This window comes from Zootoca vivipara, chromosome 1 (genome assembly GCF_963506605.1).
Source record: "Zootoca vivipara chromosome 1, rZooViv1.1, whole genome shotgun sequence".
Lineage (NCBI taxonomy): Eukaryota > Metazoa > Chordata > Lepidosauria > Squamata > Lacertidae > Zootoca > Zootoca vivipara.
The window spans coordinates 81,254,158-81,396,286 of record NC_083276.1 but is presented as its reverse complement, the minus strand read 5'-3'; the positions used below and the strand labels follow the sequence as shown (position 1 = coordinate 81,396,286).

The following is a 142,129-nucleotide window of genomic DNA, read 5'->3' as shown; positions in this document are numbered from 1 at the left end:
GGAGAAAAGCAAAGGCAAAGAGATCTACTTAATAGGGAAGAAAGGGATTAATGGTTGCATTAATCTGGGGATGCCTCTGAAGTGTATGCCGGATGGCTCCCATTTTGTAATGAAATGTTATAGGGGTCAGCAACTTGGGGACTCTGCTGAGTTACGGTATCGCCAGCATGAAAACAGGGAGGAGGAATGTATTTTGTTCTACATTGACCCCAAGCCGGCACAAAGCAGTAAGTTGATTAGATGCCGTCAACTTCTTAAGGAATACTGCAAGCTGTGTGTCTTTGCACCGAAAGGAGAAAGCATAAAAGATGCCCTGTGCAGTGATGGTCGTTTCAAGCCTGAGCTAGAGGAAAAAAACTGGGTACTGATGGAGGATAGCAAGGCCATAGCTAACACTCATTCAGTTAACGATTTATCTAACAAGATCTTTTATGTGGAAATGACGAAATGTGCGAAATCTGGTGGTGGTCCAAATAGCCAACAGATTGCCCAGGAGTCTCATGGGAGGCAGCTCCAAACCTGTCATTATTTTAAAAGTGATCTCCTAAGTTTGTATCCTGGCTTAAAGGATCAAGAGGAGATCATGGATAGATTCTTTGCAAAAACCAAGAAGGCACAGAAGCGTAAAAAGGAGGTCCTCAGGGTTTGCAGAGTAAACTATGGCAAGGAGATAAGCAATGCCATAACGGTTAAGATGTTAAAGATGCAGGCAAATCTCACTCAGTCAGTTGGGTACATTGAGTGGGGCATTTCTGGAAAGGAGGGTTCTGCTACTTGCTTTGTGTTGTGTAATAGGTACATACTAACTTGCCATCATGTGGTAAGAATGATCGTTGGAGAAGGGATTGAAGAAAAGCAATGGGCATCTGAAATCAGCAAGAAGGCCCAGGTGATTTTCTCTTATGAAGAAAACCACCCTGAAAAGGAAGACTTTTTTTCACTTGAGGAGTGGTTTGAAATATCCAGTGTAGATCTTGATTTTGCCATCCTGAAACTGAAGGAAAATGGAAACAAAAGTAGACTTCCTACAGGCTTCGTAAAGTTAATTTCCCCTCCACCATTTGATGGTCTTACTTACATCATTGGTCACCCAGGTGGAGAAACAAAGTCTCTGGATACCTGTTCTGTTGTCACTGTGGTTGAGCGACAGAAGGAATCTGTTCGTCGTTGGCAGCAGGGTACAGAGGCAGAATGCAGCAGTGCCAACTGTGGTCAGGGTCCCCAGAGGTGTGTCCATATGCTCAATCCAAAAGTTTTCTTAACTGATTTAAAGAACCCTAATGTACTAGCCTATGATACATCTTTTTTCGGGGGGTCTTCAGGTTCACCTGTGTTTGATAGACATGGTCATCTTGTTGCAATGCATGCTGCTGGCTACGTTTATAGAAAGAACTCAAATGAGCGCAGCATAATTGAATTTGGCTTTTTGATGACATCAATCCTCTCAGAAATTAAAACGAATCATGGTGATTGGTATGACTCTGAAATTGGTCCTTTCGTACAAGCCTCTCATGATACAGAAGAGGCTACTTTGCCTGTTGAACCTATGGATGTGGATTAAAAGATCTATGTTCTAAGATGACACTTCAGTCTGAAGTTTGGAGGATATGCATTTTGCATTTTTAAAAATAGTTATGCTTCATTATATACAACGCTTTTAAAAACATGTATCATATATCATTTCAAAGCAGTGCCACCCACCCTAGGTTGGACATCCGGTTCAGAAGGATAATATGGTTGATGGTATTGAAAGCCTCTGAGAGATAAAAGAGAAAGAACAGAAAGTCAGTTTCTTCCAAGAGCACATGGATCTGGTCCCCGACCCAATCAAGAACCTCACCCAAGAAGGGGAGATTGGTGTCTGATAATTACTTAGGCTTTCTGCATTCAGGGAGGGTTTCTTAAGGAATGGCCTTGCTACCGCCTGCTTCTAGGAGGCATTAAACCACCTCCCTGACCCAGCCAGCTTTCTCTTCCCTGCTAGTTTTTATCAGCCAAGAGGGGCAAGAGTCTAGAGTGCAAGTGCAGATCCAAGCACCTTGTACACATCCTCAAGCCTTACCAACTGAAACTCATCCAACATAACAGGACTACCGTAGACATTGCTCTGGACACCCCTTGAGATTCATCTGCTGTAACAGTGAATTCAAGGTCCTGGCAGATGCAAGCAATTTTTATCTTCAAAATGCTTTACAAACAAATCACAGTAATCTAGTGTCAGTTCTTCTAGCTCCTTCATGCTAGACTGTAAAAGGCCCCATACCACCTGGAAAAGCTTTGTCAGGCAGCATGGTGAAGATTCAATGGAGTCAGCAAAGTATCAGCTGGCTAAATGATGAGCCTTCACCGGTGTTCAATTGCATTCAAGCTGTCTCCTCACTTGTCTCAGTGCTCTAAGCTCTGGAGAATACTGGGGAGTCAAGTAGACCCCACAAATTAATATATTTGATGTAGTAGCTATTATCTGACTGGCTTTCAACCATGCCTATATCCCACAATTACCAGGGTTGTTGATAAGTTAAGGGTGCAAAGAGTATGAGTGAGATTAAATGGGTGTGTGGATTTAGGAAAATCATTGTAGTAGAATTTGTATTGTTTTAATAAAATAAGTAAGGAAATTACCCCATTTTCCTTGTCACAAAGTGTGTTGACAAAAGAAGTGAAATAAACTGAAATAAGGGGTGAATACAGATTAGCAGGCTACTACATGATTGCTTAGCCATGTATATTACTACACACTCATTAAAACCTCCCCTCACATTCTGCTTATATATCTGTTGAATAAAACATGCTATAACTCTCCAATACTCTCTTATCCAAAAGAAATAAAAATACCATTGAATTTCTTAACTCTCAGGGAATTGGAATGTGCTGTTAATTATCATTTTTTAATTTAAAGTGTTTAGACTGCATTCATAATTCATTTTCCTATATTACATCATAGTTTCACTTATTATTTACTAGAGTTCTTTCTGTCCTTTGCTTCAATCAATAAGCCTCTAAATTCCTTGAACCAACGTGTTCTCAATCAAGTTCAGTTGCTTTCGATTTATTATTGGTAATAGGAACTTAAACAAGAAAACTTATTGAAGATGTACAATATGAGCAGCACAGATGCTATTAGCCCAGAGATGGAAAGAAGATAAAGTCCCTACCAGAGAAGAATGGCAAATCAAACTGTTGGACTATGTTGAAATAGCAAAATTGACTGGAAAGCTCATGAACCAAGAAGACCAATAGCACTTGTAATGTAACGGGTATTATAGAGATAATGAAGGGTTTTCTTTTTCTTTTTTGGTTTTTTTTTGGAATATAGAAAAAGTTGCAGTAGAAAAGATTTAATAACAGAACCCATGGAGGTGGGAAGTCCAGAGATTCGGAGAAATATCTTAATTGTGGGTATGATGTTATTTCTATAATTTTACACTTGTAAAATCAAATAAAAAATATGTTAAAAGAAGAAGATGATGTACAATATGTGCCCTAAGCTGTGCTCCCTCTTCCTTTGGTACTGTCTTTGATGTAACTGATGGTGCAGACATGGGTCTAGTCCAGGAAGGGTCGCTGGATGCAGGACAAGTGCAGAGGAGAGCTTTTTGCAGGCAAATTGGTGAAGAAAACTCAGCTGCGAAGAGTTTGAAAGAGGAGAGATTCTGGGATTGCGTCTAAACTTGCATATACTTTGAAATTCAATGTCATACTGAACGGCTGTTGTCACCTTCAGTGGACTGTTTAGACTGCAAACAGCGCAGGAACATTTTATCTACTTAGGTGAGCCGATGTACTTTAAGTGCAACAGATACCCCTGTTAATTTGGTGTTTTCCATGTGTTTCAGAGCTATGGGACAAATATTTTAACCTTTGGAACCCTACATGAATGTAAAAGCTCGATACTGAAAGCATATTGGGCTGAGAGTCTGAGGGAGGAAGTGGAAGACATAATGTTAACAACCACAAACTAGCAGAGATTTACTCAGTTGCTTATGAATTTTCAATCCAGATTCCCCAGCTGGGGTAAATCACTGTCCCAACTGCTGGAAAGTAAAGGACCCCTGGATGGTTAAGTCCAGTCAAGGGTGACTATGGGGTTGTGGCGCTCATCTCGTTTTCTGACTGAGGGAGCCAGTGTTTGTCCACAGACAGCTTTCCGGGTAATGTGGCTAGCATGACTAAACTGCTTCTGGTGCAATGGGACACCGTGATGGAAACCAGAGCACATGGAAACGCCGTTTACCTTCCTGCCGCAGAAGTACCTATTTATCTACTTGCACTGGCGTGCTTTCAAACTGCTAGGTTGGCAGGAACTGGGACAGAACAGTGGGGGTTCACCCCATCGCGGGGATTCGAACCGCCAACCTTCTGATTAGCAAGCCCAAGAGGCTCAGTAGCTACACATAATCATTGGAGGAAGGTACAGTCGTACCTCAGAAGTCGAACGGAATCCGTTCTGGAAGTCTGTTCAACTTACAAAACGTTCAGAAACCAAGGCATGGTTTCTGATTGGCTACAGGAAGCTCCTGCAGCCAATCGGAAGCTGTGTCAGGTGTTTGGCTTCCAAAAATAGTTCACAAACCAGAACACTCACTTCCGGGTTTGCGGCCTTCAGAAGCCAAAACGTACGATTTGCAAGGCGTTCAGGATCCAAGGTACGACTGTATTAAGTTATTTCATTCATTCATTCATTGCAAGCTTTTTTTTACACAGCTCTTTAGTTGCAGAAGGGTTCCAGTGTAACTTCCAGATCCATGCAAAGACATCACCTCCATTTGTAATCACGGGGCATTTATTTTGCGGGACTCAGTAGACGAGAATAACATTGATTATGTTAGTCCTTAGATCAGAGCAGTATTTTGTAGACTCCTGGAAGTGCTCTTCATCTTATTTCGAAGGTACTCCCAGTATAAGAATAGCCTGGCTGAACCAGACCAAAGGCCTATCTAGTCCTGCATTCTGTCTCCACAGCAGCTGATCACTTAAAAGCCAGAGAAATCCTGTACAAATGGGTGTTTAAAACTTGCCACTGTATCCACCTCACAAGCAGCACAAACAATTGGCAGTGACTGATACAATCTGTTAATTTGTCCAACCCCGTTTTGAATCTCGTAAGTAGGTGGCCGTCCCTATATCTTGTGGGAGCAAATTCCACTGTGTAAATTCCATTAGTCTGCCCTGGATCTTCCAACATTATGTTTGTACTGTGGCAGGGCTGGCGTTTATGCTACCCCATCTCTAAGGGGAAAGTTTCTCTGTTACTCTGGGGACGGAGAATTATCTACATGGTCCCACTTCCATTAGTGAAGTGGACTATGTTTAGTAAAACTCCATTTCACAATAAACCAATTCCATGGGATCCTGGCATGTAAAAAATGGGCACCTTTGCATTTTAAAAATGTAATGTATGAAGTGGCATGTTGAAAGTGCCACAGCGCTTTCTGAAGTCACCCAGTGTGTGCACCTGGCTTTATCCTAGAAATCAAGCTCCCGAGACTAGCCATCAGCTAGCCATCAGAGTTAAATGGCTGTCTTCTTTCATTAGTAGCTGCCTGAAATGACAAGTTTTTTCCCTTCAGTGGTTGGCCTCAAGCTTCTCAGGAGCAGGCTGTGTTGTGAATTCATCAATAGCTCACCTGGCAACATCACCATTCACAGAACCACGCTTAGTGAAAGCAAATCAAAGAGCTTGTTTCCAGGACATTATTTCATTGCGGTGATTTTTACAGTTGGCATGTTGAATTAAAGTCCTGGCTTTGAAGTCCCCAACATGGGGTTCTGCCTTTCCTGTTTGAAGGCTCTCAGCTGTTCACATCAACTCTTGCTTTGAAGTGAACCACTTACTGAGACCCCACATGTGTTTTATTGACATATCCTGAGGATAATAATAGGTGGTGATATTACCTTTATAGAAACTGTTAAAGGAACTCATTCAGGGTAAAGCTGCCTTTTTATTGTAGCTTTATTTATCTTATTTATTAGATTTGTATACCACCCTTCATCCAAAGATCACAGGGAGGTTCACAACATAAAAATACAATATGAGAACACAAAACACATAATAAAAACAAAAACCGATAACGCCCCTCTCACAAACACACATTTTTTTCATTTATTAAATTTTAAGCATTTCTTATACTTTAAACCTGCAGGAATTACAGAACTGGGGTTTATCAGTTGCTTAGGCCACAGCAAACATCATGGTACAATACCATGCAACTTTATGTACTGTAGTTAAAAATGTTTCTAGCTAATACACTCAAAACTGCATGGCCACATACCGGTACAGCAGAGAGGTGGTAAGAGAGAGAGTGAAAATAATGCCAAATGATGTGATACATTTCAGCTTCATTACTATATGGATGAAGGATCTGAGGTCAGCAATCCTTAGTCATTGGGAGAATTTGTGACAATCTGCAGAGATGCACATATCTATGATGGTGAGTTTAGGGTTGGAGTAACTAACTTGAATGGCCTATGTTTAGAAAGAAGCATAAGAGATGTCCAAGTGTACTTCAACTTTTCTTTTAAGTTGACCTTGTATTGGCAAATCCAAGCAAGTGGAGAGTCCAAGACCATTGGACTGGAACAGCTGCCGTGCAGAATCCTGTATGAAACAGCTGTGGTACAGCGGGAATGCTTTTCCCACCTCGCAGCTAAAAACAAGGGGGAAACACTTCCCCGTACTGTATCTCTCAACAGCTTTGATGCTGGGGAACCTTCGGATGCAATGCCAAGAACCATGGAAGCTCTGAGCTGGTTGCCTCACCTTTCCACCCTGAAAAGGCCTCTTGCAAGGGAAGCTGATCCGTTAGAGCAATGGGGGAGCGTTATAAGAATTGTAAGGTCTCAAATATAAAATAAACTAGTGGATTTTAGCCCGTTTAAAAACGGGCGCTAGAGGAAGCGGCCTGCCGGGACTGGCTTGGCGGTGGCGGGTCTTCCCGCCACCACCAAGCCAGTTCGCAGCGGGGGCTTTTCGCCGTTTGCCTTCCCCTGAGGGGGAGGCAAACGGCGAAAAACCCCGCCGCGCCGCAAATCGGCTCCGGGACTGGCTTGGCGGTGGTGGGTCTTCCCGCCACCGCCAAGCCAGTCCGCAGTGGGGGTTTTTCGCCGTTTGCCTTCCCCTGGGGGAGGCAAACGGCGAAAAACCCCGCTGCGCCGCAAATCGGCTCCGGGACTGGCTTGGCGGTGGCGGGTCTTCCCGCCACCGCCAAGCCAGTCCGCAGCGGGGGGTTTTCGCCGTTTGCCTTCCCCTGGGGGAGGCAAACAGCGAAAAACCCCGCCGCGCCGCAAATCGGCTCCGGGACTGGCTTGGCGGTGGCGGGATGTTCCCGCCACCGCCAAGCCAGTCCGCAGCGGGGGGTTTTCGCCGTTTGCCTTCCCCTGGGGGAGGCAAACAGCGAAAAACCCCGCCGCGCCGCAATTCGGCTCCGGGACTGGCTTGGCGGTGGCGGGAAAAAGTTGGCTGTTCCCTGTGTCCCGAGAGCACGGGTCCAATCCCTGTGTCCCTGGTTGTCCCTCCGTCCAATCCCTGTGTCTCTGGGGGACATGCGCAGTACCCCAGGGACACACGGGACATCTGGACGCAGGGACAACATGGACATTATTATATAGGATATTCATAAATACACACATATCTAAATATATGAGCCATGTGTCTGATATAGTATGGGAAAGCAATCCTGAAGACATTTTAACTCTCCCAATGACCTCAAATATTCCTCTGCAGTAAGGGAGGGCAAATGGGGGAAACCTTCCCATTGTCTTTTTGCTGGCAAGTCCTATCTTAAGGGCCTATCTTAAGGGACCCAGGTGGCGCTGTGGTTAAATCACAGAGCCTAGGGCTTGCTGACCAGAAGGTCGGCGGTTCGAATCCCTGTGACGGGGTGAGCTCCCGTTGCTTGGTCCCAGCTCCTGCCAACCTAGCAGTTCGAAAGCACGCCAAAATGCAAGTAGATAAATAGGAACCGCTACAGCGGGAAGGTAAACGGCGTTTCCATGTGCTGCTCTGGTTTGCCAGAAGCGGCTTTGTCATGCTGGCCACATGACCTGGAAGCTATACGGCGGCTCCCTCGGCCAATAATGCGAGATGAGCGCGCAACCCCAGAGTCGGTCACGACTGGACCTAATGGTCAGGGGTCCCTTTACCTTTACCTTTAAGGTGAGCCTGTGATGTGGGTTCAGGAACTAAAGTATTAACCGTCACAAAAGAATGGCCAGATTGCCCAGGTAATGCAATCAGTGACCGGTATCATCCTGGCAGGCAGGATTTCTGCTGTAGACTACCTCCTTCTGTGATGTATGTATGATTTTTTGGGGTGGTGGTCTTGAGCTACAGAAGGCATCCCCAGACTGCGGCCCTCCAGATGTTTTGGCCTACAACTCCCATGATCCCTAGCTAACAGGACCAGTGGTCAGGGATGATGGGAATTGTAGTCCAAAATATCTGGAGGGCCGAAGTTTGGTGATGCCTGAGCTACAGGGTGGACAATTTTAAAAGTCTCTATAAGGGCTTGTGCACCATTGTCCAGGGTTCTTCTCCCACCTGTGTGTGGTGAGTAGGGACCCTGTTGCAACAGTTTAATAAAGATCAGGCTTACTAACTGCTTCTCTAACACCATCACCAAGTATCTAAAAAGAGATTTTTAACCTGAAGTGCATTTATTGAAACACCGTTAAAAATTGCATTATATAACACCAGTGTAAACTAAAATTCAGCTTTTCCCATACTTAAGATTTCAGGGAATTAACAACTACATCTAACAATCAGTTACAGGTAGGTAGCCGTGTTGGTCTGAGTCGAAGCAAAATACAAAAATTCCTTCATTAGCACCTTAAATACCAACTAAGTTTTTATTTTGGTATGAGCTTTCGTGTGCATGCACACTTCTTCAGATACACTGGAAACAGAAGTGTCAGACCCTTATATATATACAGAGGGTGGTGGTGGTGGGTGGGAATGGGTGATGGGCTGATGTTGTTGTTGTTGTTTAGTCGTGTCCGACTCTTCGTGACCCCATGGACCATAGCACGCCAGGCACTCCTGTCTTGCACTGCCTCCCGCAGTTTGGTCAAACTCATGTTCGTAGCTTCGAGAACACTGTCCAACCATCTCGTCCTCTGTCGTCCCCTTCTCCTTGTGCCCTCAATCTTTCCCAACATCAGGGTCTTTTCCAAGGATTCTTCTCTTCTCATGAGGTGGCCAAAGTATTGGAGCCTCAGCTTCACGATCTGTCCTTCCAGGGAGCACTCAGGGCTGATTTCCTTAAGAATGGATAGGTTTGATCTTCTTGCAGTCCATGGGACTCTCAAGAGTCTCCTCCAGCACCATAATTCAAAAGCATCAATTCTTCGGCGATCAGCCTTCTTTATGGTCCAGCTCTCACTTCCATACATCACTACTGGGAAAACCATAGCTTTAACTATACGGACCTTTGTAGGCAAGGTGATGTCTCTGGTTTTTAAGATGCTGTCTAGGTTTGTCATTGCTTTTCTCCCAAGAAGCAGGCGTCTTTTAATTTCGTGACTGCTGTCACCATCTGCAGTGATCAAGGAGCCCAAGAAAGTAAAATCTCTCACTGCCTCCATTTCTTCCCCTTCTATTTGCCAGGAGGTGATGGGACCAGTGGCCATGATCTTAGTTTTTTTGATGTTGAGCTTCAGACCATATTTTGCGCTCTCCTCTTTCACCCTCATTAAAAGTTTCTTTAATTCCTCCTCACTTTCTGCCATCAAGGTTGTGTCATCTGCATATCTGAGGTTGTTGATATTTCTTCCGGCAATCTTAATTCCGGCTTGGGATTCATCTAGTCCAGCCTTTCGCATGATGAATTCTGCATATAAGCTAAATAAGCAGGGAGACAATATACAACCTTGTCGTACTCCTTTCCCAATTTTGAACCAATCAGTTGTTCCATATCCAGTTCTAACTGTAGCTTCTTGTCCCACATAGAGATTTCTCAGGAGACAGATGAGGTGATCAGGCACTCCCATTTCTTTAAGAACTTGCCATAGTTTGCTGTGGTCGACACAGTCAAAGGCTTTTGCATAGTCAATGAAGCAGAAGTAGACGTTTTTCTGGAACTCTCTAGCTTTCTCCATAATCCAGCGCATGTTTGCTATTTGGTCTCTGGTTCCTCTGCCCCTTCGAAATCCAGCTTGCACTTCTGGGAGTTCTCGGTCCACATACTGCCTAAGCCTGCCTTGTAGAATTTTAAGCATAACCTTGCTAGCGTGTGAAATGAGCGCAATTGTGCGGTAGTTGGAGCATTCTTTGGCACTGCCCTTCTTTGGGATTGGGATGTAGACTGATCTTCTCCAATCCTCTGGCCATTGCTGAGTTTTCCAAACTTGCTGGCATATTGGGTGTAGCACCTTAACAGCATCATCTTTTAAAATTTTAATTAGTTCAGCTGGAATATCATCACTTCCACTGGCCTTGTTATTAGCAGTGCTTTCTAAGGCCCATTTGACTTTACTCTCCAAGATGTCTGGCTCAAGGTCAGCAACCACACTACCTGGGGTGTACAAGACCTCCATATCTTTCTGGTATAATTCCTCTGTGTATTCTTGCCACCTCTTCTTGATGTCTTCTGCTTCTGTTAGGTCCTTACCACTTTTGGGCTGATGGGCTGATGGGAGTGGTAAACCTGTGGATGGCTGCTGCTGATGGCTGCAATTAGTCCGAGGGGAGGGGGGGAGCAAGGGTTGAGGCACTAAAGAAAGCTTGATCATGCATAATGAGAGAATAATCCGATGTCTCTATTCATCCCAGGTGGCTCCAACAATCAGAACACCCATCCAGGAGAAGTGGTGTGTAGGCCACGGATATACATTTTTGGAAGACGGTATGTATGTGAAGAATCAATATGTTCAATTGATTCAATATGTCTGGTTGTTCAATATGTCTGGTTGTTAACCAGAAAGTTGGTGGTTCGAGCCAATCCAAGGATGGCTGTGGGCACAATTCCTGCATTGCAGGGGGTTGGACTAGATGCCCCTTGGGGTCCCTTCCAACTCTACAATTCTATGAACAATAATAAAAGCAGGATTGTCATTCCTCCTGAAATATGTTTGTGCAATTAGATGCTGTATAACGTACAGTGGTAACTCAGGTTAAGAACTTAATTCGTTCAGGAAGTCCATTCTTAACCTGAAGCGTTCGTAACCTGAGGTGCGCATTTCCTACATAGGCCTCCCGCGGCCCCAGAAGCGGATTGCGTTCGTATCCTGGGGCAAAGTTTGCAACCCGGGACACCTACTTCTGGGTTTGTGGAGTTCGTAACCTGAAGCATTCGTAAACAGGACTGTTCACAACCCAAGGTACCACTGTACATGAAGCAGTGATAATAGCTGATTTTGTGCATTATGTGAAGCGTTGGCTCTGAACTCTCGGGACTGGAGAAGGATTCCTAATAAATAATTCTACTGTTTATGCTTTCTAGAGACATGCTAGCTTTTAAAACTATTAAGTGCTTGCAATATGTTATCCAAACATTTTCAGGTAAGATGCTAGATTATGGCTGTGATGGGAAAACACCTTCCTTCTCTTGTTTTCCCCCTCCTTTCCCTGCAGTTCGTGGTTTTGCCTACAACATGAAATTGTCAGATAATGACTTAGTTGGGCTCTAAGGTGCTACTGGAAGGATTTTTTTTATTTTGTCAGATAATGAGTTCCCCTTCCTTCCTGCTCCATATTGACTACTGCTTGTGGGAAGCAGGGAAATATCTGTAATAAAGAAACACGTGTTATAAGAATTCTAAGGTCCCAAATACTAAATAAACAAGGGAAACAGATACATAATTATATAAACCACATGTCTGAAATACCGGTAGTACAGGAGAGCAGTCTGAAGCCATTTTGACTCCCAAACTGACCTCAAATATTTCTCTGCATGGAGGAAGTAAACAGGAAAGCCTCTCCTTTGTCTTTTGCTTACCTGTCTTAAGGGCGTATTTGTGTATGAATAGGGTGAGCCTGTGACCTGGTTTCAGGAATTAAAGTATTTACCATCTTAAAAGAATGGCCAGGCTGCTCAGGTAAAGCAATCAGTGACTGACCATTAACAGATATCCTGGCCACATGTATATACCGGTATGTATTAGATTCAGGCATGCACTGAATTCATACTTAATGATACAGCCTAATTGACTTCAAACACTTGATGTGAAGCTAAAAATAGGATGTGTAAAGCACTTTGTACATGGAAAAGTGCTTTTGAAATAATTCCAAATAATTTTTTTCTAGATCATACTAATATGGCCACCAAAATTTTTAGCTTCCTTGGTTTGTTTTGATCTAGCCTCTAAGCAATGACCACAGGTTGGTTTTTTTTTTGGTTTTTTTAAAATGGAATTAGCTTCCAATTGGAATTGGAATTAGATTAGGAAAAGGTAGAATTGTCATATCTAGAACAAACATTGTGGCATCCTTAAAAATTAACAAATTTATCATGGCATAAGCAAATGGACTACATTCCACTTCATCAGATGTGTGAATCCTGAGTTATAGCGTACATATGTCCCTATAACTCAGGAGAACACTTTTGTATTGTCACAAGGAAGGCTTATGCTGCAATGGTCTTTAAGGCGCCACAAGATTGCTTGTTCTTTTTGCCGCAAAAGAGTAACACAGCTACGCCCCTGGAAAATATCAGAAAGCTGTGCATTTTAGGAGAGAGAACTAACGTTGCATTTTAAAGTTACAAAATTATTTAACAGGGAATGACCCAAAGGAATGCTTCGTAGCCACTGCCTCCTCTGATCTCAGCTGTGAAGGAACTATTCTCACACCCAACTGCTTCACCTATTTTTTTCCTCTCGGCAAATGCTGGACGGCACTAGAGGCTGCAGTGAGGAGCTGTGGCAAATCAGTGGGCCCGGCTGGAAAGCAATGGCACGGGCGATTCTGCAGACGGGCCTTTCCTTTCATGCACGTTCTCTTGCTTTTCCCTTCCTCTTCTTCTTGCTCGTGGTGGCAAGTGCCACCCCCTGTTTTGCGTGCGATGGTTCAGTCCCTCCTGCCGCTGCTTCGTTTTCTACGGTCAGCAGATGGCGCCCTGACGCTGGCCAGAGGGGTGGGCTTAGGGGCGGGGGGCCGAGCATGAGGTAATGGTGGTGAGAGGAGGAGGAGGGAGCTCGCGCGCTCGAGACGTCGCGTTCCCGGGGAGCTCGTGCTGCGGCTCCTACTCCAAAACCTTGCTAAGGCAGGGAAGTTGTAGCGGGAGAGGCTGCGGGTTGCAATAGGCAGGAGTGAAGTGCCCGTGCCGTGCAATGGGTGATTGTTTCTCCGCTGTGGAAAGCGGGCATCGCGTCTGATGGAGGCTTGCAGTTCTCCTGCTGTGCAGAGAAAATCCCACTCACCCGGATTCCTCGTAGAAAGGAGGCAGGCAGAAAAGCAACAGGGAGGGGGAGCTGGAGCGATTGCTGCATCTAGTGCACGGGGAGGAGGAGGAGGGGGAAAACTAGAGCATGAAATTCCGAGAAGGGCTTGCTGAGAAGGATCCCCCGTGCAGCTGCAGAGAGGAAAACAGGAGGAGGTGGAGATGCAACTGGTGTAACTGAGTCACCCTCCTTTCGCCGTAAAGATAGTGAGAAATTCCCCTCGGAGCCGCTTTACAGAGCAAACGACGGAACCTGCTTTTCCAGCTCGCTGAGTGGATGGATCCTTGTTATTTTTTAAATGCATGCATTTTTATAGGCAGTGACGCAAGAGTCTTCAAGTGGGTGGGATGAGAGGTTTAGAAGCCTTTTTTAAAAAGGTGCATGAAGCGAGCAGAATCGAGGCGCTTGTGAACCCCGCAAAACCCAGCTCTCCGCCGCCAGGGAGAGAAAGGGAGAGATTTGACAAGAAGAGCAAGATCTGGAACTGATCCAAGGAGCAGCCAGCCAGCTAGTGGCCGTGACGTTGCAGAGTTTAAAGGGGGTAGATGAGACCGATCGGACGCTGACCAGGCAAAAAGGGGCTCCTCCGGGCGCCGCTTGGGATCGGGAGCGCTTCCTTGCTTGCAGGAGACCGCCACCAATATGCTGCTAGCTTCGGCCGTGGTGGTTTGGGAATGGCTGAACGAGCACGGGCGCTGGAGACCCTACAGCCCCGCCGTGAGCCACCACATCGAGGCGGTGATCCGATCCGGGCCGAGAGTCGGGGGAAGCGTCGTCCTAGGCCAGGTGGACAACCGCCTGTCGCCTTATATCATCGACTTGCAGTCCATGCACCAGTTCCGCCAGGACACGGGTGAGTGTGCCCCTGCGTGGCCTGGAGCGCCCACCCCACCGCGTGGCCCGGGAGCCGGTCCTCGCCTTCCTTTCCCTTCCCTGGCCGGTTCCGTCTCTTCCTCCCTTGTCTAACAAAAGGCCACACCGGGGATCGAAGCCCTGGGATCGAGAGACGGGGTGTCCAAAGTAATCTAGGTAGAGATCCGTGGTGGGATCAGCCCCTCGATTGGCACCTTCCCAAGCCTGGAGAAGGAGTCTCCCGAAGTGGGTGCGCGCGGTACGCTGGCGTGGCAGAGGTCCCTAACCCATAAGGCGACTGCAAGGGCAGAAATGAGACGAGCGAGGTCGATCTAAGGGTTTTTCGGCCACCCGGATGTCTTCGGAGTTCTTCTTTAACCTGGGCAAACATTGTACTTTAGATTAACGCGAGTACACTACAGTACAAGTTTGGGAACTGCCTGCGCAGCCCAGTCATCTTCGCCGCCGAAAGTGCCCGTTGCTACCGTAGTTGTTCTCAGGTGCCTTGCTTAGCCTTCATGATCTCCCGACCCAAGCGCTTGCATACCTGCAAAGGAAAAGCAAGTGTACGACTGCGGGGTGGCAAGGGGTTTCTGGGCTACAGGCAGTATGGGGGGGGGAGTTTATTTGGGAGTAAACTCCATTGGGCTCAGTGGGATTTAGTCCTGCGTAAAAATGCATATAATTGGACTGCATGCGCTCAGAACAGAGAGGAAACATAGTTGGATCACCTAGGTCCAGGGAGAGAAGTGTGAAGATTGGGGGGGATAATATGAGATATATTGGAACTTTTTAGATACCGAGTCAGAGCAAGTCAGAGCAACAAGGAAAACCAGAATTTCACAATAGCCATTCCCCAGGAATCGTGAAGAAATATTATGTTCACTGTACTCAGAATCTTTGCACTGCATTTGAAGTGGTCTTCAGTCAATTACACACATCCCTGCCTCTAAACTAATGCAGTTTAGAATATCCCACTTCCCCTGTAATTGTGGATTGACAGGCAGTGACAGATAGTGGTTTACTTACGCAGGGTGATTAAAAGGTTGTTAAAGAGTAGCAACAAATCCGAGTGAAATGAAACTGTTTGCACCCTGAGGGTTCTCTAGTCCTCCTTCACCCTGGAGCCTTGCAAAAAGAACCATATACCTCTGAGTGGGTGGATGTTTACTACTGGTTCTGACCAAAATAAATGTTTAGGGACATTCATCAAGGATGTATGCTAACCTTTAGAACTTGTGTGTGGAAACCTGGAGGAAGTTATTTCCATTTTCTGTCAGTTGTCTGCTGTCAGCTAGGGTTGGGGGGGAACCCACAAGGCCAGAATAGTACAGTAGTATGATATAGAATGGCAAACCATACAGTAGTATGATATAGAATGGCAGGGTTTCGAAACATTGGTTGAGATGTGGGTGGTGCTTCAGTGCTGCTGCTGCTCTTGCTCTCCACCCCCTCCACCCCCCCCCCCCGCTTTATAAGCACCTTGATCAAAGGATTTACCGGAGGGGCTGAATGCCTCTAGTTAAAATGTTCTTGAAATACCTTCAGTGATGCAATTGCAGTATCATGATGGAAAAGAGGGGAAAATCAATTGTAGGTGGGGAGAGAGAGAGAGAGACTGAGTGCTGTCTTTGCTGACAAGAGGAAAATACCCTGGGAAAGCCATCAGCCTCCTTGACTGGGAATCCCGGTTTGCTACTGCCAGTGAGCTCACTTCAAGAAGAGGTAATGCTATTGGATCAGGAGGAGAGCTGGGAGGAGATAACAGGTGAATCAGGCCACCACAGTGCATAGGAATGAGAGCCTCCCCTTCTGGTGCAGCAGACTGCATTTTGAATAGACTGAAGCTAGAGGAGGGAGGAAGAGATGTTGAAAGCAAGACAGAGGAATTGAACAGGAATATTTTAGGGGAGGATCTTCTAACTGAACAGAAGAAGGACCGGAGAAGGAGGCTTACAGCTCATCTGAGGGCAAGGGGAACACTGTGAGAGATCTATAGTCAGTTTTCTAACTTTGGGTGCTGAGAAGCTGGAAATATTTTTAAATAATTCCATTCAAGAGAGCTCTGAAAATGTAATAAATCAGCAGCCGATCCTATGGCCGTTTGATCTGCTCGCTCCAGGGCTGGAGCAAACCCTGTATCTGGTCTGTCATTTTGGAGGAGTGTTTTCCCCCCATCATCTCTAAGTACATTTTACCATCAGTTTATTTTAAAATAAGTGAGATGTATTTTTTTTTTAAAAATGGCAGTATAAAGAGAATCAAAATCAGTGGAGTCTTCTAACCCCTTAAAGCAATATTTGCTAACCAGGTGCCCTCCAGATGTGTTGGACTCCCATCAGCTGCTAAACATTGTAGTCCCAAACCTTTGGAGGGCGCCAGGTTGGCGATGGCTGCCTTAACAAATGGGCAAATACTGTATATATTGTGGCCTAAGCTTTTGTAGCCAGATGCCCAGTTCTTTGGACATACATTATTGTCTTTATCCCTCTTTCCTACCAAAAATGGTTTCTAAAGCATCTTACAGATATAAAACAGATAGGAAAATACAATAAACCAATGAAAATCAGTTTAAACACAAAAATAAGTAGCTTAAGACTTAAAGAACTTCACAGTCACTCTAAATAGGTACCCAAGTTATGAAAGGATATTCTGATGAAACATCAGTTTCTTACACTAAGAGTTGGTTGCACAGTGGCACAGACTCCCACAAGAGGTTGTAGACTCTCCTTCACATTGGAGGTTTTAAGTTGAGGCTGGATGGCCACCTGTCATGTATGCTTTGGTACAATTCTGTGATTCTATCCTTTTGAACACAGATCAGAAGCGGATGGCCCAGGCCTCCCTAGGACCACACAGAGGGTATACTTGTAGTCTTCATAGTAGGGTCTCTCAAGCCGAGCTTAAATGAACTGTGGAGAATATACATCCCCAGTACATTCATGTCTGTGATAATCATTCCTACAACAGCATCACTAGCAACTATCTGAAGGACTTCTACTCTGCCCTTTCTTTCTTGGTGCCCTGTATGCTAAGAACTGCCTTCCAGAACACTTACTTCATTTAGACATGCGAATCCCAGTGGGGAACTGGAAACCCACAGCCTCGATCAGACTAACCCCCCCCCCCAGCATCAGTTAGGCTTGAAAACAGGTTCCCAGGGGAGGCTTTCAAGGCCAAATGCAGTGTGTGTGTTAGTGTGTGGGTTGGGGGATGGGTCATAGCTGGAGAATGATGGGTTAACATTTCCCTTCTGCAGTCTTCATGAAGATCAAAGCCTTCCCTCCTTTGCCAATTAGTCTTGGAAAAAGCTAGAATGCTTTTTTTTTCAAGCCCAACTGCTGGGGGGGGGGAAATGAGAGCAAAAAAAATGTGTATGTATGTATATGTATGTGTTTGTGTGCATACAGTGTGTGGGTGCTGTGCTTGTGCCAACCAATCCATTCACTATCATTAACTTACATGGATTAAGCTTTAGTTTATTATCCCCCATTCAGCTCACTATTAATTCCAGAGACAGTTTGAAGAATCAATTGCCTTCCTGGGCTACAAAAGAAGATTATTGAAGGCCATCAGCCTACTTCTCCCAATAGCTTGATGTAGATTTTAAAGGTGGGGAGGGTGGGGAGAGAAGACAGAACCTCCTTGGCAGGGGCTTGGGAGGGGGTTGGACTGGATGGCCCTTGTTGTCTCTTCCAACTCTATGATTCCTGGCACTCCACAGGTTATTTCCCATAAGGTTGGAGTTGCAATTTCCTGTCACCCCCTTCAGCTACCAGCCTATCTGTTAGAAGCAGATGTCTGTCAGGCTGTCTGGAAGGATACCATGGGCGATGCTTCTAAAAGCTGAAGAAAAGTCTGCAAGGTTCAACAGGGACACACTCCCTCCGTTTGTCTCCTGCTGAAGGCTGTCAACTAGCATGACAAAAATGGTTCTAGATCTTATTTGGGCATCCTGCAAGCAACATTTTGCCTTCACACACCTTCTGTATGGCTTGTTTCAGGTGCCCATGCTGCCCTGCCACAGAATTTACTGCCACAAATACTTTCCTGCCAGGGTTTGGGAGTGCCATGTAAATCATGCTCCCAGCCCACCAAACAGTTGTGACACCCCACCTACCATTGCTATATGTGCCCCCCACCCGGGGGCAAAAATGCACCCACCCACCCACCCAATAATGCTTTATTTCCCCTCTGGAATCATGGGAATTGAGTATTCCCACGATAAGGCCTAGTTGCCTTGCTTCTGCTGTACCCTTTGAAGCCTGGCCTTGAAGGCAGGCTGTGAAGTGGAGGCATTCATCCCTGCAGCGCTGAAGTTACCTCACAACTGTGAAATGAAATTCATCTCAGAGCCTTGGTGCATGCTTTCTTCCTCTCTGCGTGAAATATGGGCCCGCACATAAAGAATGTTTGGTGTGTGGATAAAATGTTAGGAGCACAGCAGTTTGTGTGCTTCTGCTCGGAGCAGTGAAAAGCTGCCTGGAATGCATATGTGAGGAACCCCAGTCTGAAAATCTAGCTCTGCTGTACTATTGGTGCAGTTGAGCGAGTTAAGAGTGTGAACTATGGCGTGGGTATTCCAGATTCATTGGCCAACATCAGCCCAAGCTGGACAGCTTTAGTCCACCCAGGGCCTTTTTAGTCGTGGGACACTGGTTGTGGAACTCCTTCCAAAAGAGCTTTGTTCCTTCAGGCTTTTAGTATTGTTTATTTAGTCTTGCTAATTAATATGGCACGTAACAGGATTGTTGGAAGGAGTGTTAATATGGCCTGCCTACGTTTACAGGGCTGGTAGAAGGATCAACAAGGTAATGAAGATGTACTGCCTTGGACACTCAGTAAAATACTGTAGCTATTACCTTTCTTGCATGCCTACAGCTTCAGCTGTACCCCTTCAGCTTTGACACAACATATTCACACATATCAGCACACATATATCATGTCATAAGGAACTATCAGTGAGCAGCAGATGGATGCTGCGGCAAAGGCAGTAGGAAAGCAAGGAAAGAGGCAAAGTCTTGATTGTGGCTTTCCACCTGTCGATTGTGAAACAGAGACTTGTAAGGTTAAACTTATTGCCTGACTTATCAGATATTCCTCAACTGAAGGGATAGCTAACCTTCAAGCATGCCAGATGTCTCTGAACTAAAGCTCTCATCATCCCTGACTATTGGCCTATTGGCCATGCTGGCTGGAGCTGCTGGGAGTTGGAGTCCAGCAACATCTGGAGTGCCACAGGTTAGCCACCCCTGATACCCTGGTTCAGGGGTTGCCGTGTTTGAGTGCCCAGACCCTGTAAAAGCATGAGAATGGTCTGGCTTAGCAAGACAAAAAATAATCTAGCTGAGCATTCTGTGCAGTAGCCAGATGCTGTGGGAAAGCTTACACTGTGAACTTGCGAGAGATTGCCATGTCTGCCAGGGTCAGTCCTACCGTTAGGCAGAGAGAGGCAGCTGCCCCAGGCAGCTGGATTTTAGTGTCATAAAAAGGGCAGAAACTTGTTAAGTTATTCCATTTGAATCAACGTATTTTTACTCTCAAGGAGTGGCACTTTTGGATTTTGTGTCTCTGGCACCAAAATAACATGGCAAGTATTTGACCCTATGCACGATGACTTGAGAGAGGTGTGTGTGGTACCATTTGCCTATGGTGATCTTATCCTATCCTCCATGAATTCAACTCGCCCATTTAAAAAAGGAATTGGTGTTTGGTGACCATCCAAAAACCACGTGGAAATGAACTCTGTAAGCTGAGATGCATTGCGTGAGGAGATATTTAGAGAGATTTTGTCCTCCAGTTGTGGCTAATCAATTTCATTGGACACTTTAATGTCCAAGTTATAGTGTATTTACACACCATAGCTGCCAAGTCTCCCGTTTTTTGCGGGGAACCCCCGGATTTTAATCCGTTTCCCGCTGTTATCCCAAATAGAAAAAAATCCCAGAAATCCCCCGGATTTCCTACCTGCCAGGGAGGCTCCATTTCGGGTGCTGCTCTGCCCATGTCTGGGCACCGGAAATCGGGCAGCATCGGCACCGGAAGTTGCTTCTACGCATGTCCAGACATGCGTAGAAGCAACTTCGGGTGCCGCGCCGCTGCTGATCCCGCATTTTTCAATGGGAGACTTGCCAGCTATGTCACACACACACACACATACACACACACAGGAATTTATCTATAGGCAGAGCTTTTGCTATCCTGATAAAGGAAAATTGTGGGTGATGCAACAATTGCACTAATATTGATGGATAATCAGCAGAATTTGGTTGTGCAAACCTGTGCATTTGTATAGATGTGGACGGTGCCTCTAAAACTAGCATTCTGGCCACTCCATTCCTCAGCATGACGGAGAGTCATTAGCATGCAGGCCATCTCTTGTCTGTGTGGTGGTGGCCTGGGCTCCCTCGCTCCCCACCCCTTCCCTGAACTCACTCCCTTCCTCTTGAATAAAAGCACTGTCCTCCTCCTCTTTGAGTGGTTGCCACGGTGATAAGAGCCGTGTGTGTGTGTGTGTGTGTGTGTGTGTGTGTGTGTGTGTGTGTGTGTGTGTCTGCCTGTCCTTCCACCTCCCTCGCTGAATTTTGCTGAAGCAAAGTCAAACTAATTTTGAAGTCTAAGCTCGTCCCAACTTGGCGCTGGAGCCAGTGGGTCAGGAAAGAAAGTGGGCCAGGCAGGCTGCCGGCCTGTCTATAGGCCTTTGTCAGCTCTGAGACAGGCAGAGATTAATGTTTGCTTTGCTCTTGGAAAAAGGGAGGCTGAAGAAGAATACCAACAAATAAACAAAAGTTTCCTTCAAATCTAGCAGGGTCTCTGTAGTTAGGGGAGGCATTCATTTGCCTGAGGAAAGAACAGTAAAGGATTTCTGCCCATTATGTTTAGAATTTTATCTAGAGGCTCGTTTCTTTGTCCTTATATTTCACTTTTAATTTTCAGGGTGTTTTGTAGGACTTCAGCTCGCTTGTGAATTTCTTATTCCTCCCATTTTACAGATGGGGGTTACAGTGGCCATGTCAACAGTGTGGATGGGAGGAGAATTACGGCAGTGCAGGCAGAATTTCCCTCACATGACCGATGAAATGCATTGCATGAGTGAATCCAGCTGTAAAACCATGTCCTGAGGGACATACCAAAGACTTATATCTCATTAAAAGTACCTCATTTTATTCTCACAGCAGCCTTAGACGAAGTCTCCTATTACGTTTCATGGCTGAGTGGGGACTTGAACCCACATCTCCCTGGTTAAGACAGACAAGTCTATCCACAGTGCCTTTCAGGTGTCCTATAAAGCCATGGTTGAGTTCATATTTGAACCCTGGTTGATCCAACACATTGCACTAGAAGGCCTGATGAATTATATAGTACAGTTCATCATCTAGCTTGCTTTCCAGGTCAGATTGAAGAACATAACCTCTGCATCCTGTACTCAGCTTTGGAAAAAAATATTTGAATAAGGAGGCAGCAAGAGACTTTGGTAAAACCATTAAAGAGCATGGTGGGTTTTGCTCTGCATGTGTAGGAGAAAGAGACTACAAGCTTTTCAGCACCAAGAGAAGTGTTTTAGCATTTGAGATACTTTTTCTTTCTTTCTGGTTTGCTCTTTAGCTGTTTGGGTTTAATACCGAAATTTTGTTATATTTACGGTACATGTTGGATTTAAATTGCGTGTATATGTTTTGTGTGAATTAGTTTTTATTCACACTCCTGTGCTCCATCGTGGCATCTTTTGATGAAGTGTGGGTAGCAAATACTTTGAATTTTTAAAGAAAGAAATATAAATCCCATAAATTCCAGTAAGCGTGGGCTCATAAGTTTGATGAGCGTCATGTGAAGACTGCTTGAAACAATTCTTACTGTGAATACTTGTCCAATACGTTGCTGCTGTAAGGTGCAGCACTAGACATGTGAAAGCTTGTGGCGGGGTACAGAAAAATTGGAGGGGACCCTGGTTTCCCCCAATTTTTCTGTGCCCCATCCCCATTTTTTTGGGGGGGGGAATGAATAGGAGGAGAAAATTTCCCAGGCCTTCATATCTCTGTTAGCACTGCTCTCCATTTCTCTGTTCTTCCTGATCTGGAGCGTCCCTGTGCTATCAGCAGATCTACCGAATCCGGCCATGATGGGTAGTAAGTCATCATACAGAGGCCATTTCCAGCAGTTCACCTTATTCAAACTAAAGTCTTCTCAGGAGTGAGGTGGGAGCTGTAACACAGCTTCATGGTCTGGTCCCCATCCCAACCACCCCAGTGCTTTTTGCTCTTTTCAGGGACCATTCACAAGACCATACTTCTAACATTAAGAAGAACCAAGTTGGATCAGGCCAAAGAACTCTCTAGTTCAGCCTTTTGTTCTCGCTGTTGCCAACAAGATGCCGCTGCTTGAGAAGGGTTGTAGGCCAGTGGTAGGACACCTGCTTTGCATGCAGAAGGTCCTGGGCTTGATTCCTGGCATTTCCAGATAGCACAGGGCTAGATGGACCAATGAACAGATTCTGTATCAAGCAGCTTCTATGGGAAACCCCAAAAGAGGATATGAACTCAACAGCACTGTCTTGCTCAGGGTCCCCAGCACCTGAGTGTGATACTAGAGGTAAAATTGCCACCGTTGATGGTTTTATCCTCCATGAATTGAATTTATGTAATTACTCCAGACTTAGTCCGTTCTAAATTAATTAATGCAGAATAAATACAGTCACTAATACAAATTAGAACTCCTATTCCACACTTTAGGTCAGGACTATTCTTCTCTATATCAATGCCTTGTCATGGTGCTGGAGGAGACTCTTGAGAGTCCCATGGACTGCTAGAAGATCAAACCTATCCATTCTTAAGGAAATCAGCCCTGAGTGCTCCCTGGAAGGACAGATCGTGAAGCTGAGGCTCCAATACTTTGGCCACCTCATGAGAAGAGAAGAATCCTTGGAAAAGACCCTGATGTTGGGAAAGATTGAGGGCACTAGGAGAAGGGGACGACAGAGGACAAGATGGTTGGACAGTGTTCTCGAAGCTACGAACATGAGTTTGACCAAACTACGGGAGGCAGTGCAAGACAGGAGTGCCTGGCGTGCTATGGTCCATGGGGTCACGAAGAGTCAGACACGACTAAACGACTAAACTACAACAAATTCTTCTCTATTTTACTAAGTGTGCATGCTGGCAGGACCTGGGGTTGGTTACCACTCCCTGCAGTGTATGCATACTGCATAAAGTTAAAGGGACCCCTGACCATTAGGTCCAGTCGTGACCGACTCTGGGGTTGCGGTGCTCATCTCACGTTGTTGGCGAGGTACCTATTTATCTACTTGCACTTTGACGTGCATTCGAACTGCTAGGTTGGCAGGAGCTGGGACTGAGCAACGGGAGCTCACCCCGTTGCGGGGATTCGAACCGCCGACCTTCTGATCGGCAAGCCCTAGGCTCAGTGGTTTAACCCACAGTGCCACCCGCATCCCTCATACTGCATACACAGGGTGAAAAAATAAGGTTGCCTTTCACATATTTTGAGGAACATTGTGGGTACACACAGTATTCAGATACAATCCTTTTTTCCTGTAATGTGTGAAGTCTTCTTTTTTTGTGTGCCATGACTAATGGAAGGCACACTAATATTTACCTGGACTGACACTTCGGGGGTGGGGGGGAGGACATACTCTTTCAAGGACAAGGTGTAATTCTGTTCCCTGTGCTCTTTAAACTCCTGATTGAGAACAGATAGACACAGAAGTGCATTAAAAATCCATTAAAACTGGAGTAATTATGCATGTGAACATAGGCTAGATCCCATTAAATGTGAGTGGGGTTGTTCAGATCTTTTATAATGTTAGGATACCAGGCCAGTTTTTGGCAGCCAAAGAACTTCTGGCTCCTTGAGAAAGGGGAATGCTGTCAATATCCTGTTGAGAAGCTGCCTCTGAGGAGGGTGGGCAGAAGTCCCCTCACACCCCAGACTGAATGAACGATTGTTCTGCCTGTCTCCCCTCCTCTCCCTCTCCAGTTGCTATGAATGTTGTTGTTTGGGGTCATTAAGGAGTTCTGATGGTAGAGGGGTTGTGACCCTGGCAAGGTCTTGAATAGCTATTGTCTCTTTTCTTCCCTTGTTGAATGGGAGGCTGAAGGCCTGATTCAGAGTGACCCAGGGAGTGGCGGGAGGATTTTCCCACAAGGTTGATGGATGGAGCCAGATGCTGAAATTCCAGCACTCCCCACCCCCCTCCTATGCTGGTTCCTTCCCCTTCTTGTGATGGATTATAATAAATTATAGGGTTTGCACTAGTCGGTTTGGCTTGTAACAGGCTTCTCCATTGTATTGCCTGATTATATCTTGAGAGTCCACCTCCCCACATAATTTCTTCAGAAAATGCCCTTTCTGCCTGAAATACCGTGTTATGGTGTGTGTGGTCTTCCCTGATGCAGGGTTTTTACTTCACTTAAGCCTAAGGAGGCAAGGAATTTTAAAGAGATCAAAACTGGGGGGGGGGGATATCCAGGTGTTAGACATAGAAAGCTGGTTGCCTTTATTAATTCATGCCCACCTTCTTTCACCCCAGCAATAAATTCTTCAGACATTTTAATGGAACAAAATCCAATCACAGCAGCGCCTTTCTTTTGTGACGTGCTTGCTACAGTGCATTTACTGCTAAATTATAAAGCATTTCATGTAATTCAGGCTTAAACTACAATCAACAGAATAAATGATCCAGGTTTATCCTTTCCTTTTCATTGTTTGATCACTTGCTAATCCAGAGTGTTCAGCCATCTGTGCCAGGCACCTGTTCCTTGTGCAACTTTGCATGGTGCTGTTACTCTCAGAAGCAATTTCTGGAACTGCTCAGGGTGGTGGAGGCTGCTTTCCATAAAATGGAACCCCAAATCACCTTGGTGCCACACATCCACTTTTGTTTGGAGTTGCAGATTCTGGGAGTGATGTGGCACATCGTTTGATGACGAGTTATTCTCCATTGGCATTTTAACCATTAACAAAAGGTAGTAAATCTTTTTTTAAAATGTTTGATCCGCTTTGTGTGTTGAGCTGTTTTTCTTCTCTTTTTTTTGGTATTTTATATACCACAGAATCAATAAACATATATCTACGTGGTATCTATACTTCAGTTAAAACCAAAACAATATGACTAATAAGATAAAAGCAAAATACATTAAAGGAATGGAAGTGAACATAATGGATCATCTGAAATGATCATTTTCATACGATGGCTTATAACGAAGCTTTAAGTTGACGCCTGAAACTCATTACAGACAAATGGCATTTGATTTCATTTGGTAGAGTTTGATAATCCTGGTGCCACTAAATTAAATGCAGAGTTTCTTGTTGAGGACAGCCTTACACTGCCAGGAACGGTCAGACTTGCCTCAGTGGCTGATCGCAAAGACTGGGATAGGGGGACAATGTATAACATCCAGGCTGCAGAATCTACCTCACATAGATAGAGACAGGTATCCTCAAGGTTACCTGTGCTTTTGAACCACCATAGCTAACATATCCCAATCCAGGAATGGTTGTGGTGGGGACACTGTCTGAAGCTGGTAAAAGGCTTCACCATTGAGGTAACCTGAACCTCAAGTGACTGAGCTGGAGCCAAGAGTACTGTGTACCTGCTTCTTCAAAAAGAGCCCAACTGGCTTATCTCCCTGATACGGGAACTTCTCATCCGTAGTGCTTCTGTCTTGCCAGGATTTAAATTTAGTTTATTGGCCCACATTGAGCCCAGCACTGCATCCAGGCACTGGGCCAGAACTTTCATGCACTCACTCAGCTCAGGTTCCTGCACCAATGTACCCTTACCTTTCTTTCAAGACGGCCTAGCCTCCTATTTCTGTGTGGAAGCAGGATTGGAATAAAAGAATCAAGAAGTGAAAAGTCAGTCAACTCTGTTTTTGTGTGGGTATTTATTTGGAATCATGGGGCAAAGGTCATTTTGGCCTTGGCATTCCAGCCTCCCCCCCCTTAGAAAACATTTGGGCAGACACATTCAGTAGTCACTGTAGTTTGTCACTGCCCTGATTCAGACCTTGCAGTCTTCCTTATTCTCTTGAACAGAGAAAGGCAAGTTGCATCTGCTTCTCCCCCCCCCCCCTCTCTCTCTGTGTGTGTCTGAAAATGTGAGCAGGATTGGGGAGCACCACCTACATGTTAAAGTCCTCTACCAGAAAGGAATCACCGGATAAGAAGAAATGATCTCTTTGCTAACCAGCTCAACTAAGCAGTTGTGTCTGTAGAATTATCACAGCATTTGTCTCCTGGGGTACTTCTATATTTGATCATCCTTTTCTCACTTTGCAATGCAAAGATAATACTTGTTTAACAAGGAAGGAGAAAAACACACTGATTTTGAAATATATTGGGGGGCCAGCTAGCCCACCTTGAGCTTTTTTGTTTTGATTAACTTACTTAAAATATACACAATTGTTAAATTAAGTATACAACATTTGTTATAATTTGTTATACTTTGTTATAATAATAGTTTTTATTTTTCCCAGTTCCTTGTTCCAGGCAGAGCCCTGGTAAATATAGGCTGTAGTGGTATATAAACTAGATCTTACTCAGTGTCCTCTTCTGAACTAGTTTTTTTCTGGGGAAATTGCCAACTTTCCAGTTTTGTACCACCCATGTATAAAACAAGTTGTGAAACTTGCTTCAGTAAATAGTCACCCTCTGTTTTGAATACTTTTTCTTTTAAAAGGAAATCCCCGGTCAAAAATATTTATTTGCCTGAGACTGTAGTTATAAACAGAGATAAGCGAATTAAACATAATCCCTAAATACGAATAGTTTGTATTCTTCACATAATCTCTATAGTGGCTTTATACCCTTGCCTGCAAATTACATGTATTTTAGCTAATTATCCTCCTTTCCAGTCATCTGTATCCTCAGTGTGTAAGGCAGTTTTAGTGACCACTTAGCAAGCTATCCAGACCAAATCAGCACTGTTGTCAATTTATGTTTCAGTTTTGTCATTCACTGTCCCATAAGAAATCTTTCTGTTCTCCCCTTCCCCATACAATAGGGTTGCCATATTTCAAGACGTAAAAATCTGGACACCCAGTTTTAAAAAATTGTTTGAGTTTTTTGTTTGTTTTTGTTTTTAGGAAAACACACTTGCTTCTCTGCAATTGTAGGCTTAGCTTTTATACCCCTCATTTTAGCATGTGCTGGATTACTACAGGTGTACCCGCCAACAATTACCGGTAGTTTTACCCAAATTATGTCAAAGTAGCCAGATTATGCTTCTGCTAAAAGACACCGGCTGATAAAGGGCATGCCAGCTGATAAAGTCAGCCAGAATTATGTGTGTTTAAATCTCATTTGTTTAAATGGGAGGGTTAAGCATTTAGGGTGAGGCTTAGGTATTTAGGGTAAGTGATGAGAGAGATGCAGCCCCAAGCGCAGCCATGCTTGTTTATTCTGCCCTGTTCACATTTAAATGGCAGGAGGGGCTGATTCTTACACCAGAAGGTGTGTGCTGAGAGCTGAACCTATTCCCTCCTCCACCTTAACTCCCCACAGTCTCCATCCTTAAGGGCATTTTTCTCCTGGCTCAGTCCACTTCCAGTAATGATCTGGTTGGGGGAAAAGTTACTGGGGTGGTGGACTGTGAGAAATTAAAGGGGAGGAGTGGGAGGTTCTTCTCACCTGTACACTTTTTCTAATGTAAGAATCAGATGCCTGACCCTTTGTTTTACATGTGATTGGGACAGATGTGAAAAACAAACATGGCTGCTGCTATTGTATATTGGCCTGGAGAAATTGCATATAATAAAGGGGATGGAACAGAGAGGCTAAGAGCTGTGGTAGGAAGGAGATGAGGCATTGAAGAGAAGATGGAGTTTCTGTGTGGGATGACATTGGGGAGAAGGGATGGGGGGAGGGGCATGCATGTGCTCAATCCTTTCTGAAAACTTGGCTGATCTTGACTTCTATATTATATTTGAATGAGACTGAAGTGCTGCTAACCTTTTACAATTATACAGAGTATACAAAGTACACAAAATAGAATTGTTGGCATCCGTCCGTCTCAAGAAACAATGGGGTGTGCCTCTGGAGATGAAGCCAAACTGCCAATGTCTGCCTGCTTCAGTGGGTGCTTGGATCTCAGAGTATCACTCGACAAGCAGATTGAACCTCTGCACCAGGCAAAAAGAAAAAGAAAAGAAACAAACCCTCTTGAACCTAGCAAGGTGGAATGTCAGGACCTTGTGTCCTGGCTTATCCACAGACCTGTTGCAAGTCAAGGACTAGCAGAAGATGGCCATCATTGACCATGAGCTGAAAATGCTCAATACTGACATTGCCTCTCTACAAAAAACTAGACTTGCTTCAAATGGAAGCCTCCGAGATAAGAACTGCACCTTTTTCTGGCAAGGAGGACATCCAGAAGAACCATATATTGACAGCGTAGCCTTGCAGTGAGGAACTCTCTTTTGTCTGCTACACAGGGCTCAAAACACTTGCTCTCTCTCTCTGCTTCTCAGCCACCTGTATAGTCCTGGTTTAAGGTGGGCAATATCTGACCAGTGAGACACACAATTTGAAGGCAACTCATAACGATCATACCTTGAGCCTGTCAGGTTGAGGTTATGACTCGTAACTGCTGCCTCTTATGTTATTTTTGCTGCATTTGCAGCACCGAAGTTCTGCAACATATAATAAAAGTATTAATATGCAAGAATCCCTTAACATCTCTAACATTTCCTTCATAGAATACTCAATGATCTTTCACCCGTTCTGTGAAATAGTTTAACAATGCATGCCTTTCCCACTGCCTTTTTAAAGGACTAATGAAAACAGCCTCTGAAGGAATGCAATACCTTCTCTGTGCTCTTATCTTTGACAATCAGCTGCACAAGACCCTCTCGGGATAATGTCCCTTGTCTTGCAAGTGAGTCTGCTCACCAGAGTCACCCCGATGATTGCCATTCTGTCACAGCATTTGATGACATAGCAGCTATTGACCATACAACTGCTTGCTTTGGAAGCTACACATGGTTTTGGAGTCCAGCCTGGGATGGGTGGGAATTATTTACCGTATATTCTGGCGTATAAGACAACTGGGCGTATAAGACGACCTCCAACTTTTCCAGTTAAAATGTAGAGTTTGGGATATACTCGCTGTATAAGAAATACGACCTGGCGTATAAGACGACCCCCAACTTTTGAGAAGATTTTCCTGGGTTAAAAAGTAGTCTTATACGCAGGAATATACAATTTGTTTATTATCTTTATAACTTGTGTTTCCTCTGCAAGGAAATTGAGGGCAGCGTACATAAGCTCTTCACACCATACATTTGTGAGGGGCACATGCCCTTCACCGCTCCCTGGGAACGTTACCCTTTACAGAGCTACAATTCCCAGCAGCCTTAACAAGCTACAGTTCCCAGAATTATTTGGGCGAGGGAAAAGTCATGTGATTTAAATGTATGGTGTGTACACAACCATTGGAAAGAAAGAAGATTCCACCTAAACATTAGGAAGAACTTCCTGACAGTAAAAGCTGTTCGGCAGTGGAATTTGCTACCAAGGAGTGTGGTGGAGTCTCCTCCTTTGGAGGTCTTTAAGCAGAGGCTTGACAGGCATATGACAAGAATGCTTTGATGGCGTTTCCTGCTCGGCAGGGGGTTGGACTGGATGGCCCTAGTGGTCTCTTCCAACTCTATGATTCTATGATTGGTGGTCTCCCCACCCAGGCACTGACCAGACTCAGACTTGCTTAATTTCAGTTGAATCATTAGCCTTCCAGCCTCTTGTTCCACCCCTGCCCCACCACCATTCCCTCCATATCTTGGCCTACTACCCCCACGATCCCCAGCCAGTGTGGCCATACTGGTTGGCGCTGATAGGAGTTGTAGTCCAAAACACCTGGAGGGCATGAAGGCTGCCGAAACCTGCTTATGCAGCAGAGAATTCGCAAGCAGGAGAGGGGTTGAACAATACCCCCCTCTTCCTTCCTGTTCTCCACTGCAAATGCCCCCAACACTTGCATTAGAACTATGAGGTGCAGAGGGGGGTTGGTGCCCCCGCGTTTTCCTCAGGTACTTTGTTCAGAGTTGCGCAGGGAAAAACTGGTCTGTTGGTGATGTCAGGGAAGGTGGGGGGCTTATATTTCCCCTCAGAACTGCCTTCTGCTCCTTAGGGGGAGGCCCACCCCTCACATGAGAACCATGGATTTAATGCTTCAGAATGTAGCTAATCAGATTATCTTTAAGCCCATTAACTCTACTGCCAAAGATGAAATAGTTCTGAAATCTTGTTAGCAAGTTCTGTGGGTGAAATAGGGCAGTATGTCAGAAATCTCCAGCTACTTCTTTGGCCTGAAATAGGGTGTGTGTTCGTTGTAACCTTCCTGTTGGGATTCATACATTATCTGCAATGATAACCTGCAGTTTCATTGCTAGCGGTTCCAGCCGTTGTTGTAGCTCTCCCCCTCACCATAGTTCAGAACAGAAAGAAATGGCAAGCTAGATATTTTTATATAAAGGAAACTAAAATAGTATAGGGCTAGGCCCATATATTTAGCAAAATGCCACAAGGAATACCAACAACCAGTGCTTTCTTTTTTCTTAAAAAATGTTTAGGGGTACTGTCATTTTCCTACTCGTATTGAAATACTGCCTCTCAATGAGGCCAAACTTAGATTCACAAAATGTTTAGGGGTATCCGTACCCCTGCGTCACCCCAGAAAAAAAGCACTGGCAACAGCGATGCACATTTGTAGCTGGCTGTTGATAAGTGCTGAATTGTTTTCTGCTTCCACATATTGTGGTACGGCTTTGGAGGTCCGCAGGTTAATGCCAGGGTGTGGTGGTTATTAACCTCTGGTGGTTGGATAAATATTCTATCACTGGGTATGAATCCCTTATCACCAGTCCTATTAGCTTGTGTGTCTTTTGTAGATGATAACTGATGGGGTCCTTGGTTGCGTCAATGGGCAGGAGTTTATAATGGTGTTATAATTAGTTAACACTAATGGCATTACAATTATTGTGAAATAATGGCTATGTACTTGAGGCCTCAGGTGATTTTACCCAGGAGGAGAAAGATGTATTTAGTAACCGGGTCAGCAGTGAAACCGCAGAGATCAATTTCCTTCCCCCATCAATGTTTATTTTGTTTTTTGTTTTTCCAGCAGTGTTGGATTGTTATTTCAGCAGCACCTAAAATTCTGAGCTGTGGTAGTTTACACATGTGAAGAGATGGGGGCACAAAAGCAGGGCTGTAATGCAGATTGTGTACTCGAAATACGCTTGGGAATAAGCATATATTTCTTGGCTTTTGCATAATTTATTCTGCTTCCAAAGGAGTCAAAGAAGTTGGAGGGTTTGGTTTTTTTTTAAAAAAAAAGAATGTGGTGATTAAGAGAAGTGGAAAGAGCATGGAAGATTAAGGTTTGGTAGGTCACATGTGTGCAAGGAACAGGGAACTAATAAATAAGTGGAATCTGCAACAAAATTTTGCAGCGCGGAGTGCTGCTGTTCAGACTTCAAGCCATTTCCCCTCCCACCTCTTTCCTTCTCTCCCCCTGCCATGCCCAGTCAAGCAGCATTTGATGGCCAGTGAGCATGCTTTTTTGTAACCAGCTTTTTTGTGGCAGCAGAGCTCAAGTTTTTCCTTCAGAAATGTTGCTCGCCTACAGACCTCTTCTGTATGGGTGGCAGTATTTTGGCTACACAAGCAATGACACCAGAACCTGGACATAATAAATACAGTGAATTATATGGGTGGAGTGGGTGTGGGGACAAGGAGCTGAAGACTCATCCTCAAGGCCACTTCAGAAGTTGCTATGCATATCCCAGCATTTATATCACTATGAAAACATGATGCAGGGAGAAGGGAGGCAGTTGCAACTCTGAGTGGCTTCTTTTGCAGTGTACACATGGTTAAGTAAACACATCTAGCCGGCACATATATCAACAGGATCCCATAAAAACACGCACAAATACATGTCCTGTTTATTAATTAGTAACATGTGAAGCAGCCCACGTATCAGCGGGAATCCTGTGTGCCCCCCCTTTCCTTTTGAAACTGCTCCAAGCACCACTCACATCTTTCACCATTTTCACTGTAACAATATTAATGTGGATCAGATATGAATATGAATCAAAACAAAGAGTGGGGGGGCATTAAAAAAAGAGGTCACATTATTTTTGCAAAACCATTTAGCACTTAAATCAGGAGCAATCACTGTGTTGTGGAGCTGTATGGATAGCAGTGCCTTCAAGTTCATAATGCACAGAAATTGACAATGTATTAATAATGAATACTATGACTAATCTGTGCCAGTCTATTGGGTCATATTCAGTTATGGTCCTCATGCAGATGGTACCTCGCTCTTCCATCATGGGCTTCCATCAGAAGAATGAGAGAGGTGGTTTTTGTCCTATGTCCCTCCATGCATCCTCACTCCCAAATCTGCTCCAGGAGGTAATGGAGGAACCTTTGGGACAATGTGAGACATCCTGCCAAGAGGAGGGCAATTGGTGAAAATTGTCTCCGTCCCTCTGCTAGATCAAAGCACCTTCTGGCAGCGTGAGGACCACTCCAGGGATTGCTTGGCATGACTGGGATTTTGGCAAAGTAGCAGTGACCCAAGGGATATAGACCATACAATACGATTCAGTGCATATCCCTAAGAATATGAATGAGAGAATGTCAAACTTTCGATAGTGCCTCATAGTCTCTGAGATTCAACTGCAGTGCAGTTCTGTGGCAAAAGCCAAGCACAGAAGATGAGAGATGCCCTATAATAATCCACTTGGACTTTGCCCATTCAGACCGAAAGAGTTTGCTGAAAGGAAATTGAGTCAGTGAGCAAGCTGTGCATAATTTCCAGAGAAATCCATTTTGCTGATACTTGCCCTCCAAACTCACCCAGCCTCCCTCACAAATAACTGGCTGCCAATCAGCGTCCAATTACTACCCTCCTATTATGTCATGGAACTGTATAGATCCACCCCCTGCTTCCATAATGGGGGGGGGGAATTTGAAATTCATCAGACACAGCTTTCACAGACTGCCACGCGCGAAGACGCTCCATTGCCCATTGGGTTTCTGTTTAATATATATATGTGTCCAAAGTACGGTACTTAATGTACAACAGCTTAGCAGTCCTTGCAACAACCCTGTGAGGTAGGCCAATAATATCCACGTGACCCAGGGCCACTCCGTGAGTTGGTGATGGTTGCAAAATTTCAGCCAGAGCCTTACAGGTTCGCCACTGTGCTACACCAGCTCTCTTGTCTGACTAGTGCTTCTCAAAAAAAACCAAAACATTTTCTGAGTATAATTCTCAAGTAGGCTTGTGTGAACTCAAGCTATAATAAACTCTTGGAGCCTTTCTGTTTACCCTCTTCCCATTGCTCTTTCCCACAGGCACCATTCGCCCCGTTCGGCGCAGCTATTACGACCCCTCCTCAGCCCCGGGAAAGGGCGTGGTGTGGGAGTGGGAGAATGACAATGGCACCTGGACTCCCTACGACATGGAGGTGGGCATCACCATCCAGCATGCCTACGAGAAGCAGCACCCCTGGATTGACCTCACTGCCATCGGCTTCTGCTACATCATTGACTTCGGCACGATGGGGCAGATCAACCGCCAGACGCAGCGCAAGCGCCGTGTCCGCCGCCGCCTTGACATGGTCTACCCGTTGGTCACCGGCACCTTGCCCAAATCCCAGTCATGGCCGGCGAGCCCTGGGGTGGCCAGCATGCCTCCTGCGCCGGCCTGCACTTGCCCCCAGTGCCTCCTCGTCATGAGCATCAAGGCGGCGGTGGCAGCCGGGAGCAATGGAGGGACTGGCGTTTCGGTCAGCCAGCAGCAGCTCTTGCAGCAGCAGCAGCCGCCTGCACAACCACCACCCCCTCCCCGTAAGGCCGTCTCCCTTTCTGGCAGCGCCAAGCTCCCCATGCCAGCATCTATCCACAAGCCCCAAGACGGAGCAGCTACCATGCGCAGTTCCTTGAAGACCCTGGCCTCTCAGGTGAGCCGGAGGCAGGCAGCCAGCACTCCGGCCCTCACCACAGCCAGCTCCCCTGCAAGCCCTACCAGCGCCAACGGCAAGGTGACCCGTGCCAGCCTTAATACACTGAACCGTACCAACCTGCAGCGCCTAGCCATTGCACAGTCCCGTGTGCTGATTGCCTCGGGGTAAGTACATTGCAGTTGTCTCGGACAGTGGGGTGTGCGACTGTGAATGTTCCCAAACAGTGATCCACGGAGCACCAGTGGTTCACAAGCCTCATTCAGGTGTCTGTGGATTTGTGGTTGAGGATAGCAGACGGCACATCAATCACATTGAATGTGTCCTATTGATTTTTAATGGTGGTGTTATTTGCTTCTTTTATTTCTTGCATCAGACCAGATTCAACTCACTGTGCAAGGACTTTCGCTAGTGCAACAGGAGTTTCCCTTCCTCTCTTTTCCCACCCCAGATTGGCAGGCTGTCGGAGAACCCTCAGAGCTGTTCACCGGGGTGGGGGGGAGCATTCTGTCTGGCAAGCTGAAATGTTTGCGCCGACAGAGCCTAATTTTAAATTTTGCATTATTTTATTTTGTTACAATTTGAATTCAATGGAATACAACAAAATGCAATAGAAAAGAACCAAAAGAAGCGATGGGAATACGGTTTAAAATCATACAGCATCTAGTGCAGCACATTACAATTGAAAAATCGTGTTTCACCAAGAGGCTCAGCAGTTTTCAAAAGGTCCATGAGGAGAACAGTTTGGGAGCCACTGGGGTAGGAAACCTGAGTTGTGAGTGAATCGAGCGCCTATGGAATGTACAGATTAGTGCCTCCTCCCCTTTTTGCATCTGGAGTCCACACTCTATAAGTAGATAAGGCTATATTGCAAACTCCCCTGTGATCTTCGGATGAAGGACAATATAGAAATTTAATAATAATAATAATAATTTTGCCTCTGCTGATGAAGGCACTATACCTCTGCTGCTAGGATTCGGAAATGGAGAGTGGGCTGTTGTACTCAGGGCCTGCTTGTTGATATCCTGTGGTTGGCCACTGAGAACAGGAGGCTCAGTTGGATGAACCTTTGGCCTGATCCAGCAGGGCTCTTCTTAGAGGGTCATTACGTGGAAGAAGCTCTTTTGAGTTCTCCCCTCCAAATCTGTTGTCTCTGCTTGACGTGGTCTGCAGAGACAGATGCCCAACACCCATCTCAGTTAGTCGAGACAAATGATGAGTCAAACTAGATCTTGCCTCACATTGAGAAGGATCACTGTTTTTCATAGCAAGCCAAGTTTCAGTGTTGTGAAAGGATATTCAAGAAGGATACTGACGAGCTGGAACGTGTCCAGAAGAGGGCAACCAAAATGGTCAAAGGCCTGGAAACGATGCCTAATGAGGAACGGCTTAGGGAGCTGGGTATGTTTAGCCTGGAGAAGATAAGGTTAAGGGGTGATATGATAGCCATGTTCAAATATATGAAAGGATGTCATATAGAGCAGTGTTTCTCAACCAGTGTGCCTCCAGATGTTTTGGGACTACAACTCCCATCATCCCTAGCTAGCAAGAGCAGTGGTCAGGAATGATGGGAGTTGTAGTCCCAAAACATCTGGAGGCACACTGGTTGAGAAACACTGATATAGAGGAGGGAGAAAGATTGTTTTCTGCTGCTCCAGAGAAGCGGACACAGAGCAATGGATTCAAACTTCAAGAAAGAAGATTCCACCTAAACGTTAGGAAGAACTTCCTGACAGTAAGAGCTGTTCAGCAGTGGAATTTGCTACCAAGGAGTGTGGTGGAGTCTTCTTCTTTGGAGGTCTTTAAGCAGAGGCTTGACAGGCATATGTCAAGAATGCTTTGATGGTGTTTCCTGCTTGGCAGGGGGTTGGACTGGATGGCCCTTGTGGTCTCTTCCAACTCTATGATTCTATGATTCAGTAAGCAAAAAAGGCTTCCTAAAGCAAGGCTGGGCCCCAGTCCATATGCAGCCCTCGGCTCTATTTTGTAGCTCAGTGAGAAGATCTGCTTTGCTTGCAGAAGGTCTTAGGTTCGATCCCCAGCATCTCCAACTAGGGGCTAGGAGAGACCTCAGCCTGAAATCCTAGAGAGCCAGTCAGTGGAGACAGTTCTGAGCTAGATGAGCCAATGGTCTGACTCTGTATAAGGCAGCTTCCTATGTTCCTACAAGTCACCTGCCGACAACCAGGTTTGGCCTTTGGGAAGAGTAATCTGGGAAGGAAGGGAGAGAGAGAGAGAGAAGGGGCAGCCCTGCCCCATTTTTGGATCTGTGCCTCCCACCCCAGTGCTGACTTTGTCCCTGCCCACAGTCTGCATGTGGCCCTAAACAAATTACAAGGGAATGTGGACCTGAACAGGAGAGAAAAGGTTGACATGAAGTCTAACCTCGGAGGTTACAAACATTTTGTTGTTGTTTTTTTCAGTTGAAAAGAATCTGCAAAAATGTTGCAGTTGAGGCATCTGTATGGAGATTCCAGCAGCATGAGCCACTTCCAAGTCAGAGGGCCTGACTTGAGAATCTAGAAGGACACGATGGGGCCAAGCTGTGGCGTTGCTTAATATATGCAGCCTGACATGCCAGCATGATAGAAAAATCCCTAATGAAGATCTAAGACTGCCTACAGCTGGCATTCCCCACCTCGGCCTCTCTCAGCTCCCGCGTCCCCCAACTTTTAGCAAATACCACAGACCCCTTTAACCATGAAAGGGGGGGGGGGAGAGGCCAGCAAACCCCTTTTGAATACTAATGAGGAAGTGAAACATTCTTCTTCTCTCCCCCCCCCCCACATCTAGGGACCCTTCCTCTCAAAAGCCCCATTGAAAGCTTTTCACGCCACTGCCTGATCTGGAAGACACCCTCCCCTGACCAAAACACTCTTTCTTGGTCATCTAATTAGCGTGTTTCTCCCCTTTTGTCTGACTGCCATCGGCCTTCTGTCGCCCGGTGGCTCTCCCCCCCCTCCCCCAAATCGCCCGTGACCCTTCCAGAAGACTTTCCCAAGGAAGAGAGCAAGGGAGGAAGGGGCCAAGGCGATGTTTGCTGGAACAAAAGGCCCTGTGAATAACTTGGAGACACGACCAACGTTTCTAAAGAGCTGGAGAAAGGCGCAGTGAGAGGAGTGTTAGGGAATGGGAGAGGGGCGGGCAAATGCCTCTGTCTTTCGATTAGAGGATTCTCTGTCTCCAGTTAGGTCTTGGTCTGTCTCTACGGCAACTATTGTGCAGCTCGAAAGGTCCTTCACTCTGTTTGTCATTCAGGCCTTGTTGCCTTCTCATGCATACTTCATCCGTCCCTGTCCCAGATGCCTCCACTTCCGTGTGTGTGTGTGTGTGTGTGTGTGTGTGTGTGTGTGTGTGTGTGTGTCAGGAGCAATTTGAGGATTGTTCATTTCTAAAGGGCATACAGTTTAGAATGGCCATCGAATGGCTATTTCTGATATGTGAAGCCACTGTTAGAATTTGGCCAGACAGCTCTCTGCGCCGTACAGACATAGGCAGGATTCCTCAGGCGAGGTTGGCTTCTCTTGGCCTTGCATGGCTGACAGGACCCAGTATAGATTGTACAATGGAACCTCGGTTGTCGAACATAGTCCATTCCGGGAGACCCTTCGACTTCCGAAACGTTCGACAACCGTGGCTCAATGGGCGGTCAGAGAATTCAATTGAAAAGATAAGAGAAACGCGCCTCAGAAGCCGTTCAACTTCCAAGGCACGTTCAAAAACGGAAGCATTCACTTCCAGGTTTTTGGCATTCGGCTTCCAAAATGTTTGGCAGCCAAGACATTTGAAAACTGAGGTTCCACTGTACTGTCCACCTCCTGGCTTCATGACTTAGGTCGAAGGGTACCAAAATATTTGGAACATAGGGGCGTGGGGTGGAGTTGCTGCTTTTGTAGGACACATCCTGCCCCTCAGTGGCTAACCAGGAATGCATGAAGCAGTCATGTGGACCAGCTCTAAGAAAGTTGTGGGACTGCACTTTTTATTTACTCCACAACGCTTTCACTTACACTATGTTCTTGGTGGTTTTTCCTCCATTCAGACACAGCACAATGAAGAACTTTACCCTTCTCTTCATGAAGAAGGAGAAAAAAATCATGTTATTTTTTAAAACTTCAAGCTTTCAAACTTTCCTCAAAATCACTTGTGCATTTTCAGACCGTCACTATTTACGGGGTGGGAATCAGGCACATACAGGTTATTTCAGTGCTTTAGGTCAGGGTGGGCAAACCCATGGCTCTGCAGTGGCTGCTGGAATCTTGACTCCCACCAGCCTCCAGCCAGCATGGCCGGTGGTTAGGGATAATGGGAGCTGCAACTTCTGGAGGGCCACCGGTTCCCCACCGCTGTGGATAATAAGCCTATTTCAGGGTACAAGCATTACACTGAAAGGAAGCGGTCCTGGAAAAAGCAATAACGTTTTCTCTCTGGGGAATCCTTCCCCACTGTTACTATGACCACTCACTGCCCAGTCCTATAGTTGACCCTCTCTGCAATGCAGGAAGGCAGAAGACCGTCATGGTTAGAAGACCGCAGCTAGTGCACACCTGACCCTCTTCCCCAACCCCCTGCATACACACGCCTTTAAGGAGTCATGCTGATACAAAGGCTGTCACAACCACAGACTTGCCCTTTCGTCAAACCAGTCCTCCTGACTCTGGCACACGCCCTTATTTCAGATACATACAGGTGCGCTTGCCTCTCCCAGGCCGCATTTCTTTACTCAGCCAGGGATTGTGTTTGTGCCTCAGGCTACTAGCAGCCAAAGGCAGGGATGCAACCTGCCAGGCTAGTTTAGTGGGAACACGCTGCTTTTCGTCACTTTCAGGGTCTTAACAGAAACCAGTCTGGGGATCAGAGAAATGGCAGGGAACCTGCCACCCAGTGTAACATAGAGCACGATTCCCCACCCCAGTTTCGTTCCTCAAAGGGATTCTAAAGCGTCCTTTGAATTCTGGGCCTCATCTCCTTCCATGTTTGCTTGGTTCTTAAGGAAAGTAAAACCTCTCGTGGCACTTTAAAGACTAATAAACTTGTTACAGCTTAAGCTTTCATGGACTACTGTCCACTTCATCAGATGCATGAAGCGTTAGCCTGAATTTCTTCAGTCTGCAGTCTGTGAAAGTTTATGCCATGATCAACCTGTTAGTCTTTTAAGGTACCACAAGATTCTGCTGTTGTTTTTCCTCAAGAGACTAGTGCATCTGCCTCTCTGAGAATTGGTTCTTGAGTATTCTGCTTTTCGTAATGATGCCGAATGTGTCCACAGCCACTTGTAAGCTGCGCCTCCTTTCTTTGCAGGGTCCCTACAGTTCCTGTGAAAAACCTCAATGGCTCAAGCCCAGTCAACCCAGCACTGGCAGGTAAGGGGGGTAGGATCACTGTAGGAACAGAGCAATCATCAGGGACTCATGGCTATTGCTTGGCCTAAATAAGGGATATCTGAGGAGCTGTAGTAAGTTTGATGAGGGTTTGGCATTTGTGCAGTATGTTTATTCAGTGAATGCAGAGGATATGCACAGTTGACATATGGGTTAAAGACACAGGAGTCACGCCTAAAGAAATATTAAAAGGGAGGCAATGGTGATGTTCTTTGGCGGGGTAGAAAACCTGTGGCCCTCCAGATGCTTTTGAAATACAACTTTAATCATCGTTGACCATTGGCCATGCTAGCTGAAGCTGATGGGAGTTGGGGGTCTCAACAATATTGGAGGTCCACAATGGAATAAACGCTGCCATGGGCAGGAAGTGTAGCTTTAAAGAAGTGAAGCTTTAATTTTCATGATGGACTGCAGGGTAGTTCAAGCTACCTTGTTGTCACTGTTGTTAGTAATTGCAGAATAATTGCCACACAAGCTTTTAAGCTTTGAATTTTAATTTGCAAATAAAAAATAACAATTGCTTAGCTCTACAAGGATTATCAGCCTTTGCCTCTGACTTGCCTGTTACATTATGATAGTGTAAGAGCTGGGAATGGCCGAAAGGCACCATCTTGCCATCCCACCCTCACAGGGTACCATAAGCAGAACACTTGTGGTCTCCTCTAGATAAGGGCTTGCAGAGAAAATGAATCTGCAGAGCACCATGTCCTTCCAACGTAATGCGGAGGGTGTTCCCTTTGTTAATGAATGGTTTTGGCCTAAGGAGGCAAATGGATGGAGAAATAGGGAGCATTGGGGGAGCAGACAGGGATATGTTTTGGTTTTGGGGGAGCAAAGATGAATCAACCTCTCAAATACCCCTCTGTCCCACCCAGGCATCACAGGGATCCTCATGAGTGCTGCTGGTCTGCCAGTCTGCCTCACTCGACCCCCAAAGCTGGTTTTGCATCCCCCTCCAGTCAGCAAGAGTGAAATCAAATCCATCCCTGGGATATCCAATACTTGCCGCAAGACCACCAAAAAGCAGACCAAGAAAGGTAAGAATAGATAGCCCCTCTGCCTTTTCTCCTCATAGGATTCTAAAACTAGAGTGCCAGGGGGCCACAGCAGGACCTTAACGGTGCCCAGAAGCCATCAGCCCTTCATTTGTCAATCTACACAGTTCAGACCACAAAGAGCACTGCAGAAAGTAACTCCAGACGTCACGCCAAACCATGGTTTACAGTAACTACAGTTAAAAGTCAAACCATGGTTAGAGACTCCATCTGCAACGGAAAATAAAGTCTTAGTTTTGCTGTGTAAAGCTCACACCACGTTCCTCGTTCAGCTTACTCGCCTCCTAACAGAGCCCCTGGATGCAGACCCAAGCTGTTCAAGACTGATGGCCACCCCCCTGTGCTGCTACATTATCACTGATTGACTCCTCCTGATGGGTTTAGAACAGGAGGGTGAGCTAGCTGAGGACTTGCCCGCTCAGGCAATCTTGCGATAGCACTCATCTTTCCCGATCAGACAGTATGTTCCTGTCTTTACACTCCTCAGTCTGTGGACCCTCCCCCTTTTTGCGATTTCTTTCATGGCCCTTTATAGCTGCCACCCATACCTTGCTCCAATGCAAAGATCATCACCATGGTGCTCTCCAGATGTTGTAATACTGCAACTACCACCATCCCTGACTATTGCATGTGCTCCAGCAACATCTGGAGGGCACCACATTGGTTCTAAACCATCATTCTGCTTCCCTGCTTCTCTTTCCCATACCAGTGTGCGGCTGCTGCATCTGTTGATGGCCAGACAATGGCAGCTATCCAACCAGTGTTCTTCCAAAACATTATCCTGGACGGCTCCCAACTGCAGCATTACCTAACACATGTCCCCTGCTGTTGACTTGCACGCATCCTCCACCCCCTCATAATTTCCCGGCCCAGCTGTAGCAAGCATACTGTACTACACTCCTTGTCTTTCTCCAGAGTACTTAACATCCGCTTGACAGGTAGTAATAATCCATGAAGGGACTCCATAAGCCTAACCAGTTTCACTGGCGCCTGTTGCACATCTGTAAAGGAGGAAGGAGCAAAGAGCTGGCAACAAAGGGGGCCTTGGCATCGCATCCAGCACGCCTCATACAATGCTGACAAGGGCAGATAGGCTCGCAGATAGGCTCAAAGATCCAGGGCGGAGCACTGAAATCAGTTATCAGTTCTAAGGATCAACCCTGGAGCATTTTAATTAAGAATATATTAAGATGCCCCAGAGCACGTAGACTGCATTTCCCTCATCAGGTTCCTACAGAATCCCACACATCAGGGATCAGCCTGAAGGGTTTCCAGATAAGGGGGTGGTGTTCTTGGACACTCTCTGAGTTCCAGAAACAGGAAGGCTCTAGAAACAGGAAGGCTCTTGCCCAAAGCATGGCACTCTCTTGCTGTCTTTTCCCAGATGGCCAGCTCAAAGCCGCAGAGCTATACACCCTTCCCCTCAAGTAAGATCAGTTGGTTGCAGTTGGGCTTGTTTCTGCGTAGGATCCAGCTGCGATTGATCAGGCCCACAGGCAGCTGTTTGGTATTTTGCAATTAAAATCCTGTGAATGCAAAGCTAGTGCACTCCACCGCTTTTCCCACCTTACATTTTATAAAGTCGTATGAAGACATCAAGGTCTTGGAAAAACTTGAGTTTACATTCCTAGATGCACAAAATGGAAAGAAAAAGCTTCACTGTGAACTCAGTGGAAAGTAGGGGGAAAAGCATGGCAGATGTTTATTTTTTTTTTAACCCTCTGAAACAAAGAACTCTGGAAAAAAGTATCAACAGTGGATTGAACAAATGGTGCATGCAACAGAATGTTGCAGCGTGGGGTGCCCTTGTGGGGAGCTTGCAGACTGTCACTATTCTGCCGGAGGGATTGCAGCCCTCAGCAGAGAAAAGGTTCCCTATTTCTGGTCTTGAGCATGGTTGCTGCTATGTCAATCTGCAAAGATCCTTTCAGTGTCCAATCACGTCTCGGCTTGCTTACCGCTGAATACATGAGATACTCTGGTGGAAGCAAGGGAGGCTGAAGGTACCTCTGCTGCCACAAACAAGAACCAGGTCTGCAGTGGACCTGGAGATAAGTTAGGAAAAGTTGCTTAGCCCAACACTGGACTGCAGCCGCAAACTGGGCAGAGTCTTTTTCACTAATACTAAAGCACCCCTGGGAGGGACAGACCACAGGCACATGACCTTTGCACACATGTGAGTTTGCAAGGGGGCGGTAACAGTGGAGATGTGAGTAGATTAGAATTAAGCTTTCAAATTGGAGTCTTACCATTCTTGCTCATGTTTCTTAATTTTTTAAAAAAATGTACTGATGTTACTGGTCCTATTTTAATCTTGCATGGTAGAAAGATCCATCATTAACACAAACTGGGCAAGGGGCAGATCAGAGACAAAGAGTATTGACTGTAGTACATTGATCAGGACATCGTACCAAACTCTCCACTTCAACCCATGGCTTCTGATTCTGGTTTGCCAGCTAATTGCAGACTCTGGTCAGTCAGTTTGGATATCACACATACACCATGATTGATGTACACAAACCTCAGTATAGTGGCATCTGGGTTGAACCAGTATATGCAAAGTAAATAGCTCCAGGTGTCGGGGGAAGGGGGCAATATAGCCAAGTTGCACAAAGCAAGGGATGGCAACTTTGATTTCTCTTGTGCAGTCCTTGCCCTCCAAATTTCTCATTCCCCCTTTGTTTCCCTGCCTTTCACCTTGCTGTTTGCCTTCAGGAACAATGCCGTCAACTTGCTGATCTTCTCTTGTTTCCTCCTCCTTGTCCAGGTAAAACCCCAGAGGAGGTGCTGAAGAAATACTTGCAGAAGGTGCGCCATCCCCCAGAAGAGGCAAGTCTGGTTTTTTACATACAGCATGTCTGTAGTGTAGTAACAGCAGCTAACGTGTTGGACCTGGGCATAGATTTTCTTGTTGTAGGCTCCTCACCCCCACCCCAACGCAGAGTCTTGGTTGCCTTAACCTTACTGCAATGAACCATTTCTCTATTACTGAGCATGTGCTGAGCATTGTTGAGAGCAGGTCAGAGATGCAGGCTTCTCCTGAAAGCATCATAATCTCTATTGCACCAATCACCTGGCTAGGGAAAGGGGACATGGACTGTCAAATAGTGACTGAATGGGCATGGGCTACAGGAAGCTGCTGCTGCTGCTGGGCCTTCTAGCTCCACCCTGTCTGCACTCATTGACTGGCAGTGGCCTTCCAAGGTTTCAAGCAGGATCCTATCCCAGCCCTGCCTGGAGATAGCAAAGATTGACCCTGCATGTGATGCATGTGCTGATCCTGCTGTAGATGTTTATTCCCCCTCATGTTCCTGATGTAGGTCTTCGCTCAAAATCTTTCTTCCCTGGCAGGGGGAGAGGCTCCATTCTTGGGGTCCACCTCAGGTGCCAAAAGGTCTTGGGCTGGCCCAGGCCAGAAGTCAGGGATGATGGGAGTTGTAGTCCCAATGACTTTGGGAGGTCACAGATTTCCCCATTTGTGGCATGGAGTAATGGCAGTGGCGGGAGGTGGCAGGTGAACTTCACGCCGTTATCTGATTGCTGCCGAGAATGACATTACTGTGACAAGCGTGCCAGCCATTAGCAGGCTGGGCTTCCTTCAGGCGGATGTTTCTATGTGCACATATGTTTTGCTCTTGTTTTTAACACCATTTCTTGCCCCTTTTCAGGACTGTACCATCTGCATGGAACGCCTCTCCGCCCCTTCAGGGTACAAGGGCCCTCAGCCAGCCATCAAGCCAGACTTGGTGGGAAAGCTCTCCAAGTGCGGCCACATGTATCACCTCCACTGCCTCGTGGCCATGTACAACAATGGGAACAAGGTGCGTTCCTGGGGTGGGGAAGGCGGAGGCCTGCAGTCTCTCGAGTGGGTACTGATGCACCCATGAATTCTGCCCAGGACTGAACAGCTCTTTTGGTACTTGATAGCACTGACAGGCAATGATATTGCTGATATAGGAAAGTCACTCTGAGATGGCTTATATATTTATTACTTGGTTAGTTAATTTATATACCACTGGGGCGGGGAAAATTTCTCAGCTTGAGGGCCACATTCCCTTCTGGGCAACCTTCCAGGGGCTGCATGAGTCGGGCCAAACGGGTGGGTGGGGCTGTTCACCTATCAATCATCTGGTGTCACAATGATACCAGTAGATGGAACACTTTGAAGTTCAGAAGTTAGGACTTCAAAGCACCATGTGCATCCAATCCAGGAGGCTTCAGCTAATGCTTTAGCTAATGCTTTCCCTTGCCTGTGCATAAGCAGGAGAGCCCTTTGCTGCTCCTGACTATGCATCAGCAGTTGCATCCCTACCTGCCCAACACCTGGCATCACATAGGCCATCAGGTTTGGGGCAGGTGGGCATGGTTTGGGGAGAACTGTCTCTCGGGGCATATTTGAACCCCTGGCAAACCAGGCTTGGCCTGCGGGCTGAGGTTCCCCACCCCTATCATATAACAGACCTTTTTGCTCCGTTCTCTAATGAATCCGAACCAAGACTGCATGTTCTGCACTTCTGTGATGGCACACGCATCCTGAAAAAATAAAAGTGACCTTTTATTAAAACAAAAATTACGTTTCTGAGCCATTTGGCTATGGAGAAAAAAAAAACATACAGAGGAACAGGGTATAGCTAGGAACTCGCTTAGAAGCCAAACAGCGATGGGGCCTCAGTAATCCGCTAAGCTCTTTGTTTTTCCTGCTTGGCTAGCAAAAAGCACTTTATGTTGTGCAAATTAAGGACTAGCGTGTCCCACTTATTAATTGCAAACACTGACTTTCCAAGGAATGTTGCTTTTTTCCCTCCCTTTAAAAAGAGTGCATGCAAAGTACACTTAGTCCCAGTTGAAGCCCATGGTTTTGAGAGATTTAATTCTGGAATTCCATACTGCATTTTTAAAAGGCTGCAATAGCTCTAGTAACGTAACAGCTCTAACATGAAAACAAATTCTTCTGTGGGCAGACTTAAAACTCTTTCCTTTTGAGCTGAGCCCAAAACATTCCTGAACCCATCATCTTTCTGGAGATAACACTGCTTCGCTCCCACATTTCTTGGCTGCTTCTGCCGCAATCTGGCTTTTTTTCACTGGGGCTTAAAAATGTTTCACACATGTACATTTTTAAAAGATGACCTAAGATGTCTCAGCCAAATACCTAAAAGCACAAAAACGAGATGTGAAGGCCTTCCATTCAGTGGTGGCATGTGTTTTGCACACAGATCTTTGCAGGTTCACTTGGCTAACAGTTGATGGGAAAAACCTTTCGGACCAAGACTTTGGAGATCTACTGCCAGTTGGAATAGCGACAGGCTAAACTGGGTGGGGAGCCTAGGGGCCAAATGTATATAGCGAAGACAAGACTCACAGGGCTTAGATGTAAGACTAGGACTTGGAACCTAACCATGCTTTGTGTGCTTGTGTTTCTCCAAAGTGCTTCCTACTTTTCTGGAAGATGAGATAATAGCCGTCCATTTTTCCACCACCATGGCTCGCTCTTTGTGGCTGTGTGATTATAATGTCAGTCTTTTTATTCTGTGCTGTTCTAAAATTATTGTCCAGCATTACAGCTTGCCTACTGTGCTTTTAGGATGGGAGTTTGCAGTGTCCAACCTGCAAGACCATCTATGGAGTGAAGACTGGCACCCAACCTCCTGGGAAGATGGAATATCACCTTATTCCCCATTCCTTGCCTGGGCACCTTGACTGTAAAACCATCCGAATTATCTACAACATTCCACCAGGGGTCCAGGTGAGATTCTGGCTTCATGGGCAGGTTCCTTAGCAGAACACATGGCCTTCAGATAGATCCTACTGTCTTGTCTCCCAACCAGCTTCATGCTTAGAGACTAGTGGGGCCTTTCTTATCCTGTGAACTCCTTGCAAAGGTACTTGAAAAGCCAGAATTATTTTCATGTGCATCTCATTCTTTTTAGGGACCAGAGCATCCCAATCCCGGGAAGAGCTTCACTGCGCGGGGCTTCCCTCGACACTGTTACCTCCCCGAGAGTGAAAGAGGCAGAAAGGTAAGTGGCATCTTCATGCTATAAGAGTTTTAAGCATAACCATTCATTGTGGTTATACCACTTAGCTTTACATTAGCGTGTTGGTTCTGCTCCATGTTAGCTTTATCCAGATGCAGGGAAAACACTCTCGTTGTGCAAATTCACAACGTGTATTTTGTATCTATAATATTAATGGGGCTGTTAGGTTATTCTGTTGTTTTCTTTGGGCCGGATTCAGCTACCCTGTACCACTAGTAGAAGCCAGCCCCTTCCTCCCTTGCTCTCTTCCTTGGGAAAGTCTTTTGGAAGGGTCACGGGTGATTTGGGGGGGGGGGAGAGCCACTGGGTGACAGAAGGCCGATGGCAGTCAGACAATAGGAGGGGAGAGTTTGATACACTAGGGTAATAGGCTCATAATGGCTTCCTAATTCATTTTTCACAAAAGCCTGCTTCATGTTACAGATTTGGCCTGTACATGCTTACACTTCAAATGTGTGAGGCACTTCATTTCATTAAATGAGTACTGTGGAAACACACCATGAAGAGCTACGACTGTTGCCAGCTCCCCTACATTATGGGGAGCATGCTAGAAGTACCCCAAAGGTTCACCAATGACAGTGTGAGGGCAAGGTCTAGAAGATAAACCATAATTTTTTTTTTCAATGTTCAGTGACGTTCTCCGTCTTCCCTGGTTGAAGCCCAGTTTGTTCATATACGCTAGGATGCCCATCTTCCCTACTCTCACTTTTTAGAAGTGGATTAAATCTCATCAGTGGGGGAAAGGTGACCCTGTTTGCCTGGGGCAGTTCTTCACTTTGCAAGATATTCCCCACAATCTTCAGGGGAAAGTGGTGCCCTACTTTTCTTTCTACATGCTTGAGGCTATAACAAGATTTCCCCTTTTGGAAGAAAAGTGGTCCTCTTGTCTTTCGAAGTTTAAGACATTTTGCAAAAGGCCCTTGCCTCCATTCCCTGTGCACTTGTGGTGTTAACACACCTTTGCTGCAACCATGAGATTGTGGGATTTTGTCTATACTTATTGAACGGAATCCTGCACCAATAGCATCAAGTGTTTGCAAGTGCATCAGGCGCACATTGTGTGTATTTTAGGGAAGTTTTTAACGTTTGAAGTTTTATTCTCTTTCTAGTGTTCTGTTGGGAGCCGCCCAGAGTGGCTGGGGAAACCCAGCCAGGTGGACGGGGTAGAAATAATAAAATTATTATTATTATTATTCCTCTGTGTTGGAGGCCATATGAATACAAGTTGCCAGGTATCATAAGTGGGAAGAGTGCTGTCACTCGCAGGTCCCGCCGATGAGCATTTGGTTGGCCACTGAGTTCAGGATGCTGGATTAGATGGGCCTTTGGGCCTGATCCAGCAGGGCTCCTCTTCTGCGAAGTAGTCTGTGTTACGAGGCTCTGAGCTTTCGGCAAACTCCTCCCCATAACCCCTTTTCCCCTCTTCTTCTTCTTCCCTCTGGCAGGTGCTGAAACTGCTTCTGGTAGCCTGGGACCGGCGTCTGATCTTTGCCATTGGCACCTCAAGCACCACGGGCGAGTCGGACACGGTGATCTGGAACGAGATCCACCACAAGACAGAGTTTGGCTCCAATCTCACGGGCCACGGCTACCCTGATCCCAACTACCTGGACAATGTGCTGGCTGAACTGGCTGCTCAGGGCATCACGGAGGAGAGTACGCTCCAGGAGAAGGATTGAGGGGGTGGGAGGGAGTGGGGGGGGGAGACAGGCTTTGCCATGCCTGGGGCGGAACTATGAAAAAGAGCCGGCGTTCTGTGGATCAAGTTCCATCTCCCTCGTCCACTGTGCCTCCTGCTGCCACAGCCACCATCTGCCTCTTAAAAGGCCTGGGTCTGCCTGCCCAGCAGTCCGCTTAGGGGCTCGCTCAGGTTGGAAGCCGCCAGTCCTATAGCATTTGGCTGCTGGGAGCAAATGAGCCTGGCAAAGTTCTCCCTACCCAGCTTGTCTTGGGCCTGGGCTGCAGTGTCCTGACGAGGCCTGAGGTTATATTAACCTCAGTACCCAAAGCTGCTTTTATAGTTTGTAGCTCAGATACCTGGCCTGGCATTTTTACGTGGGGGGCAAATAAAGACCCATTTTAAATTCTGTGAAAACAACAGGAGGAAGGTATGCCTTGGGGGCAAGAAGGCATCTCGGGTGGCAGCACTCGGGAGCCAAGATAGGTGGCTGTCCGTCCCAAAGGCACTGAGGATTAAAACTGGCCCTGGCCTCTCTTTCTTGCCCAGCTAGGTGCCTGGTTCCATGTTGTCATGTCACTGCTTTCATGTCGTGGCTCAGTGTGAGTCAGAAATGTGCTGTTTGCTGGTCTGGTGCTCCCTGACACTCTCGTACGTTCTGAGGCTGCCTCTGCGTCCCTATTTTAAGATAGCTAAGAAGCAGGCCCGCTTCCTGCTAGAGCCTGCCCCAGTTCCTTGAGGAAGCAGGCTGGGAATTCCTTCTCTTGGATGCATGCCAAACTGGGTCAGCTGTAGGCAAGCCCTTGCATCCGACTCGAAACTTGGATGAGCAGAATAGCTGAATCACAGCTGGTATCTGTACTGCGTTAGGTGGATGCAGGAAACCCCTTGCTTCCCTGTAAGTTGGCATATTGGATCTGGCCCACACTTGCCTCTGACTGAGGCTGGAAAAAGTACACGGCATACATCTTTAAAGCACATTTGCAGCCCTGTCTTTTGGGCCCTGTAGTTCACCCCTCACAGAGTGAACATTCCCAGCAACCTCTGGCAAACTACAGTGCCCAGAATTCTTTGAGGGAAAGACTGTGCTTAGAATGTGCCTCGGAGGCATGGTGTACATGCAGCCCAAGTCTTGCTCCTGTGGCTGGATCTGCCCGATCCAGCTGGGCTCCTGGTTGCAGTACAGACTTAGCTAGGGTTTAGGTCAGGCCTCCCTGTCTCAGTTGCATTTACTTCTCTCCAGACCAATACAGAGCCATGTGCCCTGATTTCTCTTTCTGTTTGTGAATTGCATCCCAGGGGGGCTGGTTGTTTTATGTCCGATCTGTTTCTGTTGTGGGTTGGAATGAGAGGCTTTTTACAGAAGTGGTGGAAGGCAAGACACATTCAGGTTTTGCCTCCTCGCACTCCTGAGGTGGGTTCTTTTGAACTGTTTGTATGGGGGAGTCCCCTGGATACTGTTTTGAATTTATTTACCTCATGTTTGGGGGGTTTGTCGTATATATGTATATATTTATATATATATTTGTAATGTATGAGAAAGGCTTTGAGGCTAGGATGTGTAATACAATGGTACTTAAGTTAGACCTGGAGGCTAAGCGCAACTCATGATACGGTTTGCCATGGCACAGAGCAGGGGGCGTCCGTGTGGGGCCCTCCCAGAAGTTTTTTTTCCTGAACTACAACTCCCATCATCCCTGACTGTTGGCCATAGCAGCTGGGGTTGATGGGAGCTGGAGTCAAGCAACACCTGCAGGGCACCACATTGGCTCTCCCAGGAAGAGCGACAGCCTTTTTCAAACGGCTGTGCCATTTGGGTCCCTGCCCTTCCCTGCCCACCCCTGATATTTGAATAAAATTGATTTATTTATTTTTGCATGCACCTTAATAACCCATGTGAAATCTCTGTGGGGCAGGCTCGGGTGAGAAAATAAAAGAGATGGAAAGTGTGAGAGAGAGCATGTGGGAATAGGAAGGAGCATGTCTGTAGAGATGTCTGACTGCACGCTTGTCTGATTTGGTGGCGGCAGGGTGTGTGTGAATGTGGAGGAGCCCAGAGACATCACAAGGGTTGTTAAGTGTGCTGTGATTTTTTTTTAAAAAAGGCTCTTAATAAATAATTGGTGGCTCCTGGGTACATGTCACCTGGAGAATCTCCTCTTACTTTCTCATCAGCGCTCCTCTCAAGAACATGTTAACATTCCATTGAGTAGCATTCAGCTAGGTTTCACTTGGAGTAGACCTATTGACATTAATGGTCCTAACTTAGTCATCGTCAGCAAGTTTACTGTGTGTAAAACTTGGTTGAGTGCCACTCTTAGCTTTTTAATTTTTAACTCAGTTACTACATCATCAAAAAAATAAAAAATAAATTATATGCCACCCACCTGACTGGGTTGGCATCTTACATTATGTAGGGATGCCTTTCTGAATAAATCTTGCCAGGCATTTCCTTCTCGGATTTCCCCCTAATAGATTTGATCTGATTGAGTGGTTCAATTGGTGGGGGTGGGGAGAAACCCGTTTGGGAGTTTACCCAGCCTTGTTAAACTCTCTAAACGCCATCTCTCTCTACCCCACCCTCAAATATACACACACACACACACACCATGGCATTCCCTCAAATGTGATTTAGCCTCCAGGATAGGGGAGAGATTTTGAAGGGCAACCTTCCAGCCACGGTCATCTCCCGACTGAAGGGAGCCAGTTTGCCTTTTAATTTTACTTTTGTTTGGGCTGAGTTACTTCTTCCTTGAACTCTCCAGCCACTGATAATTTTGTACTTCATAGGGAATGACAAGCCTGATGTGACGCTGTTGTTGAGGGTGATGGGGGGAAGAGGGTCTCTCTTTTCCACTTTTTGTCCTCTTCAAGTCCCAAAGCAGGTTGTGGTTGGGGGTGCTGGTAGTGGTATTGGGGGCGGGGGGGGAGGGCAGGGGGAGGGGGAAGCCATGATGTATATTGTTTGTTGGTTGTTTGTGAACGGTGCGTTTTGCCCGTCTCTAGTTTGTTGCATTGCGTCAGGATGGCACCCTTGGGGGGCGGGGCGGGTACAACAATAAAAGGAAAACTCCACTGCCAATTTTTGAAGAATGTCTCGTGTCTGTGTTTTCTGAGTCTGCGAGTCTGTCCTTTGTTCATTGTTGGTGCTTCCTGAGCAGGTGAATGTGTGTAGTTTACTTAGCTGGGAGAACATTGGCTTTCAAACAGCCACAAGGGGGAAGTTGCTTCAGGGAAAAGCAAATACAGTACTTCGGCTTGAGCTGAGAGTTGATGGAAAACGAACTCACTACAGTTAACACAATTTGAAGGAAAATATTTAGATCCAGTGAAGGACTTCTAATTCTTGGATCTTGGACAGAATCAAAATCTTACATTTGTAAGTGTCAGAAGGGAGGGAAAGAACTGAAGGAACAAAACAGGATCATCTTGCTAAACTTCTAATTTGAGTTGGATCTCATCTTGGAATCTGTTCATACTCGCTGTTCATACTTCAGATTGCCAACTTTTTTTCTGAGATACTGTGCCATTAACAGCTGCATGGCCTGCAGGAATGAAACAGGTGCACCTTCTCTTTCTCCTCTCCCACTCCTTACGATGTCGTGCTGGAGAAATCTGGACATGCTGGAGAAATTGGGAATGCCTGCCTCTGATGCAGTGATGAAAGGTGCAATGGAAGAGGGTTAGAAACCACAAGCTCATCCCTTAGGTGAGCTTGGACTGACGTGAGCTGTCGTCTAAGACATGTGGAGGCCACCAGGTTGGCAAAGGCTGCCTTAAGATTCACCGGTGAACGTAGACTGTTCTCTCATTCCAATCAAGAATGCACAGTCGTTCTTGTCATATCTATCCCATGTGTTGCCCTGCCAAGCACAAAATTTGCTGTGTTGGTTACACCACTGCACAGCTACATGTGACTCTTCCACTGTTTCTTTCCTGAGCCTTCTTGGATATCTAATTCCTATTCCTTCTTATCACGTGTTTGATTGCCAAATAATTCCACACTGTGAGATAGCTTGCCTAATTAGCCTCTATTTTCGCTATAAGTAAATATATACCAATATAGTGGTACCTCTACTTACAAATAACTCTACTTACGAATTTTTCTACTTACAAATGGAGCTCCGTCCGCCATCTTGGATGCGGTTTAGATAGGATTTTTTCTACTTACGAATTTTTAGATAGGGTTGCTTCGACTTACGAATTTTTTCTCCCAATGCATTCCTATGGGATTCGACTTACAATTTTTTTCGACTTACAAATGTGCTTTCGGAACGCATTAAATTCGTAAGTAGAGGTACCACTGTATATTTCACACACCTCTAATGGCAGGATTTCATTTTTCTGAGTGCAGAATCCAGAAATAGTACATAAAACACTGGTGAGTTCTAGCTGTACAAATTCTTTCCCGCTGATCTACTACTTGTGTATAGTTTCCTCTCTTTGTTTACATGAGATCTAAGTGCCTACATCCTTTCTTATGTCCTTTAAAACCGATTCCCTCCACCAGTTTGGAGAAGTAAGCAATAAAGCAGAACCAAATGGGAGTAACTTGCTGAAAAACGACGATATTCATTGACGGCTGCCTTAGTACAAGACGTTCATTCCCTTCAGGAATGTTGGATTGCATGTTTATGAACGAGCACTATATATATATACAGTACACATATATTTTGCATTCAAGAGGGTTTTTTAAAAAATAAAATATATTTTTATATATGGATACATGCAGTTGCTTTTACTGGATCAAATAAAACCAAAAATTCAATATACTGTTAGTAACCTGCTGTGGTTTGCAGACAAATCAGTGGCTGACTCATTGACGGAGTCTGGAAGAGGCATTTCCTGTCATCCTTTTCTGGGAGGATATTTGTTAATAGAGCATAAGCTGCTGATTGAGCACAGAGGAGCTGTAGAATAAAATCTTGCTAATGCACCAGGCCAGTGTGTTCAAAGATGCACTTGTGGGGGGGTGGGGGGTGGGAGAAAATCATTTTGCCGAAAGAGAAAAAGCCCTTGCAGCTCCTTTGCTGCAACTCAGTGTTTTTTATAGCTGAACAAGGGCTGAATATTGAAGTTACTTACATTCTCTCTTCATAGCCCCCTTTTCTACCTCGCTGCCCCCCCCCCCCGGCTTTGTGTGCATGTGACAATAAGCATGCTTCCTCTCCCATCTGAGCAGCTCAAAGTGTTTCCCCAAAGTAGCTACGCAGCCCCTCTCTTCTACCTGGGAAGTAAAACTAGGACTTGGCCAAGGTGTTATCCTGGTATTGTTTCTACAACAGTGCTGGTAAAAAAAAAAAGTAAAGAATGCAGAGTCTACTCTGTCTGACACTGGGGGGGGGAGTGTCCTTGTTAAGTTGCATCCTGTTAAACTTAAAATTCTGTTAAGCTTTTGCAACTTCTGCACACAGGCCAGATCAGGGTGGGGAGCCTTCTTCAGCCTAAGGGTCTTGTCCCGTCCTGTCATCATCAACCCTTCATGGCACCACCATCTTAACCTGTGATTTGTTTGCAGTGCAGGCAGGTATCCTCAAGGAAGGTGAATTCAGGTGCTGTGTGGCTGTATATCCCATGGGGGGAAGGGTTCAGGTGAGGCTCGTCAGAGGTTGCTGGACTCCAGCTCCGATCATCCCTGGCCATTGGCTGTGCCAGTTTGGGCTGATGGGATTTGGAGTTGGACAGCATTTGGAAGGCCACAGTCTCCCTCATCTCTGTTGTAGTCTAACCCCCCCAGGAAAAGGCATGTGCCCCTTATGCCCATAGATGAGGTTGGGGAAAACTCCCGTCAGAAATGCTGGAGAGCTGCCCACTCACATGATAAAAGACCTCATAACCCACCTACTCTCAGCAGCCCAAAACATCATAGCCAGACACTGGAGGGACCTGTCGGAAATAAACATGGGACACTGGTATCAAGTAGTATTGGAAGCGGCCTTACTAGAAAAGCTAACCGATAGACTGAAACTGACACGGGGAGAAATGGAATAGGATGCCTTCGCCCCAGTATGGCTCCCCTTTATCACAAACACAGCCCAACAAGACAACAAGAAGAATGACAGCAAATGAATCAATATGGCTAACTTAACCCAACAACGCCCCCCCCCACATGCACAAACAAATCCCACTGCAGCCAACCAAAGACGAATCAGCCACACACAACGCCACCCCCAACCTCTCTCACCACCAAGGAAACAACAAGCAAATAGAAAGAGAACCTATTCAAGTGACTCGGACACAAAAAAAACCCCACACATGCACTAAGTAAAATAATACAAGCTTTTTTACCACGCCACCCCTTCTCACCCATCCCCCCTTTTCTTCCCAACCCTAACCTGCATATAACACCAATGACTCACAAAAAAAATGTAACCGATCTGCAGAAAACACAACCTGAAGAAAGAGACAACGTGTGTGCTTTTATAAGCAAAGAAAATATTTAATGAAAGTTATTTTAAAACAAAAAATGCTAGAGAGCTTGTCGGAAGAGGCACTTCTGATCTAGGTGGACCAAAGGATTCAGCTAAGTATAAGGCAGATTCCCAATGCCCTGGACCTAACGGGAAATGCCTATGGGAGCTGCTGTGCTTCTGCTTACTCAGAAAAGTTAGAGAAGAGGAACAAGAGACAGGAGGAGGAGGAAGCTCATAGCCATGCACATACACTAGCCTCCCCCTTCCAGAGGTTTTGAACTACAGTTCCTATCAGCTCCTTCCAGTGTAGCCAACAGTCAGGATCATGGGTGTCCAAGTCCCAAACAGCTGGAGGGCAGCAGGTTGGGGGTGGCTGACATACAGCAGCATTCAGGTGGCCCTCCAGATGTTGCTGGACTACTACTCCCATCATCCTGGCTGGAGCTGATGGGAGCTGTAGTCCAACATCATCTTCAGGGCCACAGGTACCCACCCCTGATGTAATTGATAGTAACACACACACACAAACCACACACTACACTGTTTGTCTTTCCTGCTCCTGCTCAACTTCTATGAAATCACGGGCATTGTTGCTTGAGGTCAAACTCCTCTCCTCTTCCCCAATGTTTTTGTACTCCCTTTTCTTGTACCTCCTGCATCCGTAGACAGACAGGCCAATCAGGATGGCCAAGCCGGCGGTGGCACCAACAGTGACCCCAGCTGTCTCTCCACCTGAGAAGCTCCCACCAGCAGCGTTCATGTTGTGCAGATCGGCAGGGCTGCCTATCTTCCACATCTGGGTCTGGGTGTCCTTGATCCAAGCCTGGTCCCCATTGCTGTTCATCACCAGGACGGTGTTGGTGGCAGTTAAGCTTATGATAGGCTTGCGAGTGAAGGGAGGGAGCCGGGCTTGGGGTAAAGCCCCTTCTGTGAAACGCCCAGCCTGGACACAGTATTGCACTTCACAGCCATCGCTGATCAGAGCCAGGTGCTGGCCAAATCCTGCTGGGCACCTCTTGGAGTAGGGGTCATCATCTGTTCCACGGTGGTGTCCCGTCAGCGGGTTTCCTACCTGGCAACTGAAGAACCCCCCGAAAGGAATAGCATGGCTCTGTGCCCGGGCATCGTTGCTGACGCAGATTATGAGCTGGTCCAAAAGCTTCAGCTGGTAATAGTTGGAGGGACAGGACTGGCTGTTGGTCATGGGGTTGGGGCTCTGGCCACTAAAGAGGCCTCCAAAAAGGAACCCTGACTGTTGGGGGATGGAGTTTCTTGCTGCACACCAATAGGAGCTGAACTGGACCGCGGAAGGGGTGAAAACATCGTTGCAAACCCGCCTGCAGAATATCCACAGTTTGCAATGCTGCTGGCACTCCAAGCGGCTATAGCCTTCCTCAAGCAGCTGGGAGCGCAGTTTGATTGCATCATAACCCTCGGGGCAAGAGAAGTCTCCAGTGAGGGGGTTCCTCTGCTCTAGGTCCTGGCAGAGCACAGCAGCATCAGGACCTTCCAGCTGAGCACACTCCTGGTAGACTCCACCAAAGGTGAAGTTGGTCATTGTCCCTTCGCAGCTCCCATCATCCATGTTGGCATAGAAGTTGAAGTTGGGCGAGGCAGGGTCGATGCAGCCAGGGTAGGTGTTGAATGTGTAGTAACGGGAGATGGCAGATGCCACAGTTTTGGACAATCTCTTCACGGTGGGGGTAGGCAATCCCGGCAGATTTCCTGGGGTGATGAAGAATGGCAGAGGCAAGCCTGAGCGGTCAACAGCCACCAGCTGGTTGGTGGTGCTCTCCTGCCAAGTTTTCAGGGTAATGCCAGGGTAAAAAGGCACTCCGCCAATACTCTCCACCCTGGAGCTGGTGAGGTTGTCCAGATACTGCTGGGTGAGAGCATTTTCTGTCGCCACTGAAGTGCTAATGTCAAAGTGGAGCAATTTGCGGAAAGAGGCCCCGGCCGCAGCTGTGACAGAAATTCTCGAGGACTTGCCATCTTTCACAAAGGAGGACTTCACTTGGTCCTCCTGGATGAGGCTGGCTCCAGCGTCAACTCCCGTGATAACGTGAGTGCCGTAGTTTAGGACCAAGATCTCTGCCAAGTAGTCAGCCATTCGTGTGTGGTTGTTCTCCAGATAGCTAGCAATGGTGACAAGCTGCTGCTGGAAGCCTTTATCTAACATTGCACCCGGGTTGAATTTCACAGTGTACATCAAATTCCTGACCTGAACCCTGGTGGTCACAGCCTGATCTCTCACTTGGTGGGTTTTCATCCTGCGGAAATCAGTGGAGAACCTTCCGTTGATAGAAAGAAAGGACACCTCTGCATTGATGGAAACGGAGGTGGCACACTGGTAATCCATCCAAGACTCTATTATCTCTGAGTTCATCTCCAGGGAGCTCTGTTTACGGGCGATGGCGAAAAACTCGTTGGGGATGAGATAAGCCCCGTCTTCCGTAGTGCTGCACGAAGAGTAGTTTAGGCTGATCACTCTTGCCATATCCAGATTCCTCAGGTTATCCCAACCACCTCCAGGAAGAACTTCCAGTGCAGGAAGATTCAAGACCTGTTTGCATGCCTGAAATCCAGTGACAGAAGGACGGCACAAGGGTGATTCCTGTGCTCGACATACCCAAGTTATGAGCGTCAAGGAGAGAACGATCGCTGTCCAATTACTCATGGCTCGACCAGTGTAGAGGAAAAGCTAGTATCTGAGTAGTCTCAATGTGCTGCTCTCTCTCTCTTCTGCTGGTGGTAACCCCAGTAGAGGCTTCCTTCTTTTTATGCTAAGGCTGATCATTTAAAGAGGAAGCAAAACTATTTTGCTTTATACTTTCTCTTTCTCAGGTTGGACGCACTTTAGAGCAGCCTCTGATAGGCTTACAGCACAATAAGAAATATAACAACTGGGGCATATTTGCAGAAATCTGTTTCCTTATTGCTTTACTGAGCAGGTATTATGCAGGTTCAGAAATAGGCACCTAGAACCAGGCAGCAACAGTTTCAATACATTGGTCCCCAAACAATAGCAGCTTTGCTGGAATCCAGAGGCAGATGATCTACTATGAAACTAATGAAGTTTGAACTTCAGGGCCCCTGATCCCAGAGGGGCCCCAGAGCCGACTTTAGTCCACATTGCTTAAAATGTTTGCATCTAGTAAACCCAAGTTGAGTCGTGTGACTTAAAAACTATAAAGAATAGGATTTTTTTTTCCCACACTAGTGACTTTGACCTGGGAGAGAATCCAGTACAGAATTTTTAATCAAAATCTAGATGTAGTAGTTGGGTTTTTTTAATGTGATGATGGAACAACTCCGTTGAAGAAGATAACAGTGGTTACTCAGACCTTGTTGCTGGTTGCAAAGGGACCCCCATAACAGTTCAAACTACAGGGCCCCCCAAATGTCGGTCCACCACTGCTAGAACCCACCATTTCTTATTCTCTCCAGAATTGTCTTAGCAGCTTTTCTGGACAAATGGAAGTGGTTCCTTTAATAGCATCAGAAGAACCTTGGCTGGATCAGGCCGATGGCCCACCAAGTCCACCATCCTGTTCTCACAATTGCCTAAAGCAGGAGCTGAGTGCAACAGCACTCTGCCCACTTGCGATTCCCAGAAACTGGGAAATTTCCTTGGTGCCACATCACATGCTCATTCTCCACCAGCCATGTTTAGAACGTCCTCCCACCACCAAAGCTGATCTCCGATAATGGCCAAGATGATCTGCTGCACTGATTCCTTAGCATCTGTTTTTAGTGCAACCAACACACAGCCAAGTCAAAGGAAGAATTTAAATAAAAAGACAGAATGGCTCCTAATGCTATGTGAGAGAATGGGCTTTGTGCCATGGGAAAAGAGAGAAAGAAGCTATGACTTCCTTCCTTCCTTCTTTCTTTCTCTGTAGTGACAGGAAGCAGCCATTTCTTATTTCTGCCTGGTGCCTTATAGTAAGAATTGCCAGGACAATGTTCAGAAGAATGGTTGTGGTAAGGGTTAGATGACTGTGAATGGCTGCTTTCTGACCTGATTTCCTGACTATGCGCCATGCTAAAACACAATACAGTATATTATGGCAAGAAACTTTGGAATTACCCAAGTGGGTTTTTGTTTGCTTGTTTGTTCTTTGTAGATGTGATACACTTTTGGGGTGGGGTTCCAGTTCAGATTGTTGCACATAACCTCTTCCCCACAGCCACATGAGTCAAAAAGTGGAACTGAATCTGCTGCTAGCAGAAATGAAAGTGCAAGTTGTTCCAGTCTCAGTTTGCAGTTGAAATACTGTATGTACAGGGGTGGGCAGACAACAAAAAGGGGAGGGAACAGTCTGAACGGGAGGTGAGACTTGACATAAATTGTTTTTATGTCCTAATCTAATCATGCGATAGCCTTGGTTTGAAATATTCCAACAGCCCCATTCATTAAAAAATGACTTTCTGCTGTCAATCATTGTTTCCCTGTGGCAATTTGGTGCCATAAATAAAGGGCAGGGGTTTTACTCGCTCCTGTATCATTTCGTCTTATTATTTCTAACTTCCTCATTTCAGAACAGATTGGGGCTGAGAAAGATTCAAAAGCGGAAACTGAAGCATATGGCTAGTCCTCACAGCTGGCGACTTACTCATTTCTGCTATTGTGTTCTGACCTTTTCTAACATGGTGGAAGTGAAATGATTCTCGAAATCCGAGGTAGCCAGCGTGGTACACTGCAGATGTTGTGGACAACACTACAACTCCCATGATCCATGCTCCTTGGTCATGCTGGCTGAGGCAGATGGGATTTTTAGTCCACCCCTGGTGGGCACAATATGGGCTGCCCCAGCTCTAGGTCAAACAGTTACCGTAGTTCTGTTCATCCCTCTAAGTTTGATCTCGCTTGTGAGGTAGGCACAGGAGACTGGAGCATGAGGGCAAATGGAGACCTGCCCACTAACCTCAGCCTGCCCTCCATCAGCCCACACCTGCCTGCCTTCTTACAACTGCCGGTCAGCTTCCTCTACCAGTCTCAGTGTTGCTCTTATGGAGTGCCACAGCAGAGCTGTCTTTCCCATAGGGCTTAGTGGTGTGTTGCGCCAGGACGCCGGCCTCTCAGGAGCACCCCAGCAAGTGGGGGAGCTGTGCGGCTTTGCCAGTGGCCTCCCCTTTCCCTGCATGCCTGCCAGCTGCGCCCTGCCAACCATAAGGCTGGCGGGCGTGCAGCTTCCCTCCCAAGCCTCCTCAGCAGGAGAGTGATCCCCACAGAGGCTTAGGATGGAAGTTGTGCCCCGCCAACTATATGGCTGGTGGGCGCGCAGCTTCCCTCCCAAGCCTCCCAAGCCTCTGTGGGGATCGCTCTCCTCCAGAGGAGGCTTGGGAGGGAAGCTGTGCTCTCCTCACAAGGAGGCTTGGGAGGGGCGCAACTTCACTCCCAAGCCTCTGCGGGGATCACTCTCCTGCAGTGGCATGGGGGAGAGTTGTGCCCCCCGGATGACTGGCAGTGCGCAGCTACGGCCACCCCAACACTATCCGTGGTAATTTGGGGGCGCTGGGCGGATATTTGCATCCCGGCGCCACATCTGCTAAAGATGGCCCTGCGCCACAGCATGTCTTCTTGGTTTCAGCAAGATCTCACGAGAGGTCCACAAGATCTCGTGAGAGGTCTGTGAGATTTCACCAAAGCTTAGAAGCCATGACTTCTCCTCCCTTCTCTGGCAGTGGCAGAGGTAGGGGGACATCCCCCAGTCATGGGGAAAAGGAGGAGTGGCAGCTTTTGGCAAGATCTCATGAGAGCCCCACAATATCTTGCTGGCCGCAAGTGTTCTCTTCAGTTTCCAGGCAGGGGGTGTGGGTGTGGGGGGTGTAGGTGTGTCTACAACAGTGCTAGAGAAGCAAGGAGAAGGAGTGGCAGTTTCCCACGAGATCTCATGAGAACCCTGTGATATATCGCTGGAACCCGGAAGAGCCCTGCCCCTTGGATTCTGCCACCTGGGGCAGCTGCCTCCATCTGCCTCACGGACAGTCTGGTCCTACATGGGAGAACTGATTTGGTACATTGTTGGATCAATAGAAGTAACTCTAAAACATTTCAATGAATTATTTCTCTTCCTTCCCTGACCCCCGATCCACGGTGCTAAATCATACGAAACATTGGTTTGCACAAAACGGTAAAGCAAAACCAAAGTATGGCTTGCCAGGACTGCTTGAACATGAAAGCTCACAGAGGGATGCTCACAGATGCTTTGCTCCTCCCTAGTCCTTCTTGGTATAACACACAGCCAAACTATACATTTAGAGTACATTCCCCCAAAGAATCCTGGGAACTGGGTGCTGGGAATTATAATTGTGTGAGGGGTAAACTTCCCTTCACAGGGTTCTTTTGGGAAGCCAGCGTGGTGTAGTGGTTAAGAGCGGTAGACTCCTAATCTGGGGAACTGGGTTGGGCTAGTCACACTTCTTTGAAGTCTCTCAGCCCCACCCACCTCACAGGGTGTCTGTTATGGGGGAGGAGGGGAAAGGAGATTGTTAGCCGCTTTGAGATTCCTTTGAGACTCCTCAAAGCACTTTAGCGGGAATCGGTTTTTACAATGCTGATTCCCCTCTTTTAGCTGCTATTGCTCTTTACTGATGCTTGAGCACTGTGCTTGGATGTGCTGCTGGACTAAATTTTAATTTTGACGAGTTGTCTAAGCAGTCATGGGAAGTTTTTTAAACTGAGGGGTAGTACAGAAGTGTTTCAAATAAATGAGTCAAAATCGGTTGCTGTCGACTTCATCAGTAATCTCTTGACGTAATTTTCTGCTTCCTCCGGTCATGTGGTAAAACTATTTCTGGATTGCACAGGCAGAGCCACATGACTGCCGGCTTTCCCGTAAATTTATCTATGAAAAGTGTGTAGGGGAGGAGAGGGACCAACTAGGGAGTTGTAGTTGGAGTCATACAGAGACTGAAGAAGCTCATACCTATGACAAACTTAGTTGGTCTCTAAGGTGCTACTGGAAGGAATTTTATTTATTTTTTCTTGCGACTACGTCAGACCAACACGGCTACCTACCTGTAACTCATACAGAGACAGTTGAGCTTGGAGCTCTGACAGCATCTTTTAATTGTCGTGGTTAGGATGCTCCCCACTGGCTTCTTCTGGTGGAGAGGAGGACCATTGATGGTGGTGGGCCTCTGCCATGAGAGAGGCCTCAGCTTCACTCTAAGGGGTGGAAAGCTACAGCAGGAGGTTCTTCTGCTAGCATTTTGGGGCAAGACACCAGGTAGACACCAAAGCCACATGGATCCTCTGAGGGGCTCAATTCTTGGGCTGCTCAGCTGGGCCAGTCTTGATTCTTGCATGTGCATATGATCCCAGCTATCTGCCTATCTCCCCGTACATAGTTGCCTTGGCCCAGCCCCAATGGTATGAGGTGGCCACCTCAAGCAGCTGATTTTGGGGTCCAAAAAGGGCAGCAAATTGTGTTGTTGTTGTTGTTGCTGCTGCTGCTGTTACCTTCACAGAGAAGGGCTTGTGGGACTCTGGCTCAGGTACCAAAACAGTTTGGTCTGCCTTGAGCACAAAGCATTTTGCCTTGTGGGGAGGCCCCCATTTGCTGCTGCATCGCAGGCAGCAAAATGTCTTGGGCTGGTCCTACATGGTCCTACACGGTGCCACTCTCTCTGAGATTGCTCTTTCTTCCTATGCACAAATACTACATGGGCCTCTGCTCATGTGACAATGCTGTTATTCGCAACCAGGTTTTCATCCAGTTTAGCTGCCATGGCTTCCTTCAAAGAACCCTAGGAACTGCAGTTTGGTGGGAATTCTCTGAGATGCCCTCACCCCCTTTGAGGTGGGCGAAATAAAGGTGGAAGTGCCTGGATAGCTCAGTTGGTTAGAGTGTGGTGCTGATAACACCAAGGTTGCAGGTTCAATCCCCGTTGCAGGGGTTTGGACTAGATCGGGCATAGGCAAACTTGGCCCTCCAGATGTTTTGGGACTACAATTCCCACCATCCCTGACCACCAGTCCTGATAGCTATGGTAGGTCAAAAACATCTGGAGGGCCGAGTTTGCCTGGATTAGATGATTCTCAGGGTCCTTTCCAACTCTCTACAATTCTATGACTGGCCACACTGCTGTGCAGTACACAACTGCTTACACTGACCAGGGAAAAAATAACTCAAATATTGCTGCTGCCACACAGAGTCCCTGAAAGAGATGAACCAAAGGTACAGCAGCAATTGCTGTGCAGCCACACAAAAAGGCAGCCTTGTGAAGGAGCCCTCTGTGATTACTTTTCACAGTACAGATTATTTTTCACATTACATATTTCATGGCTCTGAAAGACATTCGGGGGCTTAAACCCTGTCTCCAGTTAAACCTTACCCTCACCCCCACTGTGCGCAGGGTAAAACAAAAGCAGTGTAGAACAACAAAAAAATGGCTGCTCTCCTCCTCACGCCCTGCTGCCCCTCCAGCACAGAGCATGGCATGCTGTGATTAGGTTGGATCTTCCCTCGGCCTGTTTTTGCACCCCTCCCCCAGCACCCCTTGGACACACTCGCAGCCCCAGCTGTTCAATGGGCACACATAATTTCCATCAGCTACAGGAAACAGGTGCTCCCAGCAGGCAAAGAAGCAGTTGAGGGCTGAAAATATTGTGGAAGGGAAAAGGGGGCTGGCGGCACTCCCCCCGCCACAGCAGCCCTGACCATAAAAAAGGAGGCCTGAAAGAGGATATGGCAACCCATCGATTGTGCTGCTTTGCTACAGACTTCCGCATATTGTTTCTGTCCCGTTCAGGTGGTGATTGTCTGGTTTGGACTGCTTCTTTGAATCACTTCTTCTCAAGCAGGATGACAGGAGCTTTCCCCCACCCCTGGCCAGCACGGGCCCAACGCCTGCCTGGTAGTTGCTGCACTTTTCTGACCAAAATGGCCGTTTTCAATGGAGGTATATGCTATGACTTATTGATAGACTGCTGGATGGCCGGAAGCAGTGAGCAGCATATGAATACCAAAGAAATATTACAATCAAGGTGCCATAAATTAATCAAAACAACGGCAAAATTGCAACGCACCCACCCACCATACTTGTTGTGTGCTGGGAGCATGGGTTAACCCCGTTGCGGAGAAACAGAAAAACCGTCAATCAATCCAGCCACCCTGTATCTCTCATGCTCCTCTCCCATCTCTCTTGAGTGCAGGTTCTGCCGACAGGCCAGAAACCACCTCTCTTTCCCTCTGCAGCAAACTAGCCAGCAGACAAAACACTCATAAGCGCCGCATTATAATAACCACGCAGCATGCAACGCCAGTGTCAGGAGTATGGGCAGGAGTCAGGCTCTGGGGCCTGTAGTGCTTTGCAGGACTGGGGCCTGCCTCAGCTTGTGCTGGAGAAGCAAGGAGTGGCCACTCAGGTGAAGCCTCAAGTTGTGCTGGAGAAGCAAGGAGTGGCCACTCAGGTGAGGCCTCAGCTTGTGCTGGAGAAGCAAGGAGTGACCACTCAGGTGAGGCCACTTGATACCTCACTGCACCCGGTGGCAGGAGCTGGGAGGGATAAAAGCTCAGCATTTCCCTTCAGCTCTTTGCCACAGCAACGCTATCCCTGCCTCGTTGCCTCTGGCCTCTTGCTCCTTGTTCCTTGGACCCTTGCCGACGCCTGGATCCTCGACCCTTGGACCTTTGCCTTGCCGACGCCTTGCTCCTTGACTCCCAGACCTTCACTTCTGCCTTGCTCCTTGACCCTGCGACTGCCTGCTGCTGGACCCTCAGCCCTGCACCTGTTCCTGCTTCTACACCACCATCTTGCCTCTGGTCCTGACGTCCTCAGCCAGGGCTTCAACCGCCCGCTGACCGGACCGTGACAGCCAGTCCCCTCCTGCCTCTTGCTCTGTGTGGGTGGGGAGCAAGGTCCACAAAAGCCAGCCCTCACCCTGGAGCCTGAAACAGCTTCCCTCTCCCTTTGCTATGGCTGTGCAGACTCACCATACATTGATGTCCCAGCCCACCCGCCTGCCCCCAAATCCAGGGGAAAATCTCACAGAACTATAATTAAAGTTATAGTGTGCACTCAGCCCTTGCGTAGAGAAGACTGGCGTTTGGGGATGGCTACATACCCTCCAACATTCCTCAGGTGAAAATACGGACATTTCTCACTCCCCTCAACTGATGCTCCTTGAAACCCCCACGTCCTGTCCCCCCGCCGCCCACAGAGCATTTCCACCAACAGGACACAGCACACACACCCTCCACCTGAGAAAGCTCCTTAATCCCTATTCTATTCTATTCTTATTTTTTGGTAGATTTACAAAAAGAAAAACACACGTCCAATAAATAAATTTTAGAAAGGTGCTGCTTAGAAACTAGCCTGAAAGACCCCAAAAGTCTCAGTTGGGGAATCCCACCTCCTCAGCTTCAGTTTATCCTCTGCGTTGTTTGTTGCATTAAACATTCATATTGATTTTAAATTGTATCTTTAATTGCTTTTTTATTTCTTACATGGCATTTTATTGTATTGCTATTTGGCATTCAATTGCCCTATGACATTCAAATTGTAACATGATAACATACAAATTTACAAGCAAAGAAGAGGCAATAAAAATACAGTGAAAAGTTATACAGCATCTAGTGCAGCACATTACAATTGCTACAACAGGTGAAAAAATCATGGAAGGAGTCTGCCAAGATCCTCAGCAATTTTCAAGTGGTCTGTGTTGCTATGATGATCACTGGTTTTAATTATTATTATTTGAATGTTTCAACTAGTTGTTTTAAAGTGTGCTTACTTTTTTATTGTTTTACTTTTTTTTGTAAATCACTTTGAAGTTTTTTTTTTACAATCAAGCAGTATATAAATGGTGTGAAGTAAATAAAAAATGTTTTTGACATATTTGAATCTAAAACTTCTTGGACAGGGACAGTTTTTATAATTATTATTAGTGAAGGCCTTTTATTTAATTTTTAAATGCATTTTTTTAAAAAGACTATATTACATACTGTACTTCTTTTTCACTCAATACACATAGACAGAACTTCAAATGTTCAGAAACAAACTTACGAATAATAAATATTTTTTATTAATGGGTAGCATTAATTCCAAACAAAAAGGAGTAACATTTACATTAATGATTTTGTTTTGTTTTTCTTACATAGGGTGTTGGCCTTCTGCTTTGACAGTCTGTTTATCTTTAAAGAGCTTTTTAAGGAATCAGCTAAGCATTCCAGATCCTAGCATACCATACTGGGATTGTATGGATATTGCTTTCAGAGTTTGTATTGAAAATACAGGAAAACGTTGCCATGTATTGAAAAAGAAGTCTTCCTTTATTTGTTGGGGAGGCGTGTTAGAAGAAAATGCAAAAAACCCCTAATCCAAATGCTTCAGCCGTGATGGTGTTTCCCAAGACAGCAGGATGGTAAGCTTGCAGAGTTTGTGATACTGTGCAGTTGCACCCTCTGGTGTCATTATGACAAAACCACAGATATTGTTGGGTCCATACTTGTGCGCAGACCCACATTTCATGACTTAACTGAGTGGATCACACTAGGACTGATGGAAGTTGCAGCCCAAAACATCTAAAGAACATCAGGTTGGCAAAAACTGATTTAATAGTAGAGTACTGATTTAGCAGATGCAATACATATGGTATTCTACTGGAATGTGTGAAGGCTACTAGAGCTTATCTACCAACTGAATCAGCAGTGAGTCTTACAAGACAGTGCTAACTTGTGTCCTAGAACTTGCAACACCATTCACAGTGTCCACCGGATTTGGATAGTCTTCCTGCCATGTTTGTTTTCTATTTTGAATGGAGGAGCATGCCATATGCAAACCCCTTCTTTGCAGTCTGAAGTGGTACAGCCCAGGCATAGGTGGTAGAGTCTCGGAAAAATGCTACACATCACTTGGGAAGACAGGCGAACTAATATCAGTGCACTGGAAGAAGCAAAGATCACCAGTGTTGAAGCAATGGTTCTTCAACATCAACTTCGTTGGACTGGTCATGTTGTTCGGATGCCTGATTATCGTCTTCCAAAGCAACTACTCTATTCCAAACTTAAAAATGGAAAGCGTAATGCTGGTGGTCAACAAAAGAGGTTTAAAGACTGTCTCAAGGCAAATCTTTAAAAAATGTAGTATAAACACTGACAACTGGGAAACACTGGCCTGCGAGCGCTCCAGTTCGAAAACAGCCTTTACCAAAGGTGTCATGGGCTTCGAAGAAACTCGATCTCAGGACGCAAGGGAGAAACGTGCTAAGAGGAAGGCAGGCTTGGCAAATCCAAACTGTGATCAACTCCCACCTGGAAACCAATGTCCCCACTGCGGAAGGATGTGTGGATCCAGAATTGGCCTCCACGGTCACATACAGACCCATTGTTAAAACCGTGTTTATGGAAGACAATCTTACTCGGCTACGAGTGATCGCTAAAGAAGAAGAAGAGGGTACAAGGGAAAAATGACTGGAAGGTCAAAAATGCCATGTAGAAAAATTGGATGTGGGCCAGGCTTCATATACTGTATCTACAGTAGAGATCTACCTACAATTCCATGGGGAGGGGGGAGGACTCGGCAAACAGGTTTTCTACATCAAGCCTTTTCTTCCTAAGCAAACACTGTGACAGGCACATTCAGGGTGAATGATAATAAGTCCCTATAAAGTTCTAATAATTGTATTATGTTCCGATTACTTTTCACCACTCCCTGTCTCTGAACTCACTGTTACAAGTTATATATACCCTGCAATTCATCTTCATGTGCCCTAAGTGAATGAGAACTCCAAAAGACCTTGGGTTTTGCTTTGTTCTGTACTTGTGAAACTCATTTGTTATTGAAGACTAAGATCAGAGCCAAGGTTGTCAAAATTACAGGCACCAGCTATTACGATCAGCAGTGCAGGCTCACTTTTATAGCAGCCTTGAAACTGTCTAGACTTCAGCGAGGGGAGCCCTGGACTGAGGAGTTTATGGATTTCAGCTGTTAGGTACTATTGCCTGTGTGGTCAAAAAAATTCCTCCATAATTTGGCACCAACATTTCACTCCCTCATAAGAACCTAACAGGAATCAGGCCAATGTTCCATTTAGTCCAGCATCTTGTTCTCAGAGTGGCCAACCAGATGTCTATGGGAAAACAGCAAGCAGGACCCGAGCATAAGATAATAGTCACCTCCTGTGGCTTCCAAGAACTGGTACTCAGAAGTGTTACTCCCTCCAACCTTCCTGCTGCTTTTAAACACAATTTTTCAAACAGATAATCAGTGGCCATAAGTTGGACCTATGATAAAATGTTGCAGCACAGTCTGCAACTAAGGCCACAAGTGTTGCAATCCACCCTGAGAATAATACTGTACTTTGTGGACACTTTCAGGAGGCTGGTTTGTTGAGCATTTCTCCCAGTTTGTTTTCAGGATGGTTGCAGGATCGCTTTCCTTACTGCAAAATGCCCTTTAAAAAGAATTCTAAGCAGGCTTGTTGCGCAAGGATGCCAAACCCACTTTAATTGCTGTACCTGAATTTGCCAATATATGATAGAATCTCACCTGGAAAATGACAGTTCTCAGGAAGTACACCTGGTTGAGGATTCCAGCTGTTACATGCCATTCCCTCTCCCAATAGGGGTCATTTGTTACATTTATCCTGCCTGTCTCTTGTACCATGTGCTTCCCAGGTGGCCTCCCATGACATGTTGGGACAGCCCCACGGCAGCCAGGACGTCCTGAGAAACCCGAGAGCCAAGCATTTTGGCATGGATGTTGAAGTCTCCCAAGAACCAGCAATCTGGGAGTCTTCAACACCGCCGCTGAGACCAGCTCTGTCAGCTCAGGCAGGGAGCCTGCTGGGCAGCGAGGTGGAAGGTAAACCAGTAGAATCATAAATCTGTCCCGAAACCAGTAGAATCGTTTATCTGTCTCGATTGCCCCATGCCAGGGAGATGCACTCTAGATCTCCCCTCAAATGGACAGAGGAAGTATTTCTTCACACAGTGCATAGTCAAACTAGGAAACTCACTCACCCAGGAGACAGACCATTTTGTGGAGGAAAGAGCATGTGGCTATGCTCCACCTCCATAGTTTGAGGCAGCAATGCTTTGGAATTCTCACTTTCTGGAAACCACAGGAGGAGAGAGTTCTCTTGTGTTCATATTCTGCTCCTTGGTTTCCCACAAGCATCTGGTTGGCCACTATGAGAACAGAATGTTGGACAAGATGGGCCATTGACCTGATCTAGCAAGCTCTTCCTATGTTCCTAAAAATACTTTAAAGGAAAAGCCCCAAAAGTCAATAAAACAAAGGTAAGGTCCTTGGGGCATTTACAGCTTCCTTCTAGACCTCTTTTTGAAATGCTTTAAGGCTGCAATCCTACATGTCAAGTCTACTCAATGGTATGAGCTGGCATACAAAGGATTATGGTGCGAGAGATGGAGCCGCTTCAGTTGTGAACCTTTTCTTACAAAGAAAAGGTGTAGGGAAAAGCATGAAAGCCACTTTTGTGACAAAAACTCCTTTGCGTATGTTCCATGTGTCTGTATTCAGGTTGTAGACACAGTGGGAAGCCACAGGCTATGGCAGCTTCTCAGCACATTGTGACATGTGGTGTTATTATACATGTGAAAATTTAGTGTAAGCTCCCCATTTTTTTCTTATATAGAAGTGATTTTTGCAGGCTGGAAAATGTGTAGGAAAATCCCTCTCAGCAGCTGTATGTAGGACTGGCTGTGCTTATTTATCCATTTCACAACATTTTTATATCTCACTCGATTGTAATAAAACCTCAAAGCAGTTAACAGTTACTCAGGAACCACAGAATGCTGTTCTGAATATGCTTAGAAATACTATCTACTTTACCGTTCCTTCACAACTTGCAGAACTGAGCTTCTTAGTTCATGGACATGCAGTAAGGTCATCGCAAGTGTGTTCACTGCAGCCACGCAAGGTATCCAATTCCGGCCAGGCTGTGAACCAATGAGGTTCTGAGCAAGGTGTGAGGAGAGTCATCTTACAGGGATGCAGCAGGTAAACGTAAGTACTGTGGTACCTTGGTTCTCAAACTTAATCCGTTCCGGAAGCCCGTTCATGTTAAATTGCTGTTTTAGGGGTTGTTTTTAAAAGTCCGGAATGGATTAATCCATTTTGCATTACTTTCTATAGGAAAGTGCCCCTTGATTTTGGAATGCTTTAGTTTCGGTTCAAAATTGGGAAAGGAGTACGACAAGGTTGTATATTGTCTCCCTGCTTATTTAACTTATATGCAGAATTCATCATGCGAAAGGCTGGACTAGATGAATCCCAAGCCGGAATTAAGATTGCCGGAAGAAATATCAACAACCTCAGATATGCAGATGACACAACCTTGATGGCAGAAAGTGAGGAAGAATTAAAGAACCTTTTAATGAGGGTGAAAGAGGAGAGCGCAAAATATGGTCTGAAGCTCAACATCAAAAAAACCAAGATCATGGCCACTGGTCCCATCACCTCCTGGCAAATAGAAGGGGAAGAAATGGAGGCAGTGAGAGATTTTACATTCTTGGGCTCCTTGATCACTGCAGATGGTGACAGCAGTCACGAAATTAAAAGACGCCTGCTTCTTGGGAGAAAAGCAATGACAAACCTAGACAGCATCTTAAAAAGCAGAGACATTACCTTGCCTACAAAGGTCCATATAGTTAAAGCTATGGTTTTCCCAGTAGTGATGTATGGAAGTGAGAGCTGGACCATAAAGAAGGCTGATCGCTGAAGAATTGATACTTTTGAATTATGGTGCTGGAGAAGACTCTTGAGAGTCCCATGGACTGCAAGAAGATCAAACCTATCCATTCTGAAGGAAATCAGCCCTGAGTGCTCACTGGAAGGACAGATCGTGAAGCTGAGGCTCCAATACTTTGGCCACCTCATGAGAAGAGAAGAATCATTGGAAAAGACCCTGATGTTGGGAAAGATAGAGGGCACTAGGAGAAGGGGACGACAGAGGACGAGATGGTTGGACAGTGTTCTTGAAGCTACGAACATGAGTTTGACCAAACTGCGGGAGGCAGTGCAAGACAGGAGTGCCTGGCGTGCTATGGTCCATGGGGTCACGAAGAGTCAGACACGACTAAACAACTAAACAACAACAACAACAACATGAATTTTACTATCTAACGAGACCATTGATCCATAAAATGAAAGTAATAACCAATGTACTGAGTATAAAATAAAAAAGACAGTATTGTAAATGATAAAAATTTAAATTAAATTCTTTTTCTTACCTGCACTGATGATAGTCATTGTTTGAATTGAGAGCTTTTATCCATTTCTGCACAATCAATCAATCAATCAGTAGCTGAACTGGGTTCCACACAGTCACAAAAACAAATTAACTGAAAAAGCCTCAAAAACAAAAACTCATAATAAATAGCAAAAACAAAAGCGGTACCTTGGTTGTCGAACTTAATCTGTTCCGGAAGTCCGTTTGACTTCCAAAATGTTCAGCAACCAAGGCGCGGCATCTGTTTGGTGCAGGCGCCCTGGAAACAGTAGCTGACAGCTGCATTGGATGTTCGGCTTCTGAAAAACGTTTGAAAACCAGAACACTTACTTCCAGGTTTTCAGTGTTTGGGAACCAAAGCATTTGAGAACCAAGGTACCACTGTAAATGCCAAGTAGCAGAACAAACTCAGGTACTGCAGGACCTGGGAGAGCTCTGAGGATAAAGCTGGTGACCAGGCACTGCCTCTACCAGGGAAACGGAACCTGTGGCCCTCTAGATGCTGTTGGACTACAACTCCCATCATCCCCAGCGAGCTGGGTCAATAGTCAAGGATGATGGCAGTCATACTCCAACAACATCAAGGCGGGGGTGCAAAGGCTCCTCAGCCTGGATTTCTACAATGTTCTCTCTTTAGAGATTTACAAGGGAGTGATGGACTCTGAGTGAGCCAGTGATGTTGCAGAACTGCAAATTTCAGTTCTGCACTTGAGAAACATTGCTTGAAGTCAAGCCCTCTCCCCCCCCCCGGTGGTCCACAAACTGCTCTCCCTTAACATGGTCCTCCTCAGTTACATTTGAGGATTGCTGAGCCCCAGAAGCTGGGTCCACATCTGTATCCAAAGTGTCCAAGGACTGGTCATGATGCCCCAGTTCTGATACCTTTCCTCCCCCTACACAGCCTTGATTTTTGCACTGAGAAAGAAAGCATAGAATTGGCTGTGGTCTTATATTTTACTATTCTAGGGTGAGCTGTGCAGTCTCCTGTAATCTAGGGAGCTGCAAGCTGGTTTTAGTACATTTTGGTTGTTTCAGATATTATCATAAATATTTTGCATTGCTTTTAATATCATTTTTATTACTATGGGATTTTTTTTTTGGTGTCCAAATTACTGTTAATAAGCTTTTCATTCCTTGCCAGACTGGTTTACTCGCTAATGCTCCCTGTAATGTGTTGGAAAGCATCTTAGTTAATTAGTGGGAATTAGGTCTTGAGGATTTTCACATAATTGATATGCACCAAGTATTCTGAGTCATAATGTGTTCTAAATCAGGATTGCTTTTGATGATTCTAATATGCAAGCAGTTCCCTTTAGCACTACAGCCTAAAGTTGTATTCTTCTGCTACTTTGTTATTTGCTGCCTGGGGCTGCATTGGGAGGAAGAGTAGGATAGAAATTTAGGAAAGTCAGACAGAAAGTTAATTGGAAGGTTTAAAAATAGATTGACTATGCTATACACCAGGGGTGGCTAACATTTATGAACCCAGAGGCCACAATCACCCTTGGCCAAACCTGGGCAGGTGTGTGTGTGTGTGTGTGTGTGTGTGTGTGTGTGTGTGTAGGGGAGGCTGCATGCAGGCAGTTAGAATGACCAGGGCTTTTTCCAGGGGGAATTCAGGAACTCCATTCCAGCACCTCTCAGGTGGGCACCATTGCCATTCTAAGAGAATGAGGAAGGTGTTCATGGTGAGTTCCAGCACCTCTTTTTCTAGAACAATAGCACTGGTATGGCTAACTCACCCTCTCACTTGCATATTCCGTTTCTCACACAGAGAACACACATGCAAGATTCACACCCATGCAAGTCACAAACACACAGCGCCTACTATTCCCCACTCATCACATGGTATGAGTGGCAGAGTGGGAGGGCACTTTAGACATACCTCACCCTCTCAAGGGCAGGAGTCAGTTCTGCTAGCTCATTACACCCCCACTCCCACCCCCATGCATAGCATCAATTGGCTGGTGGTTGCAACATCACAACCTCTGCTCGCTCTCCTTCTCAGAACAGTTTTGCAACTTTAGAAGAACTTGTTTCCTTTTTAAAAAAGTTGGTGACGCAAGAATGTTTAGATAATCTGGCAAGTATGCAGCTCTTTAAGAAAAAAGAAGGTACAAATTGTGCCTGAAGAGTAGGACAAGATTGATGACTGTTGGAATCACTGGGGAAGTCCGTTCTTTTTTTTGCAAGGACAATGAAAAATCTGTCTTGTCGTGCTGGGGGGAAGCACCACAGTTGTGTTCAACGAATGTTTGAACTCGGCTGTAGTATTTTGAAATGCAATTGCCAATTCCTATCTGTGCCCATCCTGCGTAGTTCTCATACCATGACATTAAGAAAGTAGCTAAGCACTACATGTATCTATTAAACTCCAGCTGCTTTCAGACAAGTGTGAGGATGCCAATCTACAGACCAACGGGGATGATGCTAATCTACTATTTGAGTCCAGAAATGCCACCTCAGCCTTTAGGGGGAGATCTTTTATGGGCCACACCAGAAGGTGCCAAGGCTGGTTACAGCGGTAACAAACACAGCATTAAAAAATAGTTTTAAACAAATGACCATCACAGTTAGAAACAACCTCAACTAAAACACAAGTTCTGTCTTCCAATATCCATGATTCCCTGTTTTTTTTTGGGGGGGGGGAAGAGAGGCTAATCTGGTTTGGAGCCGATTATTATTCTGCCAGTTTTGCAGAGGACAATTGGCCTTGCATAGCAGTACACATGGCTGGCCCACCCATGAGGCAAGGTGAGGCGACTGCCTCAGGTGGCAAGATCCACAAGGCAAGCAGATTGGCCCGCTAAGGAATACATTGCTCATTGCTGCTGCCACCGCCATAATAACTGCAGCACACCCCTTGGAGGCATACCTGCCAAGTTCCGACCTGAGAAATAAGGGACTGGACCGGAAGTAGCAGACCGGAAGTAGCGCTGCCGCCATTTTGGAACTGGGCAGAGCATGCTCAGAAGCAACTTTTGATGCTGCTCTGCCCTGTTCCAAAATGGCCGCCACACCAGAAGTCGCACTGCAGCCATTTTGGAACTGGGCAAAGCAGCATCAAAAGTCGCTTCTGAGCATGCTCCGCCCAGTTCCAAAATGGCCGCTGCGCCAGAATAAACCAGGGAAAAACAAAAAAATCCATTTTTTCGGCTGGGGACAGCTGGAAAAATGGGGGTTTTCCGGGGAATACAGGAGACTTGGCAGCTATGCTTGGAGGCCAGAGCTGCCATCTTCTCTGCAGCTCTTCACCCACAGCGACCTCTTGGCAAATAGGAGGTGCTGCTGGTCTCCTCCCACACTTGTTCCCAATTTTAGATCTTTACCCCAATCCCTTCTTCCAGATGTAGCTCTTCACTCACCCCTTCTTCCCAGAGGCATAGCAAGGTCAGGTGGTACCTGGTGCGGAATTTTTTTGGCAACCCGCTCCCCCCAAAATTATTAAAAGAAGGAAAAATAAGATCCTTACATTTGCAAGTGTTGTTTTCTGGTTTATTTACTTAACATTGTGAGCATAAGCACTTAAAACCCCTGCAGACTCTGTGGCTTCAATATCACCCAGAAACAAACTTCTTCTAACCCAGTGTTTCTCAACCAGTGTGCCTCCAGATGTTTTGGGACTACAACTCCCATCATCCCTAGCTAGCAAGACCAGTGGTCAGGAATGATGGGAGTTGTAGTCCCAAAACATCTGGAGGCACACTGGTTGAGAAACACTGTTCTAACCCACCACCCCATTGCTCTGTTCACTATCTACCCCAATGGTTGAACTTTCCACACTATGTTGCAATAGGTAGGCCTAATAATGGAATTGCCCTAATAAGGATGCGTGTTTTTCTTATGGTTCGGTGCCGTTCCCTTTACTTTTATACTGCCTTTTAAAACAGGTGGCTAACCTGTGTCCCCTCCAGGTGTTGCTGGACTACAACTCCCTTCATTCCTATTGGCCATACTAGCTGGGACCAGTAGGGGATGTAGTCCAGCAACATCTGGAGGGACACAGGCTAGCTCCCAAGCCCCCCCCCCGTTTTAAAGCTGACCATGTAATGCCACCATATCAGAAGCACAAACCCCTTTCAAGGGGCTATTTCCCTCTCCTCCCCCTCATGTTTTTCCTTAGTATCTACCCTGAACAACTCTGCAACTCAAACGCTTGCTCATTCTTTTGAGACATTTGAGTTAGTCCCAGTCAAGTATTGTTCAACTTCAACTATTGGGCTGCTGTTGTTGTTTTAATTAAATGGACCATTCCAAAAAGAAACTGGTGTTCTTAGGCTGCAGTTCTACACCTGCTTTCCTGGGATGGATTCCCAAGGAACTCAGTGCAGCTTACTTGTAAGCAGACATGCAAAGTAGGGCACAGTTGTTTAAGCACCGTCTCAGCAGCTCACTGAACAATGAGAAACAATTTTCATGCTAACATGAATACATTCTTATATTAATGCTCTCCTGCAATGTTGATGTATGGATCTTGTGTTTCTTTGGGGTGTTAGGAGGCACTGAGTATCTCTTGGCTTAATCAGTGTCTGGAGGCGGTTGGAGGATGGATGGCGGCTAACAGATTGAGATTGAATCCTGACAAGACAGAGGTACTGTTTGTGGGGGACAGGAGGCGGGCGGGTGTGGAGGACTCCCTGGTCCTGAATGGGGTAACTGTGCCCCTGAAGGACCAGGTGCGCAGCCTGGGAGACATTTTGGACTCACAGCTGTCCACGGAGGCACAGGTCAATTCTGTGTCCAGGGCAGCTGTCTATCAGCTCCATCTGGCACGCAGGCTGAGACCCTACCTGCCCGCAGACTGTCTCGCCAGAATGGTGCATGCTCTAGTTATCTCTCGCTTGGACTACTGCAATGCGCTCTACGTGGGGCTACCTTTGAAGGTGACCCGGAAACTACAACTAACCCAGAATGCGGCAGCTAGACTGGTGACTGGGAGCGGCCGCCGAGACCACATAACACCGGTCCTGAAAGACCTACATTGGCTCCCAGTACATTTCCGAGCACAATTCAAAGTGTTGGTGTTGACCTTTAAAGCCCTAAACGGCCTCAGTCCAGTATACCTGAAGGAGCGTCTCCACCCCCATCGTTCTGCCCGGACACTAAGGTCCAGCACCAAGGGTCTTCTGGCGGTTCCCTCGCTACGAGAAGCCAAGTTACAGGGAACCAGGCAGAGGGCCTTCTCGGTAGTGGCACCCACCCTGTGGAATGCCCTCCCACCAGAGGTCAAAGAGAACAACAATTACCAGACCTTTAGAAGGCATCTCAAGGCAGCCCTGTTTAGGGAAGCTTTTAATGTTTGATTTCTGTATTTTAATGTTTTGTTGGAAGCCGCCCAGAGTGGCTGGGGGGACCTGGCCAGATGGGTGGGGTATAAATAATAAATTATTATTATTATTATTATTATTATTATTATTATTATTATTATTATTATCATCAAACTGAGAATGTATCATCCAGCTTCTGTGTTTGAAAGACGTGTTGTTGTTGTTGTTGTTGTTGTTTTGTTTTTGTTGTTAGTTCCTGAATACCTGGTGCACATGAACCGCAATAATCATATGGATATAGAAAAGCAGGGGAAAAACATCTTGGTAGCTTTTTATTGTAAATATCACTCCTACATAAGAATAGCCTTGCCTGATCAAACCAAAGGGTCCTGTTCTTCCTCCCCTCTTGTCCGTCTCCAGCTAAGGCAGGGTCTTCCCTGGCTGGATGTGTGTGTACCATTTTGTGGTTCGCCTCCAGTGGCAAAATGTCTTGGGCCAGCTCTGGAAGGGGTTAAGTGTACAAATTCCTGGATTACACAGACACTCTGATGTGTTGACTCTGCTGGGATAGTGTGATTGTGAGATTAGGTAAGGGGAAAGAAACTGAAGCAAAGACAAATATTCCCGATTTGCATAGATCTAAAAAATGATTAAGAACTTCCTGAATCCGGTTCACTTGTTAAAAAATTGCTCTCCTTGAAATACAGCTGGCCAACCTATAAAGCAGGTCCCATTCCACTCCACAGTACAGAGCAACTTTGGACTTCCACGCCTTCGCTCCTTCTTGCAGAAATGGGAACTTGCACGGCTCTCTGTGCCTTCCTTCTGATTGCCTTCATCCATGGTGAGTTTAGACTGATTCAGTGTTTTGAATAGGGAAAATGAGAATTCAATGACTTTTAATAAATTGACAAGCTTTTTTTTTTTTTACAACATGTACAGCTATCCTTAGCAAGTGTTAAGCACACAGGTTAAAACTTGAAGATGATGTCAGTAATGATTGATTGCCCAAGAAAGTAATTAGGTGTTCATTTTCCCTCTGGATCCTGTGCATGCCTATCTGAAAGGAAGCTCCACAGAGTTCAGCAGTGCAATTGATTGGGGTTGCATCCTGAAAACCTCTTAACTGTTGAATGCTTCTTTCTAACAATGGCAGACCTATTACTCCACTGGTGGGCAACCTACAGTATTTATTTTGTATTTGCTCTACTGGGCTGGTATATTTGCTCTCACCTTTTGAGAGAAAGGTTTCTGAGCCAAACAGCGGCTCATAGCCAAAACAATATACTTTGTTCTTGCTCCTTGGAGGAAATCCAACAAAGGCTGGGCTAGATGCCGTGTGGGATTCATTGGACTTGTGAACCAATAGCTCATAACTGACATTTTTATACCATTTCTCTCCTGTGTGGAGCAATTCCTACAGTGCAAAGATTTTTAGCAGTTTGAAATAGCAGTGACTTAGCACAGGGGCCTTCAGTCTCTTAGCCTACCATCTGCAAGATGGGAAAGGATAATAGCAGACAGTGACCTATATTACAGCATTGCCTCTAGTTCACACACACACTCTCTTCTCCCACCCCCCACCCCCTTGTGCTCAGATACTGTCCCATCCTGATTTGGGAAGTTTGCCATTGTGTCTGAACCAGGGAAATTATGCTTGAAACCTCTCCAAAAGCTGTGGTTTCTGATTATCCTTTGAAGGCAAATTATGATTTGTCTAAAGCAGCAAGGGAAACAACTGGAGCATGAGAGATTTGTAGGCTTAGCACGTTGAAAAGGAAGAATGGGGGAGAGGGGCTGCCATGGGTATGTTTGCAAACCAGGGAAAGTATGAATATTACATGCCCAGCCCAATGCATACACACACACACACACACACACACACACACACACACACACACACACGGCAACCAAGCACATGCAGTGCAATCACACAAATGCACACTCACAGTGCAATCACACAAATGCACACTTGCCCCACCAGCAACGACACATTCCAGACAGGCAAGAGCACTCAGAGGTGGTGCAGGGATGGTCGGGTAAGGGATGGGGTTTGAGGAGCAGAGATTGCCTGGAGAGTCTATAGGACTAGAAAGACAACTGGAGGGCTGTATTTGGTCTCCAGGGCTGAAGTTTCCCATCGCTGGGGTAGAAGATAGCAGTGCCATTTGGTTTATGGCCACCACGTTCATTTACGGCCACCATGTTCATTAGCACCTGTGCCTCTTTGTAAATGAAGAGAATAGGATTCTAGGAGGGTGCAATAGTTTGAAATGCAGGGTGACCAAATCTTTTGACTTAACTTCTTAACTCCATCTTGGTTCCTTCTCTTTGCCTCAGGTACCTGTTCCCAAACATGCCTTTGTGCCCGTGGCTTTTGTGAGACGGGCTGGGTGCAGTATCAAAACGCTTGCTATAAAGCTGTGACAGAACCAATGACCTGGACCGATGCAGAGGCAAGTGATTGATGTGATGTCAAAGGGGACAGAAAATAAACCAGTCACGTGTCCTTGACTAGACCAGATTTGTAGGAGAAGCGGAGGCTGCTCTGTGGAAAAACATATTCCAGAGGTCCTTGCTCTCCTTTTGGGGAAGATAAATAGTGATTACCTAGAAATACAATCGATTTGTCCCCTTTTTATTTTTGGACACACAGTGGAAAATACAAAATTGAGGTCAGATTAAATGCCAACACTTATCTCCTACCAGGCAGACACAACTATCTCCTTCCCCCTTGGCAATATCATCTAGTGGCAATTACTTGTGTCAAAATGATGCAATGCTCTGACCCCCAGCTCTCCTTCGCCTCCCCCCTAAAAGAGGGCAGCCTCTGATGTCTATCAGAGAGCAGGGAAATATGTCACCACGTAGCCAAGCACTGCCACATATTAACAGAAATTAAGCAGGAGCAAAGCAGGTACGATTCTCAGCCGTGGATTTGCTCTGATGCCTCCACCCCACCCCACACTTCTCAATGCATTTCCCCCATTGCTTTCCAAAACACAAAAAGTCAGTTTGTTCTTTCAAAGTTAATTTGTTGCATTAGTGCATTTTAGTCCACTTTAAATGTGCACACCTCAATACAATACAAATCTTTATTACGGTCACAGACCAGCATAAAAGGGTGGGATACAGTCATTTAAAATCTGAAAAACGTTTTGGAAAGCTAAAAGGTATTAAAACAGAAGGTGAATATAAAAGTCTATAAGAATTTAAAAGAAGCTAAAAGAAGGGACAGGAGCACTGGGCGGGTGTGGAAGAGCATAAAGGGTTGATACATAAAAGACTTTAACTATTAATTTACAGAGCACTTTGATATGTTCATTAAATCTGGTTTGTGGCACAGGTCATCCTTCGACGAATTTGGAGTGCTGCTGTGCAGAATCTAGCAACATTGTATGTTGTAGCAGGATTGGTATCTGAGAGCAGCAGGAAGTTATAGAATTGCCCTGTGTGCCCTGGGTACTTATGAATTAGTGGGGAAATCAGGCTACTGTATATACCTCAATTGATGGCAAGCCCTTGAATCCCTGACAGTCTCCGGAGGCAGTCCTAAACACACAAAGAGCACCTCGATGCAGCTATACAAAGTGCAGGATTTCCCCACATGCAAACACAAACACACGCAATCACAACACTCCTGCCTTTAAACCACCCACCCAACTACCCACTAGCTTCTGCTTTGCTGCCAGTTATTTTGCTCTGGGTGGAGCCTCCACTTGATAAACAACAGAGTGCTGAATGATTTGCCCTTCACGAAAGCATCTGATTAAAAGGTGATAGTTGAAACCACGTGAATACATGATGGATCTGCACCAAAGCAGTGAAGGGCAAGCTTTTCTAACATCCATAATTTTTTAGGGTAAAATTAAAAACAGCAAAATGATAAATGGGAAGCATATTTTGATGAGAACAACAACAGTTGCAACCAGAGGAGCTCTATACTTCATTACAACAGTTATACTAATGAAACACTTCATGTTCTACTTCATCAGACTGATCTGAAGTTTTTGTTGCTTCGCCAGGTAACTTAAGAGATCAGTGTGTAGAGATTTCAATATATTAAGTGGCTTATGAATGCCTATAAATAAATAACAAATAAAGTCTCTCTATGTCCAGTTTCAAACTAGAAAGGAAAATCGTCTTGATTTTATAAATAATGGAATTTTTGAGCTTTCTGCGTGCTGAGATACGCAGTTCTTATGGTTGTGGGGAAATGTTTGAAAGTATTTAGACACCAACTGCATTGATTTTCAAACTCTACTTAAGGGGGAGGCGTTGCACAGATACTTGGTTCTTGTGAAACACCTTTTTGTAATTAAGCAAGAAGTGAATTATTTCCCTGTGCATTTCCCCCCAGATGGCTTGCAAGAGATATGACAGGAACTCTCACCTAGCCTCCATCCACAGCCCAGAAGAGAATGACTTCATTTTTCACCTGATGGGCAAGCCACTGGATCACACCAAAGGAAAGGCCTACTGGATTGGTGCTCATGACACTTTCAAGGTACACTATGCTGAGTTAGCCATTCAGAATAGCCAAAAGTTCAGCTTAATTATATATATATTTATATATGCTGTTTGTGATCCACATTGGGAGAGCTTTGCCCCGAAAGGTGGCATATATCCCCCCATTTTTCCATGGCTTTTTATAGGCCTTGTGCAATATGCAATGTGTGTTTCTTTTTTTGGAAGACTTAGCAAGCCTTTCTTCCCGTGAATGTTTTAGCTCGAGATTCTGTTGATCTTTTCTTAGGAAGGAGACTTTGTCTGGACAGATGGTTCCAAATTTGATTACCGGACGTTTCCTCCTTCACAGCCTGATGGACTGGCAGGCGAACACTACTTGGGATCTTGGGTTTTGCAAAATGGTGAGAAACAAACTCCCCTCGCCTGCAAAATGCTTTTTGGGAAGGATCAGGGATTTGCTTAGGCATGTATGTCTGTGTGTATGTGTGTACTCATTACACTGGGAACAAGGGTAATAAATTAGGAAGTAGACCATGGGTGTGTGTGTGTGTGTGTGTGTGTAAGAATCCACAGAAGCTGAGCAGACAAAACATGAGAGGAGAATATTTTGTTGATGACATCGTGAAGATGCCCTATAAAAAGTGAGTGAACTATTCTACAATAAATGTCCAATATGGAAGCAGTCATGATTTCTCAGTAGTATCCTGTGGCTCCTCGGCTAGAAAACATGTGCTTCTTTTAGTGGGGGGGCTCCTGTAAGGGAGTCTCATATTTTAACTGTTTCATGGAAGGCTAGCATGATGCAGCAGTATAATCTGTTGGAACCTGATCAAGTAACTCAGACCTTGGATCCATGCTTTGGAATTGTTAGCAGCACTGACAACATTTGTGACTTGACCGTTCCCCCTTCTCTCTGTCTCTCTCAGGATTTGTGACCTGGAATGACTTTGCTGTTTCCTGGAAATTCTTGTCTGTTTGCAAATACTCCTTGGGAAGTAGGTGAGAACTGGGTTCAATCTCTTTGGAAGTTCAATCTACTCTTACTAGTCCAATGAACTTCTTGGGTTGAGCACAGGGGAGCAAAACAGCTTCTAGCTAAAGTTCCTGCAGGGCTGTTTCTCCACTTAGGACAAGGGTTTCCAAACTGTGTTTCATTCAGGTGGTCCATGGCATGGAACCCACCCTAGAACCTTATGGTGAAGTCAATTAAATTAATCATAACTAGCAAGAGCAATAATTTTGGGGGTTGTTTCTTTGTAAATATGTACAGGCTCTGGTTGCATACCAGGCTAAAGTCTGGTTGTCATGCTGTCATGTTTTGACCATCAGATGTTCTTCTTCCCTAAGCCATGGGTGCTGTGCATAGGAAGGATTCGGAAGCGCAAGCTGATGTGAAATTGCTGGTGTGAAAAAATGCAGAAGGCAGAATCCTGGGATGTTTCTTCTTCCTGTGGCAACCTTTAACTTGCTTCTTTGTTTCTTTGATGAGCATTGCAGCGTTATGCAGCGTCATTTCGAGATCAGAGCCCTGGCCAGGGACTTCCCTACAACAGGGAGAAATTGAGTTGTAATAATTGGAGACCTCTAAGAAGAAGAAAAGGTTGAGATCCAAATGAGCTTTTCCATTTGAGCTGTGATCAGGTACCTGTCAGTGTCCACATTTTGCTGGACTCAAAACTCCTATCATCCTTGATGCCTGCTGACTGAGTCAGATGGGAGCTAAGAGTCCAGTAGAATTTGGCCAGCTACAGGTTGCCCATTGCTGTAGTAGCAGGATCCTCAGTGTTAACATAGCACAACTGTGGGCGATTTGGGTCAGTAGAAGTGTTGCACCCTGTTGACCCTGTCACATACTGTTTTGTTTCTGCTAGTCCAAGAACAATCGGAAAGCACCAAATTTCTTTGTTTACTTTCTGTCTTTTCCTCTTGCCATTTTGAAATGTTCATCTTTCATCCATGTGCTCCCACCAAAACTCAACACTGTATAATGCCTATTCATTAAAGACCAACTCTTTTTAGCACTGCTTTCTCTGAAAAGTTGTTTTCTGTAAATATGAAAGGGGGGGAGAGAAAAGTGGAGTTGAGCAACTTTGGGGGGCAAGCATGGGCGTAGCCAGGGAGGTGCAGGGGGCAGCACCCCCCCCAAATCAAGCAAATAAATAAAAATACTTAACTAACTGACCAACTGCATCACAAATAACTTGGTTCTGCCCCCCCCCCCAAGTATAAAGCCTGTCGTCGTCCCCAATAAATCCTGGCTATGCCCATAGGGGGAAGAGCTCTCATCTGAAAAGCTTAAGGTGAAAATAGTGGATGTTGTAGCCTTTTTAAGGACAAAACTTGGCAAAAGAGGGTAGATCCACTTGCACACAAGATTTGGGTTTACCTGCAGAGTACTGTATATCCATACTGTATCATATTATAGCCTTAGTCCTATGCTATCTGTAGAGCCAATCTGCTTTTTGATTTCTTCACCTTCTATCCAAACTGATGTTCTTCACCACACAACGAACTGAATGATTTTCTCAAAAAGGAGCAGTCCGGTCCGGTGACTGATTTGGTCGGAGTGGGCGAGCAGCAGCAGCTCCGATTAGCTTCCATAAGATCCAACATTCTCTCAGGGGACTTTCGGGAGTCGGTGCTATTTCAGGAAGAGGAGTCCACGAGTGCTCCTCAGATACGCGCAAAGGATCCTGCACGAAGGATCCACAAGATCGCATATCACAGAGATGTGTAATTTTAAGTCTTTGTCCACTGCCAATGAGAATCCAGCCATTTTTCAAACACATGCAACGTTTATGATAAATTTATTTTGTGGGTGTGGGTGAGCGAAACATGACGATCTCTGTAACCATTTTCCTTGAACGAATAATGAATATATTTTGTATGCGCAGCACGGGGAGAAATAAACCTTTTCAGCTGCCTCTCCAGCTTTTCGCCGGAGTAGCTCAGACTCTTTATATCCCCCCCCACCACACGCTAAATAATCCCACCCAGACTGCAGGCGCTGCTAAGGAGCATATGAAACCTTCCATACTACCAAACTGGGCGCCTAGTGTTCTGGATAGCCGAGGGGTTCGGGCGCGGAGCTGCGGAGCCGGAAAGGCGCCTCTGTCGCCGAGTTCGAGCTTCGCTGATGACAGGATGCGGACGCCTGGCTTGACAACAAACCTGTGCAAGCGCCGCACAGCCCAAACTACGGGAGAGATGAACCGCTGCTGCAGTTTCGTCACATTGTACCTTTCATGGCCTCGAAGGGGGCGGGAAAGAACTAAGTGAGCTGGGAACCTTTCCCACCCCCCCGCAAAAAAACCACCACATTAGATCACGCGTAAAAGTGTCCGACCGGCGACGTCCTGCGCAAAGCGAGTGAATTGGCAAAAGCAGGAAAAGCTCATGAATTAGTTCTTTCCTTCAGGGTGACTTGCTCTTTTTCAGCAGAAAGACAACACAACGCGATGGGAAGTTCTCCAAGGGGTACGTCCTCAAAAGTGACTCTGGTGGGACTCGAACCCACAACCTTTGAATCGCTGCGCCACGCTAGAAGTCCAATGCGCTATCCATTGCGCCACAGAGCCGCGGGTCACGCTCTTCCCTCTGGCTCTTAAAAGGAGACTTACGGGTTACTTTAAGGAAACCCAGAACGTTTACATGGGGAGGCAGAAAGCACTTGCTTTGGGTTTGGAATTGCAGCCAAGTCTGGAGTGGCGAGGACTAGAAGGGGAAAAAAGAACCGACATGACTGTTGGGGTTTTTAAAAATGGACTAATAAGAGAAACAAAATGCCTACGCAGGCTTATACAGTATGTCGACTGGATCTCAAGCCCTACGCCTTAGCCATGGTTTTCAGAGTGGCCGAGTGGCTAACTTTTAAGACTCCTCAAAATAAGGTGAATAAGTTCAGTGTTCGAAATACGGGTTACTATGAAAACGTCTTTATTTAACCAAGTTCAGCAGCTATTACCGTAGCCAATGCTGAAACTCTTATGCCCATTTGCCTTAGTGAACCAGGAGCAGCAGCTGCTGCTGCGCTTTCTGCCCTAAGAATCAGGCAGACAGGGGACTATTTCCTGCACCTGTTGATTTATTTATTTAGTGTGTATGCGTGTGTGTGTTCACACCGCTCAAACCCATGGATCCATTTCTCCCTATAATACGCAGCTAGCTGAATGTTTCACTTTGAGCTCCCCCCCCCCCAAATGAAAACTTGGAAAGAGCTTTGCGGTGCCCCCTCGCGGGAAGCGGAGGAAACTTTCTCCGCCTCTTGCCACGAGGAGACCTGAGTTTTCTCGCCGCTTTTGCTCTCTCCTGCCCTCCCGGCCGCGGGATCAGATGCGGGGAGACTTGGAAGGAGAGTTTCCGTCTCCCCGCCCGACCCGAGGCAGCAACAAATGCAAATGAAAGGGGGAAAAAACCTTTCCTCCTAGTAAAAAAGCCTTTCCTGTTCTCGAACTTGCCAGGGGGAGGCGATCATTCCCAGGTTCAGTCCCGGAAATCTCCGGGTAAAAGGATCAGAAAGAAAGCAGGGCGGAAGCCCTCTGGCCCTGACAAAGTAAAAAAAAAGCACCTGCATTGATTCCATCGCAGGCCTTATAACAAGAGAAAAGGAAGCCCAGGGGTCCCTGACTCTGAGATTTACCAGGGCTAAGAAACCTGCCTCCCAGCTTCAGTCTGCGATCCACTGAAGCAGCGAGCCACGTTGTCTCACACCGCGAGAAGCCACTCCAGCAACACGCAGCAAGGAGGATTTTTACTCCACCTCTCCAAGTTTTAACTGAGAACGGGCTGCCTAGGAAGGGCTTCTTCGCCCTCTTTGCCAGGACGCAGACCCCACGGGTCTCTAACCCCGGCCAATTTAGAGGCGCCTCTCGAGCCGCGGAACTAGTCCCGCTGCTGCGGCTGCAACGCACCACTTCCGGTGGGCGGACGACGACTGCGCGGAGGACTAGAAAGAAACACCTATAGGGATCCATCCAGTCAGTTGCCCTGCGGCCTGGTGTGCCTTTTGTAGGGTTTAAATAGAAGCAGTGCTGCTTTTTTCTTCTTTCTTCTTCTTTAAAAATGTTTAGGGGTACTCTCATTTCGACTCAAGAAAATCACGATTTCAATAGTTCTAATCGGGAAAAATAAATACAGTAAATGGATAAAAGTACAAAGATTCACAAAATGCTTAGGGGAGTGCGTCCCCCTATTAAAAAACACTGAATAGAAGATAATAAATACAACAAATAAGGGGAACATTCAAACACGTGGGTTGCTCTTCTGCAACTCTTTAAGTGCAAAAGCAGAAGAAGCAGACCCTGCGTCCTGAGCCCAGACAGCGTCTCCCATTCCCAGAGTGTTGAAACGGGTTGCTTTCAGTCCTTTGCTCACCCCATCACTGGTAATATATCGGAAAATGCCAGCTTCGTCCAAAAAAGGGATGCCCCCCGCCCAGCGCTAGGTTCTCCGGCGCGTGATTGATACTGTGACCCTTCCTTTGCTTTGCCCCTTTTAACTCTTTGTAGGAACCCCCATTCCCAACCCCGGAGCATTTCCAGCCTCGAAGCAGCGGATTTTTAGTGCAAAGCCCGCATGGGGGTTGGAGAGCTAGGGAGTTTCAATGGATTCACCCGTCCCCCGCTGCCAATCGGATATTACCATAAACATGATGCGCAAAATGTCTGGAATCAGCTCGTTCCTTCACTCGAAGATATATAATAACACAACTTAATGCAAAATTCCCCAGTGGGTATTGGGATCTTTGGCAAATTTGTTTTCATCCTCAAAAGAAACCTGTGACTCTGGTGGGACTCGAACCCACAACCTTTGAATCACTTCACTACTCTAGAAGTCCAATGCGCTATCCATTGCGCCACAGAGCCGCGCGTTGTGTTCGCTCCTCTGCCTTGAAGGAGACTTTTATGTTACCTTAACAGTGAACTCCATATGCCGGAAGTTTTCTTAGAGAAATATAAAGCAGTTGCTTTAGGCTGGAAATTGAAGCTCCATCTGGGGCGGAGAGCAAGAAGAAAAAGAGTTAATATGATTGGGGCGGGGGAGTTTAAAGCGGACGAGCAAACAAAAGGTCCTCCTCTACCAGAAGTGGGGTTCGAACCCACGCAGACATTTGTCTATTGGATCTTAAGTCCAACGCCTTAACCACTCGGCCATTCTGGTAATTATGGCCAACTTTAGAAACACCATAGAATAAAGGTGAATAACTTTAGCCTTTTGACGCGCGATACATCTGCCCCCCTGCTGGTCGAAGAGCGTCTCCATTCAACAAGCTGCATCGAGTATTAGCAGAAGTTCAAAATCCATCTCCTAGCTACCCTGCCTGCCAGGATTAGTGCATACGACAGACAGAGTACTACTGGAAGGGGCACGTTTCACACGAACAAATATAAGAAAATTCATTTAGCACTGACAACTGTAGTTGGCTAACTAATAATAAATCTTACACTTTCACCAGACATGAGAAGGGTCTGTCTGGTGGGGCGGGAAACTCAGATATGTTCTGCGGAAACGTCATTATGCTTGTTTCCTTTCATACTGGAACAATAGGAACAAAGTTTGATCTCCCCCCCCCCCTTTTTTTCTTTACGTGTAGATAGATGCGTGCTCTCCGTCCCCACTTGAAACATTAGTGCCATTCTCAAATGAGGCCGCAAGGTGGCAGCACAACGAGCTGCGTCAAAGGCAGGAGCGCGCTGCGGGCGGCGATGCTTCCTAAACAGAACTTTATCAGAAGCTAATACAAAAAAAAACCATGGGGAAGAAAGCAGGTAGGTTTTTCTTTCAACCTCCACCTGAACTAGACTGAAATTCTAGACACACCTACCTAGGAGTAACTACCGCTGAACTCAGTGGGGCTTACTTCTTAATAGACTTGCACAGGTTTTCTTCCAGAATCTTAAAACATACCGATTGCATTGTGCTTAATCTACTTTCAGTTATGTGCTTATATTTATCATGCTCGACTCCATCCTTTCTTCCAAAGAGCAGAAGCCAGATGATAGAGAAGTAACCTATTGTCCTCATTGCCTACCATGCAGTCCTGGTTAATTCAGAAGCAAGCCCCATTGAGTGCAGTGGGATTTATTCCTGTGTAAATGTGCACACATAGGATTGCAACCATGGTTAGCTTTGTTGTTTGCAAGCAGGCATTATAATATGGGGAGAATGCTAAGGTGCAGTGAAGGCACACTGTGAGAAATCATAAATGATTTCAATCTCATGCACAGGGTTCTTCAGCTCCCAGCCTAGCCTACCATACATGGTGGGAGGGTCTAGAGATAATACATAAAAAGCAGGTCTGTAGGCACTAGTCCCATGAGTCTTAAGCCACCCCCATCACTAATGTTCTGTGCTCATTGCAAATGTCAATTCCCCGAATGGCTCCGTCCTAGTCCAGGATTAGTGTGCCTGTTTCTCTTGCAACAGAAAGGTTAGCAAGTTGGATGGAAGTGGGTGGCTGAAAGGAGGTACATGCCACACTTTCACCATGTGATGTGTCGGCTTTCAATTTCCAGTGAAAACAACTTGCTTTGAAAAGTGCAAAAGCTATAGTTCCTGTGAACAGATTCAGAGCTTAAGCTGGGGGCCTGGATAGCTGTCAGGCCTCTTCCTCCAATACGGATCAAGCCGTATCTTTAAGATCTTTCGGGGTGAGGGGAGACCATCCTGACTGTTAAATGACCAGAGCAGTGTATATTCATTTGGTGAGAGTGCAGAAACAGGCCTTCTTGATGATAGACCCCACCTTCTGCAAAGCTCCTCAATCATTAGTGATGCAGACAGGAAAGATATTTGAAGAAACTTTTAAAAAATTGTTACCCAAGTTTAATTTTTATTTTCTGTTTTGTACACTGCTTACCCAACAGCTTTGCTATTTATACCATTTTTAGAAAATTACTTTGTACTCATTTTTATGTAAACCACTTTTTACTTTATTAAGCAGTATAAAATGTTAATAAACATATAGGTGGTACTGGCAAAGCACTGGCTGTTCTCTACCCTTCCAAAGAGGGTAAATCTCTTCAGGTAGCAGGACAGAAATGGGGTAGCCAGTTTGCAACCTAGAGAAAACCTCTCATTACCGGTATTAATCAGCCATCCAGTGGAAAAGGAGAAAGCAGTCTCGGCTTTCTATTTTTCAAGCCAGCCACTCTGCACTTGGCTGGAGCAAACAGGACTGTTTTTGGCCCCAAAGATGGAAGAGGCCATAGATATGGGGCCAAAGAAATAAATTGGACTCTATAAAATATTATACACAAGGAACCCTGATCAGCTCCCCGGACAAGATATTAGGCACTGGAAGTATATAAAGTAGGGGTGGGGAATCTCTTTCAGTCTGGGGACCGTGTTCTCTTCCGGGCAAACTTATAGAGGCCACACTAACATAGCCTTCTCTATCCAAGGCAAGTAAGAGACACCATCCAAGTTCGAGGACCGATTTCAGCTGGGCAAAAAACACTCAAGTTGTGAAGGTAAGGGAGTAGTGTGGACTGGGGAAGAGCGCTAGGGAAGAAGGGGAGTCCTGAGGCCAGTGACAAAGGCCTGATGTCCCACATCTCTGAGCTAGAAGACACCCCATTTGCCATCCCTGTCATGCCATGGAATCAGTCACAACTGAAACAAGCGCTGCAAGCTTGCTTTCTAGGTATACTCAGTTTAAAAGCCTGCTTTACCCTTATGAATATTTCTCCAGTCTAGAGTCCTAGCCTAGGGAAACATAAATGGTGAACATCTCCAGTATTTTCTCCACAGTAGCTGATACTGACACACACCACTGGGACTGAAGGAATCCCAAGTCAAGTGAGATTGTTGGCAGGGTTCAACATTTAGCAGAAAGCAGGCGCTGTCTAGCTTCAGTAAGCAAACAAGGATTTTCTTGCCCCTGCAAGAAACAAGACAGTGTGCCTGGTGAACCTTAAGAGATTTCAGAAGAGCCTCGTCAGAACCAAGGCCAAATGAAAAGGCAGATGAATGTTTCAGGCTCTACTAAGGTGCCAGGGCAGGAGGAGACAAAGGCTCGGAGGTGTATGTGCTCCCTTCTTAATCTTTGCCCTTTAAACCAGAATAAACTGACAAAACAGGGAAGTTGAAAAGGAGAAAGAAGTCAGTTCAGGCCTGATAGTTGCAAGTGATACACACACAAAGCACTCTTGGATATTTCAGGTTTTATTATTTAATTTAGTTTTCTTGGAAAAAAGACAGTAAGGCAAAAAAAAAAAAATTCCAAAAATAGAATTGCAGGAATATTCTCTCTCTTAACGCCTGCCAATATCCTATGCAAGGATGTGTCAGCCTCTACAAGCTGCAGAGAACAGGCTTTAGACAGGGACTGAGCAGCAAACAGCGCAGAGACCCCACCCAAAGCCCCTTTCCTTCCCACTGAGCAGCACTGTCCTTTGCTGCTGGGGACGGCAGGGTTCACGGCCTCATCTCTACCTGCCAGCAAGGTGACTCCATCCCACCCACAAGCATTCCTGGACAGGAATGCCGCCACCTCACCCCTTCGGTGGCTTAAGTTTGGAAGTTGAAAGAAAAACACAGAAAAGAAAAAGAAAAAAACGAGGATAGGAAACACAGAAGGAAGGCACCTCATTGTGTGATCCTTAGCCAAGGGCAGGGGCTGCCTTATAGTCCACACATACAACCCCCCACCCACCCCCAGAGCGTTGGCTTGGCTAGGGCAGCCTCTGTGCCCTTGTCCACTTCAACACAGCGGCAGCACCTCTGTCAACCTTAAGATCCAGCTTTGGCAGCTGAGAGCGGAACTGTCCCAAGGCCAGTTTGGGGAGTCCTTGCAGCCTCCTGATTTCACAGCGGAATCCATGGACACCTGGCTTGTGCCTGCACAGTGAGGAGCCTGATGCCAGTGAGCTCCAGCTCTGCATCAGATAGTGTTTTTAAAATTTTATTTTAAAGAAGGCAAGGCAAGCCATTGTTGACTGTCACGCTTTCTGCAGAGCGTCTCCCTGGATCCTGTGGCAGTGGAGAGGGACAGCTGGGGGCAAGTGTTATAAAATGGGGTCTGCAGGATAGGAGGTACAGGAGGGGAAAAAACAGAACAAAAATTATATCTCTTTCTCTCTCTCTCTCTCTCTCTCTCTCTCTCCATATATATAATATACATATAAACAGGTGCGCATCAAGCCAGAGGTTGCTTTAGGCAGAGGGGAGGCTGTGTCCTGCATTGCCGCTTTCCACCCAAGTGTATGTGGGGAAAATCTGAAGCCTGCTATGGGGAAGGGAGAACAAGTAAGTTTTATTTCCTACCATCGTATGAACAGCTGGTGATGTCACAAAGGCGGGTTCCGCTGAAACCAGAGCTACCTGCACCCACCCACTGCCACCACCCTGCGCCCGCTTCTCTAGGGCACAATTAGTTGCTTTGCTACCTGTGTGAACAGAGAGAGACAGTGGCTCCTGGAGAGAGCTGGCATCCACCCATCCTCCTCCTGCCCACCCAATGTTTCGGAAACTTCTCCTGTAGGTAGGGCTTGGGAAGGAGGAAAAAGAGAGCAACCCTTATGGTCAAAAGGTCCCTGTATCTTCCCCAGCTATTCTCTTGGTGCATACATTCAAGGTCTTGACTACGGGCCCCTATCTGGAAGTAGAAAGGGAGGGCAATCCATGTAAGCACGGTGTTGCTCCCCCTCTTCCTCCCCAAACGTGGGGGGCTGCGAGCAGAGCAATGCTCTCTTTTTGGTGGGGAAACGCGAGGGCACAGTCCTCTATTTCTACTTGTCCCCAGCCATCCAGGAATCCAGACACCAACTTCAGCTTCAATCAGCTAAGGCAACCCAGCCAATCACCACTGCTGGATTCTGCTTTGGGTGATTGATTCAAAACAAGTGATTGGTTAAGACAGACAGATTCGGTGAGGAAAGCACTAGGCAGGAAGTCACATGATCAGCCGCTCCCCCTCCATCCTTCTTCCACTACCCTCTTCTTTCCCCTCCATCCTCGTTAATAGTCCTGCTGCTTCCAGCTCAGAAGATGTCAGGGCACATGCTCCAGTCCTGTTTGTCTTTGCTCTCCCAGTAGCCTCCCCTGTACACATGGGACACCTCCTTAGTGTCAGGATCCTTCTTCCGCTCAAACCACAATGCTTTGTAGGGATCATAAGGAGTTCCTGCAGGGGAGGAAGGAAGGGGCAGCAGAGGAGAAAGAGAGAGAGAGGGTGTGAATTGCCAGGTTAACAACAACAAACGGCATATGGCTGACATTTCTGCTGGAAAGTCAGCGCTATGCTTTTCCCTTAGCGAGGGGCCATAGTTCAGTGATGGAGCAACTCTTGGTATGTCCTCTGCCCTTGGAAGTTTGGAAGGCAAGGTGTGGCAGCCCAGGAAAGGGCCTTTTCTGCGGCAACCCCTAAACTGTGGAATTCCCTCTCCACAGAGCAGCACCAGCTCTTTTGATTCCAAACTGTTTTAACTGATTTTAACATTGTGTTTTTTTACCTGGCTGTACACCCCTCCCCCTCCCCGGGACCTCATGCAAAAGGGCTGGCAAGAATCCCAATAAATAATTACAATCATAGATAACTGCTTTGCAATGCAAGACCCCAGGCTCAATCCCAGGCACTTCCAGCTAAAAAGGATTATAGGAAGCGGGGCCAGCAACATCCACTCTGCCCAATATGCTGGAGAGGCATTGCCAGTCCAGAACAAACAAGACTCGACTAGGAGGACCAGCCACCTCACTGTACTTAGGCTGCTTCATATGTTCCCGTTGCCTTTTAAAAATCAGTGCAGGGGCAAGTGGGGCAAGCTCTTACCGTCCTCTGTCGCCTTCACGGCCTCAGCTTCACGTTTTTTGCGGGAGATGCGCTGCTTCTCCTCCAGGCGCTGCTTCTCTGCGTTGGCTTCATCCCAGCGCCCGTTCTCCATGAGCCGCTGGTCAGGCCGAAGCCTGCTGTCCGTGGGAGCAGTGCCACTTTCTGGGGCATTGAGCGTCAAAGCCAGCTCAGAGAAATAGTACATGTTCTCAGCGTTCTTCCTGCACCAAGGAAAGGGGGCGGGGAGAGGGAGAGAGAGAACAAATTCAGATGGCAGAAAGGCTCCGAGTTGCACTGCAGCCTAAGTTCTGGTGTAGAAAGCGAGCTTAATCTTCCTCTTAGGGCGGCAGGAAAGATATGCACACATTATCTAAGACCCTAGGTCACCAACTCCTTTTCAAAGGGTCAGTATTACTTGTACCCAAGGCTGTGTATTTCCTGTGACTACGCCACACAAACACAGAAGTCTGCAACCTGGAGGACTGTTTCCATTTCCTCTTAAAATAGGCTTGCATGTGTGGACAATGCCTGATGGATAAGGGAGGAAAGGTGAGGCTGGGTTTCCAGGAGCTTCAGTGTCCTCCATTCTTTAGCCCATGACTAGCAGAAAGCGTATTTCCCGCACCCCACAAGACCTGCACACTTTTGCCATAATTTAGACAGGTCTCAACTCACTTTTCCTTGGGAGGAACACACACGGTACACAAAGCAGTACTTGTTGCTGATTACAAAGGCACGCTCTAAAAGCGACAACCACAACCATCTTCTGCCATCCACAAAAGCCAGTTGAGACAATAGTCCTATTGGCTACGTGAAGGAGAGCATGGCTGTGCACCAGCTCCTCATGCGAGGAGCCAGGCTACCTCCCTTACTCACGGGAGTGGGTTCCTCTTCCACAGCATGACCCTGCTGTCCTCTGCTTCGTGCGCTCTCTGCCGGCTGTCGCCACCGTTCTCCAAACTGGTTGTCACCCTGAAACAGTCCATCTTCTCGTCCCAGGTGCCCAGCAACACAAAGTGCACTTTTCCTGAGGGATCTAACACCTCTCCAGTAACCTGCCATAGAAAGGAGTTCAAGGAGGTCCAGCAAAGTTACGTACAAACCCACCTAGGCATCAGAATTCCCCTAGGCTAACAAAGAAGCTGAAAAGCAACCAGAGCTGTTCTCAAGAGCTGGTCTGCTAGGACTCCAGAGTGCAGCTACAATATTCAGAGAACGTTCTCTAGAGGTGGTGGCTTAGCTGCCGAGGTCACTGATGTCCATGTGACCCTTCATCTTATGTAAAAGGCCCCTCCTACCACTAAACAGGCCTTTCACCTCTCTCTGTTGTAGAGGGGCTGACACTGTTCTTGCCACCCCCATGGTAAAATGCTCTGAGTACAACATCTCTTACCTTTCTGGCCACATCTCTTGAAAAGTAGCTATATGGAACAAACTTGAGAATACACTTCTCACTAGTCTTATGGTTCAGAATTTCAATCTCACCAGACTGGAAAGGAAAAAAAAGGGAGGAATGAAGTCAAGCAGGTTCGGGATCATTTATGCAGTTCACTAAAATGGTTCTGTAACAGCTGAGCAGATCATCAAAGAGTAGCAACTCTATGGGAAATATGGAAAATGGACCTCTGAAGTCCTGGCTATCAGAATGATGCTCCAAGCACACTTTGGGCTGCAATGCTGCCTTCACAGTCCCCCCTCCCCCACTTTTAACTCACCTGGTCTATCCATAATTTGCCGACTATGATGTTGTGCACTGTGGTGGTGACCTTTTTCCATGTGTAGTGATTGCCAGATGCATGGAAGATACAGTGGATGGTACCTAGAAATAAGAATGCGCTTAGGATGATTTTGCATTGGTGCAGAATCCTTGCCAGGATGAAAAATACGTCAAGTCTAGTGGGCAACAGCATTTTGACTCAGCTCTGGTCAATCTGGGTACCAACCCCTGCTCAGCTAAGGATGACCTGATTGCCCCATTCTCCACAAATGCCCATTTGATGAGCACCCAAGCTATGCATGTGTTCTTAATAGCCCTGAGGGGCACACAGCAAGGGTGAATGTGCTAATGAAGGCCTTAAAAGGTGCTGTGCATATGAGACAACCCATCGTAAGTGGACCAGCTATGTCTCCAGATAGCCTGACTCCAGGCCGGAGACCCTGGACTTTGGTAAAAGATGGGAAGCACAGATGGAATTCCGTCTGTCAATGGGCACCATTAGCTTTCCTTGTCCCTTTAAAACAGCAGGCACCTCGAGGCAAAGACTCACCAAGGGGCATAATTGAGAGGTATTTGCCACGGAACTTGCTGGTGATTTTAATCTCCTGACGAAGGGTCCAGCCGTGCTTGGAATCAGCATGATGGGCAGCAGCTGGAGGATGGTGGCTCACCTAGAGGGCAGGACAGAGAGAAGTTAAGGAAGAAGAGTGTATTCAGCAGGCGAGTCACCAGGAATATGTAGAAGCAGGAAGAGCTGACAGCAGACACCCCCAACAGATATTGTCTTGGACCCTGAGCACACTGACTTGAAAGTAAGTGCCGCTGAAACACAACAGAACTTAATTTGCTTAAGACTGAAATGTATCTTCCATGCATCTGGAATCAATCAAGTATTCCAGCTCAGAGTCAGACAAGGGATGTGCCCTGCTCGTCACCTGCTCACAGATGGAACGGTAGCCGTTCTCCTCCAGCCGGTCTAGCTCAAAGGTTTCCCCTAAGAGAGGGTTGAATGGCTTGCTGGTGCGGAAGACTGTGGTGGAGTAAGACGATACGGTAAATGCAGCCACATAGCAGAGCTGCTCCAGGGAGCTTTCACACTTGGCTGCCCGGTCCAACAGCTCGTGGTATTCCAGGTCCTCTGTGAGGCGCTGCAGCATAGATAAGGGCTCATTGAAGTTCACCTGGAGGAAGAAGCAGCAGGTGTTAAGCAGGGCAGCCACTCAGGGGCAGAAGTACCGGTATGCAAGGCAAACCTAGATGCAGCAAGCACACTCCAGGTTCATACAGAGTCTCATTTCACAGAGCTTGTTGGGTTATAGTGTCGTGGCTTCCCACCCTTTTCCCCCATAGGCCATGGGACAGCAAGCCCCAGATCTTACTACTCAAGCTAGACTTAAGGGGACTCACTGGCATGGGAATCTTGGAGAGCTCCTTGCCAATACAGTTCTTCATGATGCTCCACAAGTTCAGGCTGTAATTTGGTTTGTGAGGAATTCGGGTTCTCTTCTCCTTCTTGGTGTCTTCCATAAACTGGTGTTTATACTTTGGGAGAGAAAGGAGACTAGTGAAGACAGGTGGGAAGGCATAAGCTGGACAGTGAATTCTATACAGTCTTGTTAAAGAGGTTCCCAATTGAACTATAAGCCTTGGGGCAAAGTAAACAACTTCTTCCAAGAGCACCTTAATCTATGCAGAAAGAGGTTCTTAGCCATGCCCAGAATCGCTAAGCTCAGTGCAGTAAGACCTGTCTCAAATGGACAGAAACGTGGAAGAAGGCAGATCCTGCAGCCAACATTACCCCTGCTTTTCCAAGCCTTCAATAAGCTCCATCACAAAGTATGCCTCAAAGTATATTAAGCACTTGTAGGCTTACAGGAGAAGGACTAAAGAGGCCCATCAACCCTCCAGGTGGTGCTCTGCATCCCATTGTCCATGCAGACTGTGGCTCATTTAGGGGATACACTGCTGAGGTACTCCAGAAGCTTGGGAAGGACCCACTTGTTCCAGCTATCTCCCTCTGCAGGGTCCCAACAGCATCTGGTGAAAAATATTGTTTCCCTGGCCCATCCCCCTCAGAGCAAAAACATGGACTACCTGCTCATCGAGGCTGATTTCACTGCTAGCACCACTGATGTTGCTTCCTGTTCGTCTAAAGGAATTACAGAAAGACATACCATGAGAAAACTAGGATGTTCCAGTTGAAATAATGTGCTATCAGGATAAAAACATGCCCAGAGAACAGTGCTGCCAAACACCAAACAGAGTATCTAGTTTGTCAGAGTTGAACAGCAAGTAAAACCAGGGCCACTGATCTACTGATCTATCTTTATTTATTAAGTTAAAAGGCAAAATAAAATTACCTAAAGGTGCCCATGGACTACTTTCAAGAAGTCAGTGCAGTGTACTGATTTGCCAGGTCTCCTGTTCTACTTTCCTCATTACTATCCTGTCCCTTTACTAATTTAACCTGCAATTAGGGGGGGGGGGCGGAAATCACAGCAACTGTATGCTCTTACATCTAAATAACCTAGAAGCATGAATGAAGCATGAGACTGTTGTCTAGTGACAGCTGTACACGTTGTTTGGGTGTGTGACAGAAATCTACTCTTTCCACTTCTCTCCCCTTTGAAGCTATGCACTGCTTGCTTGAACCTGAAGTCACTAGCATCCATACCCAACTAAATTCTTGCAATAATGTGTTCCAGAAACTTAAGCTGGCATGGAGTACAGCTGCCTAATTGCTGACAATGTAAGCTTGTCTGATCATGTTTCACCCACTCTGGAAAACAATGTTGTCTTAGCTGTCCTTGGGTGCAATTTGAAGTGCTAGTCTGGACCTTTAAAGCACTAAGTCAGTGGCAACTAACCTGTGCCCCGCCAATGTTGCTGGACTCCCATCAGCCCCAGCCGGCATGGCCAATGGCCAGGAATGATGTGAGTTGTAGTCCAGAAACATCTGTAGGGTCACAAGTTAGACATCCCTGCACGAAGTAATCTGGATCCTGAATATCTCAGGGAGATGTCAGTAAGAGTGGACAGCATTGGCTTAGGTGGACTAATCACTTTTATTTTATATTCAAGAGATTTCCTCTCCACCTTTTCCTTCATCCTCTCCATTCTCTCTTCCTCTCCTTTGAAGGCTGAGGAGCAAGATGTCCCAGTTCTATAAAACACACTTAACAGGGGAGGAACACACAGAACCTGCTTTGGTATGTTGAATTTCACCCAGGCAGTTTGTCCCCCTCTAAGCTATGATGACACAGGCTATGGAAGTGGGAAAGCATCAAAGGTGAGGGAAACACCTCCGTAAATTCACAAGTTTGCAGTGCCAAAGGCTGATGGGTGCTAAGCTGTCTGCTGAATGGGAGAGGGGCATCACTCACTTATGGCCCATGCTTTCAGGCATGGTGATGATCTCAGGAGCATCAAAGAACTCGTTATCGTCGTCTTCATCACTCATATCTCCCTTTGATGGGCAACATCGATCTGTAAGAGGAACACATGCTGATGTTCTCTTTCTTGGTTTCAGTTACTAGTACTTGATTCCAAATACTTTGGGACTTCGGGGCAAGCGTCCCACAATAGAAGCGATTGTGAGTAGGAAACCAACAAAAGAAAAGGCAATGGAGACTAGCAGAAGAGCTAGAGCTTGGCTGATAGAAGAGATGGAAGCCAAGGCCCTCGATTCCTACCTTTGGAAGAATCCATGCTGCCAGGGGCATTGGCTTGTAGAACTGTTGCTCCACGGAAGGCCCTTTCCAGGTGGTTGTGCTGCTTTGCCAGCTGCTCCAGGGTCTCCTCTAGACGGATGCGCTGGTCTCGCTCATATTGAAGGGACTTCTGCCACTTCTTGCTGTGCGTCTGGGCCAACATCAGGAAGTCTCGGCAAGCCTGTGGGGAGCACCAAAGCGAGGCGGCACTCACCACTCCGGTCTGTATGGGCCCCGGACACTCGGCTGGCCCAAATGTCACTCCAACTGTGAGGCCAACACTTCTCGTCTTGCTGTGCTAGTCAAACGCCAACTCCTGCCTTCATACCATCCCCCCCATGGTGCCACCAGGAGATCACTTTGCTCTGTAGCATTGTAGGGCTGGCCCCGATCAAACTGCACTGCAGCACCTCTTGCTGCCCCAGCTCTTAAAGTGGTAAGTAAATGGGTCCTCTTGTGGGTTAACAGGAACTGCTGGGGACAGGTCCCCTTTCAGGACACTTTGCTCTTAACTGCCCCTCCCACTCGGAGACCCAATAAGCATTCACCAGTCTCCTAGCAACTTCACCATGGACACTCACTGAACAGAGATGCTCAGACAGACATGGGCAGGGACACTCGTCTTCTAGAAGCCCAACCAAATATTCCATGCAAAAGGCTGCAAATACACCACCAGCGAATAAATCTGGGCAAATCACAAAATACTGAAAATGTGACTCCTGGACCTTCATCAATTAAACAGAAGCTGCTTAAATGTTACCCCTAGTTGATTAATTTGTACTAAGTGCAAAATGGAGCAGTAGTTACACAATAAAAAGGAAGGAAGGAGGGAGACTTCAACAACCAGTACTTAGGGGCAGGAAAGCTGAGACTGTGGTCTGTATACAGGGGGCAAGGAAGGGTCAAAAGTGGGGAAATCTTCCCAGGCTCTGCTCTAAACTCAGAGACTTTAAGCGGACTGTTTTAGTTTGAGCATTTGGGATAAAATGATGTAATTTAGTATCAATCCAGAAGGTTTTGTGGAAAAACACACACTTAAAAAGGCAAAATAAAAGAATGCTAGGAAATTAGCCTGTCTGATAAGATGCTCTGTATATCTGGCAATGGAAATACATCAATACAAATATTGCATCCTTGCTTAAGGCAGTAAAATGAACAGACATGTACGGAATACTGTATTTACTTGAATGTAACGAACACCTTTTTTGGCCAAATTATGTAGTGGAAATTAGGGTGTGCTTTAGATTTCATGGTGCTTTTACATTCGCCAGCAAATACTTTTCTTGTTTCAAGGTTTTGAAAACTGAGGTGCGCATTAGATTCAATTGCACATTAGATTCGTGTAAATATGGCATTAATGTTGGTCAAAGAAAGATAAGACTTTCAGACCAAGTAATCCTTTGCTCCTAAATATATACCAAAACAGGTCTTGTCTTCTTTTTGACTTCCTTTTGAACACACCTAGAGGTTTTCTGTATATCTGAGGGGCAAAGTTGGTTAACTACAAGATTTATAGAATGTAGTTCCTATTCAAATTCTTGAGTAATCCACATTGTTAGGCTTTTGTGGTATAAAACTGTCTATGGTTAGTTAAAAACTTTCTGTTTAAAAGCTATTATGATGTCATTCCATCTTCAAAGAAGTGTATTCCAGGTTTATATTTAACAACGTCTGGTAGCCGTAGGCAACCAGGAATTCCACACTGGCAAGGAAGTGCACAGAATTCCATGCAAACCAGTAAGTGGGCTGGTGGAGAAAGGATGGATTGTTCAGATCCTGGTATATACCCAGCAAGGAAGCATAGCCCACTAGCTTCTTAGCTGGCTAGTAAACAATTCTGCTAGTTGGTAATTCTTGTTGACATATGTCTAGGGCTGTCATGTTCCCACTTTAAGGGAGGGCTTCACCTACTGGTCAGCTTCATTGTTACAGTTCGCCAGTTGCTTCAAAAACACCAATGATAGCATCTACTTGCCTGTGCAGAACAAGCTATAGCTTTTCTAGGAATGACCTACAGAACTTGAGACAATTTAGAGGTCTTCTTCACATTTCTGGAGTGTTTGCATAAATCTCTTGCTTTACAGTTTACTGTTTGCCCCAGGGTTGTACCATGCCCTAGTCAAAACAGAACTCCTTCCCTGACACTTGAACCACACAATGGTTGACCTGCAAAGATGGGAGGTTCACACTTATGTAAATCCCAGGAACATGGGATGCGGAAGGCATGCAAGCAATACTGGCAACTACCAGAGTTGAGTCCAAAGAGAAACCCGTCTGAAATAGTCTCAACTGCATTAAAGTCATCCCAAAGTACAGAGTTCTAGGAGCAACAGTAGACTGGGATTTACCAGGAGGACGCTCTCAGCTTTGATACTGTGAGACATAAGATGGTACTTTGCTCAAGTGAACTGGTAACTACTGGAAACTGGAGAGAGGAGCAAGTTAAGTTTAAGGATCAAGAACAATACTACACAAAGTGCAACTGCACGTAGCTGTTTGTTCCACTGTGCTCAGCTGAGCTCTCCCTCACAGAAGTGCGCACAGGATTGTAGCTCAGAATGAACCCAGACCCTGCAATTGTCATCTGAGGAGGTTCTTCATGTGCCCCCTCTGCAGGAGGTCCGGAAGGCAGCAACACAAAAATGGGCCTTTTCAGTGGTGGCTCCTTGCTTGTGGAATGCTCTCCCCAGGGAGGCTCACCTGGCACCTTCATTATGTATCTTTAGGCAGTAGGCAAAAACATTCCTTTTTTGTCAGACCTATGCCTTTTTTGCATGGGTGAGATATTTTAATTTAGTTTGTTTAAAGACTAGAATATTAAAAAGACTTTTAAAAAATGCTGGTTTAATGCATGAATGTGTTTGCTTAAAATACTTTGTTACATTGAGTTTTGGTGGCAAAAAACAACAACTAATAAATAATATTTAAAATATTTAAAATAATAATAATAATAACCCCCTTGCAAAGTCCTCAAAGGCTGGCCTGATGGCAACCTCCAACAAAACTACATCTGTGCTGCCATGGGTCCTGGTGATCAAGTCCACAAAATCTCACCATCCTATGGCCCTCAGCCCTTAATTGTTCTGAAGGCTTTATCTCTACACTTCTCCTTTCTGGTTTGCTCCGCGATTTTAAAAATCTAATTTGATGTACTGTTTATGGATTACAATTCCCATCACGTCCTTTTCTTATAGCTCAGGTTGAGTCATGTCTTTAATGCAATTCTTTCGACTGGCCACAGCGTGGCCACACTGGGCTAAGAAAGCACAGCCAACTAACTACCTGCAGGGGATTCAGGACGAGCAGAGGCTTATATATTTTGCTAAAATGGGTGATGTCACAGATGGCTTATAAATCCAAAACCCACCGGATCCTATCTCCCTTCTCAAAAGAGGGAAATGCTGCGGTGGCTATGATTAAAGCCTGCAGAGCCAATGGTCTGGGACGCACCCAGCGGCCCCCTTCCTGCCAGCCGGCTCAGGGCCAGAGCGTCTGGCAGCAGCACACTTACATTGATCATGGCATTGGACGTGATGCGGAAGAGGGTGGCGCGCTCGTTGACCTGCTTGATCTTCTCATTGCTCTCGGCCGGCAGCTTGAGGGTCTCCAGTTCGCTGAGCGAGCGCTGCAAGGCCGTCCCGTGCTTGGCAATCAGGTCGTTGCAGGTGCTGAGATCCTCCACCTTGCTAGAGAGGGTGCGTAGGGTGTTCTGCAGTTCCGTCTTGTCCGTCTGAGACACTGATTCTTCATCACCCGACTCGTCTGTGGGGAAAAGGCTGCAGCTGTTAACACCTTCAAGGCAAGGCTCACCCCAGGAGCAGAGGCATTTCCAGGTCCTCCTTTATTCTCAGCACTGGTGCCTATCTCCAGGGGACTAAAGGGAGCCTGTTTCCTCTCCCACCCCCCCCCCCACCACCATAATGTGATCCCTTCCCATAGTCCAGTGAAGATACTGGCCAATGTTGGGGCTACAGGTAGCTAACAGGGAAATCTCTCTTGCCAGTTCAATGGTTTGTTGAAGCAAAGGACAGGATTTCTAATCCCACCCCTCCATTTTAGCAAGGAACTAAGGTGTAAACTGTGGTACTACATATATTATTAATTTCAGGGTTGATGGGTTGTCGTTGTTTTTATCCTTTTCTGAGTATATAGACAAAACAGTGGAATCAAAGGAGAAATCAAACTTGCAATAATAAAAAACAATAATCCCAAAGCTAATTGGGAGCAATAAAGACAGTATAAATATTCAAAGGGTAAAGATCATTGGGAACCTCTGAAAAGTAGGTTACTACTTAGGGTCTGATTTTACTATCTGTGCTCCTTAAAGCAGAAGTGAGAAATATACTGACAGAACCAAGTATCTTACGCGAACTGTATGCAACACCTCCTTATTGCAAGCCATGAATCTACTTATAGAGTTGTGATGTTTAAACACATTTCTCCACCCTGCTATATCATGCCATTTCTCTGGAAAGTCTTACACTGTTTGCAGCCCAATCTCTTGTGTAACTTTCCGCCCTCCAACAGTGGGTTTATAATGTTAGGAATGCTCTGGCGAGTGTGTGGGTATAGGTCTTTCTCTTGCAATACCAGAACTCAAGGTTACCCTGTGAAACCGATTGGTGGTAAGTTCAAGACAGACGAAAGAAAAGTAGCTGTGTCTCTTGAAGTAGTTAACATATGGAATTCAAACACCGTAAAAAGGTAAAGGTAAAGGGACCCCTGACCATTAGGTCCAGTCGTGACCGACTCTGGGGTTGCGCGCTCATCTCGCATTATTGGCCGAGGGAGCCAGTGTATAGCTTCCAGGTCATGTGGCCAGCATGACAAAGCCGCTTCTGGCAAACCAGAGCAGCACATGGAAACGCCGTTTACCTTCCCGCTATAGCGGTTCCTATTTATCTACTTGCATTTTGATGTGCTTTCGAACTGCTAGGTTGGCAGGAGCTGGGACTAAGCAACGGGAGCTCACCCCGTCACAGGGATTCGAACCGCTGACCTTCTGATCAGCAAGCCCTAGGCTCCGTGGTTTAGCCCACAGCGCCACCTGGGTCCCATTAAATAAAAAATGGCCCCTTGTTTTTCTTTGAAAATGATCGGACAAAATGAATTTAGAATGTTTTCTTTTAGGTATTATTAGCAATGATACTTGTTGGAACTCGCATGCTCAGTAGCAAGATGTTGGAGAAAAACAACAGAAGACTCATCTCTCTCTCTCTTTTTGGGCGGGGGTACATTGGAGGAAGACCATCACTTTTCATGCCCTGTTTGTGAACTTTCAGAGGCATATGGCAGGCTGTTCTTAAAATGAAGAACTAGATGGACTTTTGGTCCATCTCAGCAAGACAGCCCTTACATTCTAGTGATTAAAACACATACACATATGGTTGGCTCGCTCTTGTGCTTCGTCACTACCAACAAATAATGAGTCCCAAAGTAGAATGATAAGGAACTTACAAAAAACTATCCAATCGGATGGGGGAATGTCTGCTGCAATCAATCAAGAGAAATACTATTCAACAATGAGGCATGAAGTCGCTGAGGGGAAGAGTACATGAGAGCACAGTATCTAGATGGCAACATTTTGAGTGTCAACATAGCAGATAAATTAGATAGACACGCAAACAGAGCGAGCGAGAGCGAGCGAGCAGGTATTAACATTTGGGAGTCAGAGTTTCAGTACCATGAGCTTGAAACCTCATGCTGTGGATAATGACGATGCACACAAATAAATGCCTCTCCCCCCCCACCCTTATTTCTTTAGCTTTAGGTTTAAAAGGGGATGGGGGACCGGGATACTGAAAATTCAACAGGACTAATATTTGCAACTCTGATGCCTAAGGCACAACACAATCTCATGTTACTGGGCAAAGGACATTTTGTTTTGAAAACACTGAAGAAATTCTTTCTGGTAAAGCTGCCAGATACCGCTTCTTTTTCTTTAGAATTCTATGAAAATAAAACAACCCGCCCATTGGTAGCTGGTGGCAAAAATTTCCACTTCTTTCCCCTTCTACAAAGAGCAAATATGTCCTACGGAGAAGAGACAAACACGTTTGAGACACCAGATGGGGGGGACCCAGGAGTTGAGGGACCGCAACTCCTTCAATGCATGATTTATTCAATACAAAAATGGACATTGGGCCTTGCTTTTTACCTAATCAGATACACCAGCTACTGACAGATGCTTTAGCTCAGGAGCCATCAGATTATAATCTGAGGCTCAGCTGATTGGGTAATGTGCAAAGCAGATTTGGTACTGACTGCTAAAATGCACTTTTGGTTTGGGAAACAGAAAGCGAACCATTCTGAAAAGCCTGATGCTTAAAAATATAGCCACATTTTCTAGAGGCCTCATGCTATAAACCACAATGGCCCCAAGTGGCCTGTTTCTTTGGTATGTTACACGCACAAGGCAAAGGACACCGAACAATTTGTATGAGTAACAAACATTTAGTGTTTGGCAGAAAACCTTGCCCCAAGGAGCTGGAGCTCTAAATAGGATGGAACAGGACAAACTGGAAGAGATGTGCCCTCATGTTAACCCCATGGCCTAGAATAGACTAGGAATTGTTCTCTGCAGGTATTTTGGCCTATATGCATTTCACAGGTGAGGCTACCTACCAAGGGTAGCCCAAAATCACAAACAAACAAGCAGAGTAGGATGAGAACAGAAGCCTCAGCTACTTCCTGTTTGCCCCAGTGCCATTAGCCAACACCAAATCTGCTCAGAAGATCTCATTTCTCCATTTGTCATATTGATTTTCCTGGGTGTCTCCCTCCACAATAAGCTCTCCGAGTTTCTCAGTGCTCACCCACACCCACTCCTGCTTCATCTGCACTGCCCTGAACACACCCTTTACCTGATTCTGCCAGCATCTTGACAGCTTTGGCCTTGGCCAGCTCTAGAGCTGTGACCCAGCGCTGCCTCTCAACCTCTGAGTTGGCCTTCAGGTGGTAGGTCTGTGCCCCTCCGTTGGAAATGATGAAGTTGCAGGAGTCCTCCACTGTGATGTTAGCCGTCGCCAGGTTGATGGTTCCACGACAGGTGTGTCGCATCTCTGCCTTCGATCTGCCGGAAGGACAAAGTAGGAGGGCGGTCACCAGGGCATGAAGAAGCACAAGCTTCAGAGGTCTAAACCTCAAGACGCAGAATAATGAGACAAGGGCACCACATTTGGGAACAGGGAGAAAGTGAGAGTCCTATGTATCTGTCCTCTCCAGGGCAATAGGAAATGATGGGTTAACAGCTACAAGGAAGAAACACCACTGTTTCCCTGATTGGTGTGTAAACTGTCTGCTGCTATTCCCACATGTAGGTAGTGGTCTGCAGATTGCAGAATGGGAGCCACCTGATGCTGTGAGATTCAAATAATAAAAGGGCAGATGTCTAGTTCTTGGAACAATGGAAGTCAGCTAGAGGGGAGGGGGCAGAAATGTGCAGGCAGGAATTTTTTAAAAAAATGAAAAAAATGAGGACAGGAAGGGGATTGGCTGGGAACTTAAGTGGACTGCGATAGTAGCAGAACTTCTTCTGTCTAGTGCAACTACCAATAATAATTCTATTGTCTTGCATTTCTGATCCTTTCAACATACCTCTAGTATACAGGCACACCCTAAACTTCACACAACCACTAGTTATCCTTTGTGCAGCACTGTTTTGATTTGCAAACGTTTTGGATGTGCTTTAGCTCTCTTGACAACCTGGTGAGGCAGCAATTTCCAGAAGGGCAGCAAAGACCAATACTCCTTTTGGTGAGGCAGGTGAATAATACTTTATGGATGGAAAAGCAACTACCAACTTGGCTAATGAATCCATGGCGGAAATGGATTATGGAGACCTTAGTTTGACTCCTTTACGAGGCTTTCTAGATAAAAACAAACATGCATGAAAACATGGCTGGATTATACTACAGGTGATTGACATGGGAAAGATTCCAGCCATATGATCTACATATCTAGATACCTAGCCTTCCTGCTGCCATATTCGTTTTCTTCGTGTAGGACTTATCCATGGTCCATGGAGGAACATGAAAATCAAGTGCAGACTGAGGTACTAAAGTCCAGGAACAGTTTTACCAGAGAGCTATTTGTCCAGAGCCGCCTCCTGCTTTGGACTACATTAGCTGGGTTTCCAAGTCCTACCCTGTTTCCCCCAAATGATACAGTGGTACCTTGGTTCTCAAACACCTTGTTACTCAAACAACTTGGAACCCAAACACTGCAAACCCGGAAGTAAGTGTTCTGGTTTGTGAACTTTTTTCGGAAGTCAAACGTGCTCTGTTTTGAGTGCCATGCTTCCATTTGAGTGTTACGCTGAGGTCTGTCTGTTTTTGCTATTTGTTTTGCGTTTTTGCTTTTGTGGCTCTTCTTCTTTTCATGTGTGTGTGCCTGTGTGGAACCCAGTTCAGCTACTGATTGATTGATTGATTGTGTGTGTGACTGCAGCACACTATTTATTGCTTTCATTTTATGGATCAATGGTCTCGTTAGATAGTAAAAATCATGTTAAATTGCTGTTTTAGGGTTTGTTTTCCAAAGTGTGGAACGGATTAATCCATTTTGCATTACTTTCTATGGGAAGTGCACCTTGGTTTTGGAACACTTTAGTTTTGGAACCGACTTCCAAAACGAATTAAGTTTGAAAACCAAGGTACCACTGTATAACCAAACTGTCATCTGTCCAATGTATGGCAACCAGATACAGTCTGCACAAAGTTGTAGGCACCCTGTCACTTGCGTTGACTAATCATTAAACTGTCGTGCTGAAAGTCAGTGAGCAAGTTATTTAACACTCACTTTCTCAAATGCTTGGCAGTACTGCACAACCCAAATGTAAGCTGTTTACCCACTTTACAAAATATGTAAAGTGATTCCCAGCCTGGGATGACCCCCTTGAGTGGGGCAGAAGGGAAGTGAAAAGTCCCCTCTCTGTTACTGTGATCACTAGTGGCAGGCATTTCTATTAATAGGGCAATCTCTTGAACTTTGCAGAGCGTCCTGATAATTTCAGCAAGCTGGCCGTCCCAGCCACACACGCAGAGCGGACAGGCCAGATGGTGGGGGATTTTACATTCAATATTGGGACTCAGCCAGACTTGTAGCAGTTTGGGGGCGTTAAAGCCAGAACTAGATGCAGACTAATGCGCCTAAACTCAGAGAAAATGCTGGATTCTCAAGAAGCACATTCACAAGATAAGGGTGTGCGTGCGTGCATGTGTGCGTTTGTGCACCACAGTCCTTCCCAAGCTACAACACTCTTGTCTACATGCTCATTAACGCAATGCACACACACAAACATATGAATATTTATATTATGGTTTCATTCACTAATGGGTGTTCTAGATAAAGTGCAATGGTAATTCCGGAACACAGAAAAATTGTCTGCAATTCCTTCAAATGCCCAGGAATTGGGCATTTTTACCCCCTCCCTCAAAACACAGGGACAGATCTGTCTCAACACCAAACAATGAAATGAAATATTGGGCTGAAGGAATTACTGTCTCAGACTGAAGGGGATAGACAGAATTAGCAGAAGCATCCAGAAAAACCAAGTTTGATACTGGGTCTACATGTAACCTATTGAACTTGAGCCACTCTACAATGGAAAACAGTAATGTATTTATTATGGATATTATTATAGGTACAATTATTAAAGATATCATTATTACTTTTATAGATATTATTCAACAGAGCAGATGCACTGAAATTCATTTCAAGGGATCTACTCAGAGTAAAAGTTAAGTTGATTACCACCCACCCAGTCGATTCATTTGCACATTTGTATATAGTATATGTGTATCACATATCCTCAAGACACAGGCCTACAGGGAATTCCAGAGCTTGCCAGGAAGTCTCATGGATGGAAGCCCAGTGTGGATGAGGCAGTCGGAATGCGAAAGGCCTCCAGACAGCCAGGCCACCATTCATTTCAGTCCCCAATTTTCTCAGCGTTCCCTCTGCCCAAGGCTGCGCTTACAGCTCTCCCAGTTTTGCAGAAATGACTAAGTATACATTCCGCCTACCTTAAGGCTCGCCAAATCCCTCCCCACCCTCAGCCCAAGACAAGAACAAAGTTCCCTATGTATTGACCTGGTACAAGGCAGAGCCATCTCCTTTCCACTGCAAGGCTGAGTAGCACATAGGCAACAACAATGCACACACACAGCCTGCTTGGGGCTGGCACAGAGAAACTGCCAGAATGCTTCATCGCAGAGGCCCCAAGTTTACTGCTTCCTCCTAAAGCTTGGACAGAGGGTAACTTTGCATTCCTTCCTTCCAGCAGGCTGAGTCCAGTGGGGAAATATGAGCCTGGGTTGCCAGCTATTCTTATCCTCCAGAGTCCAGTTACTTTATGAATAATACAGACCAAACTACGGGAGAGTGGCTAACAAGTCAGCCATCTCTGCCTGAGTAAGGCATGGCTCCCTCAAAATATAGGCCTTTAAATTAAATGTTCGCTGGCTAAGAGCCAGCATGTCTACACAGGGGCAAATCCCCAAAGAAGTGGCACAGGGTGATTTTAATACCATTGGCTAGATTTGGTGTGAGGGGAGGAAGGGCCTGCACTAACAATATAGGCTTGATGTCATTCAAGCAGAGTAGACAACACACTGATGGAGGAATTAATAAGGGGGGGGGGCTGCAGACAGTAACCCATAGTACGTTTGTCTGGAGGCAGCAGACCCCAAATATCAGCACCAAGAATCCCATGGCATTCCCCGAGAGTAGCCAGTGCTTCTGGATAAAGTGGTACCTTGGGTTAAGAACTTAATTCATTCCAGAGGTCCGTTCTTAACCTGAGGCGTGCTTTCGCTAATGGGGCCTCCTGCTGCCGCTGCCGCGCAATTTCTGTTCTTATCCTGGGGCAAAGTTCTTTACCTGGAGCAACTACTTCCTGGTTAGCGGAGTTTGTAACCTGAAGCATCCGTAACCCGAGGTACCACAGTACTGCTCTTTTAGTCTTCCTTGGATGTTTGTACAAAACATTCCTTCCTCTAGGATCGCTAAAGCCCACAGGTTTCTCTCCTTGCCATCCTCACAAAATAGGGATCAGGAGATAAGTAGAGCACAACAAATAGTCCAAGTGAACATAGCTACTGCAAGTACTTTACCAAAACCTCACCAGAAGAGACTTAGTGCCTCATTAGCACATTCTTATAGAGAGGGCAGATGAGACTCATAGCAAAAAGATAAAGGTCACCCTACTACCTGTGCCTACAACACTGCACAACTGATGTTGTGATACATTCAAACTGATCAGTAAATATGTCATAGGCACATCGGAGAGAAATTGTATGTAAAGTAGGCCAGGATCTGGGGTAACAATAACTCTGGAAAGGGACATGTTTCCACTACAAATTTAAATTGGTTTAACCATCACAATTCCTAACCAAGGGTTCTTGGAAGTTATAGTTGTGTCCAGAGGCACCACCTTCCAAAGTACATTGGGGGGCCTGATGCAACGTCCTGACATCGCTCCTGCCCAGCTCTGTGTTCAGCCTCAACAATGAGGGCCTCGGCCCCCTCAAAAAAGCTGCAGTTCAAAATCCTTTGCAGGAAAATGTGAAAGCTAACTCAAATCATATTGCAGAGGTGCCTCGGCCCAGTATACCTGAAGGAGAATCTCCACCCCCATCATTCTGCCCGAACACTGAGATCCAGCACTGAGGGCCTTCTGGCGGTTCCCTCACTACGAGATGTGAGGTTACAGGGAACCAGGCAGAGGGCCTTCTCGGTAGTGGCACCCACCCTGTGGAACGCCCTCCCACCAGATGTCATGGAATTAAACTACTATCTGACTTTTAGAAGACATCTGAAGGCAGCCCTGATTAGGGAAGTTTTTAATGTTTGCTATTTTACTGTGTTTTTAATATCCTGTTGGATATTAGAGTGGCTGGGGAGGCCTGGCTGGATGGGCGTAGTATATGTAATAAATTATTATTATTATTATTATTATTATTATTATTATTATTATTATTACTAAGTGAGAGACTAACTCTTACGTTTCTGAGGAGCATACGATTCTCAACAGAAAGGAAGACAAAGCTGGCCATGTACTGTATTAGATATGCATAATAAACCATTTACTATCAGTCAGAACCCAAAGCATCACCCTCATAATCCTTCTTAAACATGGAAGTGACAATAGGTTATGTATGGCCCATTAACACTGGACAACCCAAACCTGGCAAAAGCATAGGATATTAACTGCAAGACCCCAATATATGTGTCACACCATCACATATATAAGCAAAAAGCACCATCTTTTCTTTTTCACCTACAGGTTTCCAAACCACCCCATCGATCTAATAAAACTAATAAGACCCCATTCCAAAGTCTATAACATCCAATTTAACTAATCAAGAATAAGAGCCTCAGTTTGCTGTACTGTACTGATTTAAATCAGTATTGCCATTTTTAAATGTATGCATTTCCTGAACAAGCAAGTGTACTGATCTATTGGGTAGTAACTAAACAGAACCTTTGTACAACCTAGGATCGACCAAAACCTTTGATCCTGAAGCCAACATGCCTTTTGCACTGCAGAACTCTGTTCAGAGGGAAAAGAAGATTTCTGCTTGGCTGTCTCTGTTCACAAGCCAGATCACTTACCTGAAGACTAAAGGCTGCAATCTCTATGAAGATTTACTTGAGATTAAATTCCACTAAGCACAATGGGCACTTACTTCTGAACAGACATACAGTGGCACCTCTGTTTAAGAACAGTCCAGTTTAAGAACAATTTGGTTTACAAACTCTGCAAAACCAGAAATAGTGTCTTGGTTTGAGAACTTTACCTCTGTCTAAGAACGGAATCCGAACAGTGGAAGGGCACTGGTGGCAGGAGGCCTCATTAGGGAAAGCACACCTCGGTTTAAGAACGGATTTCAGGAACAGATTAAGTTCGTAAACTGAGGTACCACTGTACATAGGTTTGGGTTTTAATGCTGTAATCCTACTCATGCTTATTTGGAAGCAGGTCCCATTGAATCAAGTGAGATTTCCTTCCAAATAAACATGCATACAGTTGAGCTATAATGATGTCCAGAACTTTCCAGGAGCAAGAGCTGGTACCTAGTGAACAAAACAGTGTTTCTCCCTGCATTAGAAAGAAATAATATCCATGCTGCTTCCTTAGTAAAGCCCTAAACATCAACATTTAACTGAACATGCCACAGGACTCATGGTGTTGAGAGGGTGCAAAACAGTACAATCCAACCCATAAAGGTTCTGGATATTTGTGGTGTTATACAGGATGACATTTCCTAGATCCTAATGCATTGGATAACTGGTCTTCAATACCAACAGGAAAACACTGCAATGTATCATGTTTACTGCTTGATCTCTGATGTTGAATAATTTGCTAATAGACCTCACTTTTGCATAGAAAAACAAGCTGCAAATCAGAGGGCTTAATATATGGCCATGATGAAGTTTTAGAGATTTATGTTTAAGCAATCACTTGCTTGTTCATACGGGCGCCTCAACTTACAAAGGGGTCATGTTCCGGGGATAGTGCATAAAGCCAAAATCGCATATGGTCAAAACACATGGGGTTCAATGGTGGGTGGGATTGACAGTATTTTCCCCCAGACACCTGCCCTTCTCCACTATATATACAGTCGTACATTAGAACTCGAAAGGAATCCATTTTGGAAGTCTGTTCAACGTCCAAAACATTCGGAAACCAAAGTGTGGCATCTGATTGGCTGCAGGAAGCTCCTGCAGCCAATCGGAAGTCACGGAATCTGCGCCGGACATTCGGCTTCCAAAAATAGTTTGCAAACCAGAACAGTCACTTCTGTGTTTGTGGCATTCGGGAGCCAAAATGTTTGAGAACTAGGATGTTCAAAAACCAAGGTATGACTGTATATATATGTATATATCGCATAAACCTGCATGTGCACAATTTAAATGTGTGTTAAGTTGTGAGTTCTGTATTCAGTTAAGATTTTCTTTAAAATCCAGTTGCTTTAAAAGAGAAACACTATAAATTAAATATTAAAAAGGAAAAAAATGATTTGGCAATATCAAATAGTAGTCATATTTAAGAAAAGACCCATTGAAATCTTGGGTCTACTCAAAATCCAAAGTAGTTGGATTTTTCTTCTCCATTTTTAGGTGCTCTGAGCTTCAGATTTCTAATTATGGGCGGCTTTCTGATGTTCCTCAGCTGCCTGGTCTAAAGGCATTTATGACCTACTATGTGATACCAGAACAGATAAGCTAATGGCACCCAGAAAAGCCATAAACTCTAAGTGTGCATCAGAGCAGATCAACCAACAAGATGCCACTGGTTGAAGAGGACAATGAAATAAATTGCAAGGTCAGAGGACAAGATTTCTTGGGTGAATGAGTAGACAGTCTATGAGTGAATGAGAACACAGTTCAAATCGGCTCTTAGCTAGTTATGAGTGAAAAACAAGCATTTTCCTAAACTTGGGAGAATAATCTTTCCTGAAACCCACTAGTGAAAAAGGGCTCTTTTGCTGTCAAACTGGTCACCACCATATTAGACCGCTGTAACATACACATCAAAATCTTGCGGCTACTTAAAGACTAATGGATTTATTACATCCTTGCATTTTGCAACAAGGACTTCCATGCAGGTAAGTGCACAGGTAGGTGGAAGAAGGAAATGCTCCTTCACTAACCTGCTGCATTTCATGCTGGCCACAAATGAAGGGGTTTCTGTCCCTCTTGGTAGTAGGTCGTATATATACAGTGGATACGGATGCGGATCTTGGATGCGGTTTAGATAGGATTTTTAAATAGGATTTTTTCTACTTACGAATTTTTAGATAGGATTAGGAAACCTTAAGCAACAATAAATCTGTTGCTTTTAAGGTGCCACAAGACTCCTTATTACTATTTGACCACACTCTTTATTCCCTTTACTACTGCACCTTCAGGGTCTCTGAAAATGCATACTTTTAGTTCAAAATGTCAAGTTAACAGAGGCCCCACAAAAATGTGCAAGGGGAAAGATGTTCAAGGAGCCTCATTCACACTCCAGACTTAACAGCAATGCGAAAGAACATCAACAGAGAAGGAAAGATGCATATGGCACAGTAAGGCAACACCTGCTGCACAGCTAATTATTACAGGACACTGGATTATGCTCCACCCACCTGTCAACCTTGACCCAGAAGAGGTGTGGAAAATAACAATCGGGCGCATTGGCCAAATCTAGTTCTCCACCCCTGGATTAGGGCTGCTATCCTTGGATGCAAGTGTCATTGACTATAATGAGAGCAAACATACATAAGATTGGGAGACCAGATTCCAGAAGAACTTCTCATTATTCCATATCTCCATTCACCCTCCCACTACTTAGATTTCCCTTCTCTTTAGGAAATAACACAGCTGACAAGCAAAGTAGAGGCAAAAATGAGAACCTGAGCTCTCTCCCTAAAAATCTCAGAGGCATTCCATTAAGTTAGTTTCAATATACGGTACTTTTGATTACTGTAGTAAGGTAGCTGGAATAATAGTTTTTCTCCAGAAGTTCTGTTTGATATGCTGCTTGACAATCCTCCTGTTTTGTGAGTGGAATACAATTAGTTGAAGTAAGCACAACAGGTGCAAGCCTGGGCAGTATGTATGGAGGTCCTCAGCTGCCCAGACAACAAAACCCTCCTCTTAGCCTCACTGCTGTGGTCCAAAGGAAAGCAGAGCAGTATGTTTGGCACCAGCTGGGCTACAATTGTTTGAAGTGATTTGTCTAATTCACAAATATACCTATGTTCACTTAACATGCAGAGCTAGCCAGAATAGGAATGCACATACAGTTTGGAAGAAAGTAGGTGAAAACTGCTGGGGCTTTAGTATTCATCAGTGATATGGAGTAACATTTATGTGAAAACACAATAGTGGTGCAGACATACAACACTGCACAGAAAGCTATGAATGGTTGCTTAGGCAGACAGGCAACATATAATGCTAAGTATTTGTTTCTGCATTTGCAGAAGACTCATGAAGAAACTGAATCATTTGAAGAGAGGTTTTGAAGCACGGATGGTTTGGGAACCCACAGTTTAAGTAACTCAAGGTAGGTTTTGTCAAAAGTAAACGGCCTCATTGTTTGGTTTTGTTACATTTGAAACACAACCTTCCTTTATGGAGTACAGCAGGAATCCCCAAACTCGGCCCTCCAGATGTTTTGGGACTAGAACTCCAATCATCCCTAGCTCACAGGACCAGTGGTCAAGGATGATGGGAATTGTAGTCCCAAAACATCTGGAGGACCGAGTTTGGGGGTGCCTTGAGTTATCCTAATTCTCTTCACAATGAGGTAGATTGAGCTGAGGGTTAGTTACTTGCCCCAGACTACTTGTTGAGCTTCACAGCCAAACAGGAATTTGAACATAGCTCTCAATCCTAACAAGGGAAGGATACATAGGGCAAATAAAGTTTATGTCCAGCTTCTAACCCGCTGGGAAGAATTTCTCTCCTAACCAAGGAATGTTAGAAGCAGTGATTTCAGAAAAGCTATTTCTATTCCTAGCTTACATGACACCACAGCTAACACTGCCTATGACAGAGTTACCTTTGCCACACCTGCCACACCCAGAACACAGATCTTTTGGAAAACTGGCTTGTGACCTTCATCAGCATACCAACAGGCCTACAATCTTTGCATTTGTTTTGTAAGTACTGTATCAAGTACTGTACACCAAAACACATCACAGAGGACGCATCTCTAAGACTGTGTGTTGCCCATGCCATTAGCTGCAACGGAAAATCAAAAAGATGTGGCCCAGCGATGCTGCCAAGGATGCGGAGGAGGAGGGTGTCTTACAACACATTTGGCTTTTCTGCTGGCTGGCATCAAGGGAAGGAGAAAGCTGCAGAATGTCGCAGGTGTGGAGAAGGGGGAAATAATGCTGCTATTACCACCCTCATCTTCACGTCAGAATGCAGTACATAGCATGCGTGTCTGAGGTGGGGGTAGGAATGTAAGGTAGAATCGCTGAGGGGAGACTCAGAGGTGTGGAAGTCCCCCTGATGCTCCTCAAGACCTGGCTAAGCCATGACACCCTCATGCCACGTGGCAGGGAAGCGGCTGCTCCACACAGAGGAGCCTCCTGCTGCTGCTCCTGCCACGCAGGCCTGGCCAGGGGGAGGAATGCCCAGCCAGATGCAGGCCGGCCAAAGGGAAAGAGGGTCACAGGCGCCCTGGGCGTGACAAGAGCAGGAAAGGGGCGTGGCCGGTCACTCTGGCCAGGGCCGGCAGACGGGGCGTGGCCTCACCTGTAGTAGCTCAGGAGCCCGTTGCTCAGCACGAACCAGCGCCGCTGATACCCTTTGATGTAATTGGTCCATTTGAAAAGCCAGCCCTCGCGGGCTGACCCGGAAGTGGAGCTGGTGGACCCGGAAGCGGAAGCAGAGCTCCCCCCTGGAGTGCCTGTCACCCCCCCTGGGGCCGGTCCCCCAGGGCCCAGGGTGCCTCCTCCGCCGCCAGGCCCGCCACCGGGCCCGGGAGAGGGTAGTGGGGGCGCTGGGCCGGGCCCACAGGTCGCTCCTGGGACGGAGGCGATGGGGCCGCCCGCTCCGCCAGGCGTCGTCGCTGGGCCGGGTCCCGCCGCTCGTAACTCCGACATGGCACCGCGCAGCACCGCCGCCGCCTTCGCGAGCCCCGAACTGCCTCGGCCAACGAGAGACCAGGAACCGCCGGAGGCTGAGCGCCTCCCTCCTTCTTGGCTTCTCCCTCCCCCCAAACGATGCGCGTCGCGCCGTCACCCAACCCTCCCCATTAGCAGCGACGCCCACTCCAGGGGCCGGAGTCCCACTTGGCACCGCCTCCGCGGCTGCTACTGGTCCAAATATGTCCAGGGGGCGTGGCTTGTCGCTACATTGGCCGGTGAGGCGTCGTCGTTCGCTTCCTAATAGGTTTCTTTATCGCAGCTCCCTATTGGCTTCTTCTCTTGTCCTTTGCAGGTAAAAGCCAGTAAGCAGCTCATGGAGAGGGGCGTTGCAAAGACGCTATCTCTGACGTCATCGTGGAACGGGAGCTCTGTGGTTAGATGGCGAATGACATTTGAGAGCCAACGGTAATGGGCGCCTGTGAAGACGAGCCAGAGCTCCAGACCCAATGCCATTTGCACCCTTGCAGCCCAATCCTGTGCCTGTTTACCAGGACACAGGTCTACCGAGTTCCAGGGGCGAGCATAAGATTGCAGCCTCACTTAAGGTTCTGGCCCCAAATTGTCTGCCAGCTCGGTCTTAAGAACTTAACTTTCAAGCCAATGTATTTAGGTCTTATTCCTCCAAAAATTGGCTTACGTAGGAGCTCAAATATGTGGCTGCAAAAATGTATACCTTATGGGGATAATCCTGCTGGCATTGTTAGTCCTGGGCTAACAGGACCAGCTCCCCTATGGATCAGTAGGAATAAAATTGTGAGTTCTTGGTAAAGGAAAGTGGGAGGCACAAGGATCTCTTGAGGTTGGTGCTTTTTACACAATATAGTTAGGGATAACCACGTTTGCTTAAGACATCAAATTATTCAGGGTGGTAAAACAGATTGTGAAGCGTTCCAATCGGATTGTTCCAAACTGGGTGACAGTATTGAAATGGCCAGTGTGGTGAACTCTTAAGCTGGCGGTGGCAATTGCTGCACTTTCTCCTCCTGAATATCTGAAGAAGTGTGCATGCACATGAAAGCTAATACCAATGGCAAACTTAGTTGGTCTCTAAGGTGCTACTAGAAGGATTTTTTTATTTTATTTTGTTCCTCCTGAATAGATTACCCAAACCTCGAGAGAGAGAAACTGCTAGGTTGCTCCATCTTTCCATTTTATTATTTAAGTTATTTCAAATTGTTACCACCTCAAGTGCACACAGAAAGGCAACATATAAATGCAGTAATAAAAAATTGTTCTAATGTATTTTTCTTACGGCCATTGTTGCCCTACCACTATTAATAAACCTGCACCTGAATTTCTTACAAGAAAAACCATTTTAAATCCAACCTTGTTAATCTTAAATAGCAATTTCATTTGTTCTTTGCTGCAAGAGCTGGCTGACATGTTGTGGAAAAGGGCTGGTTTCCCTTAAGCTTAGGTAACTGTTGCCCCTCACAGTAAAATGGCAGTATCTTAATCCTCACCTAGCAACATAACATTTAGAAGCAGCTCAAGAAATGTTTAAATCGTGTTTTTTGTTAAAGGTAGCCAAGAACACAAACTGAAACACACTAATGGGGCAATATGAAAGCTAGCATTGTCTACATATAACTAGTCTTAGAGCAAGGCCTAATTTCATGCAGATGGCAAAGAGAAAAACCTGAAGGCAGAAGAGAATGGTACAGGAGAAGGGAGGGGGGGAGAAAGGGTATTCTGACCACTCTAGCTCTCAGATTTCTCCCAAGGGAAATCTGCAGCCCCCAGCAGAAAAAAACCTTTATATAGACTAGGGGTAGGAAACATTTGGCTCTCCACAGTGCTATTTTTCTAGCAAAAGTGGTGCTGGAGCTCACCATGAACTTCTCTCTTGTTCTTTTAGAATGGCAATGGCACCCACCTGAGAGATACTAGAGCTGAGCTCTGGCTGAAAAAAAGCTCTGGTTTTCCAGATGTTAAGCTACAGCTCATCATCCCTGGCCATTGGCCATGCTTGCTGAGGCTGTTGGGAGTTGTAGTTCAGCAACATCTGGAGGTGGCAAAGGTTCCCCAGCCCTGACACAGACAGCTGTACCTGAGTACAATTAAGCATAGTAGATACGGCAATGGATAAAACCCTGAAGTGCAGCTCCAAGGGATATACCAAATTCCTGGGCCAAGGTGTGCTCTAATCCCTGCCAACAAGCCATTCCATGGCTATGAGGAAAAATGAAGAGAACTGATGCGGGATAGTACCAGCTAAACCAATGTACTTAACTGATTATTGCAAAAAAAAATTACTTTTTCTTAGAGGCTTTATTCACACTTTACTACTATATTAGATTTGTCAAGCTTCAGCAGCCCATACGGATGCACCTGCTGTTTGGGTCTGAATGAGACAGCCCCCTAGTTTACAGAAAAGCAAAATCCATACACAGAACACTATGCACACTCTCCACAAGTATAGAATTTTTTTTTATTTACAATACCCTATAAAAATGTAAATTTAGAAATTTCATTAATCATAACCAAACCAAAAAGTAAAAGCACAATAATAATAATAATAATAATGGACCACTTGATCGTGTTTACGGAGAGGAGTAAAGAGTAGAGGAAAAGGATTAAGAAAGGTTGAAAGGCTGTAGGAAAAAGGAAGGTGTGAGAAAGTAAGTTAGAAATCTGGATTTAAGGGAGGTGTAAGGAGAATACTGTGGAGAGGCAGCCAGTTAGTAACAGGCATTTACTGGTTGTAGAATACCTACATGTGCAAATTGTTTTTAAAAGCAAAGAAAGAATTTTTTAAAAAAACACCTCACCACATTCCAAAAAAAGGAGCAAGAAAACAGCAGGACTTAGCAGTGTATGATATTGAAACTCACTAAGTTTAATCTGTTCAGGAAATTCATTCCTGGTACCTTATTGGTTAGTCTACAAGGGATCTTGGCCAGCTGGAGCTTGAAGCAAGGTGTAGGTCAGAGACAAAAAGCTCAGGTAGAAAGTGAGTCTCAGGAAGACTAGACAAATGTGCAAAGATGACATTGCTTCATCACAAGGTTCAGAAAAGGCGGATCAGTTTGCAGGACTGGGCGATGCCATATTGAGACATCTGGCACTGGAAGAGGTGGGGAGACAGAGTCACCAGTGGGCCAATCAGAGGGACTTCCCATCATTTAAAAACACTCCCAACATAAAGGAGACACCAACAGGTCTCTCCATTTCCGCAATAAATGTGGACTATTCTCTTCCTCCCACCCAGGCTGGTGTTCTTAGTGAAGGGGGTCAGGAAAGTGGAACAACTTTCCTTGCTAGTCCATCAGTAGTGCGCCGAGGAGAAAGGGGTCTTTGTAGGGAGGGAAAGCCATTGTGAAAGTGCTAAGGGGAAAGTGGGGGGGGGGGGCTTGGGGTGATTCAATGCAGCAAGGACATGCAGAACTGCAAACTAGCAATGAGGGGCGGAGAAGGTAAGCACATCCCCAGCCAAGCTCAGAGCAAGAGAGCAATCTTCTGTGCTGGACCAGAGACACAATCCCACAAGGATTTATTCTGAGAAGGCACTGCCTCCTCTTCACCCACTAAAATACTCTGGAGGTGGCAGCAGTGATGGAGACCAGCGTGGCAGCAGTTTGAGGCCTTCTATCGTATTCCTTGAATTAACCTGAAACAGAAGAAAGCAGGAAGAACTGTAAAGATTGCGTAATCTTTCTAGCTACTGCAGCCAGATTCCTTTTTCCCCCCTAACTCAATTTTGTTTCGTATCCATATAAAAGGGGTGAGGAATCTGTGGACGTCCAAGTACTGCTGGAATACACCTCATGATTCATGACAACTAGCTATACAGCAGCTTTTCTCAACATTGTGTTCCCAGATGTTCTTGAACTACAACTGCTATTATCCCTGATCACTAACCATGCTGGCTAGGAATGATAGGAGTTACAGCCCAGCAACATCCAAAGTTGAGAAAGCCTGGGCTATGCCGGCTGGAGCCGATAGGAGTTGGAATCCAGTAATATCTGAAGAATTGTGCTGGACCACAGCAAACATCATTTGCTGTGCTATTGTATTATGAGTGGAACAGTGTTTGTATAAGGTAAGTACATTGCAATGTAGTCGAAGCAAAATTCCAAGTATGTTTGGTACTTGGCCAATAAATTATTCCTTACTAAGAACGACAGGTTCCCCAACCCTGACAGACAGCTTCCTCAAAACTTAAATATTACAAAAAACTACTACAACAGTTGGTGAACCGACACAGAAGTCTCATTCCAGCCACTCCTTATTAGTGTACTTCCAACTATTAGCCCTTACTGTGGAACTACTGCAAATGTGAGAATCAGTGGCACAGCAGTATCTTCTCCACTTTTCTCCGTTTAATATATTTATATATATAATTATATATATTGGAGACACAATATCTCCTCCCTATTCTCCATTTCCATGCCTGACTTCTATTATTGTGCGGATAACATGACAATACTTACTGCAACTTTGTCTCTAGCACATTTAGTTTCTGCTGATCAACATAGCGAGAGAAGAGAGACAGGAGATTAGAGGGGGTGGACACTGGCTTGGCCAAGGCTGCTTGAGGAATCCGGAGAAGCTCTCTGGTTGCCATGAACATGAGTTCCGTCCTGCCAGAGACAAGGAGGTAATGGTCATTGTAAGAATGGCTTGCACAGAGTGTGGTGCAGGGCATGGAAGTGGAGGTTTGTCAAGAGAGGCGCTTGAGTTTACATGCCTACCACATCATAGGATTAAATCTGTAACCCACTCTAGAATTGTATTTGCAATGTAGAGCAGGTAAAATGTTTTTACCGTAAAAAATAGATGACATTTACTACTGGGAGATAAGAGACAATCACCCCATGTTGACAGATATTTTAGGAAACAAGGATGGACACAGCAAGTTTGACAGTACTTCACACCACACGACACTGTTCTAAAGTCAAACTTGATCAATTCAACAGGGGCACTGCTTTCAGAACATTTGTCTTTGGCCACAACTTAGATTTGACTACCAGTTGGTAAGGAAACGGCAAACATGAGACCATCTGGGAAAGTTCTTTCCTTATCCTGATCCCATTTGATATTAAAGGAGGCTGAAAGGGCAGAAAGGAATACAGTGATTCAGGTTTACGGAAGACAGCTAAGAGTCCTCTGGAGCTACAAAAATAATCAGGAAGTAACCTTGACAGCTCTAGGAGACACTAAAAAAGCCATGATCAATATTCCAGCTACTGATCTTTTTCAAGGATGAGACAGGAGGAGAGAAACCTACCAATGTGGGTATTTACAGTAAATGGTCACAGCGCTAGACTTTCAGAAGAGGATGCTGCAGCTTTCTGCCTCCCCCTCTGCTGTTCCCAGCAATTTTAAGATAAAAAAGCTCCTTCCTCTTCTCAAGGTATTCTTCTCAAGGAAGGTTCATAAATGTAATAAATAAACTACAGTATGGCTCTCACATGCTATATGGCTGAGATGAAGAGAACAGGTCCAAGTATACTTAATCCTTAAGTTCTACAGTACAAAATCACCAGAGCTTCAAGCTTGCTGCCCAACTCCTAGGTGAAATTTGACAGGCTCTTAAGCACATGGTGAGCCCTTCTCTAGGCAAACTTCAAAGCAAGGACTACCAGCCTCAACTTATCAGCTAAAGAACCTGCTTTGAGTGTTTTGAGTATATACAGAGTGCTTTCCCCCTCACCAAGCAAACACAGCCAGGATGGTGGCAAAGACAAAATGTGCACTGAAAGAAGGGCAAAAAACAGACAAGAGCAACAAAATGTCTCCGCACTCCACCCCACATGCAGTACAGCAATGGCAACTGTAACCATATGGAATCAAGGGGGGGAATTATGCAAACTAGAGCTAAATAACTTGCTTCTCATGTGCTACCAACATGTACCAGAAACTATGCAAACTAGTCTTCACTTACTATTGTGGATTATCTGCATTTGTTTGAAAGTCAAACTCAAAATATTTCATTTTTGAAGAAATACATTTGAAAAGTAGACACATGAAATGCCGGGCTGCTCAGACTCACCACTGGTTGTCTTGCAAGAGATCTGTAGTAGAATCTGAACTCTGCAGTTCCTCCCCACGGCTCAAGACCAAGTACAGCAAAGAGAGGCCAAACTGGAGTAGAAGGGGGTGGGAACAGAAAGGAAAATTAACACTGCAACCCTATGTACACCTCCAGTAAAAGGTTATGCCCCAGTTAAGTCCATATTACTTTAAATAATGACTAAATCTCCATTTAGAATTAAAAGGGTCGATCTGTTTTTTTTCAAAAACGTAAAATGCTCAGCTGCACAGAAGAGACAGGGCAAAAGAAAAGAAACTGATATCATAAATCAAGAGATGTGAGAACAGCTGCATAGGAACAGGTGCCTAGGAACTCCAGAGCTTCATTCAGGTGAGGGAGCAAGGGCACTTCTTACATCCTAGCAAATCTTTGTAAGCAGCTGTGCCTTTAAAGCCTCATCATTAACATCTCCTCTATCCTAAAGTAATGCCTAGCCGTAAAAAAAAGTCTAGTGGTACACTAAGCACTGATAAAAGTGGAGTAAAGAGAAGAAACCTTGTTCTGGAGCACATTTGTGAGGTGCGGGTTGGCTGATGCTGTCGTCGTCGTGCTCTGAGGTAGGTTCATTAGCTGCTGCAGGATGCTGGCGACAGTTCCCATTGGAAGATGATAGAGAACAAGGGAGAAGGGCCTCAATAGGCAGGGTAGCACCTGGGGAAAAGGTTTTTAAAAGGGCCATGCTTTTGTCACAGGACAAGAAGCATGCTCCATACCAGAGACCGACATCCTAATTTCTGAGTCTAGTCTAATCATTAATATATTGCAATAAAACTCCTTTATGCTGAGCATAGCTGCCAAGTTTTCCCTTTTCTCGCGAGGAAGCCTATTCAGCATAAGGGAAAATCCCTGTAAAAAAGGGATAACTTGGCAGCTATGATGCTGAGTGCTGTGGATAGCGTTGCTATAGCACTTAATTTTTGTTTTTTAAACACTGGTTTATTGTTCATTGTATTGTATCTGGTACTTTTTATATTTTATTATCAGGTGGAAATGGGTTTTTTTTTAATAGAAACTAAGCTGCTTTCTGGAGAAAGTTCCTCAAACAGTGGGGTATAATGAATAAATAGAAGTTTAAAGTGGGAGAAACAGACTCCATCTCCATTTTCCTACCCTTTAAAGACAGCCACTTTCTAACTGGTTTCTTGAACTTTTATCGGCCTTTGTCTTGATACACACGGTACATTCTCAGGTTTATGCCTCTGGTACTTAAACATGTTATCAACTTTCTTACAAATGCTAGCTAACACCTCACTTTAAAAGACTAGGAAGGAGATGGGACGACTGGAAGAAGAGATGTGCTCTATTTGTGGCTTTGGCCTCTCCAGATTTATCAAGGGAGACTGCCAACAGGAGCTGGAATCTGTAAAACCATGGCTGTCATAATGTACAGCACGGAAATTATTGAAACACTGCAGACATTTATAGAGGATTCCTATGTTTAAGTCTTGCTAAGTTCAATGGGGCTTACACCCAGGTATGCATAGGACTGTAGCCTTAGTTATTTTGTTGAAAGACCCTAGTCCAGGCACCCCCAAACTTTGGCCCTCCAGATGTTTTGGACTACAATCCCCATCTTCTCCAACCACTGGTCCTGTTAGGCTAGGGCAGGGGTCCCCAAACTACGGCCCCCGGGCCGGATGCGGCCCAATCGGCCTTCCAATCCGGCCCGCGACGACCCCCGCCGCCCGCTGCCGCCGCCCGCTCTCACGGCGCGCGGCGCAGCGACGATCTAAAAAACCGGCAAAAAATCGCCGAAAATCCTTTGTGCGCATGCGTATGGGCCTCTCCCGACCCGGAAGAGGTCATTTCTGGTGCACTTCCGGGTCGGGGGAGGGCCATACGCATGCGCACAAGCGATTTTCGGCGATTTTTTCCCCGTGCGTGTGCGCATGCGCACGGGCGCACACTCCCCCGCCCTCTGGCCCGCTGCGCGCGCACTCCCCTGCCCTTCGGCCCACTGCGCGGTCGGCGCGGCGGGCACCGGCCCGCCGCGCGGTAAGTCTGGGGACCCCTGGGCTAGGGATTGTGGGAGTTGTAAACCAAGACATCTGGAGGGCCGCAGTTTGGGGATGCCTGCCCTAGTCAATCCCAAAAAAGACTAATCCTAACAAACACAAGCAGGACTACTGTATTTTCCTCTTACTTTAGTAAGAGAAGGCATTAGTTATGCAGGTGAACACTTCCATTCCTGTAACACTCAAGACAACTCCTTAGTGGCCTCTCTTCAGCAGTGTTTACCTCATCCTGAGCATCCTTCTTAATTAGGAATGGCAAGTTCCTGGCTGTGGCCATAAGTATATCAGCGGCTTGCTCAGTGGACAAGAAAGGTAGGATCCGGGCAACCAGACGTTTTCCTTTCCGAATACACATGATCTGCACAAAAGCATCATCACACAGTCTGCCAGAAAAGAGCACACAACTTATTGTTAGGTGGCGCCAGAGCATATGATTCTTCTCCCCCACCGAACTTCCTCTCTAAGTGGCATGCAGAGCTGGCGTAGCTTTGAAAGCCTTGCCCACAGCCACAACACTCTTCATGAAGGTACGGCATCTAGCAACCTACATAGAGTTCTTCCAAACACCCAGAAAGTCTTCAGAGACCATTTCATCGGGAGCAGTAACCTCATTAAGGTCAAATAATTATTTTGAGTCGAAACAGCTTTAAAATCATATTGGGTTGGCAACAGGGTGCTCCCTGGGCCAGGTATGGCACTCTAAGGGGGAACATCCACTTCACAACCTAGAAGTGAGGGGTAATTATGGAGGAGGCTACAGTTGTGTCCCCACCACAGGCTAGCAGGCTGCTAAAACAAGAAGCCTAAGTGAGGAAGCGGGGAATGACACTAAGTTTATTACCAAATAGTCTGTCCTAATATCTTGGAAACAGTTTGTCAAGTGTGGTTTGCCATCCCATTTCCCTCCAGAAGCTAATCTGTACCAACTAGTTTTTGAAACTTTTATTCTTGCAGTGCTTATTCCATGAGCCCCAATACTGGCCAGTATCAGTAAGGAAACAGATAATCCTGTCTATCTAGGCTTCTGCTAGTGGGGCATCCCACTTAGAATTCTGTTCATGTGATGCTCCCCTGTCTGTGGAATCAGGGGAGAGGCCAATTGTCACTAATTCCCCCTACAGTCACTTGTGCACCCAAATATCTGTCTGTCAAATTGGGAGGAACTATTTTCTTTTTGGAATTGTATACAAGAATCTTACTCTTACCTTTCCTGGTTGGGCATTTTCCCCTTCAGGTTGTCATACATGTCACAGATCTTCTGCTTCCTCTCCTCCATCAAAGCCAGCCTGTCGCCCTCCAGGCTCAAAAGGTAGCGCCTCTCATAGTCTTCTACATCCAGGAGGAGGCTGTATGTCTAGTAATCAAGAAATGGGCTTTAGACATGCATCTAAACTCAATGCCATATGACACTCCTTATAGGACTACAGTTCTAATGCCTGAATAACACTGATGAATGGGTAGGCTGTGCCATCTCCCCACCTTCCCCCAAAGCTTTAGACTTGACTGCTGCAGGCCAAGTCAGATAATTAGAATGATAGAATTGTAGAGCTGGAAGGGACCCCGAAGGCCATCTAGTCCAACCCTCCGCAATGCAGGAATCTCAACCAAAGCATCCCAGATGGATGGCCATCCAACCTCTGCTTAAAAACCTCCAACGAAGGAGAGTCCACCACCTTCTGAGGGAGTCCATTCCAGCTCAGTGTCAGAAAGTTCTCCCTTCATTAACTTCATTTAAAAGGAAACTATACTAAGTAGGAAACAGACAGCAAATAGAAGCAGTAATCATGGTTAAACCACCAAAAGGATGTACAAGTGATTTCAACAGTAGCCTCTCTATTCTAAATCCAAGATGGCATAACCCGTCATGGTTAAACTGCGCTGCCACCAGTTTAACCACTAAGGGCTGAGTTAGTAGCCTCCCTTTAACCTTGTACTGGATGATTCCTGCTTTCCAGGGAGAATGCACCAAAGTCTCAGACTTACCTTCTCAATAGTGAAGAGAGTCTGGCGCCTTTTATCTCGAACCTGCTTCTCCTTTGTCTCCTAAGGAAGAGTGCAAGGCATGCTAAGAAAAGTTGCCACTGAACAGGAAAGTTCCCCTCTGCAACCTGAGCAGGAGCAAGGTTTGACAACGGGCCCATATTTGAGAAGAAAGATGACAAACCCATAGCTTTACACTATCCATGGAGGGAGCCCAAGTAATCCTAACCAGAGAAACTTACGTCTTCTTCCCCTCGTAACGTCACAACGGCATCAATCATCTTGCGGGGGTTATTCACACTGGAGACTGTGAGCTTCCCCAGTGAGCCTTCAAACTGCACTGCAAGCATAAAGAAAAGGCAATGCAGGTGAAATTGCATGAGCGAACCTACTTGCCCTAACATGCTATTGCTACACAAAGTTCTACTGTCCCCATCTCTTCCCGATTACATTTTCACTCCATCAACCAAACTGTGCCTTCCTTATCAACCATCTAGGAAATGAGGCTATATTTGGGGCTCAAATACATGCAGACCTACAAGGCAATCTGTTCCTTGCTGTGTCTAAGCTTGCCTTCATTTACTCCCCAGCCCTGGAATGGTATATAGGGTGAAAATTTCATATGCAGCAGAATGAGATGGTAAAATCCTGAGGGAGCAGAACAGGTTAAATCACTCCTAACAAGTAGCAGGAGGGAGGAGAGTACATTTCTAATGCTCCTCCATACTAAAGACACCACGTGAATAAAAGGTTAGCACAACAAGGAACACGTCTCGCCATGTGCTATTTTTCTATTTGCAGGGCATTCTTTGCCCACCCCACCCCATGCAAGGCTGAAGTAGCACAGTCCACCCTTCCACATCTGGATTCTAGTTATTCCTCCTGCTGCATGCATTCAGATCAGTCCTTGGTGCACAAAGGTACTTACCTGGCTTGTAGGCATGCTCTAACTTGGCAACTTGTGGGGTGATTAGTTTGGTGCGCTCTTTTTTGGGACCATCCCCATGCATTTCCTCAGCTGCAGATAATTTTTCTAGCTTCTGAAAATAGTTCTAAAGGAAGAGAAAGCTGGTTAGAAGTCTAGAGGCACAGCACCCTTTAACCCAAGACTGGAAAGTTGTCCCCAGCAAGACAAGAAGCAGAGTGCTACAATGGGCCTCCATGAAGCACCAACCTGATAGTAGAAGTCATCCAGGTATGGATCAGTGCTTTGCAGTTGCATCATCTGGATCTTGGACACCCAGTCCTTTTCCCGCTGCAGCATGAGATTGGCGTAAGGGTCCTTCCTGATCTGCTCCTGGTGGCTATTCCGGTGGCTCCCTCTGTCCCCTGCTGACCCATTTAGGCTCCGGTGCTGACTGAAAGGGGTGCCACAAAATTCAGGAAAAGTACAGACCAATTACAGTGGAACCTTGGTTCCCGAATGGCTCAGTTGCTGAACAAATCGGCTCCCAAATGCCGCAAATCCGGAAGTACGTGTTCCGGTTTGCAAACGTTTTTTGGAAGCCGAATGTCCAGCGCGGCTTCTGCTTGAGTGCAAGAAGCTCCTGCTGCCAATCAGAAGCCACACCTTGGTTTTCAAACAGTTTTGGGAGTCAAACAGACTCCCAGAATGGATTAAGTTCGAGAACCAAGGTACCACTGTACACAGTAGGACACAGCATGCAAGTGCTCCAGGACAGCGGCCTGGGATTTATGTAAAGTCTCTTGGCACAAGACAATTCTGAGAAGAACAGATGCACTCCAGCAAATTCCTTTAGCTGTATTTTTACATGTCCCAAGAAACAACCCGGGGTCAATCCAGCATGCAAGTTCATGGTGCTGAGCTTCGCAACTTAAGAGCAGGTAAAAGAGAGGCTAAGTTTCTTCTGAATAAGCGAATTTCACCCTGTCACCAGTTTGCTCTGTTGTGACATGCCATGAAGTTACTTTCAGGATATTCATTGAAAGGGTGACCAGAATAACCACAGGATGTTGAGAAATACCTCCACATAGAGGCACGGTACTCAGGAGTATGGGTATTCCAGGGGTATGATCACTGTGGCAAAGACCGCATCAGAAAAACTGGCAATAGCTCTCTTTAAAAAACAAAATTCTCATCCTGGTTACAGAGAGAAAGCCAATACACGCAAGCAGATATTGAAGGCTTAAAAAATAGAAAAGCAATAGATAGTATCCTATGCATCTAACTCCCTGAGGCCTATCATCCTAAGAATTGTCTTGCAAAGCAAAACATCTGTTGAGTTTGCCTCCAGTGGCTAACCAGATGTTCCAAAAGAGCTTAGTGGCAATTGATCTCTGCACCTCCTCACTGGAGATGCACTGCCCCCAACATATGGAGATTCAATTTCCAGCTATTTTAGCTAATCACTATCAATACAGACCCATGAACTGTCTAAATCCCCTTCCATCTAAACTAGCAGCCATCTTCCACCTGAGGCAATTTTGTTAAGATTATGAACTGCCTGAATTAATCATTCCTTTTCCTGTTCCTACTTCTTTTTGCCACTCCAGCTCCGTTTGGAAGTCCAGGATAATCTCCAAGTCCTTCACAGACTCATAAAGTGGAAGGTGTGTCAGAATGCCATCAAGCCCAACATTCTGTTGGTGCAGGAAATCCACTTCTGTAGAATCAGTGGAAAAAATGAGGGCTCCAAAATGAGGAATGAGTTGGGTGCCCACCAAATTATTCTTCCAAAAAAAAATCTGATTTTATGTAGATCTTTTGGGGCAGACATACTGCAGAGGCACTTGATGTATATTTACGGTATATACAGGTTACATCAGACACAAATAGCTTCTCCTTGACACCAAGTATACACAACCTTGGCAGAACTTTGCTTCTTGTGCTGGGAAGATACTTAAGCTTTCCCTCCCTCCCTCCATCAGCAGAAGTACACAGATGCACCCAACACTCACTTCCTGTTCTGCTGCTGCCTCTGGTGCAAGAGTCGTCGGTGCTGTGGGTGAAGGTGGGTCGTATCCGGCCGGAACATCTGCGGTTGAGGCCTAGGGAATAAAGTTCTCTCAGGAAAGAGCAATGGAGAACCCACACACAGTTCAGCTTAGCCGTCTTACTGGAATAAAGGTGGAGCAAATGGGATACCTTAAATTCTGCAGGTGGGCTCCAGGACATGGGGAGTGGTGTTGCGAAGAAGGGGCAGACGGCGCCCCAAAGTAGGCACGAAAGCCGCTAGCTGGAGGCATCATCTGCCCAACTCGGCCCTGAAGTAGTTTGGGGTTCATGGAAGCAAGGGGGTTGCTGACAAGTCCAGAGACACGTGCAAACTGGCTGGGAGACAGCCTCCCTGCCTGTAGGAAAAAGGAGAAAACAGCATCACCACTGCAGGAACTTTATCCGCTAGGGTATGCAAGACAGAGAAGCATACCAAGCATGTGTTGCTCATGGCTCCTCTGTTCCCTGAATATATGATCTGGCAAATGAAGCAAACACAAGAAGCAGGTATACGGAGGAAGAACTTGCATAGTAGAGCAAAAGAGCCCATAGACCAGGAGTTAGGAGCCTGTGGCCCTCCAGATGTTGCTGAACTCAACCCCCACCATCCCTGAGCACTGGTCATGCTGGCTAGGGCCGTTGGGAGTTTGAGTCCAACAACACCTGGAGAGCCACAGGTCCCCCACCCCTGCTGTAGAGGATGCAACCACAAAAATGCAAAGGAGAGCAAGGCAGTAGCCAGATGTTTACCTGCGCTCCTCCTAGCAGCTGCGCTCTTTGAAGGTGGGTGAGAACAGGAGTAACATTGGGAGGGAATGGGTGGCCCAAGAGGGAGGAGTTCTGGAAAAAGGAAAATAGAACACACCGACTGTAGAAACAGTCTGACACAACAAGAACATTTCTATGTTCCCCCTTCTGGATATTACTGAGATGACAGAAAATAGAAGGCAGGAGCAATGCAGAAGCTAGAAGTGTCTAAAACAAGCAAGACAAGAGAGGCATTCGAACAACTGGTCATTCCTATCATACAGGACAAGACAAAATAATTCATTCTAACATTGGGCAAACAGTATCATCATCACATCTCAACACTGGAGAGCAGTACTGAGGATCTCTTTGGAAGTATATTACAAGCTGCAATACTGCTAAATTGCTTTATGATTAAAAGGGTACACACGACCACTAAGGAGCAGGAGCACTAAATTTCAACTGTTGTATGTGCTGTCCTTGCACTGGAGCTCCTTTCAAGGGCAAAACCCGAGAATCTTGATACATGAAAATGGGTGTCATGAAAATTAAACAGAAGACAGGAGATTTGAGCTTTTTCCTTTTAGGCTTTTTTGTTTTAGGCTTTCTTGTCTAACAATGAGCAATTATACCAAAAGCCAAACTGAAAGTCAAGTAAACCTTAGAAACACACAAAAGTGCACTGGGAATCTCCTGTAGTTGACAGGCTCTGTGTTCAAGGCCAGAAGGAGGTTTATTTCAGAACAAAGCAATACAGAAGGGAGACTGAAGGTTACATTGATGAGTAAAGGCCTTCAAGAACATTTTAAATAGCAAGGAATGTTGGGGCAGGGTTAAGGGCAAGAACAGATGTTAGACCACAAGCCAACACAGACATTTGCTCAGTCAGAACTACCGTCATATTGCAGAGCTGGTTTGGAGACATTCTCTCACTGAAGGGGCTTGGGTAATGCTGCTGAATGGGGACTCTAATGTGAACAGGCTTTGGACACAGGATCTATTGAAACAGAAGAAAAATAAGCAAATCAGTAGAGTTGAGATTAAACCTCACCACCAAATGCTTCCTTCAACTCTAGGTACCAGACTGCATCCAAACCATTAAGATATCATGCTTCTAGTCATCACCTTCATTGCATTTGAAAGAGAAACGACAAAAACAAACAAGAGCACTTCTTTCAATAGCAGTTTGGACTCACATTTCACTGAACACTAAAAACGCCACTGGAGAGAAAGTCACATCCTTGAATGGGCATCTATGTTACATTTTTATGAAAAGTTTCAGATAATTAATGCTGTTTTCCCATTTTGTCAGAGACAGACAGATGGAAGACAAGCTTCTATCATGGGAGAGTTTGACATCTAGAGCAGCAAAAGGGCAAGTAAGGCGAGGATTCCAAGGGGACAAGGGCGCAAGTGGAAAATAGCATTAGCCTTTGCAGATGCTAAACTGAGACCTCTGTGGCAACCTCTGTGCTACACAACACAGCACAGAGCCTTTTGTTTTCATTCTGTTCTTCTCTGAAGCCCCCAGCCCAGATCCACCCACCCTCAATTCCAGAAGGAAGAAACAATACCTGCTGGTTAAAGTTGGGCATGATGGGCTGCTTTGGTGGCGTCCCAATAGGAACAGCACGAACAGGAGGGCTGCCAATAACTGGTGAGGATGACCGCCTGGGCAGCGCCCGCTCCGAAAGGTCCTGCTCCTCTTCTCGGGCCTGTGGAGGTCTTTGAGGTAGGGCATATTCCAGCACTGACACAGAGGGGACCTCCTGCGCAGAAGAGGAGAACACACACCAGCAACTTACTTTAAATATTTATACATTTGGGAAGAGACACAGGCAGAACGTAGGCTACTGAACTTAAGTCTGTAAGTCTCCCATGCAAAGACAGTGCCACTATCTTCTGTACAGTGCACTAGAGAAAACATTAAATAATGGAAGCCGGGGGGTGCAGGGAGAGGCAGGAGGAGACAGTCACCTTTATGGAAAAACCAAGATTCCCTTTAGATGGAACAAACAAACAAAGCACTGCACCTGATTAAGAAGTGGTCCTCTAATGCGCCTGAGAACTGAAGGCCCATCCCAGATGCTCGAATTGAGCCCACCTTGTTGCTGGAAAGAAGGGAACACAGGGATTAAAAGTCACATGGAGGTCCCTCCAACCTATGCAACCTACCAAAGAAATGAGATTGCTCTTTCCCCACCAATATGTAACCCCACTATCACTTGCTGCACACCTGGACAGGAGGCCGAGTTTGCACAGCCTGCATGATGGCTGGATCTTCCAACTCATTATCAATCACCATCTTGCTGAGCCTCTCTGCTAGGTTCTCTTCGTGGTCCCCCAGCAGGTCCATCTCATCGGCAACTCCCGAATCCACTTGATCTCCTCCTGGTGCAGGCTTCTCTTCCAGCTCTGCCAACCTTTCATGAGCTTCTTGCCAGTCATCATCTGCAAAGGAATGACAAGAAGGATATTTATTATTATTATTACTGCTGTTGTTATATTTTTATACTAAAATTTGTACACCACCCTACACCTGCAGGTCTCAGGGTGGTTCACGGGATATATTTCTTTAAGATCCTGCCCTTCTTGCCCTATCACTCCCTCCTTGTTCTACAGCTGCAGCAGGATCTGCCTACAACTCCTGGGGCAAAAGATTGGAACATCAAAGGGATTTAACAAGCAGCCCAAATATCAGCAGTGCAACTTTGGAAGAAATAAGGATGTTTCAGCACAGTTAGGATATTATATTAAAAGAAGTATTTATAAAATAGCCTCTGGCATATGAATGAAATGGCAGGGCACACTTGTTAGACAAACTCACCAATTGCACCAGCTCCAAATGTGTCATCATTAAACTGGTCGATATCTTCATCTTCCTCAGTCAAGTTATGAAAGCCTTCTTCATCCTCATCCAGAGGGCAGTCCTCGAGTGACTTAACAGAAAAGAAACCCACAGCATTGATTTCAGGAACCAGAAAGACACCTCAACATCCTCTTGTAGTATTCCAAAGCATTTTTCCCACAAACTCTTTCCCTTCCTCCCTAGGCAGAAGTCACAATTTTAGTAGATGGGTCCCCATCTTCATCCTTCCAACAAGTTCTTCCTTCATCCTTCCAAGACATATGCAACCAATATCCCTTCCACCCACCACCAATGCACCAATTCTGAATTAACTATGCACAAAATCCCCTTGAGAGAAGACAACACCCCCCCCCACACAAAACATCACAGCCCGCAACTTTCTGAAAGCCACTTCCTATGTTATGAAGCAAAATTAAGTACTCATCCACATAGTTCCATTTGCAGCTTCAAATGCTACAGTGCAGCACTGTTATGGCAAAAAGCCTCTCAAAAAGATCAACTTGTGCCAAATCATACCCAAACTCACCACTTTTAATTTTGCTACACCCACAGCAACTTAACTCTTCCATCGTGATTTCCTCCCACTCCTTCCCGTGTTGTAATATTGCTACATCAAGTCCTTATTATGAATATAAAGTAGGTGTCATGAGATTCAAAAAGGCAAAGGGGGCTGTTGACATGCGGGGGATACCTGGTCTTGAGCGGTGTGCAAAACTCAAGCGTCTTTCTATTCCTGTTTGGAACAAGCAGATAAGTAGTGTAGGCTGCAGCACACTCATAGTTCACTACCTATATTTTCAGAGAACTATGTGAATGTGAGAAGCCATTGTGCTATCCTACAAGAGGATGCACCCACAATCATTTACTCTGCAGCAGCTTTGCGAGCTTTAAAACTGCAGAGTTACCGGTAAGTGGCTCAGACTGAAGACTGACTATACCATGCTTTCTACATTGCTCTTCCCTGTAACAATAAGGGTATCACACCTTGTGCAAACGATTGCATAGCTTTGTATTCTTTTTTAAAAAAATAATTTTTATTGATTTTACACAATAAAGACATACAAAACATATCCTGCCTTCTTCTCCCCACCCTCCACGAGCCCCCTTCTGCCACAAGAGAGTCTTGTGTACAGTCGTACCTCGGGTTACGACCACCTTGGGTTGTGAACAATTCAGGTTACGAACTCCGTAAACCCGGAAGTATTTTTTACCGCACGCACGCCTCGCGCATGCGCAGAAGCGGTGCGCACGCTTTGCGCATGCACAAAATGGCGGTTCGGGTCGCGTTCGGGTTACGAACATTTCGGGTTATGAACTGCGACCCAGAACGGATCGTGTTCGTAACCCAAGGTATTACTGTACAGAGAACAGTCGAAAGTAGTCCATTACATAGTTGAGTTTCTCCCCACCTCCAGAGCCCCCCCTGGCATAGTTTTGTATTCTCATGCTCTCACTTCCTTTCTGGCATGCCAGAAAGAATTTCATGCAGGGAGTGGTTTACTCATGAGTCAGTTCAAGCTAAAGTTGGACCGGAACACCTTTCAAAGCACAAACCAGACTTTGTTCTCTAGTTAAGTAAAACAATACAACCTGAATTGTGTCGGATAGAGAAAGAAACTAAACAAAGTATCTGCACTGAGCAAAAAAACCCAAGAGTAATAGGAAGAGGAACAGAAACCAGCCAAGCATTTTTACTGAATGAAGCATCAGTTCACATGGTTTACTTTTTACAGACAGATGCTCTGGCAAATAAGCCAATGTGTATGAAAATCCAGGATAAGAAAGGAAAATGTCTATCCAAATAAGCATTACTCTAGGATCGGGCATTTGAATGAGACAAAACATATTTGGTCAACTGACCAGTCAAATACTCATTTAAATATTGTCAAGTAATGGTCAAATATTTTAAGAGTACAGTACTAAATTTATTAGAAAAGGAAATGGAACACTTTAAACAGATTTGATACTTAATTACAAGAACAAGGTTTATGACCTGGTTCACACATCACAGCAAGCCATACATAGTCTGAAACACTCAACTCAGCTTACTGCAAATGGGCAAAATAAAAAAATTCCTTCAGTAGCACCTTAAAGACCAACTAAGTTTTTATTTTGGTATGAGCTTTCGTGTGCATGCACACTTCTTCAGATGGTATCTGAAGGAAATTTTTTATTTTACTTCGACCCAGACCAACACGGCTACCTACCTGTAACCATGCAAATGGGCAAGTGTGCTAGTGGATGCTGTTCAGTTATGCCTACTTTGTTCTGCAGCCAGAGACAAAAACACGGAACAACTGACTTAGCAGTAGGTGCAAAGCAGGGCTCACGATTTGTTTCTTTTCAAACAATCCATGAGACGAAGCCAAGTTTTGTTTTTGGCTTACTGCTCATAGTTTGTTGGGAAGAACAAACCATAGCTGCTGACTTGCATGCAGCACAAAGCCATCCCCTCCCTGACCAGTTTCTCAGCTCCAAGCAGGGCAGAGCAAAATTGAGCAGCATGCAGCAGCACACTGTTCATTCGTGGTGAACTATTTGCTTTGCTTTTATCTATGACTTAATGTTATGTGCAAACAGAGCCATGGTGAAAGGATGAAATAGCTTTTTTTAAAAAACCACCACCTCCCTATTTTAACAACATTAAACAAGTTTGTATAAATGTTAATATTCACATATCAGATACAGATTCTTTATATGCAGTCAGACACCTGAACAAAATAAAGCCAACAACTGTACACGTAAAACCTCAAACATATGAAATACATTAAAGAGGTTTGTAACATAGATGATTATACAATATCAGGAATATTTAAAATATGCCCAATATTAGATCTTCTCTTTTATCCAGAACTTTGAAACCAGCAGTTTTTTGTTTTTGTTTTTCAAAAATGATCTTGCAAGAATGAAGTTAAAACAGAAAGCGAAGGTAAGATGCGACCCAGACAGCAGCATTCCTGGCTTTAAATAACTTCACCAAAGGGACTAATATTTGACTGGTCAATGGATTTGCATGGCAACCCATTACCTACTGTACCAGAGCATACCAATACATTTGGGCTTAGTGCACAGTAACTACAATTCTATCAGCCTTATTCAAGCCCTAGTTGCTCTATACCAGTTTATATCCTGTCTCCAAAAGTTACTGGGTTGGAAGAGCAATGGTCTGTTGCCAAAACAGTAGAGCCTGCTTGGAGGTGAGGGAAAACAGCAATATATGAAGTGCAATTTACTTTTTCTGGCCAAAAAGAAAGTATCAGTTTCACTTGCATCATCAAAAGAGACAGAGAAACGAAAGTATGGTTCATTTTTTAAAAAAATGTTTGCAGCTTGCTTCCCGGGGATTCTAGCTTAAGTCTCTAGGAGAAGTCTGGAGAGCATTTTGACTGTTACACCTTGTGTAGCCAACAGCCATTAAATCACATGAAAACGCACAGCATAGCAGAGGAGGGTGGACAGTAGTGGTGTGTCCATTTAGTGGTGATAACTTAAGAGAATATGGAAGAAATCTAATTTTCCCCATAGTCCGATTTAAAAATGAGACATCTTTCAAACAGTAGTGAAACCTCAAATGTGGATTTATGCAAATGAGTAACAACTAAGCAGTTCTTCTACACACAAGAGCATGGAAAAGGCCTTTTCCGCATAGTAATAGGACAAGAACAGTTCCCTTGATTCCTGCATGGTGTTCAGAATGTGAACAAGTAAGAATGCCTATCCAATGATCCCAGTGTCCATGCAAGCTAGGAGTTTCTTTACATTTTCTTTCTAGTCCCTTTCTTGTACCATACACAAGATGATACTCTTGCATTTCATGTTGACAAACTTAAAAGAATTAAACTCAGCCACCTAATTTCAAGCTTTCAACCACTTGTGTAAATTGGAATGGCTAGACCCTTGTTTTGAATCAAAAGTGAACTATTCCAGGGTTCCATTCCTCTTGTCGGCCCTCTGCGCGCAGGGAGCTCTTGGTGGCAGGGGGGGCTCCTGGGGCGGGGAGGGCAGGGAGGGAGGGAAGACTCAATTGGAAAAAGAACCATTGTCTCTCCCCTTCTTTCCCCTAGAAATTCTCTGTGGCAGGGGAAGTGCTGGGGGTGGGTGGGGGGGAGAGAATGAGAAATGATGTTAGAAGAAAATTTAATAGAAAATAAGGATGTTATGGATATAAGATTGGAGAATTTTGAAAATAGAGTGGGGAATATGACAAGAAAACTGCTCAAATGGTGTTGAAAATGAAAATCAGAAAAGGGGGAGGTAGGGGAAGCCCATAATACAATGTTTTGGAAAAAAGATTTATTCTATTTTTTATTTTTTTGTCTCTTTCTTTTTCTTGTGTTTTTCTTTTTTTTTCTTTTTGATGATTTTTGGTAAAGTTTAAACAGTTGGGTGGACACTCACCTACTCTCTTCTCACTACCCTAGGACCCCTCGGTGGCAGGGGGGGGGTTCCCAGGGTAAGGAGGGAGGGGTGGAGATAAGCCCAATTATAAAATGCACCATCTTCGACTACGCACTGTTCATGGGAATACCTTGTGGCAGGAGGGATCTCGTGGAGGGTGGGTTAGAAGAAGATGGAAATTATGTACTTAATTGTGTATGTGTTTTTGTTTTGTTAATATGCAAAATATGGTCCATGGCGTGCTATGGTCCATGGGGTCACGAAGAGTCGGACACGACTAAACGACTAAACAACAACAATATGCAAAAATTAATAAAAATTATTATAAAAAAACAAAAAAACAAAACAAAAGTGAACTATTCCAGAAGCTCTGCAAACACCATCTTGGTAGTCAAGATAACCCCAAAATTAATTGGTAGTTGTTTTAGCGATTAGCTCGTGTGTTTATATTCACTTGCTTTGATTTAGGCTAATTGGCTTACTTTTGTTATCCTTATCTGGGGAGGCTTGGAGGGCTGGGCTCTGAGCCCAGAAAGGAGAACTATCTGTAAGATTTGGGTATTTGCCACCTATGCCATCATCTAGCCAGGTGGAATGATGGGGAGTCCTGGCCAGAGTGATGTATGCTGCTTTGTGTATAAAGAACATATGAATGTTTGCTTGGGTGTGGACAAGCCATCTCTTTGCTGCAGTGTCTGTCCCGTGTCTGTAAAGGCTGGAAGACCTGGCAGGCTGATTTGCTCCAAGTCTACACCTTTCTTTAATAAAGCAATAGAACTGATCACTCAAGCATTTTTTAGTCCTCCTTTGGGCTTGCAGTTCAGAACAACCCTGAAAAGAAAGGTGCTTTTACCATCTTTGCTGCAGGACAAAGTACTAAAAAATTAAGGGGGTAACTATCACGGGTTAGGTATATTGACTCTGCACTCTTAAATGACTATCCCAGGGGTGTTAAACGGCTGCTTAAGCCACTTAAATGTAACACAAGAGCAGCCAGTTGGATCAGGCCAATGGCTCATCTAGTCCAGCAACCTGTTCTCACAGTTTCTAACCAGATGCCTGTGGGAAACCAGCAAGCAGAATTCAGGCACAAGGGCACTCTCCCCTCCTGTCCCACTGTACAAAGGATAAAGAATCACATCTGTTGCCCTGTCTGCTTTCAATTCTTGCCCTCTCCATCACTAGCATGCAGCCCTCAAAAGGTTTGTCATGAGAGAATGAGGACCTCAGGCTGAAAAAGGTTCCTCAATCCTAGCTTAACTACTTCAGATATTGTCATGGGAGGAGTTACACTGGAGGAAAGATGGAGAAGGAGCTCCAGCCCATTATGTTCCCCATTAAAAAAACCCTAGCATACTTAAAAAAAAGGATGTGGAACAGACATGCCTGAATCACAGGACACAGTCCTCTAAATGAATGCTGCAGGCTACTACCTCAATGCAATCCAGTATGCCTGTACACTAAATTACCTGGTACATGACATTTTTCACACTTCTCTATCCTAAAAGTCTCACCATGATCTGTTTCTCAGAACACAGTATCCTTCAGTTCCTATCAACAGCTCTATCACACGTTCTGTGAGCAGCATCCAAATGTAAACACTGCACAGAAAATATGCAAGAATTCTCAGTTTCTGCTGTTTTAGTCTCTTCTGTCACTTTTTGAACACAAAGGAGAACTCCTGTAACTTTGCAATAATATCTTACTGAATAGATATGTCCAAGCCCGATTAGTTAAATCCCCCAAAGCACATGTCCAAAAGCCAATCAGTTACATGTATTATTCCTTAATACAATACTATAGTTTTGCATGCAGAGATATGAACCTCCGTTGCAAATGTCATCCTTCAACCCGTATTTCCTTCTATTGTTCAAACCCCAATGTCTCACTGTGGCAAGTCATTCTACATTCACCTGGTACATTCCTGGTACATCACCTGGTACATGGTGTTTCCTGCTTGGCAGGGGGTTGGGCTGGATGGCCCTTGTGGTCTCTTCCAACTCTATGATTCTAAGATTCCTCCCACATGACTTTCCTAAGGGATTCCCAGAATAGCAATTGATTTGTGGGTGCTCCATACACAAACTCCATCTATGTTGCAGATGACTGACCCCCTCCCATGTCTCTGGCATGGAAAGGACCCTCAGGAACCAAAAACACAAATGAGCACCTCAGAGTAGACTCTTCCCCAAAGGCCATCCCACATGAAAGCAGCTAGTTATTCGCTTGTTTAGGGCATAGGCTTCAGAGTTGGGGAAAGGATGCCACTCTCCTTTGCACATCCTAACAGGGCACCCAACTGGAAGACCCCCCCCCTGAGCTGAGGGAACGGGAAGGGGCTGCTCCCCACCACCCTCACCCACAGACTAGACCCAGCCTCCACCGGGTTCACGGACAGGGGTCCTCCTGGGTCATTGTCCACAGACTCCTAGAGCGGCCCCTCTCCTCCAGCACGCGGCGCCGGACAGCTTGGGGGAGGGGGGAGAGAAGAGAGAGCAGAGTTCCAAATACGGGTCAAAGGTCACGGCAAGGGTGGCCCTGGGCGCTTCCGCCCGAGCAAGGGAGGGAGGCCCCGCAAGTAAGAGGCCTGGCAGCAACCACACACCAACAAAGCGTTTCCTCACCTGGTAGCGGAACATGGTTCGCGGGGCGCGGAGGCTCCCTGCCCCCCCCGCCCCACGCAGCGCCCGGGAGGCTCCGCGCGGATACTTCTCCAGCTCCGGAACCCCGCCCCCTGATGCGTGCCTTGCGTCTTGACGTAGTCCCATGAAGTCCACCACACAGGTTTCCTCTTGCGTAGATCACTGGGGCGCGCATGCGTGCAGGGAGTCCCGTTCTATTCCCGGTCCCGCTATGAAGAGGAGGACGCTGCTTTTTTTTCTCCCCTACGTAAGGAGGCGTTGCCCTCTTAAAGGGCCAAAACGCAGTTATTCTTGCGGAGGAAGCGGGAACTGAGTTTTATTTCATGTTGTTTTTTATGTAAGCAATTGGTAATGTTGCGAATCATTCCTGTGCTTACCTTGTGCACATTTGAGACTTCGCAAAATAAACAAATAGAACCTCTTTGAGATGCTATGAGCACAAGATAAATAACACTTTGCAGTTATTTATCAAGTTTAACTATATAGCCATTTGTTTGCTTATTTTAACTGCTAACTATATATTCTTTATTCAGTAAGCTGCCACAAGAGCAGAGAAAGCTGGTGTTTTTAAAGTTCACTCCTCCATGATGTGCACAGCATTTAAAGTAGCTTACAGATTAAAATACACAAATCAGGAAGTTAACACCATAAAACACAGAAACAGCATTACACAAGCTCTCCAAGGAAAGAGCACAATTTTTTTTAAAAAAAAGTCAAAATACTGGAAGTTCAGTTTCTCTTGCTCTGCAACGTGCATTTACTCATTTCTTACATTTCTATCCTGTCTTTTCTCTCAAAGAAATCCATAGGAGCAAAAATAAAAAAGTTAAGGCAAGACAATTCAAAATCAAAACATTTAAAAGCAAGCTAAAAACAGCTAGAACCATTTAGAACATCTATAAGCAACAACATATACCCATTACAGTCACTAATCTCAAAGCTGCCTTGGCCAGTGTCTTTCAGCCATCAAATGCCTGGATAAACAGGAATGTTTTTAAATTTCAACTACAGTCAATGAGAGAGACTGATACACCCCTAGAGGAAGACCATTCCACAAACATTCCATCCACGCTCCTTTCACAAGTCAAATCAGGCAGCAAATCATACAAACTACAGATCATGTACCGTATATAAATAAGATTATAATATGATTTATGTGTATTATCTCTATAGGCTGCAGAATTTTGTTTCTCAGTGCCGAATATCTCATGGAGTTCTCACTGCCCCCTACATTACCCACAGGTCAACCATATCTATTTTACTTGACTTCAGCCTTGTGAAGTCCATCATAAGTATATAGCCAATAACTAATAAAGGAGCCTGTTTATGCAAAGTCTGGCCTCAGAAGGAGAGGTGGAAACATCTGTTCACAAAGAACCCCCACCCCAGACACACCCTTTGACTTCCCAAATTTTGATTTGTGTAGCTCTTGGCGTATTAACATAAAGCCCTTACCTGAATTTGGATGGACAATCTGACTCAATTATCTCATGTACACATTAAAAATGGATAGAGTTTACATCTGCTTCATTAACTGGAATGCTGATGAGAATAAAGCAATAAGCTTTATTCTCGTGAGCATATGACGAGAATAAAACTGCTATTTTTGTGCTACAATATTTGTTTGATGGTAAACCTACCATACTTTTCTGTGTATAAGATGAGGTTTTTTTTATTCTAAAATAATGTTAAAAATTGGGGGTCCTCTTATACACGGGTAGTGCATAGTGGGGATGTGGGATTGGTTGCTGCCGAGAGCAGGAGATTGTCAGTGGCAATTGGGCAGTTTATTGGTGGCTGCGGCAAGGACTTTTGTCGTTTTGCTGTTGCTGTGGCAATTGGGCGGGTGAGCAATTTTCAGCAATCCCCACCTCCAAAATGCTCAACAACCCTGGGCAAGCCCCCCCTAAAAGCTCAACAACTCTGGGCAATTGCCTCCCATTTTCTTAATTAGGAATCCCCCCAAAATTGGGGGCATCTTATACATGGGAGCGTGTTGGGCGTGTTATACACGAAAAAATACGGTAGGTCCCCTCCTTCAAAAATGGAGCACATGACAACTTACAGCAATGGCTGTGGCTCATTGGTAGGACATCTGCTTTGCATGCACGAGGTCACAGGTTCAATCCTCAGCATCACCAGGCAGCGCTAGGAATGGCCCTTGGCTGGAAACTCTGGAGAGCTACTGCCGGTCAGTGCAGACAATGCTGAGCTAGATGAACCAACGGTCTGGCTCAGTAAGGCAACTTCCTATATTTCTAATGATAAAAAACACATTCATAATAATTCTTAAAGTCAACAAACAAAATTGAACAGCATCATTCAGAATAAATAGGCAATCCAGAGGAACCCATAATGGATCATTGCACCACCACCCCAAGAATCCTTGCACTATACAAATAAATTTCTTCATCCATACAATAATTATGCACTTTTTACTACTTTCTACCTACATACTCTCCTGCCAACCTAGCAGTTCGAAAGCACGTCAAAATGCAAACAGATAAATAGGAACCTCTTCAGCGGGAAGGTAAACGGCGTTTCCATGTGCTGCTCTGGTTTGCCAGAAGTGGCTTTGTCATGCTGGCCACATGACCTGGAAGCTGTACGCCGGCTCCCTCGGCCAATAATGCGAGATGAGCGTGCAACCCCAGAGTCGGTCACGACTGGACCGCATGGTCAGGGGTCCCTTTACCTTTACCTTTACCTACATACTAATCTACTGAAGACAGTTCCAGAATGGCAGGGATGGGGGCAGTATATGTTGGAAGCATCGCCAAGGGCCATATTCAGGAGTGAGAAGAAGGGCAGAGGCAGCACAGAGCATTATAGGGCTGCCAGTTACATGTTGCCAAAAAAGAGGTAATGCATCAGTGAAAAAAGGATGTGGAGTTGCATATGATAAATAATACAC

The 142,129-nt window shown here is 45.7% G+C and overlaps 6 protein-coding genes and 3 non-coding genes across 11 annotated transcripts in view; 3 read left to right on the top strand and 6 right to left on the bottom strand.

The window, feature by feature from the left end:
• Window positions 1-2,905, top strand: part of FAM111A (FAM111 trypsin like peptidase A) — an 8,572-nt gene extending 5,667 nt beyond the window's left edge. Inside the window, exon 3 of the mRNA XM_035126056.2 lies at window positions 1-2,905. This exon is cut by the window's left edge and continues 215 nt beyond it. Coding sequence (XP_034981947.1) covers window positions 1-1,561 — 1,561 coding nt within the window. The 3' untranslated portion in view covers window positions 1,562-2,905.
• Window positions 2,906-13,110: 10,205 nt separating this feature from the next.
• On the top strand, window positions 13,111-50,963 carry DTX4 (deltex E3 ubiquitin ligase 4). Its single transcript, XM_035124385.2, has 9 exons — window positions 13,111-14,230; window positions 33,610-34,384; window positions 39,519-39,580; window positions 40,474-40,635; window positions 43,421-43,482; window positions 44,322-44,474; window positions 46,238-46,399; window positions 46,584-46,673; window positions 48,137-50,963. The coding sequence occupies exons 1-9, from the start codon at window positions 14,020-14,022 to the stop codon at window positions 48,368-48,370; spliced, it is 1,911 nt and encodes a 636-aa protein (XP_034980276.1). The 5' UTR covers window positions 13,111-14,019; the 3' UTR covers window positions 48,371-50,963.
• Window positions 50,964-54,210: 3,247 nt separating this feature from the next.
• Window positions 54,211-57,579, bottom strand: MPEG1 (macrophage expressed 1). The gene has a single exon (XM_035124384.2). It carries the CDS (start codon window positions 57,457-57,459, stop codon window positions 55,318-55,320), a length of 2,142 nt encoding a protein of 713 aa, XP_034980275.2. The 5' UTR covers window positions 57,460-57,579; the 3' UTR covers window positions 54,211-55,317.
• Window positions 57,580-76,946: 19,367 nt separating this feature from the next.
• Window positions 76,947-82,762, top strand: LOC118089587 (C-type lectin BjL-like). Of its 2 annotated transcripts, none has more exons than XM_035124383.2 (6): window positions 76,947-77,097; window positions 78,594-78,709; window positions 80,614-80,760; window positions 81,010-81,124; window positions 81,650-81,722; window positions 82,071-82,762. In XM_035124383.2, the coding sequence occupies exons 1-6, from the start codon at window positions 77,046-77,048 to the stop codon at window positions 82,087-82,089; spliced, it is 522 nt and encodes a 173-aa protein (XP_034980274.2). In that variant the 5' UTR covers window positions 76,947-77,045; the 3' UTR covers window positions 82,090-82,762. The 2 variants fall into 2 exon arrangements, with proteins under 2 accessions (XP_034980274.2, XP_034980273.2); XM_035124382.2 differs by having other exon boundaries at window positions 82,053-82,762.
• Window positions 82,763-84,215: 1,453 nt separating this feature from the next.
• Window positions 84,216-84,301, bottom strand: TRNAR-UCU (transfer RNA arginine (anticodon UCU)). The gene is given in 2 exon segments: window positions 84,216-84,251; window positions 84,265-84,301. It is a non-coding gene; the product is annotated as a tRNA-Arg (tRNA).
• Window positions 84,302-86,501: 2,200 nt separating this feature from the next.
• On the bottom strand, window positions 86,502-86,587 carry TRNAR-UCU (transfer RNA arginine (anticodon UCU)). The gene is given in 2 exon segments: window positions 86,502-86,537; window positions 86,551-86,587. It is a non-coding gene; the product is annotated as a tRNA-Arg (tRNA).
• Window positions 86,588-86,799: 212 nt separating this feature from the next.
• On the bottom strand, window positions 86,800-86,882 carry TRNAL-UAA (transfer RNA leucine (anticodon UAA)). Its single transcript has one exon. It is a non-coding gene; the product is annotated as a tRNA-Leu (tRNA).
• A 2,990-nt stretch (window positions 86,883-89,872) lies between these two features.
• Window positions 89,873-115,632, bottom strand: OSBP (oxysterol binding protein). Its single transcript, XM_035124381.2, has 14 exons — window positions 115,177-115,632; window positions 104,784-104,992; window positions 101,432-101,682; window positions 97,903-98,101; window positions 97,594-97,696; window positions 96,305-96,359; window positions 95,618-95,752; window positions 95,146-95,391; window positions 94,761-94,881; window positions 94,209-94,312; window positions 93,887-93,982; window positions 93,370-93,548; window positions 92,494-92,714; window positions 89,873-91,848 (listed from the first exon to the last, which is right to left on the bottom strand). Exons 1-14 carry the CDS (start codon window positions 115,524-115,526, stop codon window positions 91,706-91,708), a joined length of 2,412 nt encoding a protein of 803 aa, XP_034980272.1. The 5' UTR covers window positions 115,527-115,632; the 3' UTR covers window positions 89,873-91,705.
• Window positions 115,633-116,687: 1,055 nt separating this feature from the next.
• PATL1 (PAT1 homolog 1, processing body mRNA decay factor) lies at window positions 116,688-139,324 on the bottom strand. 2 transcript variants are annotated; one of them, XM_035124366.2, is made up of 19 exons: window positions 139,198-139,324; window positions 132,134-132,245; window positions 131,543-131,757; window positions 131,340-131,417; window positions 130,881-131,075; window positions 130,202-130,303; window positions 129,310-129,399; window positions 128,710-128,915; window positions 128,523-128,612; window positions 126,778-126,961; window positions 126,532-126,655; window positions 125,846-125,943; window positions 125,607-125,666; window positions 124,829-124,977; window positions 123,847-124,006; window positions 122,104-122,259; window positions 121,567-121,658; window positions 120,005-120,154; window positions 116,688-119,181 (listed from the first exon to the last, which is right to left on the bottom strand). In XM_035124366.2, the coding sequence occupies exons 1-19, from the start codon at window positions 139,210-139,212 to the stop codon at window positions 119,160-119,162; spliced, it is 2,298 nt and encodes a 765-aa protein (XP_034980257.1). In that variant the 5' UTR covers window positions 139,213-139,324; the 3' UTR covers window positions 116,688-119,159. The 2 variants fall into 2 exon arrangements, with proteins under 2 accessions (XP_034980257.1, XP_034980267.1); XM_035124376.2 differs by lacking the exon at window positions 129,310-129,399 and having other exon boundaries at window positions 139,198-139,323.
• Window positions 139,325-142,129: the final 2,805 nt, after the last annotated feature.

Coding starts and splice junctions, on each gene's coding strand:
- DTX4 (XM_035124385.2), top strand. CDS start 14,020: ATGCTGCTAGCTTCGGCCGTGGTGGTTTGGGAATGGCTGAACGAGCAC. Junction 44,475..46,237: donor TGTACAACAATGGGAACAAG/GTGCGTTCCTGG, acceptor CTGTGCTTTTAG/GATGGGAGTTTGCAGTGTCC. Junction 46,400..46,583: donor ACATTCCACCAGGGGTCCAG/GTGAGATTCTGG, acceptor CATTCTTTTTAG/GGACCAGAGCATCCCAATCC.
- MPEG1 (XM_035124384.2), bottom strand. CDS start 57,459: ATGAGTAATTGGACAGCGATCGTTCTCTCCTTGACGCTCATAACTTGG.
- LOC118089587 (XM_035124382.2), top strand. CDS start 77,046: ATGGGAACTTGCACGGCTCTCTGTGCCTTCCTTCTGATTGCCTTCATC. Junction 78,710..80,613: donor TGACCTGGACCGATGCAGAG/GCAAGTGATTGA, acceptor ATTTCCCCCCAG/ATGGCTTGCAAGAGATATGA. Junction 81,723..82,052: donor AAATACTCCTTGGGAAGTAG/GTGAGAACTGGG, acceptor TTTGACCATCAG/ATGTTCTTCTTCCCTAAGCC.
- OSBP (XM_035124381.2), bottom strand. CDS start 115,526: ATGTCGGAGTTACGAGCGGCGGGACCCGGCCCAGCGACGACGCCTGGC. Junction 95,753..96,304: donor AAATCAGCCTCGATGAGCAG/GTAGTCCATGTT, acceptor TCTCTCCCAAAG/TATAAACACCAGTTTATGGA. Junction 93,549..93,886: donor CAAGAGATGTGGCCAGAAAG/GTAAGAGATGTT, acceptor TTTCTATGGCAG/GTTACTGGAGAGGTGTTAGA.
- PATL1 (XM_035124366.2), bottom strand. Junction 128,613..128,709: donor GCCCACCTGCAGAATTTAAG/GTATCCCATTTG, acceptor TTTATTCCCTAG/GCCTCAACCGCAGATGTTCC. Junction 122,260..123,846: donor AGAAGGATGCTCAGGATGAG/GTAAACACTGCT, acceptor CCTTTTCCCCAG/GTGCTACCCTGCCTATTGAG.